Below are 117,362 nucleotides of genomic sequence, written 5' to 3' on the forward strand. Positions count from 1 at the left end.
GAAACTTCCCTTTGGCTCTCCACTCTGGTCAGGCCTGGCCACACCCCTCACATCTGCTTCTTCTGGCAGGACCACCAGCAGCCCCTCCATGCAGGCAAGGTCTCCCTGTGTCTGCCTCCACTCCATGACCATCCAGAGGTAGTTCTTAAAACCAGTGGGGTTTTAATTTCTTAAAACCAGTGGGTGGCTCAGACGGTTAAGCCTCTGCCTTGGTCCTGGGTTATGCTACCAGGGTCCTGGGATGGAGCCTGTGTCATTGGTCTCCTTGCTAAATAGAGAGCCTGCTTCTCCCTCTCCCTCTGCCTCCTGCTCCCCCTGATTGTGTGCTCTGTGTCTATCAAATAAATAAATAAAATCTTAAAAAAAAAAAAAGTGGGTAAATGAATGTGCTGTCTCTATTTTTCTTTAGTTTGAATTTCTGAACGAAGGAATTTGATTGGTTCAGCCAGCCTGAAAGCCAGGGGACTATAGTCCTTAGGTCAGGCACCTCCCTTGGGAGGTTCAGCTGCACACACAGGTGTGTGCACTAGACACTGATGGGCAGCAACCACTACACCCCTTTGGAGTATTGCTGTCTGCTTTGCATGAGGACCCTTCAGCCAGGGAGACGGGGAGGTGGGCTCTGCTCCCCACGGCAGCAGCAAGAGAAACAAGGTCATCAGAAGATGGGGTGGCTAGTTCACCCAGGTGTCCAGGCTCTGATGCCCTGCATGAGGGCTGAGGGCAGAAATGAACTGACTGTAGGTGACCCCAGATTTGCTTGACGCTCAATACTGAAAACACACACAAAGGAGAAAGAAGGGAGAAAACAAAGTACGTTAAGCCCCCTAAGTAGCAGCTGAAGTCCAAGAAGAGTCTTCTGAACTGAGTGATACACTCAACAGCTTATTAAAACCTTTGAGTTCATTTGGTCCTGGGTATTTTTGACTCATAGTCTGCGCTGGGTCCTCATTTTTTAAGACATTAGAGATCTGTTGAGATTTGACTTTGGCTATTTTAAAAGAAAGAAAAAAAAAAAAACATCATAAGCTGTTGCCTGATTAATGCCTAAGACACAGCAGTTCCTGATGTTCATTGCAAGTTCTGCTTCTAGAAGGGGCTAATGCTGGCCATTCTTAACAAGATCCCTGTGCTCACGTCTCTCGCGATTTCGCGACTTTATAATCACAGATGGAGAGCCGTGATTAGCTGCTCAATCTGGTGACCACAAGCACGAGTTATTTCCCTTGGCAGGTTCAGGCAATCGCCCTCCTGTATCTCTGAGGGAAAAAAAAAAAGAGTCTGCTAAGATCTGATTGCCAGGCACTAACGATCTTGGGGGGTGGGGCGGGCACAGCCCCTCCCCTGTGCTCCAGGAGCTTCTTTCTCTTTCTCCCTTCAGGAATACTCCGGCTGAGAGGACAAATCCAATCATGATCATAAGAGCCCACGTCCACTGAATGCTTAATATGTCCCAGGCACCCTTATAAGCACTCCCATAATTACCCCCTTGAATCCTCAGGACAGCGCTTCAAGGAGGGCACAGAGCGCATCTCTAATTTAGAGGTCTGTTCTATTTTCAGAGGGGGCTTCTGAAGCAGAAAGCAGGTAAGCAGCCTGTTCAAAGTCCCAGCCCTGGCAGGAGGATGCCACCCACGCAGGCCGACCCCAAGAGCAACTCCAGGTCCCCAGAAGCTCCTCCACTTACGGTCTGTGCCCCTCTCTGTCTGGGCGCTGGGAATGGAGTCGGGAGAGGGGGGGGTGAGGGGTTACAGAAAAGTAAAGGCAGGGCAGGCACCACACGCAGCAGACTTGGCAAAACTGACAAGACTGGTGACATGAAGCGAGTTACTTACCCTCTCGGTGCCCCATTTTCCTTGTGTGCATAAGGAGAAGAGAAACAAGACCTACTTACTTCCTAAGGCTGTTGGCAGGATTAACTCACACCTGGAACGGAGGTTGCCATTCACGGAAGTTTTGAACATTGCCCTGACGTTATCGTGTTCTCATTCCTCACGCAGGTGTCATATGTGGCCCACCCCAGGACGGCCGTGTGTCCTGGGGCAGTGACAGCAGCAGGAAGCAATCGACACCATTGAGTTCCAAAGGGATGCCCGGAAGGGAAGCTTTCTCTGGGCGGAACTTCTGGATCTACAACCAGGTGATGGGACAGGTTGTGGCAGGGAATATTAGTTCATTTAATTTGCGCCACAGCTGCAGAGATAATCCATGCTCTTACCTGCCTATAACAGGTGGGGAAAGTGAGACACGGTGAAACTAATCAACTCATCCAAACTGGGTAAGTGGAAGAGCCGGCATTCCAACCCAGGCGCTGAACCGGTCGCCCCCCCCCCCCCGACCCCATCTCAGCTCCCTGGATGGTAGGGACAGAATGGAGAGCATGGGAATATATCCTAAGGGATCTGCATTTAATCAAAGTGATGAAGTTCTTGAACCTAGGTGAGGTTCGGTGGGGTGAGGTTCAGAGCCGATGGCTAAAGAAAGAATTCTTAAGACGTCTCTGGTGCAAAAAGGTGGTTTATTAGAGCACGGGGACAGGACCCGTGGGCAGGCAGAGATGCGGCTGCCCAGGGCCTGTGAGGAGTGTCTGGTTATATACACAGGAGTTGGGTAGGTGAGGACAAAGGGGTGTTCAGAAGGGCTACTGGGGTAAAAAAGACTGTCAGGGTATTAAAGTCCTTGTTACTATCAAGCCAAGGCCACTTTCCCTCTAATGAGGCACTAACATAAAGACAATTGGGAGTCTCCTGGTGGAATGTTACATTCCTGCTATCAAACGTCCTTGTTAGTGAGATTTAGGTCTTAAAAGAAATTTAACTTTATTTACTTTTCCTTCTACCTCTGTCTCCTTCGGTTTTTTATGGAGGGGAGGGTGACGTTAGGGCTTGAGGAACTGAGTTATGTGTCTTTGGAAATTGGGCTATTGATAAGGTAACTTCTTTGTTGTAAATCTCAAGGACATTTGTAAACCAAGAGAGACTCCTGCCTTGCAGGACTGTGATCTCTGCAAGATAACCATTTGTTCTTCTTTTAGGGCAGTCAGGGGTGCCTGTGAAATGTCACACATATTACTAAAGGGAGTGGGTGGAGAGGGGGTGCAAGGCGCCAGCCCCTGCTCCGTTCTCAGACAGCCTCCTACTCCCTCATCAAAATGGCCCTCTGTCTTTTTGGTTTTGGTTTGGTTTGGTTTGGTTTTCCAACAAACAAATCTGCTGCCTCCTGCTCCTGAAACTGGCCCATCCTCAGGGTCCTTGGTCCTCCACGGTGAAGCCCAGCCCAGCTGCTCTGTGGACACACCTCCTGCTGGGGGGGGGGTTCCTTTTCACCTTTCTCCTCCCCCATCATCACCCCCACACCACATACAGGCCACAAAATGACAGGGAAAGAAAAATACCCTTTGTGCGGCCCGGAAGATTAGATTCAGGCATTAATCCCACTTTGGTACCAAGACAACAGAAATACGGGATGATTACAGGATATTTTTGTCAATGGATTTTAATTTCACCTTACTTGTCATTTACGATCTCGGGAAGACTTTTACAATCTCCTCTTCTGTCCCGTGGGTGGGTATCTTGAGATCTCTCTCCTGTCCCTCTTATTATTTTTACTTTCATCCTCCTTGAAAAAAACATCTTTTCCACTCGGTCATTTCTTGGGGCTCGCACGAAACCCACAGCCCCAGTTAGAACCGCAGCAGCATTAAAATTGACATCTGCGTTGCAAGTCTCACCTGCCACCTGCCAGACATTTCTCATCTCCTCACAGCCCAGGCTGGGAACACCTCCCCGTCCTTTTCTTTTCCCATATCTGCTGACTGAACTCTGCTTCCTTTTGAGGTCCATAAGCTGAGCGCAGAGCCGCGGCTCAGCTGAGATGAGTTCCAACATTTGCTGCCTTTTTGTCAGACAGCTGAGGTGATTTTCGAGCAAAAATTTGACCAGTTATTTCCATCTCCTGAAAAAGAATTAAACTCTGTTAAATTCACAGTTTTTGTTCTTCCAGGAGAAAGATCCCTAGGGGTATTGTTCCGGGTATTTCAAACTGAGGCGAATTCCATTTCATAAATAACTCTCTCAAAGATAGGAGACCCTCAGCCAATCAAATTTGGGGGCTTCACCCATGGCCCGAGACCGTGGGTGTCCTTTGCACTTTTCCTGTCTTGAGGGAGGAAAAGCAGGGGCCTCCTAGCGCAGAATCTTTGGAGAATTCATTGTTTAACATGGAGAGCACCTCTTCTGTCCCAGGCAGTGTGCTAGGCACAAGGAGGGAAAACAGACACTCCTATGGCTCTAGGAAAGAAAGAAATTCTACTTCCTTTTCCATTTTCGAAATCCAGAACCCATGGAGAGACACATTCACACGTGAGACAAATGGAGATGAAAATATTCGCTTTATTATTGGTAAAAGCAGATGGAGGATGCGGTGTGGATCTGCAGCCTTCTATTGTCTTCCACACCTGTCGAACCCCCTGCTGCAGAGCCAGACTCTTGCAGGCTTCCAAAAGGGGTGGAGCGTGCCCCAGGAGCTCGCTGCTGGGTCCCGAGCAGGCTCCTCCCCAGGGCCGAAACACAGAAGAGAAAGAAAGGGGACAGCCCAGCAGACCAGGCATTTTGCGAAGCACCCTGGGTTCCCCACACTGCAAAGAAGGATCGAATGAGCATGACAGTGGGTCAGGAAGGTACAACGTCTGCCTGGAAGCATGGGACAGGGGACTAGAGAGGTCCCTTAACACACACACTGCATCCCCTCATGGAGAGGACAGCCCTGCGACAGGGAGACCAGAAAGGAACTCTAGAACAATCAGATAATTGCTTTACGGAGCAGGTGGTCTCTGGGCTCAGGCCAGGATGAGTGCGGCCCTTGCCAGCTGGACAAAGTTGCACAAGGATGAGGACGGGCCAGGGCTTGGGGCCCGACATAAAGAGGGTGAGCGCAAGGCCAGGGGACATGCAGGAAGCCATCGAGGTGGACTTTGTCCCTCTGGCCCTCTGAGGACCAGCTTCCTCCACTCCATCTCGCTTGCAGTCAAGGAATAAGGAAGTGAGCATAGGAGCCTGGAGGCAGATGCTCCAGGGGGCAAAGACTGGGGCCTGTCATACGTGGGCGCACAGCAAATATTTGTTCTTCAGACTTATGTCTTATCCCTCTGCACGCCTGGAATAGACCAAGCTGCCTTTATGCCTCTTGCTCAAACTGCAGAGACCCCACTCCAAGTCACCTTCTCACTTCCCTGAGCCTCTGCAATGATCCTTCCAGAAGTTATGTTTGCATAAGCCTGATGCTCTCGGAAGCACGGTTCTCTGTAAATACAGAGTTTTATTATTAGAAGATGATGAATTTTTAAAATGCCAGTTCTGGCCTTTTCACCATGACAGAGTGTAACTCAAGTCTGCATACACTTTGCTCCTTCTTTGAAGAAACCTCACAGGTCTCCGCTCCAGGCTGACGACATGACTTTGTGTACCGGTCCAGGCTACGATGCCCAGGGAAATCAGGGACATCTTGTGAATGATGGAGCCCGCCCAGCCACCCAACTCCTGGGAATACCTGGGAGTATTTGTTTTCCTTTTTTAAGGAAAAACAGAAAACTCTATATTTTATGTAACATTTCCTGAATGTTAGTGACCTCAAACTCAAAAATTAAAAAAGAACACTGTGAGGCCCTAACACAACACATCTGAGGGCCGGGTTTCCTCCCTTCCTCAATCCCTTACCCCCACCCCCCCCACACCCCGTCCCATACCACCCATCCTCGCTGCCAGCTGTCTTCTGATGTATGCAACCTTGTCCTAATACGCAGTTCAGTCGTTGGACCCCGTGGCTGGAAGGTCTCGAGGCAGTGAGCCTTGGTCACCAGGGAGGGCAAGGTCTGGGCATATTTTAAATGACTAGTTCTTAATATTTTCAGCTTTCTGCTAATGTTCCCTTTAATGTTTTCAGTTGGAGGGCTTGTCCTAATTCAGGTTTAGGCTCTGTAGCACTGGTTCTTAGCCAGAAAGGAAGGCTGTGGGGTGAAGCCCGCACAAAGAGCCTGTGCAGGGCCCCAGGTCTTGGGTCGAATCCTGACTCCATCACTTCTTGACTTCGTGATTTAGACAGATCTCTTCATCTTTCTGGGCCTCGTCAGCAAAAGAGGGATGGTTACAATGCCTGTTTCAAAGGACAACTCTGAGGAATACCTACAGTGAAAGTACCGAGCCCCCTCTTGGGCAGAGTGAAATCCCAGCTAGAGGATCTCCTTCCCCTCAACACCTCATGCCCCTAACAGACCACCCCAGAGCCTGTGGAAAGCCAGGCAGGCAACTTCTGGAGAGAGAAAAGTAAGAGACCAGAATCAGCCCGCAGTTGGAGCACATCCCTCATTCTCAGCAGGTTGCTGATCGAACCTGGACACTACGTGCCAGGTGCCTAACTGGCCTCTTCTACCGATGGAATAAAATGCGAAGACAAAGCCTGAGGCATGGCATCCTCATAACCATGGGTCCCTGCGTGGGTATAAAGTGAGTCCTTCTCCTGGATGGAGATTCTTTCCTTTGCACCTCCTGGGCTTGCACCAGAGAGTTTGATGGGACCCTCTCCCAGGGCATGCACTGCTCTACCTCATTCCACAGTTGTCTGCGGGCATTAGAATGTAAGCTGGCTAGACAGCAGACAGAGTCTTCATCCCATTCATCCTTGTAACTCCTTCCTCCTCAGTCAGCTTGCCTGGCTGCCAAGTGGTTGTGCTAAAAACAAAACAAAACAAAAACCCAAACAATTCTGTTAAGGATGGGGTCATGGAGCATTAACACCAAAGGAACTAAATTCTCTGTCAGTCCACTCTAGTTCTTGTCCATTGATGGCTTCCTCATCCTTCTCCACTTTAAAGCTCTTGTTGATATAAATTATTGCTTCTATCATAAGATTATTGCCTGTCTCCCTCATTATATGATACATTCTTTGGATGCCCATAAAACTTTTTCTAAAGATTTCAGTTATTTATTTGAGAGAGAGAGAGAATGGCAGGGAGAGGCATTGGAAGAGGGAGAGAGAGAGAATCTCAAGTAGACTCCCCACTGAACGTGGAGCCCAATGCAGGACTCCATCGCAGGACCCTGAGATTTTGTCAAAACAAAGAATCGGCCACTTAACTGAAGGAGCCACCCAGGCATCCCATGGGTGCCCATAAAGGTTGAAACATGAAACTCTGGAAATAATGGACTGTGAGGAATAGGAACTGGTTCTTTTTAAAAAAAAACTTCTTTACTGAGGCAAAATTCACATAACGTAAAATTAACCATTTTAAAGTATACATTTCAGGGCCATTAGTACATTCACATTGTTATGCAACCTGACCTGCCTCTAGTTCCAAAGCATTTTCATCATCCCAGAGTAAATCCTGTACCCATTCAGCGGTCACTTCCTGCAGCCCTCCCCCAGCCCCTGGCAACCACCCATTTGGGTTTGGTCTTCTTAGACTTACCTGGATATTTCATGTAAATGGTATCCTATTATATATGGCCCTTTGCATCCGGCTTCTCTCATTGAGCATAAATATTTTTAAGGTTCAACCATGTCGTTGTATGTATCACTACTTCATTCCTTTTTATGGCCGAGTAATATTCTATCCTCTATGTCATCTCTTATTTATCCATTTCCTGTTGAAGGGCATTTTAATAGTTTCCACCTTTGGGGATGATGAATAACGTTGCTCTAACCATTTTCGAGGAACTGGGTCTTTTCCACCACCGTACTCTCAGTGCAGTAAGCTTGCCATAAATACTTGTGGCTGTTCAAAAATTGGTTGTAATGTTCAAAAACTGGTTGTGAAAAAAAAATATGCCAGTGTCATAGATGTATTTTTCCTAATAAGCTTAAAGGGTCCTGCTACCTCATCTCCAGCTCCAAAGAAAACTGCTCCCAGTGTTCAGGGTTTGGCAGATGTTATAGATACTGACCATGGGGACAATCATCGCAATAATAACGAAGAAGAATGATGTAGCACTGGGCGTCACACAATCATAGATGATGGCAAGATTGGGTCACTTCTTTTATTTACTGTCGTTTTTAAAAAAGATTTATTTATGGTTTTTTTCTCAAAAAAACCACTTTAATTCCGGCCTAACAGCACCAGGTGCAATGTCTGGGGACAGACTCTGGGTACAATGCTGTGTGGCGACCACTCACTCACACACGGCTCTGAGAAGGCCCCCAAGGGGGACTTACCTTCAGGGGGCTGAGCCAAGGGGGGGAAGGGGTGGCCCCAGAACAGGGGGCAGGGGCAGGCAGGGGGAAAAGGTGCTACTTCTTGGCAAAGGAGATCTTCATGGCATTGTTCTGGGTGATCTGCCCCTCCCCCTTATGGAGGGGGAGGGGCAGACGGAGAGAATCCCAAGCAGACTCCGCACTGAGTGGGGAGCCTGAGGAAGGCTCCATCTCACGACCCTGAGATAGATCATGACGTGAGCTGAAACCAAGAGTCAGCTGCTGAACCGACTGTGTTACCCAAGATTGGGTCATTTAAAGATAGGCTGCCTGTGTTGTAGATGTTCCTCAGCTCCTGCAGAAGTCCATAAAAAAAAAAACAAAAGGTCTGAGATAGGAAAGGACCTTCATGTTTGCCCCACAGCTGCACCAAGAGCCCAGAGAGAGGAGCTGGAACATGGTGGGATATAAGCCTGGTGGAGTCAGGCCTCTGGAAGTGACAGGTGGTGGGCACTGGGCTAGCTGGGGGCTGACAACAAGCTGACCTTCAAAGAAAAGAAGCTGTGGATGGAACCCCAACAGGCCCTGGGCGAGCAGTGTAGCTGTGAACCAAAGAACAGTCACCGCGGGGAGAAAAGCGTAGCATGCCTTGGTCTTTTCAGTGGAACCTGAACAAATGCTCAGTAACTACTCTCAATGTATCTGTGGGAATATAAAGTGTGTCCTGGTTTATGTCACATTTCGAAGTGCAACGAATTGCGCAGTTCTGTTGTTAGCCTGCCCTTTTCCAGTGGGGAGAGCTTGAAACAACCAATGATCCCATGTTCATGTATTCTATTCACTCATCAAACATTTACGGGCCAACAATGATGTGTGAGGCACTGTGCTCCATAGTACAGGATGACTAAGAGGATCTCCAAGCCTAGGGAGGCAGGCAGTTTATTCTCAAAGACTGAATCAGAATTTACCAGATGGACGTGAGTTGAGGAGAGGCAGGCACAGGACTGAAAGTCAAACTTTGAAGAGGTGGGAAGATAGGACATAGGCATAAGGTTTTTTGTTCAGATAATACAGTGATTAATTTTAAAACCTTTGAGATAATCTGTAACTGGACAATATTTGAAGAAAGTGATTTTGGAGTAAAATATCTTTCTTACTTGTAATTTATTATATACTAGTTATCTGCCAATGTTCAAAAAATAACCGAACTGATTTATAGTAAGAATTCTCTGTTCTCGGCGTAAGAGAAGGCTCCATGACCTGATGTTATAGCAGAGGCTGCTGACAGTCAACGTATGGCCCTCACCATCCCTGCACTCAGCTGTTTCTGACTGCCACTCTACGGCTCTGCCAGAGGGCTCTCAGCCCGTGAAAGAAGACAGAGGAGAAATCCTCCAACTTCCCCAGGTGGGACAACTCTGAGATGCATTTGACACTGTCTCCTGGAGAACCCCAAAGAGGATTGAGCCCCAACTGCCCACAAAAGCATCTTGTTCATTAACGCACTCCATATCGGCTTTCTTCCCTTCTCTTTCTCACTTCTCTACTGACTCACCAGTACTTCCTGGGATCCCCTCAAAAACCTACCATTTGCATCCAAATCTTTGTCTCAGGGTCTCTTTCAGGAGGAACTCCGCTGTTGTGGATTGAACAGTGTCTCCCAAAAAGATAGGCTGAAGTTCCGATCTCTGCCCCCAATCTGTGCACGAGATCTTATTTGGAAATAGGATCTTTGCAAACAAAACCAAATTGGGATGAAGTCACCCTGGATGAGGGGAGGCCCTAATGACTGGCATATGAAGAGGAGAAGGGACACAGACACACACAGGGAGAAGGTCATGCGAAGATGGAAAAAAGAGACGGGAGTGAGGCATCTGTGTGCCCAGGAAGGCCAAAGATCGCCAGCAGCCATCCAAAGCTACAAGAACACATGCAAAGGATTCTGAGAATTTCCCCCAAGGAACCAATTCTGCCAATACCTAGAGTTTGGGCTTCTGGCCTCAACGACTATGAGAAAATCAATTCCTATTCCTTTAATACATCCAGTTTGGGGTCTTGTGTTAGCATTTCCCTAGGAAACTAATACACCAGATCTACAATAAAAGTGAATGCTTCATTCTTCTGGATTTTCTGAATCTGGGGCTCTTCGGTTATTTGCTTCACAGTCCCCTTATAGCGGGAGTCCCCTCTTGTTCCTGCATGGGGGGTCAGACTGTGATATCAGGAGGGATCAGGCAGATAGAGATGGGAGAAAGTGGTGAATGGACACTTCTGGGGGTCTTCCTGGGTGATTACAGCCGTGAAAATAACAATGTGACCATACCTTACAAACAGAAAGGACTGGACGTGGCTGATGTTTCTATATTTGTAGATCTCTTCTATGCACTCACATGCCTCAACTTTATAAAATCCATCTATGAGAAGCCCACAGCAGATATCATTCTCAATGGGGAAAAGCTGAGAGCCTTACCCTTGAGATCAAGAACACGACAAGGATGCCCACTCTCGCCACTCTTATTCAACATAGTAAAACAAGTCCTACCAACTGCCATCAGACAACAAAAAGAAATAAAAGGTATTCAAATTGGCAAAAAAGAAGTCAAACTCTCTCTCTTCACAGATGACATGATACTCTATGTGGAAAACCCAAAAGTCTCCAAGCCTAAATTACTAGAGCTCATATAGCAATTCACTAATGCGGCAGGATACAAAATCAATGCATGAATTACATATTTCAAATATTTTGGCTGTGCGTATTTCTATTTCATCTCAAGAAGGGAGGGAGGAGGGGAGGGAAGAGAGACAAAGAAAGAAAGGAAGAAAGACAGTCATTGAGCTCTGTTGAAACTTATCTTAATCTTTTATCAAAACCCAATTCCAGTTTTCAAATCTTCAGATGTTTCTATCTTCTTTTTTCTCCCTTGATTGAGCCGGCTACCTCTTCCCTAACTTGCATGGCAGTGTTTTTCGATAAGAAATACATCTACTTTTAAGTGTTTGACCTTGAGTCTGGAAGATGAAGGAAGGACAGAGGAAAAGAAGCATAGCCTGACAGAGACATTGCAGGGGCAGGACGGGGGAGAAGTAGGGGAAGTGTGCGTCCTGTTTTGGTAGCATTGACTTTTCCTCCCGGACTCCCCAGACCCTAGACCAGAGTCATCAGCTAGGGACCCAAAGCAAAACGCTGCGTGGGCCTGTGGTTGAAAGTGGCCACACCAATTTGGAAGTCTCTTTTTAAAGATCTGATCCTGTCGTCCTGGAGGCGAGGGTTGCCATGGTAACTCTCCGGGGGCATTTTCAACTAGACAGAGACATTCCACCAGGCAGAGACGGGTGGTTAAAAAGACAATCTATCATGACATAGAGTTGGCGTTTTAATTTGAGGCCAAGTCAGAAACTCTGCCTGCAGCTTTGAGTGACCCTTGGACCAGGAGAACGCATGATCAAAGTCATCCGTAACGTTGATAACGAGACTCCCAAAGTAGGGAGAGCACGGTCCCCGATCCCTTTTGGGGGGCCTCTCCCTAAGAAAGCAGCTCAGCAGGCTACACAATCTGTAAGTGCTGGGAAGAGCAGATGTTGCTTCCACCTGGACCCAGAGATGGGCACCACCTGTCTTTTACTCTCTGACTCACTCACCCTTGCCATCTCCCTTCCAGAATCTTCCTGCCTTTGCAGGTTCTCTCTCTCTGCAGTGATATGCCATATCGGATTTTGGATTCATTTGACGGCGGGGTTCAGTCCTAGCCGTGTGACCCTGTTCCTTCACCTCTTTGGGGCCACAATTTCCTCACCGGTGACATGAAACTAGCCCAGTGGAGGAGGCTTGTAAATAGTAAAGGAAAGGCCATCTGTAAGTGGCACGCAAAAGGCGCACAGAGCTACCCAGCAAACGATGGCTCCTTCTCCTCTTACAACTTTTCTTTTCCCTTGTAGTCTTTGAGTAAAGAAGAGTGACTATAAATTAGAGAAGAAATCTGTCCCTCTACTTCTGTGGGTGCTCTGCTGAAGTAAATGAGCTTGCTGGAAATGACTCTCCAGTTGGAGGGCAAACTCTCACAGGAGAAAGGCACGACCTCCCAAGAGAGTTGGAAAGGGACAAGCAGAGATACCACTGAACAAAATCTTGCTCTGACCACTTCTAGTGAGTTGGGACCACAAAGGGTGCAGGTAGGAGGAATCGCAAGTGTCCCCAGTAGCACGACAAAGTGAAATGTCCCAGATGCCACTGTATAGCTCACTTAAAAATGCAGAAGACTGGGGTGCCTGGGTGGCTCAGTGGGTGAAAGCCTCTGCCTTTGGCTCAGGTCATGATCCCAGGGTCCTGGGATCGAGCCCTGTATTGGGCTCTCTCCTCGGCAGAGAACCTGGTTCCCCACTCCTCTCTCTGCCTGCCTCTCTGCCTACTTGTGATCTGTCTGTCAAATAAATTTTAAAAAATTAAAAAATAAGAAAAAATGAGGAAGATGGGGAATTTCATGTCATGCATGTCTTACCACAATTTTAAAAAGATGTGTCACAAGTGATTGCCTGGGGATTTCATTCCAGATTTTTCTTAGAGTCATGCAGTTAACTCATTAAGGGGAAAAAATCCATTTAGATTTCTTCATTAATGACAACAGTGGCACCCATAATACAGGTGAACTCACAAAGGAAAAAAGGCACCGTAAACTTGGAAAAGCTGGTAAGAGACTGAAAACTTGTTAAATCCCCCAAATCACGAACCTCTGCTCAGATTCCTTTGAACTAGGATCTTAGGCACACACAATCCCGGTTCATCTTTAAAACGTGGTTTTTGGTTTTCTTTCTGAATGTGTCCTTAGTTCACCCCCGAAGGTAAATTAACCTGCATGAAATTGCAAAGTTATTCAGCAACTGCTTCTCTGATGTCGGGGCTGGAAAACATCAGAGGGCTTCTGGGTTCTCTTGCTACCCAGGGACCCAGTCCCAGGGAACACAGCCTCCTTCCCAAAGAAGGCAGCTTCTCACCTGCCTGAGGGGCTCTGGTGAGGCACTGATAAAATTTCTGTAGTAAAGGTGGCTCGAAGGCTGGTTGTATTAAATTACCGCTTAAAATGGCAGGTGCAGTAAATTATTTAGTGAATCTTCTGCTATAGCATGTGGGCCGTTGTTTTCTTCAAATTAAAAATGAAGAAGAAAAAAAAAAAAAAAAGCAATTTCAGTGACTCTGCTCAACGCTTTTCAAGCCTGTGGAGTTTCATTACCACCTCTATCCCCAGTAAAAAAGCACGTCACTCACAGATCCAGGAGCGGAAAGGGGACGAGCTTTCCAGAGGAGTTCTGGCTCAAGCATGGGGACAGGCTCCGGCAGTCACGAAAAGGTTTTTGCTGGTACTGGGAGTGAATGAGGCCAGACATCTGAGGCCACTCATTGGCACCGAAAGGGACAGTAAGAACTGCCCAGGAAGAACCTGTTCCTGCCCACCGGCTCTCGGGCTTTCTGGAAGGGGGAAGGGAGGAGCATTTCTGGAGATGCTGAACTTGACGAGCGCTCTGCACCTTTCTCTGAGACTTCACACTCACTTTGCACAGGAGCTACAACTCAGCCTCTGATGCAGGTGGAGAATGGCTCAGAGTGAGGACACAACTTACCGAAGTGAATCCAGATGGTAACATTTGGGACTGGAGGACTCGAGAGCTCTCCCTCCTTCCGTCCAACTACCAGCCCCATTCTGTAACCCGCGGAGGAGGTGGTTTTCAGTTCAGGGGGACTGTATGAGGTAGAAAGCAGCAATGCAGTGCAATGCTGCTAGAAATAAAACAAAACAGCAAGAACGCCCTCAAGGCCAAGTGCTTACTGCTTGTGTTGAGTAATTAATGGGGAGCCATTGAGGGTGTATGAGGAAGGGTGTGCCCATGCCAGATCTTGAGTCTGGAGGGGCAGACTCAAATGGAAGGATTTTGGAAGAATGCCAATGGTGTGGCAGTGAGTTGGCTGCTGGGTTTAGACTTTCTCTGTTTTCTGAGCAGTTAGAATTTCTCTTTTCTGCACATATCCCTTCGTAGGAGGAGGCAGAATGGACAGCTGGTCACTAGCTCTGCCAAGATCTGCCTCCCTGTAGCTGTGTGATTTGGGGTAAATTACTTACCTTCTCTGAGTTTATTTTCCTCTTCTATAAAATGGGGAAAATAATATGCACCTCCTAGGGTTATTGTGAAAGATACGGGAGGAAAAATCCATGTAACACTTGGCAGAGTGTTGCATATTTCTAAGTGACAGGAGCTATTATCACTGTTAGGAATGGACAGTAGTCTTTGCTCTTTCAGTACACCGTGGTGAGCAGGTCTGACCAGAATCGAAACTGCAAAGTAAATGCAATTAACCTCTGGTCTCCCTCTATCGCTCCCATCTATACCCCCAAGCTCCAAAAACTCATTTGGCTGCAAAATGTGACCTGAAGTCAAGGGAGCATAGCAACAGACTTCATGTTACTGTGAAATGCATTCATTCTGCTGCTGGGACTTCGTGTGTTTGATGACGGGGCCTCGGCTATGGTGCTCAGGTGTTCGGTCAGTCACTAGTCTAAAAGTGGCTGTGAACGTATTTTAAGGATGAAATTAATCCCTGTAATCAGCTGCCCTTTATTTTTATTTATTTGAATTTTTCCTTTTAAGTAAACTCCTCACCACACGTGGGGCTCGAACTCACAGCCAGAGATCAAGAGTCACGTGCTCTACCGACGGAGCCAGCCAAGTGCTCCTTAGCTGACTTGACATGAAGATGACTCTCAATAATGTGGGTGGGCTGCCATAAAAAAAGATCTCAGCCTGGGGGACCTAAACAACCGAAATTTACTTCTCACGGTTCTGGAGGCTGGAAACCCAAGACCAAGGTGCCCATAGCTTTGTTCCCTCCTGAAGCCCCTCTCCTTGATTCGTAGATGCCTCCCGCTTCCTGTGGCCACGTGACACCACGTGTATTCCCACCCCCCAACGCACCATGTTACTTCCTTTTCCTATAAGGACACCAGTCCTGTTGGATTAGGGCCCCAAATTTGTGACCTCGTTTAACCTGAATTATGTCTTTAGAGACCCTATTTCCAAATACAGTTAGGACACAATTCAGTCCAGATCAGCCCCACCCAATCCACCAAAAGTCTTAAGAACAAATATTGAGGATTCTTGAAGAAGATGGAATTGATGCCTCAAAACTATAACACAGAAATTCTGAGTTTCCAGCCTCCTGTTGCAAATTTTGGACTCACCAGCCCCCCACAGTCACATAAACCAATTCCTTAAATCATATCCCTATCTATCTATCTCATACGTATGTGGTATAGAACATAAAATATATACTAAGGGGCAGGGCTGTGCACATACCTGCCTTCTGGTCCCCCTCAGGCTCTCCAGACTGCTGTCGAGCAGCTGAAGGCCGAGCACCTAAGGACTCGGGGTGGAATGCTCTGGGACCAGAAAGAATGTGGGGGAATGTTGGTTCTCCAGAGAAGTTCACTGAATATAAGTCCTTAATCAGGAGGGACGGGTCCTTTGAAAGTGAGTCCCATTTGAGTCCATGGAAACTCCGTCATGTTATTTCCCTCGATAACACATTTTCTCAGTCTTCAATGATCAGTCCTTCCCACCACCCTCTCTTGCCCCCTGGACTTACAAATGATCTCAGTTGTGACTCTGAGCTACTAATTAAGTCCGTGGAACACAGTGAATTTCCTGCTTCCAGCAGTGCTATAGAAATCGACGCTTTTGCTGGTGACTAATCTGTCTGAATATATTTATTATTGCGTGAAATGTTAAAGCTTTGTGAACATTCTAAAAACATCCTAAGAATACCTTGATAATGAAACATCTCCCCCGTGATGGGCCTTTTCCTGGTCAGGAGAATGTCTCATACCAAAGGAAAGCTTCCGTCTGTGTTAGGCACATCAAAACAAGCCCTCAAAACCAGAATGCACGAATGTGCTTCCATATTTGCATCTGTGGGGACGGGCTGGGTTGTCCTGTAGCAGCAATCTCCTGCATTTCCTGAGGGTGCCCAGTAAATGTCTGGTGAATGAACGAAGATTGTCCTCTCTCCCTGCTCCCTTCCATGCTGGATTTTGTTTTGAATGAAGGGGAATCATTCCTTGCCTACAGGGAGCCCCCTTAGGTCTTGTGAGAAAAGTGTGGTGACCTGTTTAGGATAGCGTCCAAAAGAACTCCCACTGGGATGACCACTCAGGCACTGTCTTTGCCAATGGAAGAGCCAGCCCTGCTCTACTCTGGCAATCTGTGGCCAAGGTGGGAAACGATTTCTTCTGTGCAAACATCTCTCTCTGGCAGCAGTTCAAGTGGCTGAAATTTCACCATTAGGAGCAGTATGGGGTGGGGGGCTGACACTCACCTCTCCGTGCGTGGGAGCGGACACGTGAAAACGTTCAGAGGGGAATGGCTGATCCAGTCCTCGCAGGGAGAGGGCACCGCATAAAGAGCAGAGATGGTGAGTAACTTGAGGAGCTGGGGAATGGGAGGAGAGGTCTAAGCACAGGGCAGGAGGGGCGGGGTGTGAGGGTCTGAGTGTCCGGAGAACAGGTGTGAGCTTGTGCCTGAGTGAGAGATAATGGGCACTCTCCGGAAGACATGAGGTTTCCTGATTAATGGTGCCTCTCCCCCATGAAGCCAGTGCAGCCCTGGGCCAAGCCCATGAGCCAGTGAGGCAAGGAAGCGCAGCCTGGAGAGGCAGAGGACTTGGGAAGAGCGCCTAAGGTGGGAAAAGTGGTCAGGCTTTGGAGACCGACCGGCCTAAGGTTCAAATTCCAGCTCCAGCATAGCCCTTGCTACGCACGTGTTCTCTGTTGTCTTTGAACCTCAGTCCTTCTCTAAGTGGGATTTACCACATCTCACAAGGCTGATGTGATGACAAGAGAAAGAGGGGCAGCTGGGTGGCTCTGCCGGTCAAGCATCTGCCTTCGACTCAGGTCATGGTCTCAGGGTCCTGGGATCGAGTCCCACATTGGGCTCCCAGCTCAGTGGGGAGCCTGCTTCTCCCTCTGCCTGGGCTCCTCCCCCTGCCTGTGCTCTCTTGCTTTCTCTCTCTCTGTCAAATAAATAAATAAAATCTTTTAAAAAAGGATTTATGAGAAAGCACTTCTAACGTGGTAAAGTGCTGTGCTCTAGGCATGGCAGGTGACGAGTGCTCAGTGACGTGAGCATCCTTTTATCCCTTTTCCTGCCCCGATTTCCTCCAGGCTCACCTACACACACACACACACACACACACACAGCGCAATAGAAAATTCTTAGTCTTATAAAAGGACCATTCTTACCTTAGGGTCTTCAGACATGTTTTCCAACTTTGTGGGTCACGGTCCACAGTCAGAGATAGATCTGAACAGAACCACATGTGGGCTGGTGGGGGAGGGGAGGACGGGCAGAAACACGGACCTCCACCCCATCACATAGAACACGCAGGAATCACAAACCCAACAGCCCTCTCCCATGTGCCAGCGAGACTCCTCCACAGATGTGCCAACGAAATGAAGGAGAAGGTTCATAGTGGCACTGTTTGTAAACACCCAATCTGGAGCCATCCCCAGGTCCACCGGCCCCAGGATGGTGCACACATTGTGACGCAATCACAGGAAGAAATGCACACAGCAGCAGGACAAAATCTCAAGAACACAGCCTTGAGGGGAAGAAAATCCCCGGAGAACTGTTAGGAAGAGCTCAGAGGCAGACTACGCTACACTCTATTTTTCCTGATGGGTACGTAGAGGGTAAAATTCTACCCAAAGTCAGGGGATGATTATCATACAAGTCAGGATAGCCGATGCATCTAGGGGAAAGAGAGGATGAGGTGAGGAGGGTCAGAGAGCAGGTTTCTAAGGTCTCAGCTCTGTCCTAGATCCCCACCATAGTGTTGGAAATTCAGGGGTTTTCTTAGTCTTTAAAATAGAAATGGTATACATGTTGCTAGAGTTTAACAGTATTTACAATTAAAATAAAGGTTAAAAAATAAACAGAAATACATTAACGCCACACACCAGTACACACATTTACATATCTCTGTGTGTCTGTGTGTGTTTATACTAAAATGAAATTCTCACAAAGAAATCAACCTTTATTACATGAGCTGTACCCCTGTATGTCTCTTCCAGTCTATTTGGTTCAATTCCATTTCTTAATGCAGTTGTAACCTACTAAACTGTTTTCAGAAGCTCCTAGTGGATCACGACCCATAATTTAAGAACACTGCCTCAGACCGATGATAAATATCAACATTCCCCCTAGCCTAGATGAGCAAAGCTATTTGAAATATTTGGCAAAGCCCAATGTGGCAAAGACAGAGCTTGTTCTCAGAAGGGATTTACTGCTTTTGATCAGCCATTTGCATGTCAATGACAGAGCTCTTCCTCTGGGAAGCCTGTCTGGTAAGTGATTGCGGGTTATGGTGGAGGAATGGGGCACCCTTGTCATCTGATTCAAACAGCCCAGGAAGAAGACCGCTGAATGCAACAGTTTGGGGGCTGAGTCTCTGGAGTGCAATAACAGTGTTTCCAGGAGACAAACCGAAGTGTATCATCAGGAAATATACAAGGGAAGCTACTTACTGATGCAGCCGGGAGTGAGAATTGCTGCAGGCGCACCTAAAGGACAGGAACGCTGAGATGAAAATGGAGCATAACAGGGCATCCCATGGAAGACCATTTTGTCCTGTCGCGGTTGGCAAATTATGTGGAGGGAGCAGCTTGTGGATGAGAGAGCTGCTCGCTGGCCAGATCACAGAGCAGCAGTAGGAACAATCAATAGACAACCAGTGAACACTCCTTTTGTGTCCAAATTACTCAGAATGTTCCTCTCCAGTGCTAGGGTGTTAGCGCTGCTTTTAAGATTCAGCATGACCCTGGGCAGAGCCAACTCTCACAACTCAGGTCCATGTGAATCATGCATTTGCTCTAAGAGACCACACACCTGCTTGGATGGCCTCACGCTCTTCAGGACCCCTGAAAGGGATCTGGCCTCTGGCTTTCTTGCAGTCTCCTAAGTTCAGCAGATGGTGACTCTCTCACAGGCTCTAGAACCCAGACTGGAGTGGGAGCCAATGGGATGCCGTCTCTGAGGCTCCCAGTCCGTCTAGCAAAACCTCATATGGCTATTTCCGATACCTCTACCATGAGCTAGTCTCAGGTCCTTCTCCAGGGAGTGACCAGAGTTGGGTAGACTCTGGGTGCACGTAAGTTCTCTGGGACATTCTGTTCCAGCCTTGAAAAGGCAAATGGATGGAACATCCAGGCGCTACCATGGGAGAAGTCAGAGTTAACTGATGCCCTGTCCCTGCCCTGAATCAAAGAAGTCCGAGCAGGTGGGCTGGGGAGATAGGCTCCGAACTTTTGACGTCAGCTGCCAAAAGGCAAGGGAACCATCTGGGCTGTAAAAGGTCTCTGTCATGGTGATGTCAGGGTGGTCGGAGTCCTGCCTAATCACAGGGGCAGTTTGCAGTAAGACAAGGGCAGGAATGAGAGAAAATGAGAAAGGAGAAATGACCGAACTCTGATGTTCCTCTCTTTTCTTGACAATCACTGAAAATTTAGAGCCAGAACAATAAATCTTAAGTTCCTAGACCCTTTTCATCCCAGTGCCTCTCTTCCTAAGTAGGAGGGAGAGATGTTCTGCAACATTATCGGCACTCTGTGAACCTCATATTCTCTTCTATGCGGAGGAGACCATCCCTGGGTGCAGCTGGCCCATAGGCACTCAGAGCCTTCCTTGGGCATCAGGGTATATTGCAAGGCAGGAAATCAGGTACCTTCTGTCATTTGAAAGAATCCATGAGGGAGGTCTGCTGAGATGACTTGAAAGGTGTCTCCTTCATCCCCAGAAAACGTTTTTTTCATCCCCGGAAATCTATTAATGCTTCTTGGTTTGCGTTGTGGATAGAAGGTTGCAATGTTGCAGGTGTGTGTGTGTATGTGTGTGTGTGTACCTCCGTTTGTGTGCACATGTGTCCACAAACTGGAGACAGAATAAGCTTCTGCGAAAGACCAGAAAGGAATGGAAACACAGTCCATTAAGCAAATGTTGACACAATCAGGAGCCAGGTACCACCGCCGGTTTTAGATCAGGGGGCTCTCTCTCCCTAACAGCAGGGGCTCTTGGTTCTTAGCCCAGCCTCTTGGTCAGTAATGCCTGCTTCTAACCTACTTTATATAAAAGACTTATATATACATTTTAGGTAGCTCCTTAAAGGAAAATCAAGGTTTGAGAAGCTTTCTGAAACAAAGACAATGATTCACAGGAATTTCACTGTTCTTGATGATACCAGAAATTAAGCTGCAGTAGATTTTTCGGATCCTACTTGTAAATGCGTCCAGAGGGTAATTAGCCATGAGCACATCCAATAACTCTAATAATTGAATAATAAATAAGCATCGAGTCAGCACAGACCGTGTGTGAGGGAGCGAGGCCAACAGGCTGAGCAGCACCTTGCAGAGTGGCACTGAGGCAGGCTGATCCCGATCGAAGAGGAAATATTAGCACAACCCTCTGTAGATTTCCTGACCTTGGCACTGGTCCAGGACAACGCAGCTGCACACAAACTCCTAAAGGCGCACCTAGCACACGCCACTGACCTCCCTGCCACTCTAAATGAGCCTGCTGAGCATGTGGCGGTTTTAGCGGGGGCTGAAGACAGCTGCTGGCGGGTGCGGCCCAATTGCCTGGAGTACTTAGACCATCACAAAATTGGATGGATTCTGACTTCAGCATCAATCAGCCTCTTCCCTGGGTTAAAAAAAAAAAGTGCATGTGTGAGTGTGTGTGTGTGTGTGTGTGTGTGTGTGTGTGGCAGGGGAGTGGAATTAGGGTACTGAGTTAGAAGAATTAACATAATGGAAGGAAATGAGGAGCTACACGGAGTGCACGAATTCATTGCCATATATAACTCATTCCTGGAAAATTGTTTTTTCCTTTATGATTCCTGGCAGTGATTTGGGGCATGTCTGAGGCTCCATTTAAACCCGAAATAAGTAAGGGAGAGGAGAGTGGAGCTCCTTCAGTAAAGAGAGACCTACAGGCAGCCCCAGAGTTGGGAAGGCATGGCTGGTACGTGCGTGAGCTGGAATGCGTCATTCACACGTGTCAGGGGAGCTCAAGGAGGCGACACTACCTAATTACAGCGCCAGCCTCCCTCTCCCAGGAGCTTCCATCAGGGACACCATGGCCCCTTTAATAGAAACACCTGGAGCTTGCCTGTGCCCATGCTCCTTTGGAGCCTATGAGAGGGAAAGAGGCACAGGGTCAGCAAATTGTTGTACATTCTATTAATGTTGTTAGCATGTCCTTCAAAGTAGTGACAAAGCACTTTAGAAATGGAAGATGCCGTCTCAGTTTCAGTCCACAATGTAAAACTCAACCAGGAATACGGTTCTTTGGACAGGCATATATTGACCTAACACTTTCCTGTATTCATTTTACACACTTAGCATAGTACTCTGTACCCAGGGCTTTTGGTAAAGGTTGTGGCTGATGATTGGAGGAGGAGGGAGAGAAGGGGGAAGGGAAGGAGGAGATAGCGATGATGATGTCTTGGAATGGCTTGATGCAATCTTCTGCAAAAGGGATGGATTACATTATCTACGTTGTGTCTTGTCATCTATGAAAAAAACACCTTGCTGGTCAGTCCCCAAATTCCGTGAGTATTGTGCCTCTCAGTATTGTGCAAGTAAAACTGGGCTGGTTTTATGAACCCATATAATGAGTTTTAGATTACACTAAGCCTGTTTCACCATTAGACAGCTTGTTAACAGTGGAGGGAGCATGGTGGGCAGAGAAAAACCAACTAGGCAGAGCCCCTGGTGGAGAACAGGTCCTTGAATAACAAGTCCGCCGGTTTCACTGCTAAATTCACCTTTTCTACTAAGAGGCGAAGAGTAAGAAAGCATCAAAATAGTGATATCAGGGATAGAAGAGCCCACTCCTTCCTTGAGAAGGGAGAATCACACACCCTTAAACCATCAGGAGATTGGAAATCAGCTCCCCCCCACCCCCAAGAGGTACAACTTGTTCTCTCTGCCAGTGGAAATGAGCAAGTTTTGAGTGTCTATGGTTTATTCATCCCTTCATTTATTTGTTCATTCAACAGACTTTTTTTTTTTTTTTTTTACACTGAATCTGCTAGGTACTGTACATGATCAATGCCAAGCCAACCAAGAAACCGTCAGGGCCCTCAAGGAGCCTGCAACCGAGAAGAGTCTAAGAAGTATCCATATGTTACTATAGCACAAGGCTGGGTGAAGGGAATGTTTTGAGAGAGATGCAGTGAGGGCTTGTAGGTGGTAGAGATATGGCAAGAGGACAATCTACCATCTCCATCTTTGCAGGAGAGTGGAGACAGGAGAGGGGCCCATCAGAAGAGATCAGGCACATTCAGGGTGGTATGGCCATAGACGAGAGTGTCCCATCAGTAAGCAGAATCCTGTCTGCCATGGCAGGTATAAGGGCAGTATGTTGGCCTTCCCTACCTACAACCCACTTGTCCCCTCATCTGGACTCACTATTTGTACCCTCTTAAAGAAACAAGTGTGACTTTGGGCTTTCGGCTTTGTGTTTCAGGATCTAGAAGTGTGAGACTACTCCAAGTGGTCTTAACATTTGTGCAGTCAGAAGACAAAAATCTCTGATCACAGGCCAAAAGCCCAAAGGAAGGACAGGGTAACCCGACTCCATGCTGACATTTCTGCATTGTCCAACTTGCAAAGTGTTTTCTAGGTTACCTACACTATGGGCACTCAGGGCGAAATGTCCCCGTGTTATCAAGAAATAGCAGCATTTCAAGCCCTGTCATTACACACACTAAAAATATCAGATCTCATGATCTGCCAAAAGGAAGAAAAATATCAACCTTCCTTATAGGAATACACACCCACTTGTCACGGTCTCTCAGTGTTACCTTTGTTTATCTTCCTCACTTCAGGTTTTTACATTAAAACCCCAGAATCATCTTGATGAATTCATGTCAGCAAACCTCAAAAAATCACAGTCTTTATAATAATATGAGGACCAGTGTCTCTTTATGGGCACCAGATACATGGCTCTTCACCTTGGAATGGCTCATGATCCGGACTCTTCAGAAAGAGCTGTCCGGGGGTACCTGGGTGGCTCAGTGGGTGGAGCCTCTGCCTTCAGCTCAGGTCATGATCTCAGGGTCCTGGGATCAAGCCCCGAATCAGGCTCTCTGCTCAGCACCAGGGAGCCCACTTCCCCCTCTCTCTGCCTGCCTCTCTGCCTACTTGTGATCTCCGTCTATCAAATAAATAAATAAAATCTTAAAAAGAAAGAAAGTAAGAAAGAGCTGTCCAGTGTTAGTGTCTGCTAAGAGTTTCTTTTTTACGGAAGAAAGGAAATCAATCTGCGGGGTTACCATCAACACTGATGTCAAAATGCCAGTTGGAAGTTGAAAAATAACAGAAAAAATGCCAAGAACAATTTTCCTTCCCAGATGTCCTGATGGTTCTCAAGAATACACGGAACTCCCCCTTCCAATCAAAAGTATGGGCTGGCCGCAGAGAGGTAAATAATCTGAGGAGGCATTTTGCCCCTTATTTTTCAGGTATACAAGTAATCCCATGCTCAGTATAGAAAAAAATAGAAAACACAGATACATAGAAAGAAATAAAAACAGTCAACCAAATTTCTACTGCCCGGTGAAAATCACTATAAATATTCTGGTGTATATTTATCACTGTAGACTGAATGTTTGTGTCCCTCTGACCCCCACCCAAAGTCACCTGTTGAAATCCTGACCTCCAGTGATGAGGAGGTAGGGCCTTTGGGAAATGATAAGGCCATGAGACTGGAACCCTTATGAATGGGATGAGCACCCTTACAAGAGAGCCCCCGGAGAACTCTCTCCTCCCTTCCACCTTATGAGGACGGACGGGAAAGACTGCCATCCAGAAGTCGGAGAGTGGATCCTTACTAGATACTGAAGGTACTCTTGCCTTGATCTTGGACTTCCCAGGTTTCAGAACCAGGCAAAATACATATATGTTCTTTATAAGTCACTTTTTCTATGGAATTCTATATAGCAACCCAAACTATTAAGACAGCCACCAAAACTTGTTCATTTCAAAACTTTGTGTGTGTTTATTTTTTAACAGAATTCATCCTATATTTAATATTAGTGACCTACTTGTCTCTTAATAGGTTATGAATATCTTCCTATGGTTATGTGCGTGCGAGCACATGCATCGTTTTATTATCTCTAACGGTTCAGTAACTCTTTCTCAAGATGAACTGTAATTCAGGCCTGTATACTACTGGACATTTAGGTTACTGGCAACTTTTTGCTCTCAAAAGACCATGATGAGTATCTCTGTATGTACATTTTACATACTTGTCTGTTACTTTCTTAGCATAAACTCATTAGAGTAGAATTGCTAGGTACCCTTACTGAAAACACGTTACTACGTATTTTCAAACGGTCCTCCAGGATACTGTACTGACTTGCACTTTTAGCCACAGTGTCTAAGAGAACCTCTTCCCCTAGACCCATGAAAGGCACCTCTGAAAATCCTATGTGCCCTCTTTGCCCTTGGACTCCCACCCCGGACACACTCCTTTCCCGACAGCAGCTGACAGAAAGGGCTCTGTACCAGGCGTGCGCTCCAGACAAAGAAAGACGGGCAGGAAGCCATGAACTAGAAGGATAATGGAGAGGCGCTGTCAAGACATAGTGAAACTTTGCTCTGGAGAAAGAAAGAAAGAAAGAGAGAGAGAGAGAAAGAAAGAAAGGGAGAGAAAGGAAGAAAAGGAAAGGAAAGAAAAGAGCAAGATGTCAGCCTTAGAGTTATGTAGTTCAGTTCTTTCCTTCCTTTCTATTTTAAAAGAAGCAATGCTTTCTGTTTAGCACGGCTCTTCTGAAAAAGTTAGATTACCCCAGCAAGGTTCTAGCTTCCAGCCCTTTTCCCAGATTCGAGGACAGTTAACATCTGTGTGCTTTTTCATAGATGATCAGAGCAAATCCTCCCGACTACTGCATGACTTAGGGCAGGTACCATCATCCCCTTCGCTGTGGTTTAGGACTGTCGAAATTCTGGTCCCTCAGGCTCCCCCAGCTCCCTAAATACTCTTCTCTTTCACTTAACATGTAAGACATTGGAATAAATACCCATGAGCCCCAGGATGTGCAGTAAAAATTGCCCTTTTTTACAGGATTCCTGCTATCAACTTTGGTCACACTTTGACCTTCTCCTAATGAAGGGGACAGCCCAAATAAACACTGAGATCTGGTCCCAGCTCTCCGGTGGATGTCATGACATTGACTGCGTTAATGGGACCCTATTCATTGTATGAGTGACTCTCTAGGTCATGGTTACTCATTTCTGAGGAGATACCAAAGTTTGGACAGTGCTCTAAGGGCCCTGTGGTGGCTGATTTTTCTGTCAACTTGGTGAGACCATGATACTCAGCTATTTTGAAAGTAGTTTTTTGTTTTTTGTTTTGTTTCCAATGAGTTAACATTTAGTATCAGCAGAGCTGGAGGGAAGCAAATTACTCTCCGTAAGGGAGGCAGGCGTCATCCAATCATTTGAAGGGCTTCATTGGAAAAAAACTGACCTCCCCCAAAGATGAGGAAATTCTGCCTCCAGACTGCCTTTGGACTTGAACTGCAGCATCAAATCTTCCCCGTACCCGCACAGGCTGCTCGTGTGCCCTGCAGATTCTGAGCTTACCAGTCTCCAAAACTGTGTGAGCCAATTGCTCCAAATAAACTCACTCCAATTCTCTCTCCTAGACAGATAGACCGACATATTGATGATATAGATATAGTTACAGATCCCCGTTGGTTCTATTTCTTTGGATAATCTTAATAGAGGCCCATCATGAACTTGGGACAGAGCTTTCTGGTTAGGGTTTTTCTCTTATCTACTGTCACTTCCAAATCCAAGAAGCAAGCATAGGTGAACTCCATACCTTCCTACTTTTCTAAGACGAGTTGAAATGACAAGGATAAGAATAGTAATGTCCTAATTGCTGTGCCAATTTCACAGCCCAAACCTAGGAGGTTGGCCTATGAGTCCACGTTGGCAGAAGAGGAAGATGAGGCATGGGGAGGGCAGGCTGAGCTACCAGCTGCTAACCTTGTAAATGTGAACCCGCTAAGGAGTCTGAACAGCTCCAGGTGGCAGGCCTGGGTCCTGATCCAGGTTCACCTGACTTGCCTGACTTCCAAGTTTAGGCTTTGACCTATCTAAGCCACGTTACCTTGTTACGTAAGTGGTTTGGTATTTGAAAAAAGGTTCAGTCCCCAGTGGCCATGAGCAGGACTCTAAATTCAATTCTCTTTACTTCTGAGCGTGTGAAAAACCGCCCAAAGACTGTTCCAGGTTTTGAACACGCAAAATGTGGTTCAGGCAGGAGAGAGAGCGTTTGCCAGAGCTATGGGTCAGAGCTGTCAGTTTCTCCACCTGGAGAAGGACTGAGATGCTCAACGTCTCCCACTGACTGTTTCTGAACCTCTGTCTTTATGACCAGCTCTGATCTCACTTGAAGGCTCATTATATGCAGAGCTGGGCTCCTGACTCAGCTCTTCCCCTGGCTCCCAGTGTCCCTATGGGGGCCGCCTTCTGGCAAGGTAGCCTGTTGGCTGCACATCCCGTTGGCTGAAAATATCTCTAGCACATTCCCCAGACCTGCTGTTCTCTCTCTGTTCACTGCCACACTCTCCTTCCTTCATCCTCTTCCTTGGCAGCTAAAATGAACTAGAGTCAGGCGCCAAGGGAGGAAAAGAAGAGGAGGAGGACCAAGGCTACTCCTTTCCTCTCTTCTTCCCTCTCAAGTCCAGACACAGTAAAAACATAATAAGCATCTTTCAGCTTCCTGAATAGACGCTACAGTAACTGTCACAAGAAAACGTCAATGTGTTTTCACACTCAAGGGGATAGAGCTGTAAGAAAGCCCTGTCTACCGCTGTTTGGAGCGTTGGAAGGGAAGAAGACAATATGACAACAGATGCTGGACTGCTGTTTGAGTCTAGGCCGATTATAATATGAAAAACACCATTTGCCTTTCACTGGTGACGCTTCACGTGTTATGGAAGTATGCTCACCCTGAAAATATTCAATATTTTATAGCATTCTTTCCTCTTTTCCTAGGAAGGGTTTACAGAATCATTCTGCTTCTTCATTTCTACGGTTTTCCCCCTCCCCCACCGTCCGCCACGACAGAGGCAGCTGCTGTTGCCTTGGCAACATTACAGAATAAACTTGTTGCTTTTGGACCATCTGTACCCAACCTGAGCTCTGCTGAAGCGGTTTGTTTCCTTTTCCTGTTTGTCACCCGCCAGAAGTCAGGCTTCGTGTGTAGATGCTGACCTTCCTGAGCAGTGCTGTGAGAGCTGACTGAACTTCTCAGATGTTCTAGGAGAACTAGCTCAAAGTTTAAAAGGCTGATTCATTCCTTTGGATTCAGGTCTTTCCATAGGACCCTTGGTAAAATATATGCCTGCAACCAGGGACCCAGGATCCACCAATACATTACAGTGCAGTGGGATCAGTGCACGTTCTTGTAAACAGAATCTCAATGGACAGAATCACAGGACCACCATGGGAAAAAACAAATACTTCACAATGATATGCACTTTTTCCTGACTGTAGACATATTTTCACTAATTCATCTATTTGTCCTCTTCCAAAAGAGCGATAATGTAGTGATCGTAAAATAGTATTTGGATCTTAAACCAGATTGGGCAAATACAGAACAAGACTGAAATATTACCAACAATCCTGCTGCCCACAGACACCGTTACTATTTTTTACATTTTTTTCTTTTGTACCGCATGTTCCTTTAAAAATAATAAATTTATTTTATAAATACAATTTTATATCCTGATTTTCCTAATTCAACATACATTGGGCATTTTCACATGTTATAAAAATTAATTGAAACCTGATTCCTCGCTCCCTCCCTCCTCTCTCTCTCTCTGACTTGGCAATATACTTATTATTTGTTAAAGAACCCAGTCATTTTTCCTACAACATGGATATTGCTAATTAGATCCCCATGATGTCATTTATCCTGTACCTCTGTCCCCCGTATTTCCTAATAATTGGTAGCTAAGTCTAGAAGTTCGGTCAGATGCACATTTGTTACTTGGCCAGAATGCTCTGCGGGCAGTGCTGTAAACCTCCCAGGTGACGCCCAGGACCTGGCTGTCTTTCTGTGATGTGAGCAGAGATACTCACTGCCCAGATCCATTACGTCATTAGGAATTTCAAAAAAGTATATTCTCATTTTACCATTATTTCTTCATTTGTGAACTAGAGTACTTTTAGGGTATCATTCATAGAAGAAAGGCAAGATAAAGGTCTAATTTATTCCTTGAATGCACTGGTTATCAAAATAAATGAATTAAGAGCCAAGCACGATCCAAAGGGAATATATTAGTTTTTCTAATATCACTATGAATGCATGGATTTAAACATATTTGTCGTGATTTAATCCTTTGCAGTTATTATTCTTAATGATACCTCAATTGTCCATCTTTAGCCAGCAGGGGCCTCTTCGCATTGTTTTCTGAATCCTTAGGAAGACCCTAGCATTTTTTTCTAGTATTTTTTTTTTCATTACATTCTTACTTTCTGGTGTGATAAGATGTTCTAGGCTCATCTTAAACATTATCTGCTCCAGATCTGGAATTAGACATTTTTTCAAAAAGATCTAGTTTGCTTTTAAGTGGGAAAATTTATATGGAAGCTGTGATCTGGGTTTTAAAGTACTCATTTTTCAAAGGCTCTCTATGGACAGAATTTAAGAAACTTTGCTTTTGCTCTCCTTTTGCTCCTCCTCTTCCTCCTTTCCTCTGCCTGCTCCTTAACATAAAATGTACCATTGCGATTACTGGCATTTGAATTCAAGATTACAGTATTTTTTTGACCTCATCAATTTTTTTAAAGGTTTTATTTATTTATTTATTTGACAGAAGAAATCACAAGTAGGCAGAGAGGCAGGCAGAGAGAGAGGAGGAAGCAGGCTCCCTGCCAAGCAGATAGCCCAATGTGGGACTCAATCCCAGGACCCTGAGATCATGACCTGAGCCAAAAGCAGAGGCTTAACTCACTGAGCCACCCAGGCGCCCAACCTCATCAATCTTAAACCCATGGCTCCTGTCTCTTACCCCATCAACCCCAACATAATTACTCATTTGCTTTGTCAACAATACACACACTTCAAATTACCCCAAACATAATGGTGCAAAGCCACCAAACACACTGAGTGATGTCATAGTGTCTACGAAGTGGCAAATCAGAAGCAGCTTGGCTGCATGGTTCCTGAGTCAGAGTCTCTCATGAGATTGCAGACAAAATGTTAGCCAGGGCTGCCATCATCTGAAGGCATGACTGGGTCTGGGAGATCTGTTTCCAAGGGAGTCTATGTAAATGGCTGGACATTGGCAGACCTGGTTGCTCTCAGAGGGCTATTAGAGGGTCCTCATGACATGATTTCTAACTTCCCCCAAAGTGAGTATTCAAGATGGTAATGCCTTTGATGATCTAGTCTCAAAAATCACACTCTATCTTGTCTATCACGTTCTGTTATTACAAGTGAATTACCATGTCTGCTCATATTCAAGGGGAGGGCAATTAATCTCCATGCATTGAAAGGGCAGTGTCAAAAAACATGCTGGCATATTTCTTTCTACTCTCTGGCTTACTGATTTGCATTGTAAATAAAAAATACACATACCTTTCCAAAGATGCCCCGAAATCATGGGCAAAGATGCCCCATGAGCTTGAGTTCAGGATCTTGTTAACTAAATCAGGTCTTGGTGTGGAGATGCCTCAGGACTCCTAGAGTAGAGCTCCTTGAGTGTGGTTCCTCAAAACCTAAAGACCTAGGATCTAAAAAGATCCTACCTTATCATACATACTAACACTTAACATACAATACATACAACATACAATAGTGGGACAAGCACAGGATAACTACTTGGGACCACCCTCCCAACACACACACAGACACACACACACACATTTTATTTATTTTTAAAGTCTTCCCTCTCTTTTTTTTTTTTTTTTAAGATTTTATTTATTTATTTGAGAGAGAGAAAGAGAGTAGGGGAGGGGCAGAGGAGAGGGATATGCAGGCTCCCTGCTTGGAAGCCTGATGTGGGGCTCAATCTCAGGACCTTGGGACCATGACCTGAGCCAAAGGCAGACCCTTAACCAACTGAGCCACCAAGGGTCCCTATTCTTTCACTTTTAAAGCATAAATAACAAATACAACCCCCCCCCCCAAGATAAACACTTGCATGTTAGGCACAAATGTCTTCACATTTTTTTTTAAAGATTTTATTTATGCCAAAATTAAATAAAAAATAAATTTATAAAAAGATTTTATTTATTTATTTCGACAGAGAGAGATCACAAGTAGGCAGAGAGGCAGGGTGGGGGGGAGCAGACTCCCTGCTGAGCAGAGAGCCCGATGTGGGGCTTGATCCCAGGACCCTGAGACCATGACCTGAGCCAAAGGCAGAGGCTTAACCCACTGAGCCACCCAGGTGCCCCTCTTCACATTTTTTTAATCTATTAATACTACTTGAATTCACTCCATAACAGTATTTGGAGATAACTGTCATTTCCTTTTAAGGCTAATGGCCACCATTATATAGAGAAATAGATTTTATGCAACCAATCCCCTACAGAGGGATAATGTGGAAGTTTCTAGACTTTTAGTATTATAAATAGTGCTGCAATGAATAGCTTTATGCATATGTCTTTCTAAATTTTTTCCAGAAACTTATTTTTATAGCCATAATTTATTCCATGTTTTGAATAGATGTATCTTAAAATATTTAAGGATACTTCCTTTGTGGACACATAGGTTTTCTCTATTGATTCCACTGGTATAAGCAGTACAACAATGAATATCCTTGGAATGAAGTCATTGTTGACATTTCTGCTTATAGCACAAGAACAGACTCCCACAAATTTAGTTAATAGGTCAAAGTTGATGAATCTCTTCAGGCATCGATACATATTGTCAAATTGTTTTCAAGGAAAGGACACAAGTTTACCCTCTCTGAGTTGGTAAGTCCCAGTATCTGGCACTGGAGAAGTCCAAGCTTCAAGTCCTGCCTTTACCATTTACTAGTTGAATAACCCTGGACAAGTTCATTTTCCTGAGTCATGGCTTCCTTGTCTGGAAATAAAGAAAATAATGCTTATCTCATGGGTTTGCCATGAAGAGCAAAATAAGACATAAGGTTATGGATACACTTGCATACAGAAGCTGAGTATTTAGCATAGTGCTCGACATACTCCAAGCATGTATATGTTTGTTACTATTAGTCTTATCGCCAGTAGATAAGAATGTCCGTCTCACAAAAGATTCATCAACACTGCATAGTATTGTTTAAAAATAAAAAGTGCCAATTTGATAAGCAAATGACGCTATCTTGTTTTAATTGATGTTTCTTAGAATTCTACTTCTAGTAAACATTTTTCATTTATTAATATTTTTATTTCTGGGGTTCCTGGGGGGCTCAGTCAGTTAAGCATCTGGGTCTTGGTTTTGGCTCAGTCATGATCTCAGGGTTGTGGGATCAAGCCCTGTGTTGGGCTCCACACACAGTGTGGCATCTACCTGAGATTTTCTCCCTTTCCCTCTCCCTCCCCATCTGCTCCTCTCCCCCTTCACACCCTCTCCATCTAAAATAAATAAATGAAATCATTAGAAAAATATTTTTATTTCTTCTCATGTGTAATCTGTTTATATCCTTCATTTTTTTTCCATAGAATTTTAGTTCTTTAAAATGCATATACAACAGTTCTTTATCAGGAACACAAGTCTTTTCTTGTCATAATTCCTACAAATATATCCCCCGACATGTTAGGTGTTTGTTTGTTTGTTTTTAATTTCAGTTGTTAGACATTATTTGACAGAATTTAACATTTTATGTAACCAAGTAGTTCCCTTTTTCCTTCAACAGACTTTTTAAATCTTAATGAAGGACTTCACTATTCCAAAACACAATTATGTCCTCATCTACATGTTACTTTAGTGTTATTTGGGGCATGTATCTCTGCCTTGATGGTTAAGTTCATAGCCTAAAGAATTTTCACAAAATAGATGTTTCCATGGTATTAGTTTGCTAGGATTACTACAACAAGTACCATAAACTGAGTGACTTAAACAACAGAAATCTACTGTGTCCCAGTTCTGTAATAAGATATCTGATGTTAGCAGGACTGGTTCCTTCTGGAGGCTGTGAGGGAGAATCTGTCCCACACCTTTCCCCTAACTTCTCATGATTTGCTGGTCATACTGTGTTCTTTCACTTACAGATGTATTCTGCCAATCTCTGCCTTCATGTTCATGGGAGATTCTCCCTGGGTGTATGTCTCTGGATCCAAATGCGCGCCCTTTTTATAAGAACACTAGTTGTATTGGATTATTAGAACTTGCACTAATGACCTAATTTTAACTCGACTACCTCTGGAATGACCCTATTTCCAACTAAGGTCACATTCCGAGCTCCTGGCAATTAGAGCCTCAGCATATCTGTTTTTAGGGAAACAATTTTAACCCATAACATTCACAAAATTAGAACACAGACCAAGAAACAGAATATACTTAGCTTTCCAAAACCAACCTTGTGTCTACTTCAGCCATAACCCTTTGGCAAGATTACCACTGCCCTTGGTCTCCCACATCATAGATTACCTTGTCTATGTTCTTGAACTTCATATAAATAGAATCACACATCATGTATTCTTTCACACCTGGCTTTTCAACCTCAGAATTACATCTGTGGGATCCACCCATGTTACTGCATTGTTGCACGCAGCAAATAATTCACATTTTCATTTGTATGTAGTATTTAGCAAACAGAGGACAATAAGGTAGTTTACCCATTTTTTTTATTGTTGATACTTGTGTCTAGTTTGTAACCACTGTGGATATAGCTGCAATGCTGCAATGAAAATCCTAGTGAAAATCTCCTGGTGAGCACATGCTCACATTGCTGTTGGGCACACTGAGTGGACTTTCTGGGTCATAGATAGGGTATGGACATGTTTACCTTCAGCAGATGTTCCCAAACAGTTTTCCAAAGTGATCAAAATTTTTGGTTATTCCACTACTTTACCAACACTTTGGGCTGACTTGAACGAAATATTTTTGATGAAAAGATGATAATGATGATGATGATAGTAACTTCTCATTAAAGTTCGTACAAAAACCAAGCACTGGGCTGGTCACTTTGCCTATGTTATCTCATGCCATCTTTAAGGTACTTTTCAAGAGCACTATTAGCTTCATTTTGTAGACAAAAAAAAACTAAGCATCAGTGAAATAAAATACTCCATAACAGTTAGTAACAATATAGGGTTTGAATTACAATTTTGTCTGGTAACCAACCTCAGCGACTCTCTAGTCCAGATAAAATGTAAATCGTCCCTCCAGAGGTGAAGGGGAAGCCCTGAGCATCACAGTTAGCACAGGGGCATTGGTATGATGACTGCAGAAGGGCAGCTTAGTGGGACCCAGCTCTATATCTCTATTTGAAGGCTGGATTATGTCACCCTATTTTGGAAATATGTAGCATAAGCATCTGCTGTTAGGGTTAATTCCAAACATTTCTCAACGGGTAATTGTTTTGAGGGCTGATTCTGAAGACAGACGATGTGTTTAATATTCTAAAATAGAGGGACATAAACCAGTGTTTGGGTAGAGAGTTAGAGCAAGGGCTCAAGTCTTGGACCACAGAAGAGCAACCACAAGAGCAGGTCAATGGCATTGTCCTCACTTCTGATGTCAACACGCACTCCTCAGTCCCTCAGCCCTCTCTCCCAGGCCCAGTCTCCAGGCCATATGAGGAATACCTACCCTTGAGAACACAGCAGGAGCCAAGTCCACTGTTTTCATGACTGCGTGCCCCTTAAGGGTTACATGAATATCCATGGGAAAAATATTTCATGGAGCACAAAGAAAAAACATGATGCCAAATAATTACCCTTCCACCAGAGATAAGAGGTAGACTCAAGTATTGAGAGGCTGCTTTAAATCAGGCACTGTGCCAGACACTTTCAGATACATCATCTTAGACTTCACAGTGACCTTGAGAGACAAATATCTACAACCCCCAGGTGACCTGTGTGGGAACCAAGCCTCAGTGAGGTTAAGAAACCTTCTGAGGTATTACAATGAGAGAAACAAACAACATAATAGTTTCATTCTAACAGAGGATCTAGAAAAGAGAAATCTGGGCTTTTCCAAATTGTACATTGTGTCTTTAAGGAGTCTATGGGCGCATAGGCTTACATACATTTATTTATTTTTTATTTATTTATGAAGACTTTATTTATTTAATTGACAGACAAAGATCACAAGTAGGCAAAGAGGCAGGCGGGGGGCAGGGTGGACAGGCTCCCCGCTGAGCAGACAGCCCGTGCGGAGCTCCATCCCAGGACGATAAGATCATGACCTGAGCCAAAGGTAGAGGCTTAACCCACTGAGCCACCCAGGCACCCGTATTTATTTATTTATTTATTTATTTTTTAATTTATTTTAAGTGAGGCAATGGAAGAACACTGAGTGCTTTCCCACTGAACTGCTGAAAGCTTGCTCTGGAAAATGAAAACTTCAGAAAGCAAATTCAGGTATCATGGTCCAGCAACCCTTATTTATGAACCATGTAATGAGACGTTCTAGGGACTTATCTCCTGTAACATTGTATCACATTATATGAGTTTCTAATCAGTTCAAATGTTGTTACCTTCTAGTTTTGTGTCGCTGCAATTATTTTCAGAAAGTACAAAGTTTCCATTAATTAAAATGGAAGTACCAGTTAGATGCAAACATTGGTTTGGTTTTAAGTTCAAGTTAAAACTAATGCCCGCCTTTGTCTTGGTTTTAGTAAACCTATGCATTTTTCTGCCCTATATTTTCATCTGTTGCTGTTTCAATTGCCTGACCAGGTCATAGACGTGGGTGTCCTAGGTGTGGGCATACTTTGCGTACATTACAACCCAAGCATTGAGAGTCATTCAGGATGGGACAATGGGCTCATAGGTGTAACCCACACACACACAAAAGGCTGATCCATCCCACACAGATAATGGGTGACCTCTCAATAGAGAAACAGCTAAAGACAAGGGGAGACACAACACACTCAACTCTCCTGTGTTTGTGGCGAAGACTAACTAAGCCATCAGAACTAGTTCCCTGGATACTCTAGGACACTTGTGTGCTGCTCAGGAGCCTTTCTTCCAGAACCAGTGAGTGGGCTTAGTGCCCCCCCCCCACCCGCCAGCCCCATTCTAGAGAGGGAGGGCAGTCAGGAGACTGGAATGCCCCCTGCCTGCTGGAGCCCAGAAATGTGCTACTGGCATTCAGGGAGACAAGCAAATGATGTGGTGTGTGTGCTCCTAATCCCTATTCTAATGTCTCCAACAATCTAGTGGTTAATTAGCAATTTGCTGCCCACCAATATGCAAATGAATGACAAGCAGAGGCCCTCCACATCTGTAATTATTTTGCTGATTTACAAGCCACTTTCCTCTCTGTGTAGGTTTTTCTGTATGTGTGCATTCATGCATCAGGGATTTCATTATTTTTAAAAGCATACTCTGTGCGTTTCTATGCTTTAATATTTTCCGGCTTCAGTAATTACCGCATATATATATATGTATATACATATATATATATGTGCATTTCTATGCTTTAATATTTTCCGGCTTCAGTAATTACTGCATATATATATATATGTATATGTATATATATATATATATATATATATATATATATATATGTATCCCCTCTCCCACACCACCTCCAAATGCTTTTATTTGTTACAAATTCTTTCCTTTGATAAAGATTGGAAAGTAAGATTTATCAAGGAGCTGAAATCCAAATTGCAGAGAGCACAAGATTGAAAGATGCACATTTCTATGCTGCCAAATCCTTATCTGGAATCGGGAGTCTTGCAATATTTGATTTTCTCCCAACCAGCTCTGGTGAGCCGAGCCACGATCTGCGTTATCCATCTGCCTACTTTGGAGCAGGGTGTTTTACTATTTGGCGGTTTAAATGCTTTACGTTTTTGCCAGCGCATTAAGAAAGGCTCTCATGTTAAATTAAGTCAATTAATAAATGGAGACACATTAAGCAATCAATTTTGTCAGCCTATCTCCCCAGCATTATGTATGGTTGGCTGTAATCACAAGATAAATGCAATGAGCTGATCTATGGTAATGTTCAATAATACATTCTCCGCCAGGCTCAATTCATCAGGGAGTTTCGGTAGGGGAGGCATTTGTTATTGGCTGTCTCTGCACCTCAAGGATAACATTTCTGTCCTTTTGATTGGCCGCCTCACTGCTGCAAGGTTCTAACCGTCTTATTTTGATGATGAATATGAAGGCACGCTAAGCCGGGCTGGAGCGGAGTGTCTCAGAGGCTGCGCTCCTTCCAGAGCCCAAGGACTTACAGCTTCTTCCGCTGCCTCCCTGTGCCAACAACCCCCCCACCCCCAAAAGTTGTGATGCTTTTCTTTACCCAGTGCTTTGGGGCTGTGTTAGATCTCATTCACCTCCGCTTTCAGCACTACAAGGCTAAACGGGTTTTCTCCGCTGCTGGGCAACTTGTCTGCGTTGTAAACCCCACGCACAACCTAAAGGTGAGTTGCTGTCTATCATTTTATATTCGCGCAGTTCGGGTTCCAGTCGTTTCTCCGTCGTCGGGGACTCCCACATGAGCCTGCATCTCCCAGCAAAGGCTCCCCGGCTAGGTCTCGGACGCACCGGGTACCCGGTGGGGTAGCCCGGCTCATTCTGGCTTTCTAGGCGTCTTGTGCTCTCGGCGATAGCGTGTTGTTCCCCGATTTGCCAGGAACAACTGGAGGGATGGTCTGGCCTCTTCTCCCTCTACAGCACCCCCACCCCCGCCGCTGTCAGCCCAGGAGTGGGGTCAGGGTCACAAGTGAAGGTGGTGGAGGGAGTAGGGGGCGTCCTCTCCTTGCTCCCAGATATTCATGGCCAAGTGTTCAGAAGACAGGATTTGAAAAGTTACCCAAATTGCAGACTGTCCCATGTGTTTGGGAAAGCAGGCGAGCACATGGATTTTGGAAGCCCCTTCTGGCGACCTCTGAAGTAGCTGGGGGAGGGGGAGGCGGCGGGGCAGGAGCCCCCAAGAACGGAACTGGGGACTGGGTGAGAGGACTCTTTCTGCGAAGTGTTTATCGTGCTCAGCCTCAGTGTGACTGTGTGTGTGTGTGTGTGTGTGTGTGTGTGTGTGTGTGTGTGAGAGAGAGAGAGAGAGAGAGAGAGAGAGAGCTGGGAAGATCGGGAGGAGTTTGCTTGCGGGGAGCTGGCTGCGCCCCTCGCTCCGGGGACAGGAGGGGGCAGGATTTGCTTCAGTTGTGTAATACTGAAACCGGCTGGGAGCTGCTGCTGTCTGAATCACCGCAGGCCGCCGGCTGCTGCCGGTCTGGCGCCGCCGCCTCTGCATTTGTGCCTCCAGGCCAATGCCCTTTCGCCAAAGAGCCCAAATCAGAGATCTGGAGAGACGCCCCCCCCCCACCCCCCATCACAGCCAGGTCAGGGAGACGAATGAAGAGCTGTTGGCTTGGGGCGGTGCGGAAGAGAGGAAGACGGTGCCGGGGTGGGGGTGGCGCGGATGAACTCCCCAAAGAGGAAACTCTGAGCCCACGGTGGCTCTGTTTGAAATTAAACGATGGCCCCGATGGGAGTTGCTTTCCTGTCCTCCCCGCTGCGCGCAGGGCTGAGTGACAGGGAGGAGCGCGGGTCTGCAGCAGGAGCCACGGAACGGTCTCCGTGAGGACAGATCTGTCATTCTGACCCTGCTCTCGGTAGGAAAAGTGTTGCTTGTTGCTCATCGCTTTATAAACTCCTACAAAGCGTCAGACTCTCCTCAACCGGAGCCCCTCAGGTCAGCCCTGATGGGTGCCCCTCCCCTCCCCGCACCCCAGTTCCTGGAAGTCCCTAGGAGGTACGGCTGCTCAGAGGCCTTAGAGGTGGCCAGTCCTGGGTGGAGGGGTGAGGAGCTGCCTTGGGACTGGGGCAGTGCCCAGATCCAGGAACTGGCCCTCTGAGGTACCCAGTCTGTGACCAGCACCAGTCACTCTGTGACTCTGCTCTGGGGCTCATGCTCTCTCCTTCCTAAGCACTCGCTCGTTCGCTCGCTCTCTCTCCTTCCCCTCAATCCACTGTCTCTTTTTGCCTTCATGGCTTAGTTTTATAAATGAGAATTCACTGCCAGTCACCCTTAGCAAAGCAAGTGTATGGCGTACATACTAAAATATGATTCTGAATTCCATTTTATGGCCACTTTTGAGACCGCATTCCAACTCCCATTATTTTGTCACTTTACATTAGTTACTTCCCTATGGCAAGAAATTTTGTTTACTCCTATTTTGCATTTTAACACCCTTAAAAATTGTTTATGAAACTTAGCCTTTTCCAAGTTTGAATTTATATGTTTCATTGACTGCGGCTGATGATGGAGGAGAGGGGTGCTGAGATCTTGGAGTGCGGTGGGGTGAGGTGAGGTGCATCTGTGAATATCTTGCAGGGATGTCTGCCTGGATATTGGTAAGTTTGTCCTGCTGCGTGAATCCCAGGAGTTCAGAGTCAGGGCTGGAGGTCAGGGTTGGCTCTGACCAGCTGTGTGCCCTTGAATGATTCAATCTCTCTGAGCCTTCCCTGCCTCACCTTTAAAATGGACATAGGAACGAATAACTCCACAGCTCTGGCTCATGGCTAAAAAGGATTACTAGAGGTGAACGTGCTTTCCAGCACTCTCTTCCAGAAAAATTAAAAAAAAAAAAATCATGTTGGGACGCCTGGGTGGCAAGGTCAGTTAAGTGTCTGCCTTCAGCCCAGGTCATGATCCTGGAGTCCTGGGATCGAGTCCCACACCAGGCTCCCTGCTCAGCCAGAAGCCTGCTTCTCCCTCTGCCTGCTGCTCCCCCTGCTTGTGCTTTCTCTCTCAAATAAATAAATAAAATCTTTTTTAAAAAAATTATGTTATTGTGCATAACTTGTGGGGTTCCATGTGGAACTTTAGAAGTATCCACTTAAAGCCTTGAGCCCACTTAGAAACCATATAAGCAGCAAGATAAAAATAGGTAACACATGCTTTGGGAGGCTATTTCCGTGGCTCACTTTTTCAAATACATCCTCATTTGGCTCTTGATTTCCCGTAAAAAACCACTTAGAGGTTTTGCTCCAACAAGCCTCAGCAAGGTAAACAAAGCAAGGTGAGAGTGGCTGATGCTGCGGGGGTCCGATTCCCCTGCATCCTGCCAGGCACAGAGAGCTCTGGAACCCAGAGCACCTTGATGGTGTCTCCATAAGCACATTGTGTGTTTCCAGGGTCCAGGAGGCCCATCAGGTAAGTCCTACCTGCTTTGCAGAGATTTTACAGCAACAATTCTATAGGTGCGTGGCTGGCCCTACCACTTACGTTAAAAAGCAAATAAAACTCAAAGGAAAAGTGCTCCTTCTAAGCATTAATTTCCATAGATCACAGAAATATGCCTTGGATATAATAAGCTGTGATCTACATGGGGGAAAAAATTCTTTTTTTTTTTTTTCCCCAAGAAAAAAAATTGTTGTGGCGATGTTAGCCCTGAATAGCTATTGATCTGTGGTGCCTCCCTACACTTGGTATGACAGGCTGGTACACGAAATGGTGACCAAGGACAGAGACAGCAACCTTGCTTTCAATTTTTGAGGTTGTGTGCAGCTGCAGTGAGGGCTGGGAAGCCTGTGTTGTTCTTTGTGGAAGTATATTTGCACTTTGTCCTTTCCCGGGCTTTTCCCAAGAATGCTAACTATATTCAAGGACCGGAGGCAAGTGCTGAGTTATAATCAAAATTCACTTACTGAGCAGAGAAAATCGTGTATTTACCGTGCTTCTCTAGGTCACCTTCATTCTCAATCTTATTATGGCGATTACTCAGTAACCTGGGATTCCTTCAAGCAAGCTGATGCCTTTCCTTCTAAGTGGAAAGCAGAAGCCTTCCTTCGAAGGCAGACACTCTGGTTCAAGCCATTACACCCCTTAAGCCCACCCCTAATTAAAAGGGCCATTTAGAGCAGCTGGACTGGAACACGAGGGATCGGAACTCCGGGGACCTCTGCTTTAAGCAAGGCACAGGCAGAGGGAGAATGAGCAGCACAGCCTCTCCATGGAGTGCAAATGACACTCTGTGTTGCCCTGTGTCTCTTTCTGTCTCCACTGGTATGGATGGCTCCTTGCACAGATAGGATTCCAAATGATGCCCCCCATTTCCCCTTCCCACTTCATGAAAGGTGACCACCGAGAAGCCAGTGTCCCTGGCTTGCTGCCCTCTGCTTCATTCACAGAGGTTACAGAAATGTGGCTAGCAGGCTGCAGGCTGGCACTGGGGAAGGCTCCAGCTCCTGGTCCTGATTCAGCATTCCTTTCTCCCTCGTGTTTTCTGCTTATTTCCAAATCAAGAAAGCCTTTCTCTCCTGGCTCCTCTCCTATCTGCACTAGCCACTTCTATAATGCCCTGTCCAGGCAGCTCACCCTTCTCCCAACCCATCTCTAGGATGTCCTTCAAAGGGTGGGATGGCCGGTCCCCACACCCAGGCCTTTCCAGGGAAGGGTCTGTAGCAGTAGCCAGAGGCCCTCAAGGGTCAGTCCTTAGCGCTTCCCGAGCAGACTGTCCCCGTGCTGAGGCTGGCTGGACAACTTCCTCCTCTAAACCACAGCCCTTGATAAACAGGTTTCTAAAAGCCTAGCAAAAAGCATTCTGGCAAACTTCTGAAGGTCCCTGCCAGTACCAAAGTCATTGGTAAGATCCCCCAGTGCTCACCCATCCCAGCAGCTAGAACAAAGGGTATAACTGCCCAACTTGTCCTGGAAGGCTACTCACACCTCCGTCCTGCTGATCCTAGACCTCTTCTTTTTTCTTTTCTTTTTAAAGGCTTATCTGAGATAAAGAGTACATTGCACGTGTCCGGGGAGGCAGGGGGGAAGCAGAACCAGAGGGAGAGGGAAAGGAGAAGAATCTCAAGCAGACTTTCCACTGGTTGCAGAGCCCGTCCTGGGGCTCGATCCCACCACCCTGAGGTCATTAGCCAAAACCAAGAGTCTGATGCCCAACCGGCTGAGCCTCTTGCCGCTCCCCAACCCAGACCTCTTCTTTATTGTGCCTGTTCACCTTGGGCTTATGGACAGAAACATGCAGATACACACACACCCACACATAGGCACGCACGAGATGGGAGGGGCTTGTGGGACAACAATGGCTTTCATTTCAGTGCCTGCCTGACACTAAAGCTATAATCCAGGTATTTTAGTACCATTACTTGAAGCATACACATGTGTTTCATTCTAAGACCAGCCCAACCAGTGTGGATGAATGTGTGTTGAGTGATGGGTGAGGGGGGGGCTCTGCATGGAGGAGGAGGGGGATCACCCCAGGAGGGAACCGAGGAGAAGAGCTGTGTGGCAAAGCCCAACATCGCCTCTGCTGTTGGTGGGATCATCATGGGAAATCCCGTTCTCGCCCGGGGGCCCCCACTAACTCTGCTCGACGCGCGTGCGAGGCAGACGGGCTGAATGAGAGCTAAAGACCTGAACATTGTTTTTAGAGATTTACAGGGTGGCCTTTGGAGTGTTCAGCCTCAATACCTGTTTTAAAGCTGTTTAACGTTTCCGACAAGATCGTTTAATAGCTAGTGTGTGGCTTACTCAGCCCTTGTTGACATAACCCACCTCTGAGAATCCCACTGCCGTCGCCTGGAAATGTCACCATCTTCCCTCTGCTGCCCTGTCTTGAGTCTCTTTGTGGTTCATTAGCACCCTGGAGGGGCTGGGAAAGAACGGAGGGGGGCTGAAACGTGGTGGTGGTGGTGGTGGTGGTGGTCGCTCCCTGGGCTTTCTTCTGTAAGCTTCCCCGAGCAGCCTCTTCCAGCCCTCGGGTTCCTGTGACTAGTGTAGGACGCCCCACTCTGCGGGCACGGAGCAGTTATGTAGCTTTTCTGGTTAATGATGATTGCAAATGAGGCTCCCGAGTCCCATAACTAACAACCCCGAGCCCCGGGCAGTCATTTGGCTAGCTGGGAGCTAGTGATGGAGTTGCAGGAAGGCTGAAGCTGGCGTGGAGGGGAGGGGAGGCGATTACCTCTGCAATCCATTTATCCAGCAGCCCCAAAGCAAATTCTGTGCAACTCCCTTAACCACACGGCCCCTCAGGGTGCAGAAACTATGGCGGAAAGGAGGGAACAGGTTCTGAAAGCATTTCTTGAAATCCACAAAGAGGTCAGAGCTATTTGGATCACTACCGCGGGGTAAGGCAGAGTATTTTTCTAGCAATTAACAATAGGGGAAAAAGAATAAAATAAAATAACTGCCTGTGAAGGAATTTTACCCTTCACAAAGTCATTCTGACCCCAACAGCTCTGTTTCTCACAGGCGAAACAGGTCTGTTTCGACGCTTCGTGTCACCTGGAAGGGATTGATCTGGAGGACGGAGACTTGTCCTCCCCCAGGGGCTGGGGCTCGGGGAATGACAGGGAGCAAGTCAGAGCTGGGAGGTCACACCTTCTTATTGTATAGTCTAGGAAACTGAGGCCAGAGAGGGGGAGCGATGTATATTCTTTCCCAAGAACTGCTGTAACGAACCGGCACTTCTGGGCGGCTTATAGCAATAGAAGCAAATGCCCTCACAGCTCAGGAGGCCAGTAGTCCAAAATCAAGGTGTCAGCAGGGTGGTGCTCCCTCGAAGGCTCTCCAAGGAGGAATCTGCTCTTTGCCTCATCCAGCTTCTTGGGGCTCCATGTGTTCCTTGGCTTGCAGTCACATCACCCCAATCTCTGCCTCTGTGGTCCCATGGCCTCCTTCTGGTCCCTGGGCATCCTGTCCTTTGTGTGGCTATCCTACAAAGTGACACGGGACTGCATTCAAGGCCTACCTGGTCAATCCAGGATAAGATTCTCCTCTCAAGATCTTTAATTTAAACCTACCTTTGGTCACACCATACTCACTTGTTTGCTCTATAAATAGTCACAGGTTCCAGGCATCAGGATGTGCACATATCAGCTTATAGGCCACCCTTCAACCCACTATGGGACTTTTGCAGAGTCAACCCACTGAATGACAGAAATGGAACCATGAGTTGGGTCTCCTAATGCCAGGCCAACATTCCCTACGCTGTCCCAGGCTGCCTTCAAATCAATCCAAACTAAATATCCCTTCCTTGGGTGCATGCTGTCAGAGGAGAAAATTGCAGCGACCCCCTTCCTGTGACCCATCAGCCCCGGGCCAGCAGTCTGACCTTGGGGTTGTATCACATACCCTACCATCCCCCCTTCACCAAACCCACATTTCAGTAGCAAATCGAAACCTCTGCATCCTCCTCCCCTGACCCCCACCCCCCGCCACAAATCTCTTTTCCTTTCTTTTTTGAATTATTTAAAAAATAATATAATTAACAGGAATGTATGCACATTGCATTTTTTTAAATCAAAGAAGAAAAAGACACATAATCAAAAGCATAGACCTTTAAATCTGGCAGATCAATACGGATAGAAGAAGTGGGTGTAGGGAAAAACAACAACAACAAAAAAACATGGTCTTTGGGGCAGCCAGACCTGAATTCAAATCCAGACTGTGCCACTTGTAGATGTGTGTGACTTTGAACAAATGACTTAGGCTCCCAGATGCTCCATTTGCTCATGTTTAAAAGGGAGGAAAATAATATCCCCCTGCTATAGCAGCATAAGGCTGAAATGAGCTCACGTGAGGCGAGCGTCTGCCGGAGAGAGTCTGTAAACAGCAGTGGTTATTGTCAACATGGTCATTATGAGGAAAGCAACTGCTTGGAAGCTGTTGGCAACTCCCCACTGCCCGACCTGGCTGTCTTTCTCTGCCTTCCCTCCCTCTCTGCAAGCCTCCTGCTCGCTGTTTCTTGATATTTGTGAATTGCCCTTGGTCTTAAAGAGAACAATTATTGTTCATGCCTTATATAAAAGTAAGATTTGTCCCTACTGCGTAGCTTCAGATAGAGCCCCTGAAATAGAGCGTGGCTTGGGTTCTGAGCCCATCCGTCCCACAGGAGAGGGGCTGGGTCTCAGGAGGACAGAGGTGCCTGTGTCGGGACGGGATGGAGAGCTGGGTCCCCTGCATTCACAGAGCCAGGAGCCGTGCAGAACAGTCCCCATCTCCACCCATCCTGAAACTTGCCCCTCATGACTTATGCATGACTTCATTAGTGGCAGCTGAGTAGGCCCATGGGTAAGTGGCTCTGCGAGGGGCACCTGATCTGGAGGGTGGGGACCTGAGCGGAGTGACACCACGGAGAGATTCAGAGGGGTGGGGAGATGGAGGTGGGCAGAAACCGCACGCACCCAGGGAGATGGGACCTTTTCTTTTTGCACTTCAGTCCATCCTGCCTTGAGAAGCAGCTTGCCTCTGTGCGGGGCAGGGATGAAGGGAGAACGGTCCTCCGTCAAGGTTGTAGCCTCTACAATCGAGGGAGGGCAAGAGAGATGCTCTCCCCTTCTGAGCCAAGGAAGAATTCCTGGATCCCACTATCGTAGGGGAGTTTTTAACAGTACTGAGCTCACCTGTTGACCCGGGTCCCCTGCACTCCAGCCTGAGTTTCCACCCACGCATGCACACTCACACAGTCAATGGCGAGTCTGAGGGTGCCAACCTCTTTGGACCCTGCGTGGCATCCAAAGAGTGGGGCAAGATGACAGGACGCAAAGGCCAGTGGACGGGGAAACGGGACCCCCAGCATGGCGGAAGAAAGAATAAAACGGAGGTGAACAAGACCCTTCTGCCCTATCCAGTCTGTAACTGGCCACTCCAGTCTCAGGAGAGAGGCAAAGGGAGAAAGCAGTGTAGGGAAAGAAGAGAGTGCTATTCTAGCTGAGGCCTTAAACTCTGACTTTTGGAGTCAGATGGATCTGGGGTCGTGTCCAATGAGGCTGCTTTCCTTGAGCGATCGCTCTGACCTCCTCTAGCCTGCATTTCCTCACTTGTAAAAATGACTGCTTTGAGGACAAAGTCATGTGACGGGCATCAGGTGTTGAGTGCAGCCCCTAGCACGTAATAAATACTCCACTTAGAGGGATCACCGTTACTATGAAGCTGGTTCCGGTACTGATGTTATCTGGTGTCCAAGGGCTGACCGAGCTTCTTTTGCCCAGCATGTATGCATGACCAAACTTCTCCTACTCCAACTGGACAGAGGGAAGGGGCAGCACTGAGATGACCTGTGTTGAGTGACTAAGATTTCAAAGCACAGTCTGTTCAGGGAAAGAGAGCTAGAGCAACACCCAAGTTCCAGGTCCTGATCTGAAAAACAAGGACCAAAGGAATGAAGTGACTTGCCCAAGGTCACAGCTGATGAGGGGCACAGTCAGCTGCTCTGTGACACCATACTGCTTGGGGGTGAGGACGCTGGTTAAGGACACTGCCGCTCTAATATGACTTGGTGGCAATGCTGGACATCTTCCCAGGGGGTCCTTGTCCCCAGGCACATGCCTGGATGGAAACCAGTCAGGCAGGGGTGGGGCATCAAAAGGTAAATATTCCTTGGGTCTCTCGTACTAGCACAATTACACAGCGAGAGCACAGGGATGAGGCGCCAAATGAAGTCACCAAATCCATGAAGCCCTAGCCCAAGACTTTCAAATAGCAGATGGATCAAGTTCTACTATAAAAAAGCTACATTTTCATCTTACCCATGGGCCCCAGATGAAAACACGCTTCGTGAAAACAGATCTGAAACCAGCCTAATGTTTTTAGCCTTAGAACAAGGTCCTTGTGGATCATTTAGAATTGTGGTCTAACTGGAAATGTCAGTTTTACTTGCAAGATGCTGTATCTCTTAATAATTCCTCTGTCCTTTAATGTATTTTTAATCAGGAGTTTCTGATTAGGAGGGAGCGGTGTGCTACAGGCTGTCTCCAGCCGAGGCAGCGAGAACTCCAGCAAGGAGAGAGTAGCCTGAGGAAGGGGCAAGGCTGGGCTTCCCAGGATGAGACTGGAAAATGTCCTCTAGTTGAGGAGAGAGGCCACTGCGGACCCCATTTGAAGGGAAGATGGGCTTCACTTGGCATCAGGAAGGCCCACACTAGAGAGAACCATATAGAGATCAATAACAGATTTTGTAAGACTGGCCAGCAAGTCTAACCACCTGTTGCGCTTGGCAGCCAGACATCAAGGCCCCCGAGATCTAACTCCTACAACCTCACCAAATATGTGCCAGGAAACCTAGAACCTCAGGGATCCTTTCTATAAATCGGGGGTATATTGAGACTTACAGTAAGCTAAGCCAGCCACACATCCCGAAACCTTGAGACAATCATTTTCTGCTATCGCAGGTATGCACACAGTCACAACAATAATGACATTAAGAGCCCCAAAAGGGCCACCATTCACTGAAGGCAGGCTATGTCCAGGACCAGTGTTAAATCCTGTGCGTTTAATTTGCACCAGGAAGTGCTGTGTTATTACTGTTCTCCATTATACAGAACACCGAAGCGGAAAAAGGTAGAAGAGCTTGTTCATGGTGGCGGAGCCTTCTTGCTAAGTCACCTATTAGTATCCTCTTTTCACAACGAACAACAGAGCCCGCTTGCTTGGCCAGAGGACTAGTATCAAGTACATTATATATAATTTAAAAACACTGAAGTGGGATCCTGACTTACTCACCCTTGTGTATGTTCAACAAGTCCACACGTAGATGCTTCAGCTCCTGGAGCCTGGACTGGAGGACGGTCCTGGGAGGCATTCTCCAGCCTTCTCTATGCTGCTGGGTGGAGCCAAGCCCCTGCAGCCTACAGCAGTGACTTGACTCCCTCCCCTGCTTCCTGGAATTGCCCTCCAAATAAACTACTGCACCCAAGTCCTTATGTTGGGCTCTATTTTGGAGAACCCAAGTTAAGACTAGTTATGTGTGTGTGCGCTTCTATTATTATTATTATCATTATTAGCTAATGTTTACTGAGCACTTATAAACTGCCAGCTGCTGTGCTAAGTGATTTCCCAGAATTGCCTTTTTTAACATCCTCAGAACAATGCCATCAGCCTATCCCCAGTTTGCACAGGAGGAAGCTGAGGCACAGACAAATTAAGTAACTTGTCCAAGCAGTCGAGTTTAGCTGGTGCTTTTAACCTCTGTCTTTTTTTTTTTTTTTTTAAGATTTTATTTATTTATTTGACAGACAGAGAAATCACAAGTAGGCTGAGAGGCAGGCAGAGGGGGAGGGAGAAGCAGGTTCCCTGCTGAGCAGAGAGCCCAATGCATGGCTCCATCAGGGCCTTATCCCAGGACCCTGAGATCATGACCTGAGCTGAAGGCAGCTCACTGAGCCACCCAGTCACCCCAATTTTAACCTCTGTCTTAAGCTGTCTCTCCCTCTTGATGAAACAATTGTTTGTCCTGGAATTTCCACAAAGAGCACAGTCTTCCAAATTCAGGCTCAATAAAAATGATGATTTGCATTAAATACTTCAGGGAAAACTTTGCAACAACTTTATCTACATGCCCAGCTCCAAATTATTCTGCATAAAATAAATTTGTCCTCTATGACCATTTTTTTTTTTTAAATGGGTGCCCAGCAAAAGAAACCAGCAACAACATGAAGGCAACCTCCTGAAGGGGAGAAAATATTTGCAAATCATATATCTGATGAGGGGTGAATATCTAAAATGTATAAAGAACTCAACTCAATAGCAAAAATAACAACAAAAAAAAAATTTAAAGATGGGTGGAGAATCTAAACACAGTTTTCCAAAGAAGACATAGAGATGTCCAATAGATTCACGAATAAGTGTTCAGCATCACTCATTATCAGGGAAATGCAAACCAAAACCACAGTGAGGTATCACCCCACACCTGTTACAGCAGTTATTAATTTAAAACAACAACAACAGCAAACAAGTAGTAACAAGTGTTGGCGAGGATATGGAGACAAATGAATCTTCGTGCACTATTGGTGGGAATGTACATTGGTACGGCCACTATGGAAAAGAGTGTGGAAGTTTCTCAAAAAATTAAAAGTAGATCTGCTACCTGATCTAGCTATTACACTCCTGGGTATTTATCCAAAGGAAATGAAAACACTAATTCAAAAAGTTATATGGACCACTCTGTTCATTGCAGCATTGTTTACGTAGCCAAGATAAGGAAACAACCTAAGTGTCCATCAATGGACAAGCAGATAAAGAACATATGATATCTATCTGTACCTCTATATCTGTCTCTCTGTGTGTATACACACACACACACACACACACACACATCTATAAATATCTATATCTATAGACACATATCACACAATGAACTACTATTCAGTCATAAAAAAGAAGGAAATCTTATCATTTACAAAAACATGGATGGACCTTCAGGGTATTATGCTAAATGAAATAAATCAGACAGAGGACACAGATACTGTATGATCTGACTTATAAGTAGAATCTAAAAAAACCAAAAAAAACAAAATGAAACAAAGCAAAACTCACAGATACAAAGAAGAGACTGGTGCTTACCAGAGGGAAGGGGTTTGGGGGTGGTTAGAAAGGGAAAAGGGGTTCAATTGTACGGTGACAGACAGACCTATACTCGTTGTGGCAATCACGCTACAGTGTATTCAAAAATCAAATTACTATGTTGCACACCTGAATATAACATTATATACAGGTTTACCTCAATATAAGTAAAATAGATAAATGGTTACATATTTTTTTTAAGATTTTTATTTATTTATTTGACAGAGAGAGAGATCACAAGTAGGCAGAGGCAGGCAGAGAGAGAGGGGGAAGCAGGCTCCCCACTGAGCAGAGAGCCCGACGTGGGGCTTGATCCCAGGACCCTGAGATCATGACCCGAGCCGAAGGCAGCGGCTTAACCCACTGAGCCACCCAGGCGCCCCTAAATGGTTACATATTTTAACAGGCAGACAGATGTCTGAAACTAGCACTGACCCCCAAATCTGGGGCATGTGATTATCTTGTCCACTTGCTTCTCAATGACAATGGGAGCTGGTTGACCACATCATAAAAGAAAATTGCTCTCTAAACATGGGGATAACAACCAACAGGCCACAAAGGAAATTTTTTTTATACAAAAGCGAAAATGTCCTTTAAGAGAGCCTCTCACTATGTCACACCCATTCTTTAAGAAGATCCGCAGGCCTTTGAAATTTCCTGTCTCATTGGCCACCATATTTATTACTATCTTTTTTTTCCAGAACCAAAGAGAAAGGAAATTTTGATGACCAATTTCTATCTAATATAAACTCAGCCTCCATCTTGATTCCTGGTAAACCTTTCCCCGAATTCCTAGCGAACACTGTCTCTTTCCAAAACTCCTGTGAGACACACTGAGGGAGGGAGGCATCAGTCTGAGAGGTGAGCTTATCAGAAGAAATGGAAAAATGTTTGATGTGTGTGAGCTTTGCTTCCAGGGTGAAAGCTGGAGAAATGCAGAGGAATGTTTATACTGACTTTGGAGAGCAGAAGGAAAACACTGAAACAGACACTGCCAAGCGGAAATCACCAGAGTGAACCCCAGACCCCTCTTCCAGCAGCCTGACATCTGGGGAGAGGCCCAAAGGGCTGCCATGGGGCTCACAGGGGACCTGGATGTGGAAGGAATAACAGGAATTGTAAGGAAAATGCCCCCACCATGAGTGAAGTGCCATGGCACCCCATCCCCTATGACCCCTGCCCGTCCCCACGCCCCCCATGGGGATGGGATGGAAGACAGTGGGGCACATAGTGGCACCTTAGGACCCCTTGCCGCCTGCCATGCCTGGCCCGGCCTCCCCATAAACAGGCAGGCTGATGAGCACAATAAGAACCAGCCTCATTGAAGCCAAAGTGATACATCTGTTTATGGTAATTAAATAAATGCCAGTTGGACCCTTCTCAGCGTGCTTGCTGAAGCAAGTGCCAGATACATGCGGCTCTCCAAGAATCTGAGAGAAATTAGAGGCGAGAAGGCGAGCTCCCAGGCACTTCCACCCACTTCTTGAAAATACTTGGCTGAGGAGCTTTTCTCAGAACCAAGAGGCTGAGCTTTTCTCTGCAGTCTGGCTCAGTTCCCGCTGGGTCTTGAGCAAGTCATTTAACCTTGGCTTCTCCATCTGTCAGGTGAGAAGGTGACACTTGCTCTGTGCCTCCGTGCAAGGTGACCTTGGTGTGCAGAGATGGGTCTCTATTGTTGACCCTAACTCCAGGCTGCCTCTTTTCTGAAAAGGTTAGAGGCAATTTACACCAAATGGCACAGTGGCAAGGGAAGTCGAATGGTGAATGCTCCTCCGCTGTAGGAGCCTAACCCATTTATAGTAAGCGACAGCGATTTGGTAGCAAAGGGAAACTCCATGGACGTATTTTAAACACCTCTCAATATACTGGAAGGGTCATGACCTCTGGACTCAGACGTGGTTTCAGATTTAGCTTCAAAGTTCCTGTGTGACCCTTGGCAAGTGCCTTAACCACTCTGAGCTTCATTTTCCTTGTCTATAAGAAGGCATGCAGTGTGAAGCAAAGAGAGGACTAAATGTGGCAAATACATGGAAATGCATCTAGACCAGCGCCAAGCACATAGTAGTGTCCTCATAAACACTGACTTCTTTTTCCTGCCTGCTTTCTTTCCTTCCTTCCTCTCTTCCTTTCCTCCCTTCCTTTCTGCCTTTCTCCTTCCCTGTTTTTTCTTTTCATTTGTCTTTCCTCGCTAAATAAGAAAGTCTGCCATAATTTGATTAGTGGGTTAAAAGGGCCTCTCTGGGGATGAGAAAGACTTTGGGATGATGAAAGGAAGAAATCCTTGTCATGCAGGGAAGGGAAAATTTTAAAGATGGGGAGTGACTGAATTAACTTCTCCAAAGTCACCAGGTGAGTCTTAATTGGTAAGATGGATCCCCTCGTACACCTCAGCTCTCTCAAAGGGATCTAGAGGATCCAGATCTAGAGGATTCTAGAAGGAACACCGGGAGAATGTGCGTTCCACACGATACTGGGAATACCAGGGATGGACTGGGCTGCTGTTACGGAGGCCAGGGCACAACTCCAGACACACGGGATGAGTCTAGGGGGCACTGGAGGCCTCCATTCCCCCTGCCTGAAGCAGGTGTTAGGACCGCAGATGCCTGCACCATTTCCACTAACCAATTAGAGAATAGAGGTGACAAATGCAATTCTTTCTGACTCTCTGAGGTCACCTGGGCACGTCCAGACAGGCAGGCGGAGATGTCTGCAAAGAGACAGCCAGCAAGAATTCCCAGCAGCTGGCCAGCATCAGAGGCGCGTGGCGGCAGGAAGGAGCCTGTGCAACCTGCTGGGTGAATCCCTCCCTGCCAGTCTCTTTCCCCGGGGATAATCAGACCTGCCTCATCTACCTCACGGATCCCACGCTGGTTTTAACTGCAGCCCTCGGACTCGTTCACTCCATGCGGTCATCTGCATATCCAGGTCCCTATCAGACCATGAGCCCCGTGAAGGCGCCATGTCCTCAGCCTGAGCGTAAATGAATGAAACATAGTAGGTGCTTAGTAAATGTAGGTCTAATGAATAAACAGGAGGCTCGGGACTGTAAGAACAAGGCTGGGAAGCCAGAGAACAGAGAGGGTTATCGAGATAGAGGCTCAAAAAACAGAGCCCTTGTCCAGAAGCCTGCTCTAAGCTATGAACTCAGTATGAAGAGGGTGGTCAGGTTATACAGCTAGAGCTAGACAAACAGTGAGACTTGGTCCCAACCCCCACCAGACCCTTCCTGCCTGAGGATAGGGTTGATTTTCTGAGCTTGGACTGGATCTGCGCTCATGGCCGAGGTCAATGATACAGGAAAACGTAGTGTGGTGCTAAGTGATGGACTCTGGAGCCACACTGTCTGGGTTCAGCAGCCATCGGCCCTGTGACTTTGGACTTGTAACTTGGCTTATCTTACACCTCAGTTTTCCTACCTGTAACATGGGAATGATACTAGATACCTAGATACCTACAAGACTAAGTGAGCTGATGTGGTAAAGAGCTTGGCACAGTGCTTGGCACGGAGTGAACGCCATACAGGTGTTCTCTCCTAGTATTGCCACTGATGGTGGTGTCATCATTACCAGAAGCAAGGGGGGCACATAGCCCATCCCTAGGTCCTGCCGGTGACACCGCAAATGGAGAAAGGAAGCCGGTGGGTTCTGGCATCCAACCGCCACGTTACTGCTGCTCCAACTTTAACTGGTTAGGAGTTGACCATCTGAAGATTAGTTCTCTACATGCTGTTGGCAAATGTTTTAGATTCCACTTTTGGAGAGTTGGGGCTAATCACGACCCCAGGGGTACTGCGGGTTGACTTTGAAAAGAACAGGGGTTTGAGATTTGTCTGTGGATGCATTCAAATGAATCAGGGGGCTTTGTGGTTTAGGGGATGGGGGATTAAGCTTACTGTCCTTATAGGCTCTCTTGCGGGCTCCTGGACCTAAAGGGGACAAAAGAACATTAAAAATCCGTTCAATTGTTAATCGAAAGGAAAGTTCTTCTTTGTTCTAAATATATCCTTATAAAGCACTTACTACATGCTAGGCACACTATTCTAATTATAAATATTAACTCAACCTTCAAAATAACCCTGTGAAATAGAGCTCTCTATAGGTGAGGAATGAGGCACAGAGAGGGTAAGCAATGTGCTCACAGCCACACAGCCATTAAGGGTGAAGCCAGGGTCATGGACTTAGGAGTCTGGTCCCGGAACAGCTCCTGTGTCTCCTGCCAAGCCACTTCTCAGGAAGTTCTAAGTTTGGGGAAATGCACAAAAGGGAAGCTGGCCTTGTCCAGTCCTGGGTGAGGTGAGCGGCCCATTAGTCCTATCTCCCAATCAGAGCAGCCCTGTCTTCCCTGCTGGAAGGAGAAATCCCACTGACTCCTTCAGATTCGCACATTCCTGCTGACTCTGGGGCCCAGCTTCAGAAGGAAGGTTTTGTGCCCCAAGACACTGAGCCCCTATAAGGACAAAGACACTGTCTAGCAAACACAGGCCCCGAGCTCCCAGCTAGCCCTACTCTCGGGCCTGAGACCCCCTCCGCTGCTTCTTCCTCTTGGAAGTCTATCTTCTTAGTCCCCGTTGGAGAACAGGTAGGGCTTGGTGCCTGGGGGACTTCCTCCCTCTTCTCCAAGCAAAGGGGAGGAAGCCCAGGGAGTCTGCTGATGTCAGTAAACAGGGCGGTGTGGTTGTGGGCCTTCACAATTGGACAGCCTTTTCTTTCCCCTGATAGAGATAAATGTTGATAACTCAATGATGATGAAAACATTGTAAAGTGCCAAGCACAGCATGTTTAGTTACAAAAGCCAGGAATAATTGCTTCAGCCTTGCTGCTAAGAAAACCAGTTGTTGAGTCCAGGATAATTCTAGTAAGAAATTGGCATTCGGGGATTAATTGTTTAGAATGTAATGACTGCTACAACCCAAACTAATGGGGACAGAAGGCAGTTTCCAATGTGAATTTCGGGAATGAAATAGGCTCTGCTAGGCTGGCTGGTGCAGAAAAAAAGAGAATGGAGGGGCTTTTTTTTTTTTGACCTCAGTTCTGATTGGGTGAAAAATAAGAAAGCATTTTGCAAGAACAGCTTCTGAGAAGACTAGCCAAAAGTCTGTGCAAACGCCTCAGGAAAACCTGATTGATTATTAAAAACCTGGCTGAGTTCTTCCTCAGGGCCCAGAGCAGGTGTGGGGACAGCAAGGCATGGGTGAGTCATGACTGTGCTGCGGAAAGGTGAGCAGGCACTGGTCACGTAGTCAGACACTTCCGCTCTGTCCTTCAGTGGGTCACCTCTCCTCTCTGAATCGGTCCCCCTGCAAATAGTCCTCATCCTGCCAACCTCAGTGGCTTATGGTGAGGCTCCAATGAGAGAGAGCACAATGCTCTGCCATCTTTAAACCACAATGTGGCTGGAGAGCAGTATTTGGATAAATGACCGCCTTCCTCATCCTTTTATGAGAGTACTTAGCCCTGCCTTGTTCGAAAAAGGACTCAGGGCAACTTGCCTACATTTTTCAAATTTCTTGCAGAGCTGTGAGTACCATGTAGGACAACTGTCAAAGCAAGCACTGGTTCGGTACCAGAGAAGACCAGAAAAGACCAAAGAAGACCCAGGATGGTTGGTGGGGTCCACTAGACAAGAGCCTGAGGGCTCCTGAGGGAGTAGAACCCTTGTCAGGTCTTCAGAAGGGGTACAGGTAATAGGTGAGGGGGAAGAGAAGATGGAGTAGTCCCCTCATTCATGTGTCTATTTATTCGGCTCTGACTATGAAGATATATTTATTTGTTGGGGGGCTGTTATGGGAAGCAGCCCTATAATAGAGAGATTAAAAGGACCTTCACAAGACCTACTTAATGGATACTTCATGGGACAGGCCCCAAATTCTTCCCCAGTTTCCCAATTCTTTTTTTTTTTAAGATTTTATTTATTTATTTGATAAGAGATCACAAGTAGGCAGAGAAGCAGGCAGAGAGACAAGGGGGGTGGTCTCCTCCCATCCCCATCCCTGCCTTCTAGCTGATGTTGGTAATAGAGATGCTGAACAGTGTTCCCCTGAAGTATTTCAACTGGAACACACCCTCATCAAAGTCCCACCACAGGTGAGGACTCCCCAGATTGCCTGCCAGACTTGAGGTCAGAGAAGGTTCTGAGGGATGATTTAGATGTGACGCTCTTAGGATAAAGGCAAAGTCATTGGAAAGTCGTAAGTGCTGGCCAAGGATTCGAGGAACTGGAAAACTCATATGCTCTCAGTGAGAGTATGAAATGGGGCAGCTCCTTTAAAAAACAAGAGGTGCCTGATGAAGGTTCCTCAAAACATTTAACATAGAATTACCCTGTGACCCCACAATTCTACCACAAAGAATTGGAAATGGGCTTGAACATATATTGGTACACCAACGTTCAGAGCAGCATTCTTTGCGATAGTGGAAAGGTAGAAACCACTCAAGAGTCCATCGGTAGACTAATGGATAAGCAAACTATGGTCTACACTATACAATGGAATGTTAAGCAGCTATAAAAAGGAATAAAATTCTTTCACACATCCACAACATGGATGAACCTTGAAAATATGATGCTAAGTGAAATCATAAATATCATTGTTATATTGATAATACTATATGATTCCACTTACACGAAAATACCTCAAATAGGCAAATTTATAGAGATAAAAGGTAGATTCAAAGTTACCAGGGGCTGAGGGGAAGGGGCAGTAGGGAATTATTCTTGCCTAATGGTCACAATTTCTGTTTGGGGTGATAAAAAAGTTCTGGAAAGAGACAGTGGTGGTGGTCATACAACGTTATGAGTGTAATTAATGCCATGGAATTGTAAGGTTAGAAAGAGTAAAACTGATGAAGAAAGGAAGAAAGGAAGGAAGGAAAGTCCAAGTTCCTGAACAGAACTGGGCACGGCAGGCTCCTTGCTTGCCTGGGTGGCTTCCCTCCAAGCCTCTCTCTCCCTACCCCTCCAGGCACTCGAGGCTGGTTCAGCCTCAGTGCTCACCTTGCTCCCTGCCAGCCCCGGGCCTTTGGGATGCTCCTCCACCCACCCAGAGCAAGCCCTTCCAGACCACTCAGGGTGGGCGGTTCCTCGGTTCCGTACTCTCAGAGACCCATGCTCTGTCTTCAAAGTACGAGCTCCAGGGATGGAATATTTGAACGACGTCTGGTGCTCCCATGAGACATCAATGCTGTAATCACAGGGACAGTGTCTGTGGAGTCTCTCTATTGTAGTGCTCCCACCCACGTAGGCCCTCAGTAAATAAATATATTCTGGATAAAAAAAAACGCATGAACAAATGAGTCACTCTGTCCTTTTCCCCCAACTCTCCTCCATCATCTCTATCCTATTATCATTATCCATCGCATTTAACATCTGTTGAAATAATGTGTAGTATTTATTTCTTTACGTATCTACGGTGCCCTTGCCTTTTCATCAGGATGCAAATCCCTTGAGAATAGGGTCTTTTTCTGCCCTGACCCCCAGCAATACCCCTGATATCCAACAATGCCTGGCATGTAGGGCTTAGTAGGCATCTGTCGAATCAATGAATAAGCAGATCTTCATTAATTTCCACCTGGATTATCTTCTACTCAATTTCATTGTCTCCATTCGTGTGACAGAGTCACATTTCTACAAATGTCAGTGTGTCCTTATCTCACTTCTGCTCTAAGTCTCCACTGCTCCCCCAGGGCGTGGAGGTAAGGACCACACTCCCAGTAGAGTGCACGATGGTCTCTCCCCACACTACTCAGGTCACCCCTGAAACCCTTCCATGCTCTCTGTGTAGGCCATTTTTAACTCATGCTGTTCTCTCTCCCTGCTTGTCTTGTTAGTACCTTCTTATTGTTCAAGACTGCTCAGATGTCATCTCCTTCCAGAAGTCTTTCCTTGAAAGTGTATGTTTCTATCATGACATGAAACTCTTAACTGATGGGCTCTCCCACTAGACTTGAGGTCCTGGAGAGCTGAGAGCAAGTTCCATCCATCTCCACACATGGCTCATTGCCTGACAAGCACTCATTGAAGAGGGCTTTAACCACTCTTCAGAGTGACTCTGAAAATGAAGAGGATTATCTCTTGGCTGAGACAAGTGATCTCTGTTCTGTGGAATCACCCTTGGACTGGACAAGAGGGCATCCTAAATCCATGCTCTGTGGGCCTTACCTGGCCCTCCTCAGGCTGTGGCCCACCATGTGAGGAGAGGAATCTGTAGCCCCAAGTGTATGTTCCTACATGGACCTCACACCTCCCTTCCAGGCCTTTCTCTGGGTATCCAGAGCTTGTCTTCTGTAGATCTAGCCCCCCAAGCATACACCATGCCACCGGCATGCATGCCCCTAGGCCTGAAAGGTGGTCAAGGCTTCCTTTCTATGGGTACTATGGCAGAATCTAGGTGAACAGGCCAGGGTGGCCACGTATGTTCATCAGATGTGGGACAGAGCCAGAGACCAGAAGAAAAGAGAGGTGGGCTGCCCATGGCTGACTCTCTCTCCATTTCCATGTTCCGGAACTCTGAGGAATTTGAGTCCTCTAAATTTATGGCTATCTGATGCGCTGTGAAGATGTTTATTCATTAAGATAGGAAGAAAGGATGTATTTTATTTAATGGTCTCGTGGCTTGGTATATAACTCTGAAACATCTAGATGAATGGTCTGTGAGCCTCTATTATTATTAGTCCTCAGTCGCACTAATGTTGAGGGTGGGGCTGCCCCTGAGACAGGAGGAAGGATGTCCTCACCACGAGAAGGAAGGTGTCCTCATGAGATATGGTTCTCATGTCCTAAACAAAAAGCCTCTAAAAACACAAGGAAATTGCTACACCCATAGGTCTTTTTCAACAAGCTAGATTCAACGGCGTGCTCTAGTTTCCCTTAGGAAATTCCCTTAGGATTGAATTTGGTTGCCTTAGAATGCCTGACAGTGAAGGGAAAATCTTCACTTCATAAACCTTTGCATAGGGGTGCCTGGGTGGCTGAGTGGGTTAAACCTCTATCTTTGGCTCAGGCTTCAGCATCGGGCTCTCTGCTCGGCGGGGAGCCTGCCTCCCCCTCTCTGCCTGCCTCTCTGCCTACTTGTGAACTCTTTCTCTAATAAATAAATAAAATCTTAAAAAAACAAAATTTACCTCTTGAACAAAAAAACCTTTACATATGTCTGTGCATACATATATACATACATGCGCATGTGTGTACGCACACACATATGTATGATCTATTGGCTGACCTGAGAGAAAGAAGCACCTCTTGGTCTTCTCTGAAGAAAAAATGCAGGAAGGGCTGCAAGCAAGGCTGATTTGCCTCAAACTACTTGCCGGAGACAGGAGTCAGAAGAGGAGTCACCTGGAGGTGGGGGCGGGGCAGGGGGACTGACTGAGAAGGGGGCTCGAGAGACACTCCCAGGATGCTGGCAGCGTTCTGTGTCTTGATCTGAGTGGCAGAGACTGGGTCACACACACTGAAAAATCCACAAAGCTGCACACCTGAGATTAATGCACTTTACATACCAGCAGTTTCTGGAGTCAGTCACCTTGGGCGGGCCAGCTCAATGCCCTTGAGTGAGTTACTTATCCTCTTAAACCTCAACTGACTTAATCCACAGTGGGTAAGATCAGCACATCTACCTCGAGGCTCCGAGGCTCCGAGGGAGAGGTGGAAGGAGTCTGTGCTCGGTCAGTGGTGATCCTTTATTCGGTCAGCTGTGTGAACGACTACCGAATTAGCTATGGGAGCTGCTGCTTACTAAAACGCTTGAAACTTCGAGACCTATGGATTTAAGGTAGCTTTTCTTAGAAAAACAACAACAAGATGAGTTAGCTCTAGCCAAAACTCTGCTCCCTTCTAAGTAGTCTGTCAATATCACTCGTTCGCGTGGACTGGTTTCTCTTAAACCAGTCTAGGTGTTGAGGTTTCTGCCTGGTAAGCAGGTTTCTGCTTCACCATCAGGCATGACGATGTGACAGAATTCAATCCTGAGGGGAACTGGAGCACTCGGCTGCTGCGGAGACCGGCTTATTGAAAAAGACCTTTATTGCTCTCACGGGGGACCTCACCTTGGCCCCGAAAGAGCCTTGGTCCTGGCTACCTCTGATTCCTATGGTAATGTCCTGCTCTTATCTCATTCCGCACTGGAAGCTCAGCGTGGGTGCAGAGGAGATTTTGACTATTTTTTTTCATTATGTAAGCTGGAATGGCCATTTTCAAGTCTCCAAAACACTGAATATGCTTTCCTTATATCGCTGTTAAATTATGCTGTTCTCTAAATCAACCTCAAAACGAGAAGTGGGCTTCGACAGAGTTCTAGGAGCCTCAAGAATAGTATTCATATGTTCATCAGACCTTTCTGGGTGCCTGTGAAGGAACAGAGACTGTCCCAGGCACATGGGAGGAAATAAAGAGGCTCTTGGCCCTCAAAGAGCTTAACTAGTCCTTTTCTAGATGAGGCGTTGGGACTGTGAACTTCAGCCGTGCAGCTGAACGTGTGGTCAATGTCATCATTATGAGTCAGGCAGAAATATGTACTCGAGAGAAGGAAGCTGCATAGGGCACTTTGGCTGGCCGGGCTCCGTGGGGCTGCTTTGCTCATGATGTCTCATTCAGACCTCAGAGTCTGACAACCCTGCAAAGCGGTTTTCATTATTCTCATTTTGCAGGTGAGGAAACAGGCTCAGAGGAGCCACGTCATGGCCCAACTTCACAAAATTCCTAAGTGGAGGACTGATTACTGTTAGGTCCGTGGTCAAAGGAGCGAGACTGATAAAAAGCGAAGGTCAAGCAAAGCTTTATTTCATGCCAAGTGTAGAGAATCAAACTGACCATTTGGGGCTGCCTCTTACAGAGAGAGAGCGAGCAACTCCTAGCCTCACAGACTAACTTTTATAGAGCAAAGGCCATGTGGTTGAGCCTGGCCACACACAGGTGGCCAATGAGATTGCAACACTCAGAGAAAGCTGCACAGTCATGCTAGGTCACACACAGGTGGCCAGTTGAATTACAGTTCACCCCATAGTAGCTATTTGAACTAGCCTATCACCTTGGTCAGAATTGGCACCCGAAAGGCACCCAAAAGGCAAGGCCCTCACTCATTGGTAGCGAGGGAGACAGTAGGCACGCTCCACAGATTGGATGTTTCCACCTGGCCTGACTCATCCCTGCATCCAGGCTCTGTTATCTCCATCTGACCTGACCCGCCCTTGTATCTGGGCTCTGTTATCAGGGACTGGTCAACTATATCTTACTAGTTTCCCAGACTTGCTTCTACGTAAGTTCCGGGGGGGGGGGGAGGGTGCAGGGTCAGTTTAAGTTTTACTGCATAACAACAAAATCACTGTTTAACTGAGATGAAATCACTCTGGCTAAATAGACCCTTACAGTTACCTAATTTGTAGGGTTTTGGTGCAATGTGAAAATACAAGGCCTTGGTTAAAAAATTAAGAATTTCCCGGTAGTGACAGCGGTACATTAAATCAAGCCTGGGGGTCCTTCTAGCTGGGGGCCCAATGCAGCTGTGCATGTAGGATGCTCATGAAGCCTACCGTGAGTAGGGGAGCTGCAAAGACTTATGGGAGCACAGAGGAAGGAGGGAGGGACTAATCTTCCTGTTCCTTCTCATGCTATGGAAAGCCTTCGCGATAGAGGCAGCAGTGAACTAGGTGCAGAATGTTACTTTGGTTTCATAGAGACGGACATGAGGCTGCCCTGATGACCCTTTTTTTTTTTTAGGATTTTATTTATTTATTTGAGAGTGAGAGAGAGCATGAGAGGGGGAAGGTCAGAGGGAGAAGGAGACTCCCCGCATAGCCAGGAACCCGATGTGGGACTCAACCCCAGCACTCTGGGATCATGACCTGAGCAGAAGACAGTTGCTTAACCAACTGAGCCACCCAGGCGCCCCCTGGTGATCCTTTTCAGCCAGAGCCTGATGCAGCCAGGAGCTCAGGTGTCTCCTGAAACCTCTGGGGCTGAAGCGTCTGTCCTAGGAACAAGCTGCCTGTGTGAAGGTAGGGAGGAATCCAGTTCCTCGCTTTATTCTCTGCTGTCTGGAACTTTCTCAGTCCCTCTCTGAACTCTGTGGCCTCTGGACGAGCTCCGGGCCTGGACTGGCCCTGTTTGTATAGTTCCCCATCTGTAAGGAATAAGATCCGTTGCAAATAACGGAAGGATCCAGCACCAGTGGCTTGAACAAACAGAGGTTTATTCTTCACACAGAACAAAGACTCGGACCAGAGAGCTTCTAGCATTAGCTCAGGTGCTCCAAATACTAACACTAGCCTCTCTGTGATCTTCTTGCTCGTTTCCCTGGGGGCGTCAACAGTGTAGTTACAAGATGCTCACTGTGGCTCTGGCCATCTTGACTGTATTCAAGAACAATACCAGGGGAAAGGATGACACTGTGCCCGAAAGGGAAAACAAAAGCTTTCTCAGAGCCCCCACCTCCAAAGGATGCCCCGTCCATTTCACTGACCAGAACAGGGTCACAAGGCCACCCAGAACTGCCAAGAAGGGTTGGGAAAACAGAACAGAGTGACTGGCTCAGACAGGCCATGAACGAAACTGAAGTACTATTAGCCATGGGTGGGGAGTGGGGGAAGAGCTGGGATTGAGAAGACACTGTTGGTTACTCTGTGGACCGACCTTGTACCCTGAGCTCATCCCAGTGCACTTGTATGTCTCCCAGAAATAGTTCTAGGGACCCTGAGGTCACAGCAGGCCTGAGGGTGCCTATGACCCCAGGAGTGTGGGAAGCTGGCAGCCCGTGGTCTACAGTCCCACAGTACTTCCTCTCTTCCCGTCAGGGCACTTACAACTCACATAGAGGGCAAAGGTCCTTCTGAGTGTGCCTTCCTCTCCTGTGGGATTATAGACACAAAGGGGGCAAATCCATGTCCAGTTTGAAGAAATGTGCTTAAGGATGCCAACAGTGTTAGGAGTTGCGATGGTGCTACCGTTCATGAATGTGTAGTAAAGGCGACAACACAGGCCTGAGGTGGGTGAGAGGAGAAAGGGCAGACTGCCTGTAGTGACATATCTTGGACAGTCTAGGAGGGCTTTCCCAGAAGTCCATCCATCCACCCATCCACCCATCCGTCCATCCATCCATCCTCCTCTTCGTTCACTCAAATACTTATTTATTTAGCACCTACTATAGGCTAAGCACTGGGGGTGAATTTGTGAATGAGATAAACAGGTCCCCGATCTCATGGAGTTGATCTCAGTCTAGTCCAGGGAGGAAGACAAAAACCCAAAATAAAGTATTTAATATTACAGAGACTTAAAACAAGCTTCTGTGGACTGGGTCATCTAGGAAAGCCTTCTCTAAAAGAAAGGGACATGCGACCTAGAATCTGAAGGAAAAGAATGTTCCTAGGATGAACCCTTCAAGGCTCAAGGGAAAACACTTTCTGGGCAGAGGTTAATGAGAAATAGGAGAAACCAAGAAACAAAGCTGCAGGGGTAGGGTACTGAAGGCCAGAGGGAGGAAGGCAGGGACCCCTGAGAGCTGAGGTTCCTGGGCTTCATCTATGAGTGCATGAGCCTCTGGAAGAAGAACAACTCTTAGAGCATGAATCCAGGTAGCAAGGAGGGAGGAAGAAAGGCCATCCTGCAGCCAAAAAGAGATCATGACAAAGGCCCAGAGGTTGTGTGTGGCTGCAGCAGGTGTGATATGGGGGAAGGAGAAGGTCCCTGCCCTCAACCCTCGGGAGCTCCCCCCGTGCGGGTGTGAGTAGGAGAGATACCTTCAGTGTGTTGGCAGCCGGAACCGGGTTGAGGAAGGGTTGGATGGGAGACCCGTGAGAGGTGTCACAATATCCAGAAATTACCAGGGCTTGCACTGTGGAGGGGGCTAGGTGGTGAGAAACACAGAGATGACCAGGCTTCCGTCTTTGGTCACTCTGCAGGGCCCCCCATTCGGCAGGGCCTTACCCACGGCAGGTGCATACTCATGTCTGTGGAAGGAACAACGGACAAGGCAACTGGGAAGCCAGGGAGAGCAGAGGCAGCGACAGAAAGGGCTGCCTTCTGTGTCACCTCCCGCTCACCAAGACGGTTCATGACAGATCCGGGCTTTCTGACTCCAGCTTGGGTGACAAGGGGTTTCCCTTGCCACGTGTTGTGGTGAGAAGTGGACGGGGAAGGAAACTCTGGTGTGGAGGCCATAGTCCCTTCCCTGCCTTCCCTCTAGCCTCTTCATTCCCGTTTATTAGTGTGATGCTCCCAGAGTCGAGATAATGATTTAAAAGCTCTAATTTTGTTACATTCTGAAGCCTGTCTGCCATCAAGGCTGATTGTAATGAGATCTGGGAAGGAGCTGGGCTCTTAGCTGGGGTCAATTCATCTCTGGGAGAAAGTGCTACCATCAAAACGCCCAGGAATTATAGCACTTAGAGGACAGCTGAAGAGGCCTATTAACCTGAGATGCGGGGAGCGGGGGAGGCCTGAAGTGTGTGGTGCAATTATATTTCTTCTTTATTTCCCCCGGCTTCATATTTAAGGGTGAAGAAAAGATGGGTGAGTAAGAGCCCATGAAAATCAATAAGTATTTATTAGGCGCCTATCATGGCGTCATAGCTCCTTACGTCTGTACGACGCGCCGGCGTTCACCCCTGTGAACACGGTAGCTCTCTTCCTCGCTTCTCAGCCCAGCCCTGACCCAGTACAGGTCAACCTGTTTTTTCTACATTTGTTTCTTTTTCTTTCTTTTTTATTTATTTTTTAAAAATTTTTTTTAAGTTTTTTTCCTTTTTTATTTATTTGACAGAGACAGAGAGGGATACAGAGCGCAAATATGCCAAGCATCAGGCAGAGGGAAAGGGAGAAGCAGGCTCCCCACAGAGCAGGGAGCCTGATGCAGGATCGATCCCATGATCTGAGCCAAAGGCAGACGCTTAACCAACCCAGTCACCCAGGTGCCCCTCTATGTTTGTTTCTTAATGAAGGAAGAATTCAAGGCTCAGAAAAAATACATTCCTATCTCTAGTCAGTGAACTTAAGTCTGGGTCTTCCAATCCCATCACAGAACTTTCTTTAGGTTCTTTAGGTTTCTTTAGGTTCTTTCTTTAGGTTGTGTGTGGCATGGTCGGGCGGAGCCGAGTGGGTCTTAACTCTGCCTGCATGAGAAGCTCATTTGGGGGCGCCTGGGTGGCTTAGTGGGTTAAGCCGCTGCCTTCGGCTCAGGTCATGATCTCAGAGTCCTGGGATCGAGTCCCGCATCGGGCTCTCTGCTCAGCAGAGAGCCTGCTTCCCTCTCTCTCTCTCTGCCTGCCTCTCTGCCTACTTGTGATTTCTCTCTGTCAAATAAATAAATAATAAATAAAATCTTAAAAAAAAAAAAAAAAAAAAAAAAAGAAGCTCATTTGGGAAGATTTAAAAAAAAAAAAAAAAAGCCGAAAATGCTGAGCCTGGGTCCCTCTCCCAGAGATTCTGCTTTGATTGGATGAGGGCAGGCCCAGACCCTCTGATTTTCAGAGTATGGGAGAGTGCTGTGGGCCCATCTCAGGCTTACAACAACCAATGCTGCGATCTGGCAGGTCTTTGCAGGCTTACCATGACTGCAAGATGCCTGCAGCCATAACCATCAGGAAACTGAGAAACTAAAGGGTTATCACTTAGAGGGCCTGGAAATTACTCCAGGCGGGTACAGTGACCACACAGCAGGTCCCATGTAGAGGGAGGGAGGGAGGAGCCGGGACAGTGAGTGAGAGAGAGAGAGACGCCCGCCAGGCCAATGGCCTGGGCTCTGCTTTTATCGAGGTTGAGGACTTCACTCTTTATTGGTGATTTTAAAACATAAAAGCAGGAATTGAAAGCAAGGGAAGAGAAACAAGTGGCCCAAATGGTCAGTCATCAACATCAACCAAGATTTCTTTTATTTTTTAAGATTTTATTTATTTTTTTGACAGAGAGAGATCACCAGTAGAGAGAGAGTGGGGGAAGCAGGCTCCCCACAGAGCAGGGAGCCTGATGCGGGGCTCGATCCCAGGACCCTGAGATCACAACCTGAGCCGAAGGCAGAGGCCCAACCCACTGAGCCACCCAGGCGCCCCTCAACCAAGATTTCTAAAACGAAGAGACCTCAGAGGGGGAGGCGGCCTGGCTCTTTACCCAGCTGTTTTGGGGGGGGATCTAGGGGAGAGGGTATCGGAAACAGGCGTCTTTGAAGTGGATGCTTAGGCCCTCAAAGCTTAAGTCAGGTGCTTACATTACAAAATACAAAAACAAAACTAAATAAAACAAAAACTGTCAAAATTTACATGACAGAGAAAGGAGGAGGAATATGGTAAGACACTGCTGGGAGGGGGTTTTGCTGGAGTGACTCTGTGTTTAATCATCCAACAGATTATTGACAAAATGACCAGTGCCAGGCCTCACCGCCTTCAGTCCTACTCATAACCTTTTGACCCAGGGGACACTTATTGACACTTTTAGGGAACTTAATATGGCCTAGAGAGACAAGCAAAGGGTTTGGAGCCAAGAAGAACTGACTCCAAAACCAAGTTCTGTCAGTTGCCATTTGTATGATTTTGAACAAGTCACTTAAACCCCTTTTCTGCCTGGTTCGTAAAACAGGATGTAAAGATTTGCCATAAGTTAGGTTGTGTAAAGATCAAATGGAAGAAAGTCTATCTTTGAACTTTGCAAGCTCTGCTCTGTGGACCCATAAAACATCATCCCAGTGATGCAACGGGGAAGAATACTGAAGCTCAAAACCAGCAAGCTATTTGCCCAAGGTCAGGCCTTCGGTGGGACAGACCCTCCTTCGGATGGGATTCACCCCACTCACTGCACCGTAGGGTCTGTAATAGGATGAAGGCACCAGATGGACAATTTCACAGCTACTTGCTTGCCCAGGAGGCATTCACGTCTTTTGGCCTCTGCCTAAAAAGGAAGGTGGGACAATTTCTGGGTGGAGAGAGGCTGGAAAGGCTTTCTGTTGTTTCTGGATCACTGCAGTTTCGAGACCAAAATGTTTCCGGGGCTTGGGAAATCACAGAATAGACCAGGCTCTCGAGAGTTGAGAGTTTACATTCAGATAATTGAAGAATTTTAAAGCTGGAAGGCATATCAATTGTAGCTTTCACAGAAAAGAGAGAGAGAGAGAGAGAGAGAGAGAGAGAAAATTGGAGAAACTCCAGAGGTAGAATGAGATTTAAGGTTTCTAAAGTAGTGCCTATAAAAAGACTTGCCAGGGAAACTAGGGCAGACTCGCCTCACCCGACAGCAGCCCTAAGCATGGGCTGAAACGGTGGACAAGAGCTTTAAAAGATAAGTCGGAAGCAGTGGTTCTCAGCTCTGGCGGCACATTAGCGTCACGAAGGGAGCTTGGACAAGACCCTCGGAGCGGGAGCGGAACCCCACCCCAGACCAATGAAGTGGTGCTCTGTGGGGGAAGGCCGGCAGTAAAATCTCCTGGACCAATTCATTCAGGCAGTTGGAGCTAAGAACCTGTGGTTGGAAGCATCATGCAAATATGAGTTACAGCTCTGTTATTATGCAAGTGGATCCAGGACTATCACGGAATAAGGTTCCCACCTTCTGCTGAGGTTCAAATAAGAACTAAGAGCTTTGGGGCGCCTGGGTGGCTCAGTGGGTTAAGCCGCTGCCTTCGGCTCAGGTCATGATCTCAGGGTCCTGGGATCGAGTCCCACGTCGGGCTCTCTGCTCGGCAGGGAGCCTGCTTCCCTTTCTCTCTCGCTCTGCCTGCTTGTGATCTCTGTCTGTCAAATAAATAAATACATACATACATACATACATACATAAATAGAACTAAGAGCTTTAATCGATAGCAAAAGGGACCAGCCTAAGGAGCTGACATCCAGAGGGGTAATAAGAGAATTCCTACTGCTCGCCTCTCTCCAGGGTGACCCAAGTGTAGACTGCCGCGGAGAGCCATGACCTCTAGTCTTCATCTGTTCTTTAATAAAAGAAATAATAAATAGAACCGCACACAGGTAATCGTTAAGGCTGGGGCTGGAGACGATGGGGGCAGGAGGTGGAGGGTGGGAACACAGCAGCTTTAAAATCAGTTCCCACATTAAAATCTCTTCTAGAGTGAGGATGAGTGTCTATCTTCCAGAGCTGCTGCACACCCGACTCACACTATAAATATTTGTCACTTGTGCTGCAGATTCTGACTCTTTTAAAAGTATGATTTTTCTGTGCATTAAAAATACATGTTCATTTTCAAAATTTGGGAATGAAAACCCTGAAAACTTTAAATCACCCATAATCCACTGTCCAGGGGCAGTCATTATTAATATTAATGCTATTTTTGCCTTTTGTCCCAGTTCTCATACGGGTCTTGGGTAATGAAAATTGAAGCCCACTTTCTGATAGCACTGAACCCTCTTGAGTGATAATCCAGAGCAGAAGCTTCCAGCAAAAAAAGATTCCAATTCAAATGCAGTTTATTTGACTATGAGGTAATTCCTTTTAGCGCAGTGTTTTCACATGATCCAATATGCTGCCTGCTACACTTTTTAAAAAATCATGAATTAATGGGAAATACATTAACCTCTAAGAAAGTTATCTTGGAGCCCAAGAACAAGTCCCCAGATCACATCCCTGAAAGACTGCAGTTTGCCTGCTCATTGCCCCCAGGTCATGAGAGTGGGCTAGTTACAGGTCTGAGGCCCCAGTGTCCTCAGAGAGGGCCACCGCTCATCGGACTGTTAGCTCTGGGAGCCGGGCTTCTTTCTCTGAGACGCCCTGGGTCCCACTAGTCACTTACAGCGTGGAACACGCGCCCCAAGAGCCAAGGCCTGTAGTCTGAGCCAGGAACACGCAGGGATGATGAATTCCCTGTAACCGCTGCTGAGGGCCCCATCAATCACTCCTGGCTGGTCCCCAGGCCCTCAACCCCACTTCCTGGAGGGTGGTGCGGAGAGACAAGGAAAATCCATTTGGTGCAGGAGAAAGAACCTTGGGGTATCTCACTGGGGAATGGGGGCTCTCTCTGCCCCGCCCTCATGGATTAGCAAACCAATAGGCCATCACTAGGTGGTGAGACAGGAGGGCCACAGAGTCATTTAAATAACAATTGCTCATAATTTGCATCTAGGTTACAGTAAATGAGGATGACAGTTAAATTTGCACTCTGCAGTCTAATTATTCTTATAGTACCAACCTTTTTTTGGTGGCCTACTATATATGTACTAGGTCCTGGGCAATATAGTGTGCCCGCCCCCCCTCCCCCCAGAGAAACTGACCTTTTAGATGGAGAGACAAGAAACCACTTCAATGTGACCCACTGTGCTTGGGCTAACCTGTGCTTGCTTCCTGGGGCCGCCATTACAAAGCGCAACAAAGTGGGCAGCTTGAGCCTCAGAAATCTGTTGTCACACAGTTCTGGAGGCTAGACGTCCCAGATCAAAATGGCTACAGGGTTGGTTTCTCCTCAGGGCCGAGAGGGAATCTGTCCCATGCCTCTCTCTTAGTTTCTGGGGGCTTGGGAGTTCCTTGGCTTGTTGATGGAGTTCTCCCTGTGTCTTCACACCATCTTTCTCCCTTAATAGGTCTGTCTCTGGGTCCAAAATTCCCCTTTTTATAAGGACAGCAGTCCTACAGGATTAGGGCGCCCCTTCATGACCTCACTTAGCTTGATCACCTGCTAGGAGCCTGTTTCCAAATAAGATCCCCTTCACAGGTACTGGGAGTTAGTATTTCAGTATCTTTTTCAGGGACACAATTCAATCCATGATGGCACCCGTCCATATTTACAAAGCAGAGAGGCGATCACAGAGGTGGGGCAGCAGAGCTGGTGGAGAGTTCCAGGAGGAAAAGAGGAAGGGCAGAGGGAGGGGTCGGTCGCCTGGAAAACTAGACCCTCTGCCCCCACAAACGGAGCCTCTTGACCACCCTTTGGCTTTGGGCACGTCCCATGCTGGCTTGGTCTATCCATCCTCGGGAAGAGGCCGTGCCTGGCACAGGCACTATGGATTCTTTGCCCCGTGTACCGGCACAGCCACGCAGGTCAGAGGGGCAGGTTCAAGGGCTCTGCTGACTGAACCAAAGGCCTATTTTACCCCTGAACACAAAACAGCTAATTGTGTGGCTTCCTAAGAAATCGCTTTCTTCTGAATACCAACTTCTGAGAACGTCTCTTTTCTAATTTCCCTCAGTCCTCCCCTCCAAAGTCTGACTTCCTCTTTGCTATTTTTTTTTTAATTTAGAATTTCTGATTTCTATAGAGGCCCTTGGTGATCTGATTCTTCCTCAATGACCCCTGCTCCCTGCAAACACCCGCAGTCCAGCCATGCCTGATGCTGGGTGGCCCTCGGATGCACCCACATCCTCCTGCCTCTGTGAACTGGGGCCTACTGCCCTTCCTTTCTTCCTCACATGCTCTTCCCATCCTGTATCTGCTAGAAATCAAGTTCCACAGCAAATAACAACAACAAAACAGTGGCTCACATGGGATTTGCTGTGTTGCTACATGAAAGCAGGCTAGAGGCAGATAGGCAGCCCTATGGGGGTTGGTGACCACACAGGCCATTAGGGCCCTGGGCTCTTGGTCTGTCTACACTGGCCTCTCTTGCTTCCTTTCTCCATGTTGCAAATGGTCAACAGCTGTCCCTGGCCATCTGGACCATCACATCCTCCTGGCCATAAGGAGGAGAAAGGACAAGGGTTAAGGGCACACTCACTGAGCCTGCTTTCCCTTCAGGAGCTTTCCAGAAAGTCCAACCAATAGCCTCCACATACATTTCTATGGCCACCCCCATCTATATGGCAGGCAGGAAAAATGTACCACCTGGCCAAGCCCATTATGACCCCCAATAAAACTCAGGCCCACTTCTGGGGGAAGACAGGGACACTGGATGCTGAGTGGTCACTGCAGTTTCTGTTCTGCTAGCACCAGTCTTCAGGTTTGACTCAAGGGGCACTTCCTCCAGAAAGCCCTCCTCGCCTTGCACAGGCTCAGATATGTGCCCTTCTCTTTGATCTCTCAGTGCCCTCTTCATGACTCTGGTTCAGCAGCTAGTTAGTACCTGGTAAAGGTATGGTTTCTTGTCCATCTCTCCTCAACAAATGAGCACCTAGGGGACAAAGACTGCTTTATTCATCCCTGTGTCCCCAGCCTTCCAGCATCTAACAGGGCTAAGAGTAAAGTTCCTTTGCATGAATTACTATTTCATTGTGGTAGACTAATAGTGGACCCCAGAGATGTCCACGTCCTAATCCCCAGATTCTGTGAATGCTGCCTTATATGGCAAAGTCTCTGCCCATGTGATTGAGTTAAGGATCTTAAGGTGGAGAGGTTGTCCTGCATTACCTGGCCCTAACTGCAATGGCATGTATCTTCATAAGACAGAGGCAGGGAGAGATTTGGCACAGGCGCACAGAGGAGAAGTCATATGAAGGCAGAGTGGGGAGAGAACTGAGCATGCTGGCTTTGAAGACCGAACCTGAGAGACACGGGTGGCCCCCAGAAGCCAGGACAGGCGAGGAAGGATTCTCCCCCAGAGCCTTTGGACAGACACACGCCCTCCTGACACCCAGATTTCGGCCCAATGCTTCAAATCTCAGATTTCTGACCTCTAGAACAGTGAAAGAATATCGAGTTTATGGTGGTTTAAATTTGTCACAGCAGCCCTAGGAAAATACCATCTTTATTTACCACTTAAAGCATCATCACTTAACACAACCACATATATAAACACAACAAATACATGGATGTCTGTATATGCATCTTAGTTTGGGCTCTCCAGTAGCAAACTCTGAGACAAGGACATGAACATAGGTGGCTTATCTGGCAGGTAAACTGAGGAAATGCCAGTAGGGGAGTGAGACCATAAGACACAAATGGAAGACAGCCACGTGAGATGCGTGTGTGAGCTCGCTACCACCGTGGGCACCTGGGACACAGTTGCCCTGGGAACCCAGTGGGAGATGTGGGACACACCTCAGAGTTCTCCCCTTAAGAAGGAGGAATCTGGGTATTTTCCCCCAATTTCTGGTCATCATGTGGCAATGGCTGCCCCTTGGGGCCGAGTCACAGACACTTGCAGGATGAGGCACTGGCATGCTAGGGACACGTGGGTGGCCTGGGGATGCGGGGGTGGGTAACAAACAGGCGGTCCTCCCCACACACGTGCAGGAGGTGGCCACCGGGCACAGCATGTGACCGCAGGGTCTCAGGGCTCAGGCAGACCTCACTTCACAGTCTCATCTGTAAAATGGGAATAGCAATGCTGCCGGACTCGTGAGATACTTGGGAGGAGTGAAAAACACATATAAATATAAAACTATGTATAAAGTATGAATACACATGATATTTATTATAATGCTTACAGTGATCCAGATGCTATCCTAAGTATCTTATACAAATGACTCATTTAATCCTAAGTAACACTAATAGGCTTGTGGTCTTCTTATTCCTATTTGCCTATGAGGAAACTGAGGCACCAGCTAGCAATTCGCAGAGAGGGGATTTGGTTGGTCTAGTGCAAATTCCTAATCATGATGTAGGATCACCTGCTTTCAATGAAATAATATTACCTGACTTGGGGTAATAACTACTTGGTTGGTAATAAGCTCTCAAAATAGTATTATTACTGCAGTCGTTGCTGTCATTATTGTTTATGGCTGCAACCCAGAGGCACGTGTGGTGACCACAGATGTTCCCTGAGGGCTCTCTTCCAGCCACGCTGGATTGTCTGAGCCCCCTGCTGAACCCAAGGGACATCAGAGCGGTCCCATGGGCCTTCACAGCCTTGGAGGCCAGGCAGGTGAAGGTGATCGGAGCGCCCCCTTGAGGCCCCGCCTCGAGCAAATGTCGTGAGGCCCTAAAGCGCTGCTGTCGTGAGGGCTGTGTTGATATTGACACTCAGATGACCATGAGGGCTGTGTTGATATTGACACTCAGATGACCATTAGCCCTCTCGGCTTTTAGAACTCAAGGTTCTAATGCCTAATGAGACTTGTAAAGATAGATGCATCTGCAGAGTTTTCCAGTCCCCAGGTCAGTGAGAATAAGAGGCTAGAGATGCGTTTCTTCTTCTCCAGCTGGGGCAGTAACGGGTGGCACCGGCTCAAGCCGGCTGTGCCGTGTTTATTTAGTCTAGCCCTCAGGATCCTGACGCCAAGAGGCCTGCAGAAGCCTGGCCTCCAGTCTGACGGACTGCAGGGCACCAGTCCTTGTAGGTTTGTGAAAGGAGGGGAGGGCCCCTGGCAGTGGTACAGCGTTGCCTCACAGAACAGAAACACACATGGGATGGAGCTCCAGCTTGGGCTCCTTCTGATCTCAACCCAGGCCTAGCAGAGCGGGGAAGCAGAAGGGCTGCCTCAGCTTCCTAAGAACCTGGGCAGGAAGGTTCTGTGAGCTGAGCTGCTCCGTGCCTCAGTTTTTTTATCTCTAGAGTGGGATTGATGATAATTCCTAACACATGGCTTTGCTGTGAAATGATGCTTGTAACATGCTTAATGTGACTTTTGGTTTTTGGAAAATGTTGTGTAAATAGTATCTGTTGTCATTTTTATTATAAGCATCCCCCATATGGCCATGTCACCATCGCAGTCTCTGTGGGCCGTGTGACAAATGCAGAAAAGACGCCTAGGAAGTTAATCAACTTGTCTAAGTCTCACTACAGACTGGGGCAAGAATGGAATTCAGGGGTGTTTCTTCTACATCCTTTGAGATCATAGTGTCAATACTTGTAATCAGTGGGAAAAACCGGAAAGGCTAGTCTTTCCTGGTGGATAAAATGGAATGCTTTGAAATGAATCAGGCAACCCAAAGGTGCCAGGGCTTGACCAGTGGGTTAGTCAGAGTTCTCTGGAGAACAGAACCAATAGTATCTATTTACCAAAAGAGAAAGAGAGAGATTTATTATAAGCAATTTGTTCATGTGACCGTGAGACCTGTCAAGTCCCAAGTCTGCAAGGCAGGTGGAAGGCTGAGACCCAGAAAGAGTTGATGCTGTAGTTGGAATATGAAGACAGTCTGCAGGCAGAATTCCCTCCTCTTCACAAGGAGGTCAGTCTGCTCTCATTTAAGGCCTTCAACTGACTGGATGAGGCCCACCCATGTTATCAAGTGTAATCTGCTCTACTCAAGGTTTAATTCTGGGTCTAATTCTCTACTCAAGGTTTAAGATTTAAATGTTAATCTTACGCAGAGGCGCCTGGGTGGCTCAGTTAGTTAAGCATCAGACTCGATTTCAGTTCGGGTCATGACCTCAGGATTGTGAGACTGAGCCCGGTGTCCAGCTGCACAATGAGCATGGAACCTGCTTAAGATTCTCTCTCTTCCCCTCCCCTCTCTCTCAAATAAATAAATAAATGTTCATCTTAATTGCCCCACCCCAAAAAATACTTTCCCAGCAATATCTGGACTGGTGTTTGACCAAATATCTGAGTACTTGGGACTAGCCGAGTTGACACCTACAATCAACTATCATATTCAAAAAGATGAAATCCCTCAATGTGACTGCTCCCCAGCAAGCACCCACTTCTGCTAGATCTTTATGAACAAATAAACGTGAAACTTCCTCCAGTTGTCTAGAGCAATCTGAGCAGCCTGGTGCTGTGGGGCGAGCCGAGATCTGGGTAGGTGAGAGAGAAGGAAGCCCACAGACTAAAGCACTACCTTTTAAGCACTTTTCCTCACACCAGCAAGTCTGCTCCCCTGTTTCTTCCTGCTTGCCCACTTCCTGCTCCTTCTCTTCCCAGAGGTCATTTTCTCCCGGAAGCCTTCCCCGATGCCCGGAGAGGATGTTGGTTTTCCCGTTAAAATCCTCTGGCCCCCAGCACTTCCCCCAGGCCAGGGCACCTCCGCTGTGTACATAATTGCTTAACAACTTGTCAGTTTCTCCCTCTGAATTCTTTCTGTTGTTTTCAGAGAGAGTGAGTGAGCCAGTAAGCGTGCACCCGGGCATTTGCAGAGAGAGGAGAGGGAAAGGGAGAAAGAGAATCTTAAGAATCTTGAGCAGGCTCCATACTCAGCACAGAGCCCAACGTCTGGCCAGCTCTCACAACCTGGGCCCAAATCAAGTCAGACACTTAACCCCCTGAGCCACCCAGGGGCCCTACTCCGACTGAATTCTCAGTGTCTTGGGGACTATGCTCCTAAAACATTTCCTGCATGGATGGATGTGTGTTACGGACTGCGTGGTTGTACCCAACCCCCAAGACTTACACACTGAAACCTAACCTCCAGTGGGGTGAAATCGGGAGTCGTAATCTTTGGCGGGTAATTACATTTCGATGAGGCTGTCAGGGCGGAGCCCCCACTATGGGATTCGGGTCCTCACAAGAAGCGGGAATCTAGCGCCCCCTCTGCCGTGTGAGGATACAACAAGAAGATGGCCATCTGCAAACCAGGAGGAGGGCTCTCACCAGACACCAGTCCTGCTGCACCTTGATCTTGAATCTTGATCCCCAGTCTGTGGGAAGGGGCCTTGGACTATCCCAGAACTGTGAGAAACAAATTGTTTAAGCCGCCAGTTTCCTGCATTCTGTCACAGCTGCCTGAACTAACCAAGAAAGAAAAGCAAATGGGAGAAGGAATGACTTGTCAGGCTGAGTAGAAAGGCTTGTTGTTACAGCGCTGGCTGGAGGGGGTCTCAGAAGCAAGACCACAGGAATGATGTTCTCCAGGCCTTTGTCAATTCGGACTTTGATGACAAAGTACCACAGACTGGGCATGTCATAAGCAGCAGGAATTTATTACTCCTAGATCTGGAGGCTGGAGGCCAAGTCAGGTGCCAGTGTGATCGAATGTCTTCATGGCACATGGCAGAAGGGGCCGGGGAGCTCTTCAGAGACTCTTGAATAAGGCAGTAATCCCACACCTGATGGCTCCGCTCTCACGACTTAAACACCTCCCAAACACGCCACCTCTTAATATCATGTCGGGCATTGCGATTTCAACATATGAATTTGGAGGGAATGAAACGAAAACATCTGCATTCCCTGGCCCCAGGTCTGGGGTTTTTTTTTTCCTTCCTACACCATGGGACCCCACACTCGACCTCTCCCCTCCTCAGCTGCACGACAGTATCACCATGTGGAGCTGAGGCCGGCAGTGTGCGAGGACCTGGTCCCAGGGCGGGCTCACGGGCTCCATCTGGGGCCAGCCCACCGACTTTAGCGTGGACGGTGCTCATACAAAGGCCAGGGACTGTTCTCCCTCCCCAGCAACCCCTGCAGGAGCCTAGAAGGCATGAGGGGGCCTCCGCCCACAAGCTTGCTTCTGCTCCTGAGAACAGACAGTAGCCTCACCTTTCCAGCCCAGGAGAGGCTCAGCACCTTCATTTGCTGCCTGCGCTTCAGCCTGTGAAGACACCCCAGACTTGCTCTAATTGTGTTCACACCCTGTGTGTTTGTGTGTCACCTGCAAAGGCTTTTGTGTCACTTGAGCCTCAGAAAATCCTAGGGCATGACTGCTTTCTAGTCCTGGGACCTCAGACCATGTTCTTAGCACTCAGCTGCCTCACCACGTTGCTCTTTGGTGCAGGTGTGTGTGTGTGTATGTGTGTGTGTGTGTTTGTATATACACACCCATGTGTGTCACGAAGAAGCATGACATTAAGGAAGGCGTGCCATGGGCCCCTAGTGATCCTGTGTCATGATAACGATCATTATAATCATTATAGTGTTAGCCACCCGCTGCTCCAGAGCGCCTGTCAGGATTAATGGAACGCTTAGTAAAGTGCCACGAGCCCTTGGGGAGAGCTCTTTAGCAGGCACTCAGAACTTCTTTCAGATGGGGAAGAAAATATCAACTAGGAACGGAGCTCCGTCCTGCCCACTGCCCCGTCATGCCTTAGTTGGGGGGCCTTAGGCCAGTTAGACCCTCTCTGACTCTGTTTCCTCATCCATAAAATGGGCACACAGGGCTTGTCTGTCCTTTCTCTGGGGATTGGGGAGGACAAAAACATCAAGTGAGTGAACAGCCTATGAAAAGTAGCATTATCAACTCTCGGGCCAAGTTTCTGCATCAGCCAGCTTGGGGATCCACTGACAGCTCTTTCTCAGAAATCCCTATGTTTGTTCAAAGGTGACGTACTTTCTTTCCACCTCCATGGGTGCTGGGAGGTGTCCTTTGGATGAGTGGCTTTGGCCAAAAAAGAGCACATGGGGATAGTCTAGCTCTATTCACGGATACGTCCTCAGCCCCCATGCCTGGGTGATATGTCCTTCCCTCCCCAGTCGATAGCTAAGGACCCTGAAAACCCATGGAGTACCTTTCCACAGGTTTCCAGTGTGGTGTAGTGCTCAGGCCCTGAAGACTCTCCCAGCAGGACCAGGCTACACCTTCTCTGGCTTCCCAGAGGCAGAACCACCTTCCCTTTGGAAGACTTTCTCCACAGCGACTTCTGAGCCCTAGGTCAATAGAGGTTGATACACGTGAGGAGCAGACGTGAAACCCCAAAGCAGCCAGCTCCCAGAGAGGACAAGCTTGGGAACTCCTGGAAAGAAAAACTGGATCAGGAGACAACAAAAGCAGTCATCTCCTGTCCCACACCAGAACCTCACAACCCTAAGATCCAGAAGTGGTTTCCTGACACACAAAGAAAACATCAGCCTTAAGGTTTCACTTAGAGGACATGAAAGGTACTTTTCCAAAATATCTATTTTTCCTATCAACAAAGCCTGGTTGCCAGTTTTTAAAATCTAATTAGGCTGAAAACATCCATTTCCCTTAAGAAATGTCCATCTATGGGCACCTGGGTGGCTCAGTTGGTTAAGTAACTGTCTTTGGCTCAGGTAATGATCCTGGAATTCTGGAATTGAGTCCTACATCAGGCTCCCTGCTCAGTGAGGAGTCTGCTTCTCCCTCTGATGCTCCCCCTTCTCATGCTCTCTCTCTCTCTCTCTCTCTCTCTCTCTCTCATTCGCTCTCTCTCAAATAAGTAAAATTTCTAAAAAAAAAAAAATTAAAAAGACTAAAAAAAAAAGAGAGAGAGAGAAACATCAATGCTGCCGCCGTGGCCAGAGCACCAGCTGCTAGCGTCCTTCATCCTCTCCCACTGGTCCTGCTTCACTAGGTTCAGAGAATCATCGTCATCACTATCACAGCACTGAGCAGTCACTACTCTGTACCAGAAATGTACCAAGGTATATGACTCTCCCTTTTAATTCTTGAAATTACCCTATGACAGAAAGTCTCTCATCGTCCTAATTTTACAGGTGAAGCTCAGAGAGGTTGAGTAACTTTCCCCAGATGGCACAGCATATGAGCGGCTGCCCTGGGACTCAAACCTAGGTCCCCCAAACCTATGCTATTAGCTTCTTCCCTATTTATTTCTCTTGGGAAGAAGAGAATAGTTCCTTGGCTGTGTTCTCATGGAAGCCAACCAGAAGGATACGGGCATGCAAGCTGTGTATTGTCTTTATGACTCTGTGCCTGATAGCTGGAAACTCTGTCCCAGGCCCTTTTAGGTCCCGAATGTGTGGACCCTCGTTTTAACTAAAAGTTCCATGGAGACAATGAACCAGTGGTTCCTGAGGAAATTTGTGGCCTCTTGTCTCCAGAGCTGCCTGCAACTGAGTCAGTAAATAACTCACAAACAAATTTTAGCAGGAGAATTTGTTCCAAGGTATCATTCTCACAGAGTATCAATTTTAGACTCCCAACAGTGGCAGAGTGTAGCAGCATAGTATTTCTCTAAGGGGGTTGCCTCTGACTTCAAACTTAAGACTGTTGAATTCAACCAGCTCCAGGCAGGCACCTGCCGGGCTAAAATTCCAGCCCTTGGTTGGCCCAGTCCTTCGTTGGCCAGTGTCTGAGCATTTTTCTATTTCCAGAAGGCGATTTGCTCTGATTCCAGGACACATCAATACCCCACGTCTAAGCCACTAAACACCAGCTGCTGGTAGCAGTGTTTGAAAAATGCCTCCCAGATTTCAAGTATCCAGAGTGTTTTGTGGCAGCACTACATCAGCTCGATAACGCACGCAAGAGTCGAGATATATGTGAGCTCCTGGTGCAAACCATTCCTCACCCAGGCGCCATGCAAAGGCTCACTCTGGTGCCAAGCAGTTCATCCATCCATTCAGCCGACTAGCCATTATAGAGCAACCCTGATGCACATGAGACAGGACTGGGCCTGTTTGCCCCCCACCTTCACCAGGAGGTGCAGGCTGGGCTGAGCAGGTGGAGGACCCTGGCATCTCCTAGGGGAAGGCGTAGAACTCCGTTTGCTGGGAAAGTCCAGAACAAAATAGTGGCCACTGTGGGCTAAGCTGAAGGTTGCTCTGCTCACCTGGCCACGGCCCCCTCCCTGGCTTAGGAGTTTGGGTGCCCTGGGTCCGGACGATCTCAAGGAGGGAACCAGCGGCAGCTCTGAGCTTGCACTATGGACAGAAGTTCTAAATAAAAGGGTTTGAGGTTTTGTTTATGCTCTGTTTCCTCTCCTTCCTAATCTCTCCCTGTCCCCCAGCATGTTTTTTAAAAATAACATTTTTCTAATCACAAAACCAGTGCATATAGGGGCGCCTGGGTGGCTCAGCGGGTTGAGCGTCGAATTTTTGGTTTCAGCTCAGGTCATGCACGCTCAGCAGGGAGTCGGCTTGGGGTTCTGTCTCTCTACCCCTCCCACTCAAGCTCATGTGTGGGCACATTCTCTCCCTTTCTCTCTCTCAAATAAATAAACAAATAAATCTTAGAAGAAAAAAAAAAAACAGTATATATAGAAAACCACTAATAAAACCCTGCCTGTACTCCCACCCAGAGAGAGCCACAATTAACATTTCGGTAATTTGGGGCACCCGGGTGGCTCAGTTCGTTCAGCCTTTGGCTCAGGGCATGAGCCCAGCGTCCTGGGTTCCCCACTCAGTGGGGAGCCTGCTTCTCTCTCTCTCTGCCCTTCCCTGCACTTGGTGTACACTCTGTCTCAAATAAATAAAATCTTAAAAAAAAAATCTGGTATTTGTACTTCCAGCACCATTTTTAATGTAATATATTTGATTGTATTTTTCTATAAGAAGAGAATTAAATAGTGATATGCCTATACAGTCTTACCTGGTTTTTTAAAAATAACATATCATAAACACTTTATAAGGTCAGAACAAAGGTAGGACCTTCTGGTGTAAGCACTTTGGGCTCTTTTTAGCCCTATATTTCCTGACTCTGCCAGGCCAGGGGAACATGGGCCGAATCACTGACACTCCAAGCTGAGTGTCCCCTTGCAGTCAGGAAGCCGCTGACCCTACCCGTGGTCCGGAGCCATGCCCAGACTTCTGTACGCGAAGCCCAGCTCTCCACGTCCAGCGGGCACATACCATTTACCCGGAGTATTTGTCACCACGTCCAGAGATACTCATTTCCCAGATCTACACACGCAAAAAACATGTCCAGTACTTACAGTATTTCCAAACCACAGTCTATGAATTTCCAATGTAGCCTTAAGCATGAAATGAAAACGATGGAGTCCATTTAAAGGTCTTGGTTCTGTGGAGCCTCCAACAAGCTCATTCCCTGCCTTAACTCCTAGCAGCTCAGTCAATTACCTTAAGGCAACAACTGCTGAAAGGTCAAAGGTCATACAGGGCCTCCTCTGGATTTATGTCCACTTCAGGACTCATTGACCCTCATCGACTTCTTTTATGAGTCAGGACCAGGAAGGAACCATCAATATTGTTACAACTGGGTTGGATGCCCACTCATTTCCCACCGAAGCCAGAAACAAGGCACTCTGGCTTCAGACGAGAAATGGGTATAAATCTTAAACATTAATAATTTGAGGTATGCATTAACTGTAACTGAATTTAGTACATATTTTAGGTTCCCATTCCATCCAGAGTGGGAAGTTTATCTGAGCCAACTTGAAGATTCCCCGTTTTTGCCCAGAGTTGTGTCCAAGTTTGGAGGGCCCAATGAAGTGATATTCTGGTAGATGTTTGACAATCAGCTTTGCATTAACTGTAACTGAATTTAGTACATATTTTAGGTTCCCATTCCATCCAGAGTGGGAAGTTTATCTTAGCCAACTTGAAGATTCCCTGTTTTTGCCCAGAGTTGTGTCCAAGTATGGAGGGCCCAATGAAGTGATATTCTGGTAGATGTTTGACAATCAGCTCTGGTGGGTGGGGGTGGGAAGCGAGAAGGTATGCTTACATAGACATACATAGGTTTATTTTAGATTTTACTGACATAAAGGATGTGTGACACGATTTTAGAGTAATAATAAAGACTATACTTTCAGGGATCATTTCTATAGTTTGTTCAAATAATAATAAAATATGCAACGTCTTTCATTTTGAATTCCACACAGCCCCGCAGAATGCCTTCACTGGTTTTTGCTGAATTCTTATACCCCTAGGCAACCTATAGTTGTAATTCAGCCATTATTTAACAGAATCAGATTACAACAACACATCACTGATGAATGTGTGTGATTTCCATATGAATGTTGGTTGATACTTTCTTTTATGTTAACAAGATACAAATGAAACAACAGAGGTAAATGTCAGAATATCACTCACTCATGGATGATGTGAATAACATCTTGGCTGAACAGGGTAATAACTGTCGAATACTAAAAGAATATTCCATCAATACTGTGTGCTATCTAACACAAAGTAACAGCTACCCAAATGACACGCTTTTTTTTTCTTTTTTTTTTTATTTTATTTGAGAGGAGAGAGAGAGAGCGCATGCGCATCAAAGAGCTCGAGGAGAGGGCAGGGAGAGGGAGAAGCAGGCACCCTGCTGAGCAGGGAGCCCTCCCTGGGGCCCAATCCCAGGACCCCAGCCAAGGGCAGATGCTTAACCCATCAAGCTACTCAGATGCCCACACACAACACACTTTTAATTGCCTTACTAGCATTTTCTCCATTGCTTTTTCAGTCTACTCTAGATAGTAAACAAAACAAAACAAAACAAAACAAAACAAAACAAGAAATTAAGCCCTGATTCCCAGCATTTGTCAATTTCCATGGTGTAAATGCTCTCCCCATAGCTAATAATGTCAAGCTACCAACATCACATTGCTCTTGAAGTTGGGAGGAGATGCTTACCATTATTTAGTACTTCCACCATACAGATACAAATACAGATTTATAGATATGTAAATAACCTCAAGAATATACGTAATAGTAAAATAATTAGGAAGTGATGAGTTTGGGATATTTATTACCTTTGTTCTTAATATAATTTATCTAATTGTCAATTTACATAATTTTAACAATGGCTATATTCAACAATCAGCTCACAAAATTCCTGAAAGTTTCATAATTAGCTCTTGTGAGCTGATACATGCAGGTCCTGTGCACTGTCCAGTGGTTGGACCTGGTGGGCATTCTTTCTAGCTATTGTCATCTCTCCATAATGACACCTACCTAAGAATTCTCGCTGCCATCTGGCTTCCGGTCATTGCTCTAAGCAGGTCACGGCTATGTCCTGATTTCTCTACACACAGTCTTCTCCAAGTCCATAAGCTCCCTCTCAGTTCACTTCTATGGATAAACGGAGATGCAGATTTTAAAACTTATTAGAATGGCTGGAGAATCTTCTAATGAGATGCAATGCTTTCTGATCCACTAAAAGTACTAAAAAGACCCATACCTATTTAAATTTACTTTTAGACTCTGTGCTGTTCCATTGGTCTGCTTGCTTTTTCATGAGGCAGAATCGTACTATTTTAAATACTGTAACCCATTCTGTGTTTTATAAGTTGGTCGACTAGTCTCTTTAACTACTACTCACTTTCAGCAATATCCTAACTATACTTGCATGGGTTTTTTTTTTTTAATATAAACTTTTTAAATCAACTTGCTTGGTTGTGTTCTTTGACCTATGGGCATATTTGTGATGATCTTGTTAAATTTCTGGCACGTCGACATATTTATAATATTGAACCGCCTTATTTCGTGAATAGATTGTACTTTTTACTTATTCAATTCTTTGTGTTCTTTGGTAAAATTTTAAACTTTTTTTTTTCTTATAGCTTGTGAATATTTCCAGTAAAATTTATTCCTAGGCATTGTTTTTAATGCGTATAACTAGTTTGTGTTTGAACATAATTATTAACTTATATTTATTAAACCTAGGTTTTACTGAGTTCTTTAATATTTATAATAATTTTCCAGTTATGCCTCTTCTTTTCCAAATCTTTCACCTCTTATTGCTTTCTCCTATCAAATTGCATTGGCTACTTCCTGTGGAATCTTAAATAATAGCAGTACAATGAGCGTTCTTGATTTGTTCTTGATTTTGGTGATACTTCCAAAGTTTACCCATTATAAATAATGCCTGCCTACTTGTTCAGAAAGTTTCTATCTTGTCCTATTGTTAGTAAGTCTTATTGAAAGATAATTCAAATGCCTTCTAATGTATATAATTCCATTGGTTTTTGTACCTTCACAAAGTTGCACAAAAATTTTACCACTAAATAATTTTAGAAAGTTCTCATCACCCCCAAAAGAAACCCATACTCCTCCAAAACCAACCCCATTCTCTCCTCCCCCCAGCCGCTGGCAGCCGGAATCTACTTTATAGGACTTTGCCTGTTCTGGATATTTCATAAATATGGAATCACACAAGTTGTGTCTTTTGGGAATGAAATCTTTCACTTAGGATAATGTTTTCAAGGTTTATCTATGTTATAATGTGTATTAATACCTCATTCCTTTTGTTGCCAAGCAATATTCCTTGAGTGGATATATATAGTTCGTTTATTCATTTGTCATTTGATAGGCATTTGCTTTTTTTCAGGTTTTGGCTATGATAAGTAATACTGCTATAAGCATTTTTGGGGTGAACATCAGTTTTTACTTCTCTAGGGTATGTACGTGGAGTGGATTATATGGCAACTCTATGTTTGAACCTTCTGAGGACCTGCTGGAATGTTATCCAGAGCCATTGTACCATTTTATATCTCCGCCAGCAGTGTATGAGGGTTCAAATTTCTCCAGACTCTCACCAACACTTGTTATCTGTCTTTTTTTTTTTAATTTTAGCCATCCTGTGGGGAGGGGGTGGTTTCTTACTGGGGCTTTGAATTGCATTTCCCTCAGAACTAGTGATACAGAGCATTTTTTTATGGGCTTATTGGCCATTTACACAGCTTCTTTTGAGAAATACATTCTCAAATCCTTGTCCCTTTTTATTTTTTTTTTAAGTTTTCATTTAAATTCTGCTTCGTTAACATTCTGCGTTATAGTAGTTTCAGGTGTACAATATAGTGATTCAACACTCCTCCTTTAATCCATTTTTAAATTGGGTTACTTGTCTTTTTGTTGATGAGTTGTATGAGTTCTTTATATATTCCGGATATAAGTCCCTTATCAGATGGATATTTTCTCTCACTTTTCACTTTATCAAATATTTTTCAACACCAAGGAAGATCTTTTTGATCTATTTAAATGGTGAATCTTATTAATAGCTTTCTAAATACTGAAACATTCTTAGATTTCTGATATGAACCCTTTCTAGACAAGGGATATAAATCTTTCCATATGTTGCTGCTGTACTCCATTTGCTACCATTTTGTTTAGAATTTTACAATGATATTCATAAGTTAGATTAACCTATAGCTTTCTTTTCTCATTAAATTTTATTATTTTATTTAAGTAGATCATTTATTTGGTAAAGAACCCCTCTGAAACCATCTGGACTGGTGGTTGCATCTTGGAAGAGCTATAGGAGAGGAACGCCAACTGTCTCTTACTTCTTAGCAACTGATGTGTTTAGATTTTCTATATTTCCTGGGAGTACTTTTGTTCATTCATTTTTTTTTTTTTAGAGAAAGTATACATATATTCATATAGACTAAAGCAAAATTCAGTTTTATAATTTCTACAAACTTCCTCTCTGTGCTGATTCTCATCTCATATTTTCACATTGGCCTTTAACAATGGCTCAAGTTGTTCTTTGGGATGACGCCGTGCTGAATGCAGAACTTAAAGTACCCGGGCGCTTTCATGAGTTTCACCAAGGCCTCTGATCTCTGATTTAGAATATTGCATTATCCCTCAGCATCTCCCCCTGGCCTATTGCAAGACATGAACTGTGGCACCTAGTAACAGCAAACATGGCTTCCCTGGCTAGTGTGTGAATACATTTGTTGAGAATGATCATAATGATCCAGAAGCTTTCTCCCTGTTCTTTTTGCCCAGGGGCTACACTCCAAGGTCCAAAAGAAGGATTAATTCAATAGCTCTTTCCCTGCCTCACCCTACCTAATCCTAGGACCCTGTCATCATCAGTTTGGGACCCAATGGCTAGAAAAAACTATACTCCTGTTGCCCTGACACTTTATTGAATTTTCTTACTCTTTGTACTACTTTTCTGGTGGATTCTCCTGCATAATATCCCAGTCCCTAGACAAAGCATTTTCCCCTCCTGCTACCTGTATCTCCCAGAGTCAGCACGGATAGGCACCATCTCTACCAACACTCAGACTCACTGCTCCTTAATGTTTTCATCTACTGGCCAAGACCAATGCCTGGAATGTAGGGAACACCCACAGCAAATGTTATCAACTGGGCGGCTGGGTGACCTTACCTATATTCAGGATTACCTGAAACACTAGATATGAAAACGCTTTTTAAAATGCTAGTGGTGGTTCACGGCAATAGTTCTTGCCTGGAAAGATGGCGGAAGAATCAATAATGTAACATGTTATTAAATACCTGTGGAGCCCCTGCTGTGTGAAAGGCTCTATACACACCCATGTAACAATGATGACAATTTGTCATAATTTTTAGTCACTCATATTAGGAAGCATTGAACAGAGCCTTTGTGTCATGGTCATAGATCCAGGATATGGAACAGATCAGAAGTGTTGGGAAGCCCTCTCCCACCACTCCTGGCCCCAGCACCCGGTCCTGTTTTCAAAGCTCTCAGTAATCAGGGTGTCCCGTTCCCACCCAGCCTCGGTTCTTGGTCCTGGGCTGAGGCCTCCCCAGTCAGGTAAGCCCAGCTCCTGTCTGCTCAAGTGGTTCCCCTTCCTCCAGCAGTGCTCTCCCCTCATCCTGCCACCACCCAGCCCTCATCTATTGTTTCTGGCCCATTTCTGGAGTCTCCGCCGGCACAAGGCTTTTCCTACAGCTCAAGCCATTCGATACTGAAGAGAGCACAGCCTGCTTCACTCCATGAACTTTCACACTGCAGAAACATAGGGCTTCACATATGACAGGCGCTGGTGAGCTCCCTGATGGCCAAAACAACAATGTCAATGGCCACGTCTCCTCAAAACATCACACAGCATCCGGTATATTCTAAGTGCTCCACAGGCATATGCTAATTGTTAGAGACTTTGAGAGAAAATGGCTCTGAACCTACAATCAGAAGTGGACACAGCAGAATCTGCCCTTATCATGGGATAGGGGAATAGTCATGGGAGTGGGGCCCTCTCCCTCCGTCTGCCATGAACATGGCGCCAGGTGAGGTCACCCACAAAGACGATGTTTGATCTCATTACCAATTCAGTCCCCGTGGAAACCCTCACCAGGGCCCTTAATTTCTTGTGTTAAAACAACAAATGAGGTGACCCCAGCACAATCTCTAATAGGTAGCATGGGTCAACAATTATTCATTTGTACTAGTGCTTTTCACATGACGGGTTGAAGATGAAAATTTGTCCTCTTCCTGGCAAGAGCTATAAATTAGTTTTATGCTACTGTTAAACCCAGAGGCAAAAAAGGGGAAGGGATTGGGAGTGGGGGAGGGGCAGCAAATAAGGCCTGACCACTTGCAGCCATGAAGCTACTTCTTGGACTGTGTAGACAAGGGGGAGGGGACAGCCGAAGATAATGAAATTGGGCCAGTGAAAAACACGGATGCAGAGTCTCTGACACAAGCCAATGAACTCTTCAAGGATCTGAATGGAATCTTATTTTTCTTGTTAGCCCAATATCTGGCAGATTTGCTGAATGAACAAACTAGTAAATGAGAGGATATATGCAGCAAATGGGTCTCTCTTAGCCAGATCGAAACAAAACCAGTTAGGTCACATCCCTATGAGTTTGTGAGTTCTCTAGGGCCAGATGGAGCCACTTAAAAGGGTGGTGTTTATCAACATTTTTTACATGTATTGTTCCATAAGACATTAAATGGAAAAAAAAAAAACCAGCTTATAAGAATTTGCATGTAGTGTTAAGTTATTGATGTTTAAAAGGCCTTGAAAAAAGGTCCCACCAAAATGTTAATAGTGACATTTGTCAGGACGGTGGCATTCTGAGTTTTCTGTTCTCTTCTTCATACTATGCAGAATTTTCTAAAAATCTGTGTGATGAGAATACTTGCCCTTCTAATCAGAAAAAAAAAAGTGTTGTGTGCATGTGTTATTTTTTTTTAAATCTACCATCCTCCCTTAGTTATCTGCTACAAAAAGAGAACAGCGATGTAGATCATCTAGAAGATGGGAAAAATCACCCATGCTTGACTTTGAATCTGTTACATACATTTTTTCCCCCAGAAGATTTATCTTCCTAATTATGCTTTGCTCTTTACTTAATATTAGGATTAGTTCTAAGTCCCTGAGCTCCCTTGCCAACTAATGAGCTGAACTATATGGCTGGAAAAGTCAGCTTGGAATGAAAAGAAATATGAGCTGCAGATAATCCACAGGCACTTAAGTGAGCGTTGGCTGCAGACACAGAGAGGGGTGGGATGCTCTGGGGGGCTCAGCTCTGGGGGGCTCAGCTCTGTGGGTTCAGCTCTGGGGGGCTCAGCCCCCACGGTCGAAAGCCAGACTCCTGACGCTCAAAACCGAGTTCCGCTACTATGAACCTCGAGGTCTTAGGAAAGCCCCTTAGCCTTTCTGTGCTCTCATTTCTTGTTTCTTCATTTGCAGACTGCTAGTGATGACAGTCTCCACCTCCCAGAGCCCAGAGGAGGATTAAATGAGAGGAGGCGTGTAATGCATTTAGCATGGGCCCTCGGCAGGTGTCACCTAGATCGACTGTGTGTTGGGCACACCCTGCCATGATTTGTGTCCATACAGTACCTCCTTCCAAATGAATTTCACTATTTATAACACATTTTAACATATTCCTCGTGTCCTCGAGGAAGGGAGGCCGATTTCATCACTCTCATTTTACAGTTATAAAAACGAAGGCCTGGAAAAGTGAAAAGAGTTGCTCTTGGTTTTGTAGGGAGTGAAAGGACGGAGACCACATCTCAGTTCTCTGCGAGCTGGCTTTGCCCTGCCCTGCCACTGCCCAGAATCTATGTCTCTCCTCCCTTTCTTAGCCAACACACGGAGATGTAGGTTTCATCAAGACATGGAAAGATGAGCCAGGCAATTACTGTTAAGTGCTTGGCCAAGATCAAATGCAATGCAAATGCCCAAGTCTAGTAATGGGGAGAAACTGAAGAGACTTCCGTTCCTTCTGGCTCCTGGACATGAGGCTGGTACGTTAGAAGGGCTAGGACTGAGGACTTGTCATTTCTGCGTTTTATGGAGGAAGGCTTCAGTGCCATTAGCAATTTATCTTCCTTCTGAAATATTCTCCAATATTGGTTTCATGGAAGAATTTTTTGGCAGTGGTGGAGTGGGGGAAAGCATGGGGAGGAAGATAATAATATCCTTCCAAACTCCCCTTCCTTTACAGGTAGTTCATACAGAAATCAATCACTTTCCAGACCCTTAAAGTCCATTAGCTCCTTTGTTGCCTCCCATCCAACACTTCCTTCTTTTCTCTCTTACCTTCCCTCTCCTCCCATTAGGTTCAGCATTAAGAGAAGAGAAAATGAAAAAAGACGGGGCAACTTGCATTCAACCCTCTACATGAAACGGGGCAGGATGCTGCCCTGACCATTCTCCTAGAAACCCCTCCCTGACCTCTGACCGCCTCTGCCACCCTCATCAGAAAACCCCGCTTTGTGACAATAGGGACCATGTTTGCTTCGTCCACCAGTTTGTGCCCCATACCTAGTAACTGCTCAACATACATTTGTTAAATGAATGAATGAGTGGACAAATGAATGAATGAATTCATTATAGAGCAGCAGAGCAGTGTGGAAATCATTGGATGCTGTTGAGGAAAGTGCTGTTTGTTTATGCGGTACTACTGAAAATGGAGAGGAGGGGGCGCCTGGGGGTCAGTGGGTTTGGCTCAGGTCATGATCTCACAGTCCTGGGATTGAGCCCTGCGCTGGGCTCTGTGCTTGGCAGGGAGCCTGCCCCCCGCCCAACACACACACTCTCACTTGCATGCTCAGGCTCTCTCTCTCTCTGAAACACATAAATAAATCTTAAAAAAAAAAAAAAAAAAGAAGAAAAGAAAAAGAAAAACCACCAAGAGAAGGAAGCTGCTTCTAATTTCTGAACATGAAAATCCAATTAAACTAAATAGCAAATTGCAGGCAATCATAAAAATGAGGAATTTATTGGGGCATCTGGGTGGTTCAGTGGGTTAAAGCCTCTGCTCAGGTCATGATCCCAAGGTCCTGGGATTGAGCTCCGCATCGGGCTCTCTGCTCAGCAGGGAGCCTGTGTCCCCCTCTCTCTCTGCCTGCCTCTCTGCCTACTATGATCTCTGTCTGTCAAATAAATAAATAAAATCTTTTAAAACAATGAAGAATTTATTAATTAAAGCTAAGCTTTCTGAAAGAGTGAATTTCAACACTTTTGAAAAGAATTCAGAAACTAAAGCAACTTGCCATTCTGTGCTTAAAAAAATTCCCTCAGAGTTATGCTTCCCTCCTGCCCCTCCTGTGAAGTCAAGTTTATGTTCCAAGTTCTGTCTGGCCATGGGGGCTCTGAGGACTGACAAATTACGGGGTGCCTTGTGAATCAGGCAGCCCTACTGCCTGTGTTACAGAGGTACTTTTGAACCTGAAGGACCAGGGGTTGTTAAAGAACCAGAGAGTGAAGAGGAATGTCTGAGATCTCTAAGAATCCTCTGTCTGATGGCAGAAGGGCTGTAGGGCAGGCTGTAATTAGACGGGAGGAGGACAAGCTCCTCCTCCTCCTCCTCCAAGTGCAGTTCGTGACCCCGCAGCTCAGACCGTGGAGAGGTTGGTGAGGAATGCAGAGCCTCAGCCCCAGCCCAGGCCAGCTGACCCAGAGTCTGCACTTGCCCCAGATGTCCGGGGCACTCATGGGCACACTGCCAGATTTGCGGCGTGCCTGGCTGACCCGCTTTCTGTCCAGCAGTAAGAGGAGTTTTGCAGCTTGTGATATAATACAGGGGACATTATGGGATTTATGCAAGTGCAAGACACAAAACCAGGTGCTTTGGATTATTCTGAGCTTTACATACACCTTTCCTTCTAAACATTCCCCAGGGCATGGGGAAAAGCAGACAGACAGGAAGCAAGCCGAGCCCTTGGGGTGATCCTAGAAGCCAAGCAGCAGGCGTGGTTGGTGCATACTGCAGCAATCCTGGCCTGCAGATGGGGACCCAATCTGCTTCCCCTTGGGCCGGCTGGAGGGCCTGGAACACCAGTAGAAAGTGAGCACCCTCCGCTGGGGCACGGGGGATATGTGAACAAAACGGGCCCAACACTGAAAGGTAGCCATGGTGAATTCTGGAAGGAAATGCACTTATGGGAACAATTTCAATTGCCTTGAAGTACATTGGGCTAATTATCTTAGCGGACACTAATAAACGCTGTTCCTTAGAGACACACGGTGACTGTAATAACTCAAAGATGAATATTGGATGAATGAGTTATTAGGGACTGGCCAGACCGCTAACCTCCCAAGCCCAGGAGGGCAGCTCTTCTCCCTTCTGCCTTCCTAGGCTTTCCCCCGAAGCCTAAGATTTTTTATTAAATATGTGCCCAGCTACTGGGAGAGCTTTAGAGTCAATAAAACACCTGCCCCTTCTTCACTTATAGGGATTTACTTGGAGCCAGCCACTTCCCATGGTGGTACTGGTCCTCCGTCCTCGACTGCGGCGAGGGGGGTCCCCCCTGCAGAGAAGGAGGAAGCTTTTATTCAGCCAGGCACTCAGCCCAAAGTTACAGTTAGCCTCCTCTAACCCGCTGACATGCACTGGTATTAGTTTCAGTCCTCAGGTGCTAATCTCATCTCAGAGAGTGACTGCCACCCCTAGAATAAATGGGCTGGCTACCCCACTCCACACATGACTGGGAATTCCCCCCCTCTACTGCCTTTCCACCTGGTTCCAGGCCCCGCATCTCCCTGGGAGTGTCAGCCCACAGGACTCTTATGTAACCAGAATTTGTCCCTGCTGTAATCCTCCTCCCCAAACTCCAGTCCCCTAGGTATTAGCATCACAGGCAACCAGATCTTTGCACAATGTGCTCATTTAATAGTGACCTAGAGACAGTGGCCACATATGCCACTCCCCTTCTTTCCTTTGTTCATATAGAGCTGACAGGAACATAGAGCGTAACAGTATTTCTATGGACTTACACGTGTGTGTGTGTGTGTGTCCATAAAACCATTACCTAGATCAAGAGTTAAAATATGTCCAGCCCCCAAAGTGTCCCTCAGGTCCACTCCCAGTCAATATGCCTCCCCCCACAAAGTCTCTGTCAGCATAGATCAGTTTCACAAGTTTTTGAACTTCACAGAAATAGAATTAGTAAGTATATACTCCTCTGTGTCTAGCTTTTCTTTATTCAACACATTTTTGAAGTTGAGCACATTGCTGTGTGTAGGAGGGTTCATTCTCTTGTTACAGCTGTGTAGCATTGCATTGTGGGAATTTACCACAATGTATCCATTTAAAGGACATTTGAGTGGTTTTTAGATTTGGAGCTATTACAAATTGATCCTTCTATAAATATTCATGTGTATGTTTTTTTCCCCACATAATGCTCATTTCTGTCAAGTGTTGAATATTGCCATTAAGGGTCTGAGGTTTTATTCCACTTGTAGGCTCACAAAGCAGCCTGTCCCAGTTTCACAGATGTTGGTGGAAGACACAAGACTCTTGGGTCAGAGATGCAGGGCAGTTTCTTAGCCCCAGCAATAGAACCACTAGGGTATTTGCCTTTTGACTCAAGTTCCTTGAAACCCAATTCCCACAGGGTAGTGTAGAGAGGGCAGATGATGTCTGCACCCACAGTAGGTTGCATTACAAAAGCTTAGAGACCCAAACCTCTTCTAATGTACAGTAAGTGTGCCTGCCCTTCACTCCAAAGGAAGATATGGTGTCTGTGTCCCAAGGCTATAAGCAAACCTTTCCTTTGCTCCAGAGAAACTCTCTCTCTATTCAAGGCTGTTCATTACAAAAACATCCTTGAAAACATGGTCTGGAATAAAGGACATTTGAGGGCCATGCTTGCAAGATGTGCAAAAAATTGCAAGAGATCAATGAGATTTGCTTCCCAACAACTGTATGCCCAGGAGTGGAACTGCTGAGTCAAAGGGGCTGGCGAATATGTAGCTTCCACAGATACTGCCAAAAAAGAAAATTTCCCAAAGTGATTGTATCAATGTGCACTCCGAAGAGCAGTGTATGAGAGTTTCAGTCACTCCACCTCCTTGCCCACACTTAGTGTTGCTGATCTGTTTCATTTAAGTCATCCTGATGTGACCATACCTCCCGTTTTTGTTTGTTTGTTTGTTGTTTCTGCTTCCACAAAGCAGGGCTGCTAAAACGTTATTGACAATGATGGTTCAAATCATTATGAAAACCACTGCTGTGGACAGTATAGATCAGAGGCTCTAGGGAAGCAGACAGACACACAGAGCAAACTTCTCTCAGGAAACATGCATTAAAGGTATAGAAAGTACGAGGTAGTTCCTAAGCAGAGCAGCTGGTCTCAAGGGAAGGTACTACCTATCCAATGCTCTCCAGGCTCGCCACCATGGCTGAGGGGCCTCAAAGAGGAAAAAGGGGTGTGCAGGTGGGGAACGTGGGTGGGCCAATGACCTGACCTGCTCAGAGGATTGCCTAAACTTTCTAGCCGCACCACGCTGGCCAAAATGCTGGGGAAGGATGCTGAAAATGAACGATGATGAAGGTGATAGCCATCACTTACTGAGTACTAACTATGTTCTGAGCCCTAAGCTAGGCTCTTTACCTATATTAAACCACTCTGTACATTGCAACCACTCTCCATTGGCCAGGGATGAGATGGAACCAGTCCATAAAAAAGCCTTTGCTAGCGAAAACATTGGTCTTGAGTGAGACTTGTCAGGGAGCTTTAAGGGAGATTTGGAAAGGCTTTGGTGTTTTTATGATTTCATCTAATTCCAGTATGAGCCTAGAAATTATATTGGGTGAATTGCCTTAGCCTACTTCCCAATCAACTAGCTGGTCAACAAGAAAGACAGTAGTAGTGAACACAACAATAATGGTAATAATATCTTCTTACTCTGGGCTAGGTACCACACGACGTGCTTTATATCTCATTCAGCCCTCGCTTCCACCCTAATAAAATAATTCCCACTTTATAAAGAAATGAAAACTTCGACAGGTTAATTAATGAATCCACAGTCTCACAGTTTTTAGTAGCAAAGCCAGGATTCATTTCCAAGTTTGTGTGACTTCAAATAGGTTTTCTGTCTCCTCTGTAGCCCTCTCTTTCCATCTATGCTTCATCGAATGACACAGTTTCTATTTTAAGGACAAGCTTATAGGAAGGCTTAATTTGCTGAAGAAAATTATTTGGGAATTTAGCTTGCTGTTGAAAGATGGTCCTTTGTGTGAAATGACCTCGTCCTCTGCTGTAGATTTGGGCCTTTCTCGTGTTAGTATCGGGTTGTGAGTTGATAACCATTCTGGATGGACTAGAGGCCACATCCGTGCCTGTGTGCAGACACAGTGTTTGCTGACAGTGAAGCCATCCCCAGTCTTAATCATCCAGGAAAGAGGCAAGTCCTCAGGCAGGAAACCAGGATCCTAACAGGGGGTCCAAGTGGTTTCTCTCAGAGCCCGGCCATGAAGGAGGAGGACAGTGTGCGAGCATAAATTCATCAGTGTGGAAAACTTGGAGACTGGGAGCCAGGATGGACAGACTGTAAAGTCCTAGAGGACAGGCCTAATATTATATACAGTAAGTGAGGCCTGACCCTAAGCCCTGGTCCACTTTGAAATTCTAGTCAGAGTGAACTCAGGAATGCTTCTACTACATTCGATTCTGAATCAGCAAATAAAGAGTTCAAAGATACAGCCAGGATCAGAGACACCCATGAAGGAACACCTCCTGGCATCGCCTCCCGGGATCCCTAAAGATACTAGAAATTCCACGGTCCCAGCAGTCATAGGCTAGGTACCAAAGGCTACTCTAGGGGTCGGGGATGGGGAAGGTACAGAGCTCTGGCAGAGAGGGCAGAATTTGCAGTTCCTGGTCATGATGTCTTAAAAAAACAAAAAACATGGATGGCATATGGCCTTGGAGTAGTCTGGTGGTCAGAATGTCTCACCCAGGACATGCCTCTGCCCCCTCACAGCTTTGAAGTTTCCATTTGTAAATGTAGCCAATTGTAACCACCTGCACGCTCTCCAGGGTGATGGCGTGGACTCCTCGCAGGGCTCCTAGCGTGCATGAGCAGCCCCGCCACCCCAACCTGCGCTTGTCCATGCCACCAGAAGCGGTGCTCCCAGTAGGTTAGGCACAGTCCCCTCACATCCCTCCCTCTGTCTTAGAGACATCCAGTGGACATGCTCACGGCACCAGGGCTCCAATTCATTTATTTTTCACCTTTAAACTGCTCACATGAGCACCAGGTTTCACTCACCAGTTGCAGATAGAAAAATCTGATGACACAAAAAGTTGCTTTTAAGAAAAAAGTCTTTCATCTACATGACTCGTAACACTAATTAGCAGGCCCCAAATCTCGCAGATGAAAGGCAGAGTCCAAGAATCAATGAAGACTCCGTTTTTGGACCGCAGTCCCGCCCCTAACATTTGCAGGGTTCAAGGCAAAAGTGCAAATGGAGGTCCACATCCTGACAAGTCCAGATACTTACAAGTAAAAATCAGGATAAGAGACTCTTCAAACATGTTCCACCCTCCCACTGTAATAATTGTGCCTTCATAGCTATCTGCACGGCCACAGTGCCCAGCCAATGACCTGTCTCACTTTCTTCCTAATGAGGCTTAATCCTGCACTGTGAGAGGTCTCAGGCAAAGGCATGGGAGGCCCACCGGCCACACATCCAAGGTCTATGTATATCCTCCCAAAATATCCCCCCAAAAATCACCCATTGGCCACATCTCAAGTTTAACGGTCCACCTTCTGGATGTTGGATCCCAGGAATAACTTAGCCGTAGGAAGCTGACCTAGAGCTATTGGGTAGAGAACTCCAGGATCCCAGATGTCTGGAGTGTGGGTTACAAGACCCAGTTCAGAGGCTCTGGGTAGGCACAACCCATTAGTATCTCATCTCATGAGGAGGGGTACAGCTGGAGGAGGGCCAACAAGCTTTGGCTGGACTGAAGTTACTTCCTGGTGACTGCAAGCAGAAAATAACTAATAAGGAAGTATGGGTGCATTCAGCCTTTTGTTAAGTCAGCAGTCCCACCGAGGCATGGGAGGGGAAAGTGGGTCTAGATCTGTCTAGCAGATAAGCAGATTTCCTGGGCTGATCCAGCAGACCGTCCCTCCAAACAACGTGTAAAAAGCAATCTGCTGTCGATAAAAAGAATGCCTGAAGCTCAGAGTAATCTTCATAAAGAGTAAATGCAAATAAAGTACCTCTCTGACATGAAAAGTATGTTCGACGCTTTCATTTTACTTCCTATGATGACAGCTAAGCACACCTCATTGCCCTCCTCCTAGCCAGAGCCCAGTGCACACTCTATGTCCCATCGCTGTTGGGTTCTAGGCGAGGAGCCCCCAGGAGACCTTTCTGACATGCCCACAGCTGTGGATGCACATGGACACAAACACCCACACTCACCCCAGGCATTTCTGTAGGACCCGAGAATAGAAAGTAGAGGACAAAGCCTCCAATTGAAAACAAACAGCTTTCCCATGGATAGGGTCCAGAACAAGGTTCCATTTATAAGTCACGCATGCATTCATTCACTCCAGCAACAAGATTTTATTGAGAGTCTACTAGATGCCACACATGGCAAAGTGCCAGATTTGCCCATTGCTGGACTAGGTGTGGGGGAAACTAATCACAGCGCCTTGCCCTCAATGGCGTGCAACCGAGTTGAAGAGAGAAGGCCACGAGCTAGTGATTTTCAGTGTGAGCTTCAGGAAGTCTTCGCTGCTGCTTGAATTCACTGGGCAGGGAGAATGATGGCATCCATCTCACAGAGGCTGATGGGTCTCCCACAGACAGCACCTGTTGGGACGGTGGCTGACCCATACAAAGGATTTAAAGGACAAGGACCAGCACGCTCCTCAATGTGAAGCTATCACTAAGGCATCAATGGGCATGACAAATATGTAGCCAGACCTGTTGCATGTCAGGTGCCGTGTTAGCTGCGAGGACATGTGAGCAGAAAGTCCCCACCCTGAAGGCTTCAAAAGGCAGGAAACTATTTAGCTGCAAATCACCGGACCCTGGGCAGCCAAAGGCCAGGATCTAGGAACTAAAAATGGTCCCTGAGAGCTCAAGGACTGAGTCATATCTTTTGTGTTCAAAATGTCACCCCTATAACCCTTCCCAGCCCCTCACGAGTGATACTGTACTGTATTTATACGATGACCAGGCTGGTCAAGAGGTTTTTGAAGTCATAGCAATGGTATCTGTGTAGACATCCATATGGACCCCTCTCGTTGCTCTCTGCCCTTGGACCTTGGTTTTAAATAGTTTTGTCCACCAAAATTGTCACGTTCCTCTTTTCTAACTGGTGAATGTCATACATATCCCAAGACCTGAGGCTTTTGTGCACTTGATAACTGATATCTCCTTGCTCAACTTAAACATAATGTTGATCATCAGTCAAGAAACTGCGGGGCGCCTGGGTGGCCCAGTGGGTTAAAGCCTCTGCCTGCGGCTCAGGTCATGATTCCAGAGTCCTGGGATCGAGCCCCGCATCAGGCTCTCTGCTTGGCAGGAAGCCTGCTTCCCCTCTCTCTGCTTGCCTCTCTGCCTACTTGTGATCTCTCTGTCAAATAAATAAGTAGAATATTTAAAAGAAAGAAAGAAAGGAAGAAAGGAAGAAAGAGAAAGAAAGAAGAAAGAAAGAAAGAGAAAGAAAGAAGAAAGAAAGAAAGAAAGAAAGAAAGAAAGAAAGAAAGAAAGAAAGGAAAGAAAGAAAGGAAGGAAGAAACTGTGTATGCAGTGGTATAACAGAGGCAAGTAACTATAATCTCTCAGAGACAGTCTTTGAGGTTTGGCAGCCAAACACAGGAATATTTAGGGAATAAACTTCCAGGCCCATTCCTAAAGTAAAGAATCCCTCTGAAGCATTTAAACCCATCTTCATGGCTTGAAAGCCACAAATTTCATCAAGGCGAGTCCATTTCTAGCATTTATTATTCTGATTAACTCACTACTAATTTTGCCAATGAAAACCTCTGCGAAATGTTAATTAGCAGCATCTGGTGTAGATCAGAAATATGGATACTAATTGAGGCAGTTGGAGTCATTATCTCTGGAGTGTGGCCTTCCTGATAAAATGCTGGATGATCCCCTCAAAGTGTGAATTCCTGATTAGGGAACTGACAGCCCCCTGGAGTGCAGGTTAAAAAAGGTATACATTCCTATCACATTCCCTCCTCTGAAGGACTTCAGAGAAGATTACAGACATTATCATGCTGTCCCTAGGAAGATCCCATCCATCTGTGGACCAAGTGTAACTAAGTCAGGGGGAAACGGATCATGACACACATTTGCTAATGAAGATGTCCCCACCTAGGTGACAAAAGCCCCACCGTTGTTTTCTATCTCAGCTGAACTTGTGTTTTGTTTTTTTTTTTTAACAGTTTGGAAGGCATTCCAGAGTCCTTCTGTGTTTTGTGGGCACGTGTACAGTCAGTCTAGGTTTTGAGGAAAAGAGGTAAAGAGCCAGGGCGTCCCAGGAAAATGGAATAGGCAACACTCAGCCTTCCACCTAGACTGTCCTTCCCGGCAACAATGAAAATTTGTAAGCACTACAGAGTGGGACCTGGGAGTAGTTATAATCATTCCCTCATCTTAGCAGACCTGATTCTGGACTTGATTTGGGTCTTGATCTTATCCCCAAACTCTGATACCTGCCTGGAAATGTTACGCCCTCCCCCATCTGCTCTTCCTATGTGTGAAATGCACCTCTAGGGATAACGTCACTGCCTCTGCCCCTTTGCTTAAGCACCAGAGTCCCTGGTTAAGGTATTCTCACAAATGAGGGCACGAGCAAACACAGAGCAAATGCCTGTCATTTGAAACTGGGTACAAACCCTCCTTCAGCTGAAACACCATAGCAAGCCTTGCTGCTCAGAGAGAGCAGATGCTAGGGACAGGGTCACGCGATTTTCCAGGGGCAGCTTTCCTCTTTGGAGGCCAGGATTTGGAGGGATAGCCATTACCAACCATGGAAGTGTGGCTGATCAAATTAAGGCAGGCGTTTTTTAAATTCAATTACACCCTCAGTGGAAATGGCCTCACTAATGCTTGGGGAAAGAATTATACCCAGTCCATAAAGCCTAACACTTCTAAACCCAATTTTGTACATTATTCTAAAGGTTAATTCAAGATCTCTCTTCCAAACGGGAAGTTAAATACAGCCAATGGGAGGAAGGCGTCTGCTGACTGACTGAGGAGTTTATCAGTCTGTAAGAGTTCATTAGTTTTAATTAGTGTAATCACTAATGTTGCATTAACAGTTTAGTGAAGAAAAGTAATTACTCACACATCCACTGTATTAGATGGGAAGATTAGAATTCATTTTCCAAAACGATTAGCATTTTGCCAATTAAAAGAATCCTTTTCTCCCTGCCAGGAGCCCTGTGACCTCAGTCACCCAAGGATCGTTTCAATGAAACATATTTTACATCAGAAAATGGAGCAGGACAAAGTGAAGAATTAAGGCAGTGTTTATTCTCAGGGCCTTCTTAGGGCACAGCAAGTGCCCGGGCTCGCTGAGTTTATAATGTCGTGCTCTATTTGCACGGTCATTCACTTCAGTCGCTTTGGATGACGCCCCCAGCTTTGTCTCCCTGCAGCAATTAAAAAATGAAAATAGCCTAGTGGAAGATGAGGCCAAAAGGAAGTAACAGAGAGTCCGTGTGGAACGGCCATTGCCGTTCACTGGTTGGAGAAGTATGGGGTTTTACCACTGGCCCCATCCTGAGTGCACAGGAGAGCTCTGAGGCATGAAGCTGTGTCTCCCGGGCCCCCCTAATGCCTTCCTCTGAGCACTGGTGCCATCTTGGTTTCTCAACTGCTCTCCAGCACTCGGGCCGCCTCTGCTCCATCTCTACCAGCCCCCATCTACCCAGCCACTTGGGACATGTCATCTCTGCTGTTTGCCTCATCAGCCAACTTTTGACCTATTTTGTTAGGGCATCCACTCTACACCTTGACCACCGTAAATGTCATTTCTCCCTGACTGGAACAGCTACCTCCCCTACTTTGTACTCAGAGCCCCACCCCCACCCCCACCCCCGTGTCCTGCAGCTTTGCATTCCATATTATACAAACTCAGAGTGAGCTACCGAGGCAGGAGCATGGGTCTTACTCTGTCAGGAATTCTCAGCCCCTTGTGCATATTAGGGGCTGCGTACATTTTTACCAAATGCTTAAATGAATTGTAGGCATGCAACCATCTCCCCCCTCTATCAGCCTCATCAAATTTTAGCCCAGGAGGCCCAGCCTGGTCAGATCAGCAAATACCACAGAGGAGGGAACAGAGACATTCTCGTACAGGTGGGCCTTCCCTCTTCACCTGTGCATCTCACCCAGCACCCTTTCCAAAGGGAGCCGGTCCTTGTTGAGTGCATCTCTGGGCTCCCTTCTGGTAGGTCTCTGATTGGCTTTGGCCATTGGGAGGTGCTGGCAGGAGTTTGGAAGGAGGGAAGAAAGGGACACCAGGGTCTTTCTTCCTTACCCTCTCCCTACTCTGAGTTCATGTATCTGATATTAGCTGCACAGAGCAGGACACAGGAAATGGAAAACGGATGAGGAGAAGGGCTTATAGAGAATAATGAGCTCAGAGACCCATTTGTGAGAGAGGAATTTCCGGATGGTCTGTTGTCATGGGTCGGGCTTGTGACAGGAGACCTCAGGGCAAGCTGATGCTGGGGTCTCTGAGCCCTTATGTTGGCCTGGGCTCAGCCCAGAGTGCTCCCCAAGTGCAAGGATCAGTGGACCAGGGCAGAGAGAGGCAGGCACGGACCAAGACAGAAGGCCACCAGAGTAATCACCCCAAACCACATCTAAATGGAAATGCCATCTTGATGTCCTTATTAAAGCTGTGTCACAGGCATTATTTCATTTGATCCCCAAACCACCCGTGGAGAGAACTATTTTGTTGATAGGGAAACTGACTTAATCAGGCCTGCTGGACAAGTAAACAGCTAAAGAGACCAAAGTCGGCTGACATCCAGCCTGTGATCTTTCCAGTCTGTGATCTGTGTCACCTTTGACTGATATGGGCTGTATTCCTGGCTGCTCGCCTTATGAGCCCTAGACTTTGGGCAAGTGATATAACCTCTGTTTCTTCATTGCTAAGACAAATGTAGTATGTTTCTCTAGTGATTGTTGTAAAGACAAAGTGAGAAAGAGGAACTTTTTAAAGGCTGGAAGAGGGGACAGAGCTTGGGGCTTTCCATGAGAGGCTGAGACCAGGCCACCTTGAGCCTAGCTGCCAAGCCTGAGTCTGATAGAAGGATCTGGGCAGGGGCTGGCCCCTGGCTGACAGAGTTTGTCAGCCCTGGGCTTTGTACAACCCCAAGGGATGGGAGGAACTCCTCCTCACTCACCGATTAAATGGTACATGCCACCAGCAGGCAGGTAGGAACTAAGCCAGATTTAATTTTTTTTTTTAAGAAATTAAAAACTAAATGAAACAATTAATTTAAAAAACACCAAATTTTTGTTGCCTAATTCTTAGTAGTGGCTATAACCTAGTTAGTTCCCTTCCTATATTTAACCCTAAAGGTAAGTCAGATTCATCACTAGCAGGATTCTAGAACACAGCCTCATCCTCCATGGCCCTGGTAGGCGTGCAGGATAGGTGACAGCAGGCTGCCCATTAGCTTCTGTCCAGAAACTGGGAGAGAACTCCCGAAAGGGCCCCAGGAGCTCCCAGTCCAGGAGGAGCTCTGCTGCATTCCCTGGGGCAGAGCATGGAAGCAGAGCTGGAGCTGACCACTCCAGGAGCAGAACTAGCTTGACCCCCACCTACCTCCAGATCACCTCGGCCCCACGGGGACCAGCCTGGTGCACCGTGTGGGTGTGTGACTGCCATGGACGGGGGGAGCCCCTGATGCCCTAAAGAAGGAGAAGCTAGCCAGGTCTCCACCATCAGCCATCCCTGGAGCCCAGGCAGCTATAAACCCGGGCAGGCCTTCACCCTCACCCTCTACAGGCTAGAGAGGGAAGGAAGTGAGGGGAGGAGGCAAGGGCCCAAAGATACCTGTCATTCTTCTGAAAAGTGCGTGGAGCGCTAGAGCAGAAGGGAACTGGGCTGGAGGCAGAGATAACCACAGGGAGGGGAAGCGGGGACAGAGCTGCTGTGTGCCGAGTCAGGAGGTGTGCACATGGATGCCAGTCTTTCACTTATGAGCCTTGGGACTTTGGGACTATTACTACGGGAACCTGTTTCTTCAGCTGAAATCTATGAATCATAGTCCTCGAATCACAAGGAGGACCCTCACGAAAATCACAGTTAATGATATGCACCCTAATGTCTGTGCCCCCCCAGCCAGAAACATGGTTTGTTTTGCTCACAGCTGTACCTCTAGCACCCTCTGGTCTGGCCATAGAAGGTATTCCATAAATGTCTACTGATGCCCAATCCGAAGGAGCCCTCTCAGCTCCTCATGTTTATGAGGGCATTTGTGGACACACCGCCATGAGGAGCAGGTCAAGAGAGTCTGAGGGTGGAGGGCTCCTTGCATTGAGCCCCCAGGAAGCTGCTCTGGGGCTGTGAGCTTGAAACAGGGCAGAATGTGGTGGTGAGGTGAAGTCCCAGGAATCAGAGTGAGGCTCCCTCCCTGGGAACGGCAGCCCTGTTGCACCTAATCAGCTCTGCACCTCAGGGCCTGAGAGAAGGGCACCCAAGCCCCCGGCTGCAAGGGAAGGACAAATGGGCACTTACCGAAATTTTGTTCTAAAAATTATAACAATGATGGGGTGCCTGGGTGGCTCAGTGGGTTAAAGCCTCTGCCTTCAGCTCAGGCCATGATCCCAGGGTCCTGGGATCGAGCCCCTCATCGGGCTCTCTGCTCAGCGGGAAGCCTGCTTCTCCCCTCTCTCTCTGCCTGTCTCTCTGTCTACTTGTGATCTCTGTCAAATAAATAAATAAAATCTTGTAAAAAATGTAAAAAATAAAAATAATAACAATGACAAGAAAGGGAGGCAGAAATTCCCCTGACCCTCAATGCCTGTGCAAAAATATTAACAGTATCGAAAACAAAAAATATATATATTTTTTTTTGCTTTTTTTTTGTCGTTGTTCTTTATGACTAGTGACCATCATAATGTATGTTGAGGGGGACATTGCCTATTTGTTTCCATATCTTGTTAAAGAATCACCAAGACATAAATATTGTATTTTCTTGGACTGAATGTTCAGAATCGCAGCTACCCAGGGCACCTACCTCAATTTTTTTTTTAATATACTATTATATTTGGAAAATCTCTTTTTTTCAGGAAGAATCTTCTATAGGAACTTCTATTTTTTTTTAATTGGAAGAAAAAAATCTAGATTCTATACCAAAATGAAATATCATGGAGAAGATTTTACAATGTCTCAGTATCTAAATCTGGAAAAACACTCAAAACAATTAATTGTGTCTCATAAAAGCACTTGTCAAATCAGATAATCACGAGTGTTGGCAAGGACGTAGAGAAACTGGAGTCCTCTTACATGGCTGACAAGAGCATGAAATGGTGCCGTCGCTTTGGAAACCACTCTGGCAGTTCCCTCCTTTTTTAAGAAATAAAGCTTTCTCTGGGCACCTGGGGGGCTCAGTTGACTAAGCATCGGACTCTTGATCTCTACTCAGGTTGTGATCTCAGGGTCGTGAGACTGAGCCCCAGGTCAGCCTCTACATTCAGCACGGAGGGTGCTGAAGATGCACTTTCTCCCTCTCCCTTTGCCTTCCCCTTTCTATAGAAGGAAGGAAGGGAGGGGGGAGGAAGGAAGGGTGGGGGGGGGGCGGGAGGAAGGGGGGAGGCAGGGAGGGAGGGAGGAGGGGAGGGTGAGAGGGAGGGAAAGCAAGCAAGCTTTCTCTACCTGCCCTGGGACGTCTGTTTTTAACCCTTGGCATACCTGGGGAGCCTCGGCGATGCCAAGAGACTGGCCTCAGCCGCTGACCCTCTGCTCTCTCTCCCACAGTATGTGTCCAGCTGCCGTGCCATCGCTCAGAGCGCGCCAGAGCAAGGCAGCTTCCCCCCACACCACCTCACCCACCACCACCGCCATCACCGTCCCCACCATCACCTCCGCCACCACGCTCGCCCGCACCACCTCCACCACCAGGAGGCAGGGCTGCACACTGCCCAGGTGACGCCCTGCATGTGCCCCCTGTTCTCCTGCCAGTGGGAAGGCCACCTGGAGGTGGTGGTGCCCCATCTACGGCAGATGCACAGGGTCGACATCCTCCAGGGAGCGGAGATCGTCTTCCTGGCCACAGACATGCACCTGCCCGCACCAGCCGACTGGATCATCATGCACTCCTGCCTGGGCCACCACTTTCTGCTGGTGCTTAGGAAGCAGGAGAGGCACGCAGGGCACCCCCAGTTCTTTGCCACCATGATGCTGATCGGGACCCCCACCCAGGCCGACTGCTTCACCTATCGCCTGGAGCTCAACAGAAACCATCGGCGTCTGAAATGGGAGGCCACCCCCCGGTCTGTTCTCGAGTGCGTGGACTCAGTGATCACTGACGGGGACTGCCTCGTCCTCAACACCTCGCTGGCCCAGCTCTTCACCGACAACGGCAGCCTGGCCATTGGGATCGCCATCACGGCTGCAGAGGTCTGCCCGTCAGAAGCCGAGACGTGAAGCCGGAGGCCACTGGACGTTCAGGCACAGCCACCTGCCCCCAGACGCTCTACCTGTGTCCCTGGGAATCTCCGGAGGCCGAGACCCCAGGCTTCTTTTTATTCTTCTCCCTCCTTCCCGCCTTCCTTCCTTCCTTTCTTTTTTTGTCTCAGGTACTTTGTGGTATTTAGTATTTGTCCTCCGTGGGCATTAGAGTAGGTAAACAGCCTGTGATTCACGATCTTGGTGTGAGGCCCGTCCTGATTTGTCCGTATAGCTTCACAGAGCATTTGTAACCCGATGCGATCAGAATGGTGAGTTCCCGCACCCCCAGTGCCCTTCTCCACTGCTTCCCACATAAGCAAAAGCCACTGAGACCACGAAGAGGACTGTTGGGGTTGAGAGGAGGTTTAGCGTCTGAATCCTTTCTTCCTTCTCTCTTCGTCTATTTCCAACCGAGCTACCTCTGAGGTGTGAGGACAGCAGGTTGGGGAGGGCGACCTGGCCAGCTCAGAGTTATGGTTTCAGACCAGCCAGACACAACTCTGACACCTTCCCAGGAACCTTAGGGTCAGAGCTAAGCTGCCTGGATGTGAGGAGACGGGGTCTCCTCTGAAGGCCAGGGCACCAGACTGCCGGGGACATCCCATCATGAGGCTGCCAGGGGGACCTCTGTTGGCAGGCTGCCAGGGGCTTGCCATCAGCTTGGGCTGTCCTTCCCTGCACTGGGTCAAAGCCCTCATGTTTATGGTGCTCTCCTGAAAACCTCTTTGCCCTCTGTTGAGCAAGTAGGAGAAAAGAACAGGCAAGATGCAGGGGATGAGAAGCCGCTGAGAAGAAAGATAAATTAATCTCCCACCTCTGGGAGGGCATTCTCTCCTCGGAGGTTTTATTATCAAATTGTAAAAAACATCAATCCTTTCACTGGGGCGGAACTCTTCCGTAACACGCGAAGAAACCCACTTTACTCTTGATATCCTGTATAGCAGAATCATAACTCGGCATCAGACCCAAGGAATGGGGAGGGTGTGCCAGGACCTCTGACCTCTGGAGGTCAGAGGTGACTCATACACCTGGGGCAGGGGAGAGGAGATCCTCTTTCTTTCTCTTACAGCACACAAACATTGTCCCTGGTCAGCTATTGCCAGCTTCCTGTTGCAGTGTGAATGGAAAGGTGACAAAAATCCATCTTGCCTCTACATAGACTGCTTCCTCATGTTTGCTTGTCAGAACAATTCAATACCTTCTTGTAGAAGTTTCTCTCGTGTATTTGAAGAGAGTAAGCATGTTTAAATGGACTTTGTCTCTTCTGTTTAAAGGTGAACACTGTTCAGCCTTCCCAGTATACCCTCTTCTCCCTCCTAATGTTTGTGTTTTCTTTGGCTACGCTTTGGTCGTTGAAGAGCATGGCACCAAACCCCACACAACACTCAGCAGAATTGAGTGAGCCTTCTGCCATGCAGATGTGGCTCTCTGGCCCGTTCCCTCACCCCAGCTATCTCGGCTGCGTCTGGGCAGCCCTCCAAGTGAGTACTTAGTTTCAGGCAACTTGCCCTGGTTCACCATCAGCAGTCTTTTCCCCACTAAAAATAATTGATCCCGAAACACAACACCCCCCCCCCATATTAGATCATCCTCCAGTCACCTCTGCTGCCAATCCACACCCCAAGCACCAGAAGGGTGGTGGCAGTCAGTAGAAGATTCCCTAAACCAGCCCCTTCTAGTCACACAGCAATCGCTGAGGCCAAATCGTGGGGCCAAACTTTGGTCAGGTTAGAGCCCCGAGGGGGCCCATAAACATCGTATCACTGCCTGAGGCCAACATCAGGTCACCGTCGCAAGGAAGGAGCTGGAATCTGCTCACTCTGTCAGAACATCCTACCAGGGTACCAGCTCTGCCCTTGAACCACACAGACGCCCAGGAACAAGCTGAGGCTGGCTGGCCAGCACAGGAGAGACGGGCTCACTTGGTTCCTTCCTTTACCCACAGGCCCTTCCCCAAAACCTCAGATCTCCTTGCCTGTAAGTCATACTTCAAGAAGCCACAGTTCCACCCCTGGTTCCTGATACTCAGCAACCCTGAAACATTTCTGTAGCATCACAGATGCCCCAGACAAACCAACAGACAAAACCTCAACGAGAATATAATTACAGTCCACAGGGCCTTAGAATTCCTGCAGACACCACCTCTGCCTTCTTCTTGTGCTGTTACCTGAGCCAAACTGGGAATAACTTCAGGTTATTATTGCACAGAAGACTGGATTATGAATGGGGGACCCCAGACAGGAACTTGTATTTTGGGTACTTAGGAATGTTTAGAATAAAGGGTAGGAATGTTTCCTTTTCATCCATCTATGATGTTCCCCAGAAGGCCTCCCTCTCCGTAGCCACAAGTGAGGAATTAAAGAAAAAAGAGCAAACCAAAAACAATGACGAGAGAAGAGAAAACAGCACCAACAGCGTGTTGTGGTGAGCTTTACCGCTATCAATGGCTCCCACATTCCAATCTCGGGTTAAGTAAATCCTTGGCAGCATCCTTAATTTACTAGAAAAAACAGAGATTCAGAGACACGAAATGACCTTCCCAAGGTCACACACCAAGTGGTTAGGGCCACGATTAGAACCTGACCAAATGACTACAAATTTGGTGTTCTTGGAAAAGGAAGACTGACCCCAAATATTCAGCAGTGTTCCCTCCCACCTCCTCAGTGGACTAATGGTCCCAAGGGTCAACCTGGTCTTTGTTCTGGGATACCTGAGGGATCAGGGAGAGAGAGAGACTGGAGCGCATTTGCTCTTAAAGGCAGCTCTGCTGGAAGAACTGATCAACCTAGAAGCAGAGGGTGGGGTGTTGGGAGCGGGTAATGGCTGTGGAGTCTTCCATGCCCTCGGGCTCCAGGATCCTCATTCTTAGATTTCCCAGAGTCTGGAGTCTATTGGTGAAGAGCTCTGGGATCTCATGACCTCATTCATACCCAGGTGCTGACTTAATGACTCACCCTCTGAGGGGTATCTGGATTTTAAAAGTAGACCTAGGACGAGAGCCCCACTTAGAGCAAGAGAGGGTGAGTCACCAGTGCTTAAATTCCAGGCATCTGTGAGAATGATTCTTTTCAGGAGGTATGGATAGTCCTCCTTGGAGGCTGTGTCTACATAAACAGTCGTTGCTGAGATGGAGGTCGGCCCATACAAAGAAGGTTGTCTTGAATGGTCTTGGCATGAACCTGCATCTGAAATAGATCCCATCACTCTCCGTGGCTACTTTGGACATTTTAGAAATGGGCCAGGTTAATAATAGTAACAGTACTCGTGGCTCCCATTTATTGAAAGTTTAATGTGTAACACAGTAGGTTGATTGCTTTGAATATATTATTCTCATTTCATCCCCATAACAACCTTATGAAACAGGTACTTTTATTGTACCAGTGAGAAATTTGAACTGAGAGAGTTTGGACCTTGTTTAAGGTCACACCGCCAGCAAAGAGTAGAGGTGGGTCTGGAACCCACATGTCTAACCCCGCAGTCCCAGGCTCCTGACTGATACCACCTTGTGCTATTTCTATGAATTTGTGGACCCTGAATGGTATAGAGGCCTTTTGGGGCTAACTGTGCCCTTTTGTTTCTCCTGTTTCCCCACTCTTCTCTCAGCCCAAGACCAGGCTGCTGGGCTATAGCTGGTATGTATACCAGTTGCCAAACCTTTTAGGAATTCTACAAGCTGACTAAGCACAGCCATCACTAAAAATTAAGTTATATAAATGTACAATTAGTTATAATGAAAACAAGGGTAACAACTATTCAAAACGCCTCACTTCCTAATTGTATCACTATTCCCTTATTTTCTGTGCTCTTGAGACAACTTACATTTACCATAACTGTATGGCAACACCGCACAGTGATGCCCCATGGACTCCATATTGGATGATGTCACAGCAAAAGCTTAAAACTGGCTGTGGTAGTAGTGTTTACACTCCTGGAAATAGGCAAACATGATAAGCCAGGGCTTTCCTCTTTGGAGAACTAGCTGTTAAATGTTTATCAAGACATCTCTTTTACACACAGAGTGTAGAGGACAGAGGACGTTGGGAGGAGAAGTAAAATTCTGTTGGCCACACTGACAGAGACACAGATTACAGCCAAGCTAGTGGAACAGCAAATTACAGGGAAATCACAGTCTGTTCTGTAGAAAGGAGTCTGGGGCCTCTAGGCAGCTTCAAGGGCATTCCTTGCCCAACCCTGTACCCAGTTCGATTGCTGTTAGTGCAAGAAGTTCTATCTGATGACTTTCATGCAAAAGTCACAGTTCTACAAAACCAACTTATTGGCCATCCCAGTCCAGAAAGTAAAATCAAGTTCTACAGGAGTGGATGATACTGTTACTTGTTCTTATAGGTCAACTTTCTTATCTCTACATGTAGACCAAAACCCCATCTAAAGAAATATTTCACTTTGGAAAGAAGAAAAAAAATATTTAACTTGGAAATTAGTGACTGGAAGTATCCCACATCTGGAAAGGGCACCATGAACAGTGGTGTCAAGCATCACAGAAAATGTGTTACCACTGAAGTAGGACCCTTACACTGCACAAAGCTGAGGTACAGAAAAGGTAATGAGTCAAGGAACATCATGTAAAGAACAAAGCCCAGTACCTCATTTTCCTACTCTGGCTCCTTCACTCCACTGTAACCCAACAAAGGATCCTGTTCATAATCTATAGCTGAGTCTCACCAATACTCTTTCTAAATGAAGGGCATGGTTCCCACTAGGGTAAAAGTCACAGGAAACTCTGGGCTGTGTTTGGAAGTAGGCAGAATCTCAAGGTCAACAGCAAAATCAGTTACTCTGACCCCAGTGGTTTCATTGTGAGGGATGGAAGGAGTGAGGCTTGCTGAAGCTTCCACTTAGATCTAATTTCTGGTGAAAGGAGAAGGGACTGTGGACTGGACATCACAAAACTACACTTCGATTGAAAGTTTAGCTACAAATGACATTGAAAATAGCGTCTCCCAGTAGATTGTTAGACCTTCAAATGATTTGTTCTGAAAATTTCCATCAAGAACTAGTGAGTTCTCTGTTGGGCTAACCTAGGGAATGGCCACCCAAGAAAAACCTCACCAAAAAGAGATCCAAGAGATCTATTGTAGATAAGCATCGATCCTTTTCCCCCAAATCAGGCTATCACGTGGGTTACCTACATGAGTTCGAGTTTGTCTTTTCCAGTATTGTATGAAAATATTTTACCTTGAGTACTGTAAACACCCCCCCCTTTTTTTTTAACCTTTTTTTAGGGTATTGACATAAGAAAGAGAAAGGAAACTGAGAATCATTTTATTTACCCTGAATTGATGTATATATACTTTTCTAGGCTTTCTTACGATGTTTGCAAACGTAGAATGCTACTTTACCTCTATTCTGTCTCCCATGAAGAGTGTTATTAAAGTGCAATTGATATTGTTTTCCTGAACACTTTGGAGTTGTTTTTTGGTGGTGGTAGTGTTTTTTGCTTTTTGTTTTTTGTTTTTTTTTTTTATTGTCTCCCTACAGGCTACGGTACAACATGCGGGAACAGAAATAAAATGTTACAAGGGAAAGCAATTATCAGAAATTCGCCAGCTGCCATATTTGACTTATGTTTCATTATCTTCCTCCCCTTTTCATTTTTGCCTCTATTTTAAAGTCGTAATTGGATGTAAGGAAGAGAGTGCTATAGAGGTGAATAAAAGCCTTGGCAACTCTAGCTCAGTGCGTGGTTCAGCCCCAGGGGGACCAAAGCCGCTCTCACTGGATTGCAAAGAAAGGGAGAGGCATTTGCTCCCCTTCCTTCTTTCCTTCCTTCCTTCCTGGACCTCTTATCTCGGCTCTCCCCTCCTTCTGCCTGACAACAGTGTCCCTGAAATTTACTTCTGGACCTATCAGATCAGTTGTCAAGGGAGCCTTCATGGTTTAATTCTTTAATTTCAGGCCACTGTTAGTTACTCGCAAGATTGGGATTGAGCAAGAGTGCTAATCCTATTGCCTGTCAATTCACGTTAACCTCTATCTTCTTCCCTACCTCCTTATTCCCAGAACCTGTTATACGCTCTCACAAAGCTTTACAGACATGGCCTTGAATTGATCTGAGTGATCACACTGACCACATGGCTGGCATGAATATTCATGAGCCAGGTGACTTCTCAGGCCCTGGTCTCTCTGGGGACAATTCTGCATCCCGGGCTGTTCCAGGTAGCTGCCACTTCCCTCCAAAGACCTTCAAAGCCATGCACGAAGGTTGTTTAGTGCTAGAAGGAGACTCCACTAAAAGGAGGGAGAAGCTGACCTGCCTGAGTGTGACCAGAGAGGGAAGCCCTGCCCCGGCCCCACTCTGGGATCTGGGATTTTCATTCCCAGACTTAAGCGTTCTTAAGAAATATCAGAGCTTAATTTTGGGGCCCCAGAGCCAAAGATCTCTAATTAAAGAGGTCCAGAGTGAGACCCAAGATTCTGATTTTTAACACTCTCGTCTCTGGAATTTTGCTAAGGGTCTGGCTAACCATTAAATTTTCAGATCCAGAGCTGAGCTCACTGGCGACAAAACCACAGGAAACCAAGGAGACGATAAAGATTCCCGAGGAAAAGAGCTGGTCCTTCCATAAGAGCGAGGAAGGCAAGAAAAGAGGTGACGGGGAAGTGGCTGACATTTCATTCTGATGGAGAAGCAGTAACCACTTAAATAGAGATCAGAAAGGATCTAAGAAGGGAATTCAGTAGGGGTTCCCTATAAGCAAATAGTAGAAGGGACTATTCTTGCATCATTCAGGGGTAGACACGGAAGGCTGTGGGGACCGACATGGAGGGCCGACGGACCGAGGAGCAGGAGAAGTGTCTGTGTGGGCAGAGAAGTCTGTGTGGGCAGGATGCCAGAGCTCATCAGCAACGACCCGTGACCCAGGGCTAGCTGAGGGAGGCCAGCCCAGGACAAGTCCCAGTATCGTGTGTCACCCAGGGACAACCCCTGCAGCTTGGTGCCCTCGAGAAAGGACTGTGTAAATCTTCCCAGGAGCACAGAAGGGGCTCATCTCTAAGTCCCTGCCAAGTTGGAATGATAATTCATATTTAAATCTCTGCCCCCAGCGCTGACAGGGAGTTACCTAGCAAATCCCCAGGGAGGCATTTATTTATCCTGCAAATCTCACCAGGATGCCTGAGCAGGGTCACCATCTCAAGGCCCTCCTTGGGGAATGTAGAATTATCAGCACACTTTCTGAGGCAGCTCAGACCCAAGCTCCATGTAAGCCCTGCCTACGGGTGAGAGAAAAGGAAATCACTGAACTGCTTTCTTAATAGCCTGGAGGAAGACAAGATACCCTCTGCAGAGGGGCCAATGGGAAACACGTCTATTAAGGATCTAAATCAGGGGCATGGATTACCAACCACGTGGGAGGCAACTACCTCTTCCATTCTCTCCTCCTCCTGGGCTCTGGGTCCACTTTCTTTAATACAGAAGAGATAGACAATTTTTGAGTTTTTACACTGGACCTAACAGACAATTCTGAGAATTACAGATATGAAAAAAAAAAAAAAAAATAGAACAGAGGCGCCTGTGTGGCTCAGTTGGTAAAGCGTCTGCCTTTGGCTCAGATCATGATCCTAAGCTCCTGGGATTTAGTCCCACATCAGGATCCCTGCTCAGTGTAGAGCCTGCTTCTCCCTCTGCCAGCGACTTCCCCCACCGTTTGTGATCTTCCTCTAACAAACCAATAAGTAAAATCTTTAAAAATAATGAAACACTCAAACAGGAAATCAAGCTCCCCCAAAACATCAAAATGCTTCTAGATCCTTCAAAAGCCAAACTCAGCTTGCCACCTCATGGTCCTGCTTTCGGCATACAACGACAGAGATCTAGACTGCCGGGCAAAACTCAAGGAAATTCTCCTCAAAGGCTCGAGCTTTCCCTAAACACCCAGCTTTGCTTCTATAGACAAGGAGAATTGGAAAAACCCTTATCGTGGGGCAGGTTTAGAGTAGGAGTCATGCCTGGAGGAGGAGGCTCAGTTGCAGAATGGGCTCCAGTGGGGAGACAGCAGTGAACGGGGCTGTGTAACAAAGCAGAGGACACCCAGTTAAATTTGAATTTCAGATAAACAGCAGCAACAAAAAAAATTTAGTATATCTTTTGCAATACCTACACTACGTAATATACATACTTATACTAAAAAAGTATTCATTGTTTATCTGAAATGTGAATTTAACTGGGTGTCCTGTATTTTTATTTGCTAAATCTGGCAAACCTAGGAGGGAAAGAGTCCATTAAGGACCTTCATTTTACTGAGAGAACAGGTTACTATCCAGAGCAGGCCCTAAGGGAGGGAGGGTTCCCCCCGCCTTACAACTTGGCCCCTAATCTGAGAAGCCAGGGATGTGGACAACTCTCTCCGGCCACAGGGCCGCAGACTGTGCTTCTAAGACCCTGCTGCCACATCCATGGCGGTTTGCTCTCTAGGGGCACTTTGGTGGAGGGAAACTGCAATCTGCTTCTTAACAAGACCAGTTGGATTCAGATCTCCAAGTCTCAGACACCCCCGAGCAGAGAGAAGCCATGGCAATTTAGAAATAGTTCCCAGTCTTTGTGTCCCACTAAGAAGAGTGTTTCAGGATGCAAAGTAGAGGTATCTTTAGCTTGAACAACAAAATCCTGTTGAATGCCTACTGTATGCAGGGCTTGCTGGAGGATACCAAGGGAAGAGAAGATGTGGGCCTTGCCCTTGAGGAACTTCTCAGTGCACTTGAAGCAACAAAACAAATACACTTATGCTTGCATCAAACAACGGTGCAGCAGCCCTGCAGCTCCCAGGCAGCTGGGCAGGAAGAGCGGCGGTGGGGCTGGTGTGCAGCCCTCCATAGATTCGGCCATAAGGAGGCAATGAGCCCAAATGGGCTTAGACAGTTTATTATTTGCAGCAATAAGAACATTTTGGTCCAGGTTCCTTGAGCCCTAATCCTAACAGGAGGCTATGGTGAGGGTCAGGTGTTGCCTGCTAAGTTGGGGGTACATTATATAAAACCCTGAGATTAGGAGACTCTAATCTTATACGGGGTTGCCAGCAAACCTGCCTGTTCTCCCTTCTGGAGCGAGAGATTATTGTTATTAGCCTCGAATGTAAGCAAATCGCTCTGAGAAGGGAATGCATCCCTCTTCACTATCCAGGAATGTAAATAAATTTGCTCTAGGAGGAGTTAGTGCCTCCAAGCTTCTATTGACATTCCTAAAAAGAGTTCTGGAGCAAACTGGCTGTTCATGCCTCAACTTGTAAAAACATGAGATATTCATGAACAGTTGTCTGCCAACAGCAACACAGAGCCTTATATAATGAAGAGTCAATCAGATGATTAAAACTTTACAATGTGGTTTGAGGAGGAGCTTGACGGCAACCAATATGATTAAAAATGTTTCAGGAAGTGGTGTTTGGGGACTGGCTGGGTGGCTCAGTTGTTAGGCGGCTGCCTTCGGCTTGGGTCATGATCTCAGAGGCCTGGCATTGAGCCCCACATCGGGCTCCCGGCTCAGCAGGAAGCCTGCTTCTCCCTCTCCTACTCCCCCTGCTTGTGTTCTCTCTCTCGCTGTGTCTTTCTCTGTCAAGTTAAAAAAAACAAACAAGCAAACAAAAAAAACTTCAAAAAAAAAAAATTGGTGCTTGGGTGGCTCTGTTCGTTAAGCATCAAATTCTCAGTTTCGGCTCAGGTCATGATCTCGAGGCCTGCATCAGGCTCTGCACTCAGTACAGAGCTTGCCTGGGAGTCTCTCCTTCTCCCTCTGCCCCTCCCATGAGTCGTATGTGCTCGCTCTCTCTCTTTCTCTCTCGCTTGCTCTCTCTCTCTCTCAAATAAATAAATAAAACCTTGGGGGGGGGGGATGCTTCACAGAAAAAGAGGAACTTGAAATTGTCCTTGAAGAACTTACAGATAATATCCAAGACTGCAAACCTCTTTCATCCATCAGAAAAATGGTTGGCAAACTCTTTATATAAAGAGCCAGACGATAAATATTCCAGGTTTTGCAGACCGTATACCCTATATTACAACTATTCAACTCTGTCATTGTGATGTGAAAGCAGCTGCAGACAGTACCTAAATAAATGTGGCTGTGTTCCAATAAAGCTTTATTTACAAAAACACACACAGCAGAATGATTTTGTCCCATGGACTATAGTTTGTCAACTTCTAAACTAGAATACACAATGAACACTCAAACAGACGCAGTGGATGATCAGTTAGAAATGGTGGAAGGGATTTATTCAAGGGGAGGAGAGTTGGATAAAGCACTGAATAAGGAAAAGAGTAAGAGGAAATACCCAGACTAGGTGACTTCTGGGAGTTCTTTATCGCTCTGAAATTCCGTAATTGTTTAAGGATTTGGTAGAATAACTACAGACTATATAGGCATAGTGAGCGCTTTCTCTCAAATGTAAAGATGAAGTTAGAGTGCTGTTAGAATTTTTATGTATTCATCTCCAATATTTTAGAAGAACCAGAAGATTCTAGATGGGCTCAGGCAGCCTTGCTCCTATGAGAGCTACTGGGTCCCCTGAAATAAGTTATGAAGGGGACTTTGAATCTGATGGTCAGTGGCCTGTCCCTAACACTGAGATTAAGCTTCATCCTAACAATAAGGGGAAATACGATGATGGATAATTCTGCAAGTAACTTCCCTGAGGCAGAAACCAGTCAAGATACAAAGGTTCTCTTGTGGGAAATCCAGTTCCTCATAAAGGCTTTGGAATATGACAGCATGTAATACTGCTCAAATACCTCCTTTCCCAATTTTTAAAGAGGTACCAGGATTTGTTTTAATCACGTGTGGTGAAATGACAGGCTTGGAGACAACTGCCTTTGAAAGAAAAATGTACTGCTTATAATTTCCAAGAGAAGGAGACACACCATGCATGCCATGCAGGGCCATACAAGGTAGCCCCAGGGCTGACTGGAACACAGGAGTCATGGAAAAGCATGAGCAAGAGTTTTGAATGTGGGTTTTTTATAGGAAGGAATAGATGTGGCAAAGTAAACATCTGAGCAGGTTTAAGATTGCGTAGTTTCAATCATTTCAGTGAGCTCTAGGAAATCGGTCTCTAGAATTTATCTGGTATTTCGTACTGGGGTGATTTGGGACAGGGAGATAGTCTCAGACTTGAAAAGCCTGATAAAAGAAATAGGGATGGGATGTGGATTCAGGATTGGTTGGTTTGAATGCTGAGGGAATGTTCATTGGCTAGTTGTTTGCTATCTCTAGGAATTAGCTGACTTTGGGAGGGGCATTCACCTCCCCAGGTGCTAAAGACCTCAATGTATCAAATCATCCTAAACCGCAAAAAATAAAAACATGATTAATATGCCCAGCCCCTGGACAACTTTCTTCTAAGGGTCTGTAGAGAAGAAAGTACATCCTAAAAGAGCTGTAATCTCTTAGAGAAGGTCATGGGGGCTGAAAGAGTTGTAATCTTTGTAGAACATTCTCCCTTCACACATGGATGGTTCATGTACAGATTGAGGAGTGAGAACCAAACAAGGTAGTAGGAGCAGCAGAGCTGAGTGATAGCCAAGAGGCTTTCAAGAAGACAGCAATTTGTAAGGAACCTATTTGAATGGTGTCCTTCATAGTTGTGCGGTGTACAATCTCAACAGCTGTACACAGCAGCCTTGAGTGTGAACCATGCAGGACACACAGGAAAGGAGAGGGTATATCAGCCAAGTTGCAGACAGTAGAATCTAGTTTAGCTAGTTTAAGCAGGAAGAATAAGCAGGAAATTCACAGAAGGTTCAGAGGGAGTCACACAGTCAGAAACAGAGCCAGAGAAAACTCTTGGCTACAGTACAGAATTCTTCTAGCAGAAATACCACTGGTGTAGCCTTCTGCTGCTTGACACCTTGATGCTAGGGACCAAATACTAGACTCAGAAACTCTGTCACAGCTGCCCTAAAAGAGGGAAGAGGAGCAGAACAAGCCACTCCAAAATATGCCTATAGGAGCTGAGGACATGCCACCCTAAAATATCACCCTGGTATACTGATATTTTGAGCTGTGGGTGGTTAAAAAACATGAAATGCAGGGAGAGGCTTTCTCTGAACTCCCTTACAGGTCCTCCAAAATGAACTCTGTTGTCGTAAATGTCCTCCCCGAGAGCTTCAACAATGGGAGAAGACTGACTCTTACCATGGAGAGGAGACTTCAATTTAACACCACACTCAGACAAACTTCATCACAAACTATAATAACTCCATACTACTTTTTAAAGATTTATGTATTAGTTTAGAGAGAGAGGGGGAGAGAACGTGGACAGGGGAGGGCAAGAGGGTTCGGGGTTAGAGTCGTAAGCAGATTCCCAGCTGAGGGCAGAGCCAGAGGCAACACTCAATCTGCTGACCCTGACATCACGACCTGAGCCAAAACCAAGGGTTGGACTTTTACTGACTATACCACTGACTGTACCTCCTCCCTATTCCTTTTCTAAAAGCCTGTTCATCTTTATGAGAAGTCATTCCCTTTTCCTAAGAGGCCTAAGTCCCTCCTTTCCTTTCCCTATGAAGATGGTATTTAACCCTAAATTCTAAAGCCACCTCTTCAGCTTACTCATACCTCCTGAGTATCTCCCAGAGAGACATGAGGTGTACAAATTAATGAACTGCTTTTCTCTTGTTCATCTTTTATTCCAAGGGTCTCGGCTAAGAACTCAGACGGGCAGAGGGAAAATGATTCCTCCTCCCCCTGCAAGAGTCAGATGTCCCTTCCTCCATGCCTGCTTAAAGATCAAATCCCTAAACAATAAAAAGAGCCCTAAATGCCCGGAAAGCTACAAAGGAGAGGTCTTAGCTTTCAGACTCAGATTTGGTCAAGAAGGCAACCTGAAAGGGGACTGGTGTCTGCACTAAGCAAATCAGCCAAAGATGCCACAGTAAAGAAGGACAGAGCTTCAGGAACAAAACTGGTGTTACGCAGCAGCACTGGAATGGTCTTCTGAATTCTGGACTGTTCCCATGCTGGTGGAGCCCTGGGGATCAAGGGATTAATAATCTGCCCTAAGAAGCACCAAAACCCTTTAAGTAGACTGCATTTTGCCAATAGATCTATTCCTGAAACAATGAACGAAATCACATTCTAAGTGCCACATATAATATTTATTACTGAAAGAATCCCATTGTGAATCTTTTTGCAAAGTGAATAACCACGCTTCTATATTTCTTTCACGTGAAGTGAGATTGAATATATTGAGCTTTCTTAAATCAAGGTATACCATCCCCTTGGAGCCTTTAAAAGAACAGAACATCACAAATCTCATGAAAGGAGACCATAAAAAGTCACAGTTTTGACATAACAGTCATGACATAACTGCAGATGGAAACTGGCAACTGTCAATGCCATTGTCAGCTCCCTGCCTTCCAAATTAAGAGCTGGAAGTCATCAGCTTGGACATAGAAGGAAAGCTCTGCGTGACTCTAATACCGTGTCCACTCAGCAGCTAAAATCCTTGGGAGTACCAACTCTCATGCAGATCTCGGGCCCCACATGTGCACCATAAATACCAACGTTCGGGATGGGAGACATCAATACTTAATGTTTTCATAAAAAGCAGCATGCAGATGCTAATTAATGCCTCCCCCTGTCCCCAACACACAAAGCAGGATTTCTATAGTGGCAGCAACCCGGATCTCTGATTTCCTTTTAAAAATTTCTGCCCAGAGAGCTGGAGGCCAAAAGCGGTGCATTATGAAAGATTTCTCTGCCAGCTCACTCAGACCTCAGCTCATAATGGAGATTGGTTCTCGTTAATAGATTCATGTACTCCTTTCCCCAGTGCCTTGTCAAATAATAGCACAGTCAAAGCAATGAGAGAGGAGTCCACACTCACACACAACTCACAAGTCCAACGGTGGGAGGGGGCTTGTTTATTACCCTGTCTGGAGCAGAATCAAATTATTTATGGACCATTTAGATGCAAATGTATCATTCATTTAGCAAACACGCTGCATATGCAGACAATTTAGCCAAACAATGGATCTATAAGGACATCCCCACTAATCTCGGAATATCAACTGTGCCTTTTCAAAGGGGATTTGGATTTTCTCTGAATTGATCAAACTTGACAAGTAATTTCTACCTAATGTTCAGGCTAGCCTCTTCTCTCTTCACCATCTGTAGGTGAGAAATCCTATTTTCTGCTAGTGACGAGGTAATGCAAAAGGCTACAGACGCAGGTTAAAGAAAAGGAGGAGATTTTGTGCCCACAACTATGTCTCCACAGAAAATAAAATCATTCTGAAGGATCTATTTTGTTTGGTTGCTTTGAAATTAGTTACCTTCGACACACGTCCCATCCCCCCAACCCCTTTATGCTTCCTGAGCTGCTGCAGGAGAGGAAGCTGGGAAGAAATCTAAGCCATCTTTGTACAAAGAGAGTGTTCTCCACACCTGCTCTCGGGGAAGAATGGCTCTGTCTCTGCCCCTGCCTGGGAATTGTAAGAGAGTAACTCTCCGAATCAATGAAAACCATATTAGGGGAAAAGACACCAAATTTGAAAACTTGCCCCATCTTGGAGCTTACTATCAAAATGTCAGCTTGATTCAGTTGTACAAACCAATTGGCTGAACGGGAGAAAGGCAAGGTAATATAAGCTCAGCAGGTCAAAGATGTAAAATGGAATCAGACGAATCCACTGCCCACCCACCCCCCACCCCATCCCCACACACCCCCCCCCTTGCCTGTGTGGGCTTGGAGAGGGGGACTGGGGGACTGTG

At 46.5% G+C, this 117,362-nt stretch overlaps 1 protein-coding gene across 1 annotated transcript; it reads left to right on the top strand.

Annotated features, from left to right (window-relative positions):
* The first annotated feature begins 36,512 nt into the window (after nucleotides 1-36,512).
* On the top strand, nucleotides 36,513-108,059 carry SIAH3 (siah E3 ubiquitin protein ligase family member 3). The gene is made up of 2 exons (XM_082700634.1): nucleotides 36,513-36,817; nucleotides 101,948-108,059. Exons 1-2 carry the CDS (start codon nucleotides 36,683-36,685, stop codon nucleotides 102,614-102,616), a joined length of 804 nt encoding a protein of 267 aa, XP_082556760.1. The 5' UTR covers nucleotides 36,513-36,682; the 3' UTR covers nucleotides 102,617-108,059.
* The last annotated feature ends 9,303 nt before the right edge of the window (nucleotides 108,060-117,362 follow it).

This window comes from Mustela nivalis (assembly GCF_964662115.1).
Source record: "Mustela nivalis genome assembly, chromosome: 15".
In the NCBI taxonomy this organism is placed as follows: Eukaryota; Metazoa; Chordata; class Mammalia; order Carnivora; family Mustelidae; genus Mustela; species Mustela nivalis.

Excerpts from the sequence above, each read along its gene's own strand:
- SIAH3 (XM_082700634.1), top strand. The coding sequence starts at position 36,683 with ATGCTTTTCTTTACCCAGTGCTTTGGGGCTGTGTTAGATCTCATTCAC. Across the intron at positions 36,818-101,947 it reads ACCCCACGCACAACCTAAAG|TATGTGTCCAGCTGCCGTGC; the intron begins GTGAGTTGCTGT and ends TCTCTCCCACAG.